Here is a 126,786-nt window from a genome sequence, read left to right as displayed (position 1 = left end):
ATTCTGTGGCCGGTGTTTGGTTTGGCTGCTGAGGGGAGCCCATGTCCCCAGTCCTGGAGGCCCGACGTCTGTGCGGCTTGTTCAGTGTCACGGAAGGTTTGTAGTCGGGCCCTGAAGGATGGGGCTGGCTCGGGATGGGTGTTTGTATTGTCTTGGAGCCTAACAACTCACAGATGCCTTCCCTTTGGGGGTCCTCCAGCCACCTTGCCCTCTATGGGCCTGAGGTCCCCCTAAGACCCATCAGGCTGTCACGACCTCCCCCTTCTCCCCGGGACACGCGCGGGGGTAGCAAAGGGTGACTTTGTGTATTGTTCCTAAGTGCGGCGCAATAAGATTTACTCGCAGCTTTCCAGGAGAAGATGAATCTTATGTATTACAAGAGGGATGAAGGACAGTGATCGGGACGTTTCTGGGGCGACGGTTCTTGGGTCCGTTTGCCGTGTGACGCATCTAGCAGGGCAGCCCTGTCCCCTCGCGGGTCTTGGAGCTCAGGGCCCTGAGTCTCCGGCGCGCAGCTCCCGCGACCACGAGGGTAATTCAAGGGTGAGAACCTTCTCGTGGTGTCCGTGGGGCTTGGCCGCCGTCTGGCCGTCTTGCTTCTCGTGGAGTGGCCGTGGGGCGGGCGGGCTGGTCCGACCCCCATCGGGGCGTCAGCCGTGTCACAGTCATCACCTCCTTAGTTATTTAATGACTCTGTCTCCGTTTCCTCCTCCATAAAATGGAGATTAAAATAGAATATACTTTCTGGGGGTTGTTGTGAGGATTAAATGACTTAATGCTCTTGGAACAGTTTCTGGGCCAGAATAGGTACTTAATCAATACTAATTATTCATATTATTATTATTATTATTATTATTACCTTATTTGGATCATTGAGGAGTAAATTTCTCCCTATGCTTTTTTTTTTATTAGAGAATGTGATCTCGAGGGGTAGGGTGTGGGGAGGGGCAGACGGGGGGGGGGAGAGAGAATCCTAAGCATGCTCCCCACTGAGCGTGAAGCTGGACGTGGGGCTTGATCCCACCACCCTGGGATCGTGATCTGAGCCGCAATCAAGCTTCAGACACTTGACTGACTGAGCGACCCAGGCGCCCCCCTCCCTACATTTTAACAGAGATGTTTAAATATTAAGCAACTTGAATCCTGAATGAAGATGAATGGGAAATTCATCTAATGGGAAATTTGAAGATATTTTAGGTTGTAGATATAGAGACCATTTTCTGGGTTGAGCCGCCCAGAGCCTTATACACTTTGCTTAAGAACAATCAATGCTCACAAAGTCTCTAAATCCCACGCGCCTCCCATGAGGACACGTACACAGTGACACAGGATCTCAGCTCCGTGATGGGCTCTTCCCGAGAGGCTCCTGAAACACTCGTTCTGCAGTGGAGATGGCTTCCAGCGAGGCTGGCTATAAAAAGAATTTTCTCTGCCATTAACTTGTGTCGTAAAATCAGAGATATGATCCCATGGAAAAAAATACCCCGATTGAATATAAGAAATAGTGAAAGGGAATAAAGGGGAAAGGAGAAAAAATGAATGGGAAATATCAGAAAGGGAGACAGAACATGAGAGACCCCTAACTCTGGGAAACGAACTCGGGGGGGGGTGGAAGGGGAGGAGGGCGGGGGGTGGGGGGTGACTGGGTGGCGGGCACTGAGGGGGGCACTTGATGGGATGAGCACTGGGTGTTATTCTGTATGTTGGCAAATTGAACACCAAAAATAAATAAATAAATAAAAATAAATAATAAATAAATACAACAAACAAAAAAATACCCTGATTGATCTGGCAAAAATGCTTTCTTAAAGGAAGGAGTAGCTGATGTGCTTGTCTTATTCCAGTGAGATTGTCAGTTCTTTAAGAGAAGGGGGCTGGGGCTTTGTTGCTCATAGTGCAGGACATTCCAATGTCGTAGGCACAGCGAATGTTGCTGAGACGGACTCTTTCTGGAAACTTACCAAGAGCTGTGGGATTCTTTTTTTATTTTTATTTTTTAAAGATTTTATTTATTTATCCCTGGGAGACACAGAGAGAGAGGCAGAGACCCAGGCAGAAGGAGAAGCAGGCTCCAAGCAGGGAGCCCGACGTGGGACTCGATCCCAGGACCCCGGGGTCACATCCTGAGCCAAAGGCAGACGTTCACCCACGGAGCCCCCAGGCGTCCCGAGCTGTGGGATTCTTTTTGAAATCAGAACATCATTTTAAAAATTAGTATTTGAAGAGACAAAACGAGAAGTCCCCAGATCAGAGGGAAGGAGGGGAGCCCGTCTTGGCCCTGCCTCTCTGACGGGGTTCTGGGGGGCCTCTCAGTGCTTTAGGGACACAAGGATTTGGCCCCTGAGATGTGTGAGCTCCATCCCCTGTGAGTCAAGATGCGGCTGCTGTGGCCGGGACACCAAAGCGACCCGACCGATGCGGCCAGAGGCAGGACCGGAACTCGGGCTTATAACTGTTCTGGAAGATTCCAAGATCTCCCCTCTGCTTTCTCTATGTGACCGGAGGGTCTCCTTGTTTTGGTTTGCACCTGAAACCAGCGGCATCAACCTTAACCGGCTCCTTTCATTTCCTAGAAGAGGAAACCAGACGCAACGCCACAGTTGGCCAGGAGGTGGCACGCTGGGCCGCGTGATCGAGCCCCCGACCTGCCCTGGGATCTCCGGATTCCGGGTCTGAAGACTCCTGGGGTCCCTGGATCTACTGGGGGGCGCGAGGAGCCCAAGAGCGCTATGGGAATGTTCAACGTTGCGTTTTACTCACCATGAGACATTTTAAAGAGTTATTTAGCCAGATAGGACGACACATCTCTTGCTTTTCGTTCATTTTCATCACAGAAAACAGGTGTCTCTCAGACTGAACCCCTGGGACGCGAAGCCTAGTCGGAGGGGCTCAGGGAGGGTCCCCACACTCTTTGCCACCAGCAGAGCCCCCTTTCTTTGCTTCGCGGGGAGGGCTTCGGTGATTACAGAGGGTGGGACCGAAGCGGGTGTGAACTCCGGCTCTGCAGTTGGCCGTGTGTGTGTGGTCTTGGAGACCTTGGATTCTTGGAGTGAAGCGCAAAGACCTGCCAGCAAGGCCGAGGGAGCCGCGGTGAAAACTCAGAGTGTGATTGTCTTCTTTCATTCGAGAAAGGCTCTCTTCTTCTTCTTTTTTAAAAAATATTTTATTTATTGGAGCAAGAGAGCACGAGCAGGGGTGGGGGGAAGGGGCAGAGGGAGAGGGAGACATCCTGCCGAGCAGGGAGCCCGACCTGGGGCTCGAACCCCGGACCCTGAGATCATGACCTGAGCCGAAGGCAGACACATAACCGACTGAGCCCCCCCTGGAGCCTGATAAAGGCATTTTCACTGACTAGTCCGTGATTTCATTTTTAAAAATCCACATTTTTGTGGATTGTGGGCAGCAGGACCTAAGGAGCCTGGTTTGGTTCTCCGATTAAGAGTCACAACCTCGGGATCCCTGGGTGGCACAGCGGTTTAGCGCCTGCCTTTGGCTCAGGGTGTGATCCTGGAGACCCGGGATCGAATCCCACATCGGGCTCCTGGTGCATGGAGCCTGCTGCTCCCTCTGCCTGTGTCTCTGCCTCTCTCTCTCTCTGTGTGTGACTATCATAAATAAATAAAAATTAAAAAAAAAGAGTCACAACCTCATACCAATGCAATTATTTATGCGAAACAAGACGTGTTCCTGCCAATGTTTTACAGGTGTGATCCTCCCTGCATGGGGGAACCTCGATGTGTCACTGTCTGAATTTGTAAAACTGATGAGACACCAAACAGTCCTTCACCTGAGGATTTAACAATGTCTGACCGTTCAGTCTACTTTGAAATTTTAATTTCATCTTCATTTGTTCTGATCTCAAAAGTAACGAGTTTGTAAAGCTGTTACTTGTCTAGATGGAGTGTCTAAGGATACTTTTATCTGGTGGCAGGACAAGTGTGTAAAATTCTGACTCACCAGGCGCTCAAGCGATGGTTCTGTTGAGGCCGCGAGAACATCTCCCCCCACCCTCCCACGGGGGGCGGAGGGGGTACCAAGGAGAGCCCAGAGGGTCAGGGTCCCCGGCCCTCAGCTGACTCTAACACTAGGCCCTGATGTGAGGGACCCAGCCATGTCCCCAAGAGCGGGGGCAGCAGCGTTGCCCCCATGCATGCATCCTCGCAGGGTTCCTCCGGTCCCGGACAGCCTACCCACCCTCCGCAGGCCCCCCACCCGAGGTCTGCTCTCCCCACGGTGCTGCTCCCGCCCCCTGGGGAGAGGAGAGGCCAGCCGCAGCCCTGCCGGCAGAGCCTCCCTAGCACTGGGTCCCAGGGATGACACAGCCTCAGCGGGCCTCTGCGCATCGGAGTCTGCGGGCATCTCAGGCCGGGGCGCCCCCCGCGGGGTTCTCTCCAGCTCAACACCTCTCCCTTCCTGGGAGGAAGCCCTGGACCTGCAGCTCGGAACCTAAAGACCGAGGTCGAGGGGCGCTACAGCCCCGACTCACGGCCGGCCTGCTGCCCTGGGGGCCGTGGCCTCCAATCCCAGGGGAGCAGGGGGCTGGAGGCCTGGATGTTCCAGATGCTTCTCGCCCTGCTGCTCTGGGGCACCTGCAGATAGGCCACGCGGGGCTATGTCCCTCTCTTGCACTGTTTCCCTGGGCCTCTCCTGACGCCCCTGGAGACCTCATCGGCCTGCTCGGGGACCAGAGGACGGGAGGAGGGCGTCGCTGTGGAGCCGCGGGTCAGACGATGCCCGCTGGCGGCTCGGAGACCGTCCCGGTGCCTCTCAAACCGTAGTGTGTGTCAGATTGGCCAGGGCCACTCTTTCCATCGTGGTTTCCAGCTGTACCCCCGAGGACTCCGGCCCTGCAGGGTGAGGAGTTGCATTCTCAGCAAGCTCCCCCGAGATCCTGACTCGGTTGGCCCTCAGACGCCGGTGCCAGGGCTGCTCTGTGAGGCGGGGAAGCCCCCGCTACCTGGGAAGGTGTGTGTGGGGGGCCCGTGGGGCTGGGGGGCTGGGGGGCCCGGACGACCGAGCCTTCCCTGGCAGCCTCTCGGGCTTGTCTCCAGCAGCACCGTTTTCTCAGCCCGGACAGAGTGGGAAGATTCTTGGCTTAATACAGAGAAGGTCGGGCTCCCCAGCCGAGATGCAGAAAGTCATTTATATTAAATTACATTAAATTAAATCACCTCCCGGCTGCCTTGAACCGAGGTCCCCTCCTTCCTCCCTTGCTGCACCTTGTCTTCAGTGCAGTTAGAGCCGCCTGCCTTAATCGAGGTTCTCCAGGGAAACAGGACGACAGGAGATACACAGGTGCACGTGGGGACTTATCACAAGAGCTGGCTCGTGCGATCCCAGAGGCCAAGAACCCACAGCCCGGCGTCTGCGTGCCGGGGAACGAAGGCTGACGGCATCCTCCACGAAGCCGCGCACCCCGGGCCCCTGGCCGCTGGCTTCTGCCTCCAATGAGGGAGGAAGGGTTTCCATTATGATCATTTATGAACTGAATACCTCCCTTGCAGAATGGATCAAATATAAAAATAGCATCTGACCCTGAGTTCTTCCCAATCTTTTCTCGGCCGGGCGGGGCAGGCGGTGAGGCGGGTGGGTCAGATGCCTGTGCCCTTGGATGAGAGTCTAGCTGGCACACGCCCCGCTAATCACGTTCTATCTGCCCCCAGAAGCGGCGTCAGCCATGCACCCTCCACGCTCCTCCTGTTTCTCTCCTCCGTGAAGGTCTGTGGGCTTCGGCGCCCCCGTCAGCCCCGATCCACCTGGAGGCCAGAGCTCTCTGATTGAGGGCCTGGGGCTGCCCCGTGTGTGCACTTGCACCCATGTGCTCCTCCCGAGGGCCCGCGGTAGGGGGCGGCTCCCTGGCTCCCAGAACTGGAGGGCCACTTCCTCCTTGTCCACGGGGCTCACGTCAATTCAACCGATTCTTAGTACAGACTCTCCTGCTGATGAACCACACTTTCATCTCACACTTATTCTCTTCTAAGTTCACAAACAGGTTAACTACATCTGCAAAGGCCCTATTTCTGAATAAGCATGCATTCTGAGGTTTGGGGTTGTGGATTTGGAGGGATGCTATTCAATCCACTTTACCCTCCCACCAGAGTATGCACATTGTCCACATTTTTTTTTTACAAGATTTTATTTATTTGACAGAGAGAGAGAGAGAGCACAAGCAGGGGGAGCAGCAGAGGGAGAGGGAGAAGCAGGCTCCCCATGGAGCAGGGACCCCCGACAACATGGGACTTGATCCCAGGACCCCGGGATCATGACCTGAGCCGAAGGCAGATGCTTCACCGACTGAGCCAGCCAGGCGCCCCCATCATCCACATATTTGATCTCAGCCTGGCTGCTGTCCCTTAGGTACTTTATCTAGACAAATGGCTGATATAAATATTTTTTGAAAACTAAACATCAAGATTGATAGATTTTTATCAAATTTTATCTTAAAATTCATGGGCCATGAATCTGGGCCAAATGTCTACAACTTTGATTGAATACTGTTGAAAGACAACCCATGGTATAAATCCAAAAAAAAAATAGGAGGCATAAATCCAAGACAGTCTTCATCCACATTTTGAACCTAAGGATCAATGTCACACATTAGTGAATAGTTGCTTTTTATTCATCTCTGCCTGTCCACATCTTTGAAATGCATATTTTATATGATGTAGGGGTTTATAAACTGTTCTTCCTTACGTGTATTGGTGAGTGCTGGTGTGTGTGTGTGTGTTTGAGTCACGGAACCCAAGAGGAAGTGAAAGATACTTACATTTAAGGGGTAAGAGTCTGTAACAAAAGAAATTTTGGTTGGCACATTTGATTACTTAAAAATCCAATGTTCACACATATAAAATTAATATATACTCATTGCAAAAAACCTGGGAAACCATATCAACACAAAGAGAAAAGACAATGCTCTCGTAATCCCAATAATCAAAATTAACCATCGCTAATATTTGGGGTGGGCTTTCCGGTCTTTTTTTTTTTTTTTTTGGAAACTGCAGTAAATAGTAAGTATATAAATATGAAGTGTAAAGGAAAGATCCCTATTTACACACATGCATCCGCAGGATGGCAGCTGCTTCTTGCCTTTGTGAGGGCGATAGAGTTCATCTCAAGGAAAACTTGTTTTAATTTAGAGATAATCCTTTTTTTAAAGATTTTATTTATTTATTCATGAGAGACACACAGAGAGAGGCAGAGACACAGGCAGAGGGAGAAGCAGGCTCCATGGAGGGAGACTGATGTGGGACTCGATCCCAGGACCCCAGGGTCACGCCCAGAGCTGAAGGCAGACGAGACGCTCCACCGCTGAGCCAACAGGGGCCCCTAATTTGGAGCTGTTGGTGTCTATAGAGTGTGAGTGGGGGGCACTTTCCACATCCTTCCAGGGTGTGGAAAGAGGAGGCGAAGCTAAAAGAGAACTGAATGGCTACTTTCAGCTGGCAGCTCAAGAGACGGGGACACTTGAGGGCCCAGGGTGCAGAGCAACAGAGAATGGGGCAGGGGAGGGACAGGGGAAAGCCCCGGCAAGTGTAGAAAATGGTAGAACTTCCAGAGGAGCTCAGCCAGGGAGGATGTCCCCATTTCAGGCGTCTGCTGGGACCAGGGCACCTGCTGCCCCTCCTGTTGTCACCATCTGCCGCGACTCGACCTCTCAGTAAAGGTGCGCTGGGGATGACACCCTTGGGTCGTGCTGCGTCGGCTGGAACAAAGCGTGAAACAAAGTGCAGAGACAAGAGAGCAAAGGAGCCTGAGCAGAGGCCGAGGACCGGAGAGGACCTCACGGATAACCAGACTACGCTGCGGATGGAGAGTCTTGTGTCGTTTTAGTGTCAAGCAGGAGGGACCAGCAGCGTGGCCTCCACCGCGGTGGCCTGCTAGCAGCCCCATGTCCTCAGCTTGGGCCCAGAGCCCTTTGCAAATACCAGCGTTTCCGGTGAAGGGTGGAAGGGATGACAAGACTCACACGGCCTTCCCCGAGCTGGCGGTGCTTACGACCACTTGCACACGTGGTGGCTCAGTGTCTAGGTGTCTCTCCCCCGAGTCCAGGTAGAGACCCCGCACCTACATACACACGTGACTCGGGAGTAAGCAGCCCCGTCCCTGCTGCGCTGCCCACATCTCTAGTTATTTCCTTTAAAACTCCAGAAGTAGGGGCGCCTGGGGGGCTCAGAGGTTGAGCGTTGCCTTTGGCTCAGGTCGTGACCCCGGGGTCCTGGGATCGAGTCCCATGTCGGGCTCCCTGCTCAGCGGGGAGCCTGCTCCTCCCTCTTCCTCTGCCGCTCCCTCTGCGGCAGAAAAGAAAAGAAAAATGTACCTCTACTGGTTAATATATGCATGCATTTTGTCCTGATTTGGCATTTGCCTTTAATTTGAGTTATGGCATTTGGGGACTGAGAGGTGCTTTCAGTTTTCCTGCAGTCAAAATTGTCCACCTTGCCCCTTATGGATTTGGCATTATAGTTTCAGAATCTTGCAAACTCAAGCTCATATGTTTTTGTCTAGCTCTGTTATGATTTCATTTTTTATGTTCATTTTAGGTTCATTTTTCATTGTTATGATTTCCATTTTTTTAAACTTTTGACTCTTTACTCTTTAATCCATTAGGAATTTATGGATATAAAAATTTATATTTAATTTTATATTTTTAATATAATTTATATAACTATAAAATATAATTTTATATTTTATTTAATTTTATATTTATTGATATTAAAAATGGAGCTTTAGGGGCTCCTGAGTAGCTCAGTGGTTTAGAGGCTGCCTTTGGCCCAGGGCGTGACCCCGGGGTCCTGGGATCAAGTTCTACATCGGGCTCCCCACAGGGAGCCTGCTTCTCCCTCTGCCTGTGTCTCTGCCTCTCTCCATGTGTGCCTCATGAATAAATAAATTTTAAAAATCTTTTTTTTTTTAATGTAGCTTTAGCTTAAGCACTCTCCTAAAGCCTTGCTGATGATCTCAGCACCCCTTATTAGATAATCACCTGTCTCTGCTTACCGTAAACGCCATCTCTACATGATGCTGCATTACGATAACTGCTCAAGGGTCCGTTGGTCTGTGCTTCACTAGCAGGGCCCTCCCAATATCCCTTCTCCCCCACGTTAGTAATAGGACTTCCTAATTTAGCTGGGCACATGGTTCCCCCAAGTCAAAACTAGGGTCACCAGCCTCCTTTCCTGGTAGGTGCGGTCACGTGTCTACGCAAGCTCTAAGGGAATGTTGTATATCGCTTTCCAGCCTTGTCCCGAATGAGAAGGGCCAGGCCCTTCTTTACGTCTTTCCCTCCTTTCTGACAAATGTGATGTGATGATGAGAACTCTGGCCGTCATCTCGGGCCATGAGTAGAAGTTACTTGTTGAACATGATTGCAAAATGGAAATCCGGGTGCCGGAGGAGTTCTTGACGACTTTCCATCAGCTGTGCGTCGTTTACCTTGCTTATTTTTCTCTTATTTATTGGTTATTCTAGTAAATAATAGAAAAAAAACAAGCTCCTATACCATTTAAACTATTGTTAGGCTGGTTGTTGCAGGTGACCGAACTCTAACGGATGGGGCTGCTCACTAAGTTCCATTAGTATCTGCATATTCGCGTAATGGCCTGATGCCATCTGATTTTAACATCGTAACGAATTTTAAGTACGTGACAATGCAGATATCTGCCCTTCTTTTTTTTCAATATTTTCTTGGTTGTTCTTGTTTGTTATTCTGCGCAGCAGACTTTATGATAATTTGTCGATTTGCAAACAAAAAATTCCTTTGGGATTTTGATTCAAATTGCATTAAATTTATGAGCTAATAAAAGAGCACTGACGTTTTTACGATATTTTACCATCCTGGAATATGCCGTGTCTCTCTCAAGTCTTTTTTTATATTCCTCAATATAGGCTTATAATCTTTCCTTATTTCAGTTCTATATACTTTTTATATTTATTGTCGAGCATCTTTTTATTGTTTATATTGTTAACGGAACTTATCTCCATAAATTCTTACACTAGAACATAGTTGATTTTTGCAAATTCGTATTGTGTGTGAGAGCAGACAGGAGAGGGTTTAAGGAAATAATGGTTACTTCTGCAGAAGCCTCCTCGCCCCATGTCATAACTCATCTTTGGAGTTCAGGGATCTGTGTCTTCAGCAAATGCCTCAATGGGAATTTTTGCTTGAGGAAGTCACCACCTCATATTTGGTTTGGCAAGACTCAAAGCGGCCTGCGTGACATTATCATAAAGTGAGAAGAATTTTAAGTGTCTGCAAGCAGCCTGGGAGAGGGGATGAGGGGCCAAGAGCAGGAATGTGAGAGGGGAGCGAGGGTTGTCTGGAGAAGGAGGAGGAGGGGGGCTGGAGAGAAAGCAGCTGAGATGCTAGTGTAGACTGGCGCCCAGGAATTACGGCCAGTGGGAAAGTCCCCATGTTGAGAAATTAAAAAATGAATTTTTAAGACAATGATGCCTTCTATTCAATGTTGTCATCTACACTATTTTGCAATGAAGAAGCATCTTTTATTTTTTTCAATTGCTTTGCTACATACAGCAGCTTTGGATTAACCGTGTTTTGGTGAATGAAGGAATAGGGGCAGTGTCCAGTGTGGACCTAAGGGATGACGGAAGAATAAAATCGTTATGGGAGGCAAATTCAGCACGAAGACCAAGAATCCAGTGAAATGTAGGAGTCACAGCAAGCGAGAACTGGGAGAAGCATAAAGTCCTCTGAGAATCTCATTTAATTGGATGCTGGGTTTTCCACATGGGATGTAGGATCAAGCTGTTTTGTTTGAATTAATGAGAAAGGTAATTCCAGAAGCCCTAATGCCTCCAACATACTCTGGCGGCAGAAATCTAGGCTACAGCTGTACTTCATGACCTTATTTTGTTATTGATTTTCTTTTTTTTTTGTTGATATTAAAAGATCAAATACACAAATGAACAATGGTCGCATCACACATGACGGAGCAGTCCGACCCACAACCTTTGCAGCAACCAATCAGAGAAGTCAAACCAGAACCTCTGGAGCAGTCAGCTCAGGACAGTGAGGACTTGCCCAGCGGCAGCCAGCTGGCCCCGTTTCTGCCCCTGGTTCCAACTCAGGCCCACGCAGAGAAAACCATACATGCTCCCCAGACCAAGCCCATAAGCTGCACCTAGTTAGCCTGCCCCAGACTCCTCATGCTAACAGCCTCCTATCTGAGCATGCTCATACCCTTCCCGCTGTTTCTGCTTTAAGGCCTCCCTGTCTCTGACCTGCCTTTGAGTTTCCAGCAGAGCAAGTGGAAGTGGCTAACTCCCCTGGGAGAGCAAAGCTCTGAGCAACGAGGCTCTGTTTCCATTTGGGCGGTCTCCCTTATTTCCATGACATTCTTAGATTTTTACAGACAGGCAATTGTGTGAATGGCAATTAAGACTCCCTCCCTTCTGGTAGCTAGACGTTTATGTCTTTTCCTGTCTTATTGCATGGGGTTGAAACCGCCGCCACCGCAGCGTCATCTGATGGGGTCAGTAGCAACCGTGGTTTCTGACTCTTTACTGTATTGGGAATGTCTCTAAAGTCTTGCCTTTATTTTTTTTTAACTTTTAAAAAAGGTTTATTTGTTTATTTGAAGGGGAGGGGCAGAGGGAAAGGGAGAGAGAATCTCGAGCAGACTCCCTGCTGAGCACGGAGCCTGACAGGGGGCTCGATCTCATGATCCTGAGATCGTGACCTGAGCAGAAATCACGAGTTGGATGCTCAACTGAAGGAGCCACTCGGGTGCCCTTAAACTTTGGCCTTGAATACAACATTGCCTATTGGCTTGAAATGGATATTCCTTTTCCTATTAAATAAGTATATTTTTCACCTCTAGTTTACATAGGTTTTTCTCTTTTAATACCAGAAAGCAATGTTTATAGTGTCTATTGAGTTAATCTTGTAATTTTTCTTTTAATGGGTAATAACATATTAATAGATATTCTAATTTTGGTCCCTACTGTATTCTTACAAAAATAAACCTACATGATCACAGTGTGTTATTCTCCTAACACACTGCTGCATTTAATTGGCTAATATTTTATTCAGAATTTTTGTATCTATATTCATAAGTCAGGTTGGTCTGTAATTTTCTCTCTTTGGTGCTATTTTAGTCAGATTTTTGACTCGAAATCTATCTCATCCACTATTAATATTGTAGAGTCTACTTACATTTTTCTTTCACTAGCATTAACAACTGGCTGTTGGTTTGAACTATGTAATTTTTTTTTTGGTCTTGTTAAGGGACTATATGTAGACCTACCATATTTGGAAGATGCAGTTCTTTGGCAATGATTTACAATTTATTCTAAGCCTCTTAGTCTTTTCAGACCTACACCCTTTTGAGTGAATTTTGGTAATTATATTTCTCTATAAATGTACCATTTTGTTAAGATTTTCGAATAAGCTAGCATAAAGGTTTACATAGAATTTTAATACTCCCTATAGGTGTGGTTTTAACCTTTAGTTTTAATCTGTGGCTGATACCATCCTTAACTTGGTACATTTCAGTTTTCTTTCTTTTTTTTTTCCCTCCTTCTAAGGTACAGACTTTTGTTGGTTTGTTTTGGATATTTATTTGATGTACAGCTAGAGGACTTCCCCAAGACAAAGGATTTGAGTTTAAGCAGGTTTTTGGTTTTTTTTTTCAGCAATCTGGTTGCCCAACATGGGGCTTGAACTCACAACCCTGAGAACAAGCATCACGAGCTCTACTGACTGAGCCAGCCAGGCGCCCCCGAGTTCAAGCAGATTATTTGGTTGGTGCAGGGAAACACGGGAGGGGAGCAGGGAGGTGACCTGGGGAAGGAAAGAGGAATCGTTCAGCTAGCCACCGCCGTGGGGACCCGACTGCGATCCAGGGGCCTCTGGGGCCCCCCTGGGGTTGGGGAGTGGAGCTATTTACACACAAGTCTGGCAGTTACTGGGTGAGGCTACTGCGCGTGGGTTGGGGAGTGGGGGGTGTCACAGTGCCCTTCCCTGGCACCTGCGGCCTGTCTTGGCCTTGTGCCGAAAGGCTTCCCATGGTCTCAGAAAAAGCTGTCGCATGGTACAAACCGATGCAGATGCTGACGCTGACGCTGGGATTTCTCCAGAAGACTCCAAAGGGATCCTGCCCTGGGTGTTCGGGAAGCAGCCGCTACACACCCCCTGGGCCTTATTTATCAATTCTGCTCTTTCGCAGGTTTCCAATTAATTCCATCTTTCAGCTTTATTAATTTATTTCTTCTGGTTGTTTTTTTTTTTAAGTTTTATTGTTCCTCTTTTTAACCTCTTGAATTACATGCTTGCTTCCTACTTTTTTACTCTATTTGATAATAAAATCATTGCAGGTCAGTTATGAGAAATAATTGGGAAATTATTTGTAAAAGTACTTAGCACAGTGCCTGGCACATAGTAAGTGCTCAACAAATGTTAATTACTAGTTTTATTGAGCCCTTTGAACTTGCTTCTAATTACAGATTTGGCGATCTCCCCTTGATGTTGACACATGCTATTTTCAAGACGATTATTTTCCAAGGGTTCTGAAAATTGCAGTTTGGGTTTCCTCTTTGATCCATGGCTTATTCTGAAGAGTGTTTTCGTACCAAGTGGTTGGACATTTTTTTTGTTTACATGTTTTTCCGATTTCTAGTTTTGCTCTATTGTGGTATGCGATGTAGCCACGTGTAATTTCTGGGTTTGGATTTTTGGTGGCTCGATGTATAATCAATTTTTATTTTAATTTTTTTAAACAGTTTTAGTTATTTATTCATGAGAGACACAGAGAGAGAGAGGCAGAGACATGCTCCCTGCGGGGAGCCTGAAGTGGGACTCGATCCTGGGAACCTGGGCTGAAGGCAGACGCTCAACTGCTGAGCCACCCAGTGTCCCTATAATCAATTTTTAAAATAATCCCACAGATATTGAAAACAACATATTCTTTTTTATTCATTTCCTCCTTGCAGACAGTATCCCGGCAATGACTCCGGTCAGAGGCTCTGCACCTTTATGTTTGCTTATTCGATCCGTAGGTACTGACCACGTGGCCACAGCGATTGTTCTGGCCACTTTCGTAACCTGAAGTATATTAAAACTTGGAAGAGTTTATTTGAGCAAAAAATGTTATTTGGCCAAACTGTTTTGGCCACTTCCGCCATGTTTTTTAGAAACTAAAGTTTCACGACAAACATATCTTCACTGCGGATCTTGGTTCTCATCAATTCTTCTTTGTTTTGTTTTAAGTCTGGAACTTTAAGTCACTTAATATGTCTTATTCCACCTTTTCATTGTTGAGCACTGAGTCATTTAGTTTTGGACGGGCCTCTTGTGGACACAGGGTGGGATCCATTACGAGAATCTTTGTCACTTAACAGGGCAATATAACAGTTAGATGTTTTATTACAACTATTATGTTTAACTTTCTGATGAATTTGTCTGGGTCCTTGGTGTGGCATAATAAGGGAAAAAATCTGATCTTTGTCCCTGATTCCTGGCATAGAGAGCTCTTAAAATCTCTGGATTTTCTGGAGCGATGGGATGATGGGAGAGTCTTTTGTTATTTCTAAGGAGCTCCTTTCAACCACGAGATGACCCTAGAAAGCTGTGGGATAGGGGCTGGTCACCAGGTGCCTGGAACCTTCAGCCTCTCCTGTCCCCCCAATGTACGAGGACGGGCGGAGGCTGGAGATAGTCAATCACCGATGGCCAATGACTGGCCAATGACACCCATGTGTGTGGCACAACCTCCATAAAACCGTGCAGTGTGGGACCTGGGGAGCTTCCGAGTTGGCAAACACACCGGGGCTGGGCAGGTGGCACCGGGCAATCATGGGGACAGAGGCTTCGGCTGGCGGGACTCCTCCGGACCTTGCCCTCTGGACCGCTTCCTCTGGCTGTTCACTTACGAGCTTTATGATAAAAGAGAATCTGAAGCGTATTCAGACTTTGGAGAGTTTATTTGAGCAAATGTTGGGTCGGTGTGATTGAGGAGCCTCTGCTGAAATGGCGCAGGGAAGGCGTGGAAGCCAGGGAGGAAATGGGGGGCTGTAGCCCCACTGTTGGCCCTGTGCCACCTGCGCTTCCCTAACCTGGAGGTTAGGTGCGGGTTTGCTCCCTAGGCAGCCGGGGAGTTAGAGCTACCTCAGTCTGACGGCCTCTTGTCTCATCAACTGAACCTTAATAAATTCTAATCGCAAATACAGAATTTCCCCGGGTCCTAAAGGTTTTCCAGCAAATTATGGGACCCGGTTGTGGGGCGGCCTTGTGGAAATCCCTGGTTTCTTTTTCTTTTTTTTAAAGATTGTATTAATAAATACATTCATGACAGAGAGAGAGAGAGAGAGAGAGACAAAGAGAGAGGCAGAGACATAGGCCGAGGGAGAAGCAGGCTCTCTGTGGGGAGCCCAGTGCGGGACTCGATCCCAGGACCCCGGGGTCACGCCCCGGGGTGTTCAAACTGGTTCAAAGAGCTTGCAAGAAGTAGATAAAGATACGCAGTTTCATGAAGAAGTCTTACGCTGAGGTCGCTGGGTCAGACTCAGAGCGGGTCCGAGCGTCTCAGGCCGTGAATGCGACCTTCAGGGCGGTGTGCTCCACCTGCCAATAGGTGATTTATTGGATGAAGAGCTTCATGTTAGCTTCTCAAGTATTGTGAAGTGACCCAGTCGACAGGCAGCAGCCCGGCGCCGCTCCGGGAGACGCTCAGAGATCTCTGCCTATGACAGACACGCCATTTATCGCTTTTCCCTAATTATTTCTGGGCTGAGTGGAGGTGGGGGACCTGCCCTGGTCCTCAAATATTCGTGCTCTGCTGTGGCCACCTCCTGGGTGACTGTTCCCATTTCTCTCACTAATGGATCACGGGCAGGCTTCGTATCGTCCCGGCTAAACGAGATGCCTTAAATTATGAAAGAGGCTTCTCCAAGATTCATTACGAATGTCTTCTTCCTTTAAAAATGCAGGCATGGGAGCTCAAATAAAGGAGAATCATACGATATACTTGTTTAACGTGCAAACCCAAGTATGTACTGAGCCAGAGAGTGCTTTGCATGGGCAGGGAGCTTGCACCTCGTCCCCGCTCAGTGCCGTCAGTGCTGGGAAGGAGTGAGAGGACACACAATCTGCTTGCGTCATTAACCTCAGCTTTCCTGTGTGAGTATCTCGGTGTGCCGAGTGATTGTGCTGTTGGAAAACACGTGTATTTTTGAACCACATGGTCCCTGAATGAAAGCCACCTACTTCAACTGGTACCGTAAGCTCCAGTCTAGAGGGGAAAACCTAGGTCTCACGTAGGCTTTCTGAAGGGATGTTCTGGGTAATTTTACACTCGTTTCATCTGCCTCATATGAGTCTACAGATGTATTCATTTTTCTTCTCTTTCTTTCTTGTTTTCTCTTTCTTTCTTTCTTTCTTTCTTCTTTCTTTCTTTCTTTCTTCTTTTTTCTATTGCTGTGTAACAAATTGCCACACACATATAGCAACTTGAAAAACACACACATTTGCTAATTCACAGTTGCCAAGAGTGAGGAGCCCGGGCGTGGTTTAGCACAGCCCTCTGCCAGGGTCTCCCCCGACTGCAATCCAGGCTTTGGCTGGGCCGTGCTTTCATCCGGAGGCTCAACTGGGGGCAAATCTGCTACTGATCTCATCCAGGGTGTTGGCAGCGTCCATTCCCTGTGGTCGTAGGACAGAGAGCCCCTGTGCTTTCCTCAATGTCAGCTGGAGGCTGTTCTTGGTTCCTTGAGGCGTAAACTTTCTCCCAATGGCTCTTGCTTCATCAGGTCAGCAAGGAGATCCCTCTGACCACAGGAAGGGCCCAATCTTTCTCTTAGGGGCTTTCACCTGATTAAGTCAGGCCCACCCTAGAAGCCTCTCTTTTTATTGACTCCAAGTCAAATGCCCTGGGGTCTTCATCATATCTGCGAAATTCCTTCACCTTTGCCCTGTTGTGTTCTATGGTTGGAAGCAGGTCACAGGTCCCGCCCATGCTCAAGGGGACCCCCTAGAGGGCCTGTGAACCAGGGGGTGGAAGTCGGGAGGGTCACTCTAAGGGTCTCTATGCCACCGACCTTAACCCCCCCATCGTAGTCAGGGTCCAAACCAACAACCACAATAGGCATTCTAGTGGAAAAGATTTAAGAAATGGGTTAAATAGTCATTGGAGGATTCAAAAGGCAAACAAATGGGAGGTAGTGAGGTACAAGGGTGACAGGTGCCGGAAGCAGCTGCCCCTGAGGCTGAGGTTAGGGTGACCAGGCTGTGAGCTCGGAGAAGAAGCTGCTCTTCACCTCCCAGGAATGCCCCACGTGGACAAGCCGTGTCCGTCCAGGAGGGCCTGCCGAGCCAGGCTCAGGGCTCTGGGGCTCAGGGTTTGGGGCTCAGGGCTCAGAGCTGGGGGCTCGGGGCTGCCAGGCTGTGCCAGTCCCCCAGGGGTAGCACCAGGCTGGTCCTGGTGGCCTGCAGGACGCTTGTGGCCGGGTCTTCATGCCAGGAGGAGCAGGTCTGGAGAAAAGCTGTGCTCCCTCCTCCTGACCCCCAGCCTCTGCCCGGCGTCCCTGCAGGCAGAACCGAAGCTGGCAGAGGAGAAACAAGTTGCAGAGTTGCACACTGGCCCCGCAAAATGGGCAGGAAAGGGCACACTTGGAACCAAGAGACAACAGCCTCATGAGCAGTGTCCGCATTCCCCAGGTGAGCGGCCCACACCTGGGTCTCGTGGAGAGCCCTGCACTCGGCCTTCTGGTCCTATACTGGCAGCACCAGGACTTCAGGCGGTCAGTGGATGATCGGCCTGACTTGGAGCCAGCAGCGTGAGCAGCAGTGCGGAGAAGGGAGGCCAGGCCTCGACTGTGGGGTCCCAACATGGCGACCTTGCGGCGGGCCTCGCCAGGCAGGGAAGCACATGAGTGCAGCCCACCAGGGCTGGGGGGGGTGCCTGGGGGTCCCCCGTGTGGCTCCTCTGCTCCAGAGAGGGGACGCAGGTACAGGACTGTTTCACACTGGAAGACCTGGAGATACACTTGGTCACAGCCTGGCTCTGGCTAGAGACCTAGAAACCCAGATTCTTTTCCTTTTCTTTTTACCTTAGCTGGAGGTGCTTTTTGTTTGACATTGTGGCAAAATATCTGTGACATGAAGTTTAACCACTTTGACCATTGTTACGCGTGTGGTTGTGCGGCACGATGCACCTGCACACTGACCCGCAGCCCTCCCCACCCTGAGCCTCCAGCGCCGCTTCATCATCCCAAACTAGCGCTCTGCACCCCTTAAACAGGAAGGCCCGTCACCCCCTCCCCTCTCCCCTGCAGCCTCAAATCTGCTTTCCATCCAAGGCATCGGGCTCCTCCTGGGACCTCACCTGGGGTGGATCCTACAACAGCGGTCATTCTGCCTCTGGCTTGCTTCACTGAGCACGAGTCCTCGAGGCTTGTCCGTGTTGTAGCAGGTGTCAGAACGTCCTCCCTCTTCAAGGCTGAACACTATCCCGTCGCACGGACGGACCACATTTTGTCTGTCAGCCGATGGGCACTTGGGTCGCTCCCTCCTTTTGGCGACGGTGAGTGACGCAGCTGTGCCAATATCTGCACGCGGGCGGACAAGTATCTGTCTGGAGCCGCTGCTTTCGATTCTTTTGGGTCTTTGGGTCTATACCCGCAGGAAGAATGGCTGGATCTGTGCTAATTCTCTGTTTCTTAGAAACCCAGACTTTAATGGGGACCGCGGGTGGGGTGGGGTGTCTGGGGGCAGGGCCAGGGGCCTGCGAAGTGTGCACCACCCAGGCTGGAAGCCTCCTCAGGCCTCCGAGCCAAAGCAGTCCGCACCCCTCACCTTCAGGCACGGGGGGCAGGGGGGGGGAGCCCCACCCTGTGCTGCGCACTGTGGTCCCACACCCGGATCGGGCCACAGGAGTCGAGTGGGGCCCCGACACTGCACGCCACGCCGTCCAAGGCCAACTGGACTTTCTCTCCGGGTTTTGCTGTCCTTGGCAGTCACGAATGTCCCCTGTCAGTGCCACGGACGTCGCGGAGGCGCAGGAGCCGATGAGCGCCGTCCCGTGAGCAGACGGCTCGCCCCAGCAGGGCCCAGAGGCTCCCAGGGCGCCGTCTAAGTGGAAGTGGCCTCGGAGCCACAGACAGAAGGCCCCAGTGTCCTGAGAGCTGCTCGACTGTGGAGGGACGTAGAGGCAACTGGAAGCAGACGAAGCTAATTTCAACGATGTTCTTACCCAACACGCCCAAACGCGCTCATCTCCGTGTGTGCGCAATAGAGGAGTTATGGAGCCACTTATTGTACATTCTGCTTCTCTTGGCCTCGGTGTTTGAGGTCTGGGTCTGTCCGACGTGTGGCCTGTGGCGCCGTCCTGGCAGCTCCAATAGGCTGGCGGGGCGTTACGACACTGGGCGTCTAGGGAACAACGGCCCTGACCCCTGCTTAATCCTCGTTTACTCCAGTGCAGCCACGCTCCCAGGTGCTGCCGTCTGCCGAGGGGGCAGCGGCGTCCTTGGCCCGCGGATCCCTTCTTCTATCCTTAGAAAGCCCCCAGCATCACGTCCTCTGTCTCTGACTCCGTTTCCTTCTGCTCCCCTCATCGTCTGGGCTCCTTTGGTGCTGACTTCTCCCGAGTTCCTTTACAAAGGACCCTCTGGCGACATCAGGCCCATCCGGGTCATCCAGGGTAAACCCCGCCCCCTCCCGTAGCAAGATCCTTATTTTAATTGCATCTCTTGTTGTCATAAACTGTGACAATGATAGGTTCTGAGATTAGGGTGTGGACATCCATCAGGAGGGACGTTATGCAGTCTGCCTGTTGTTGTTAATTCATTCATGAGAGACACACAGAGAGAGGTAGGGACACAGGCAGAGGGGGAAGCAGGCTCCCGGCAGGGAACCTGATGTGGGACTGGATCCTGGGACTCCGGGGTCATGCCCTGGGCTGAAGGCAGACACTCAACCGCTGAGCCACCTGGGCACCCCAGACTCTGTTTTTATAATCACGGCATGAGGACGCCGAGTGGCGGCCACAGACTTTCCACTTCTACTTCTCACCGTCTGTGTAGTCGGCAAGTCCTGCTCCAGCAAGGGGCCTCCTCCTCCGTTCCAGCGGATCTGCAGCACTGGCTGCTGCTGGGGTCGGTGTGCCCCCCACCACAGGTGGCCCAGAAACCTCTCCTTGGGGCCATCTGAGTTCTTGCTCTTCCCAGTAACTTAGGATCTCCTTGGGGACCCCTTTTCTGTAAAAGGGAAGCTCCCCATCTGCCTCCGGCTCCCAGCATGCACCCAGCATCCGTGATATGCTCAAGTACCCACCTGCCACAGGTGCCTGAGTCCACACAGGAGATGGGGGATTGAGAGCTGCGGTCACCCCGACAAGGTGCTGGGGGCGGGAGACGTCGCTGGGAGAGGAGCCCGGCTCGGGCCTAACGACTGAGCAGACAGCTGGACGTCGGGTGGGCCTTCAGTGTGTCTTGGGTGGGGGGGAGGGTGGGTGCTGGGAGACAGAGAAGCCTGTCCCAGGACAAAGGGATTATGTGGCCCTTCCCGGAAGTGCACCTAGAGCTACCACCCCAGTGGGAGGCCAGGGAGGCATTCTCAGCAGCAGCGGCATCTGGAAGGAGCAGCAGATGTGCTGCCCATAGGCCCCAACCCCCTTGGCCTTGGGCCTCAGTCTGGCCCCGAGGATCCCAAGCATCCCTGCCAGCCCTGGGTGCCCCTCACTCCCCACTCCCACCCCATGCTCTGCGCAGACACGACAGCCCCGTGGTCCCCCAACTATTCTGCGGCCTCCCAGCTCCCTACCTTGTTAGTGCTGGCGCCTTCACGTAGACAGCGTTCCCTCCGGGCTGACCCAATCCCTGGATGCCGAGGGCCCCCCCCCCCCCGCCCCCGCGGCCTGCCTCCCTTCTTCCAGGTCCACGGCTCCTCGGGACCTCAGCTTTGTGAGTCCTCCAGGAGCGGGGGGCTGGTTGCACACGGCCAGGAGTGGGGCCCGACGTGTGCCCCTCGACCCCGTTTCCAGCCGGCAGCTGCCTTGCTTGTGCCAGAATGAAGCGCATCTTTGTTGAGTGGAGCCAGAGCAGAAGTAGGTGGCCTGTGGGGTTTTCTCTGTCATTCACGGCACAGAGGCCCACGAGGGGCCCTTCCCGTCAAAAAGGTTTTTTTGTTTGTTTTGTTTTGTTTTGCGACCATCCTTTGAGGCGTGACTCCTGCCCTCTGAAGGTTGATTTAAAGTCCTTTGCTTGAAAATGCTTCAGCGCGATCACGGGGACGAGCTCAGCTCCACGCAAGCCGGCTGCGCGGGGACATTTCCATCTTCCTGCACATTTACAAGCACAGTCCAGTGGTTTCTATGCAGAGGTGTGCTGTGGTTTCTCCTCTGATCTTCCCAGCACCGTTTGCATATTAAAAAGAGAACTTGGGGACGGTGGTGACCAGAGAGAGATCAGCAGAATTTCACATGGGATGGGCCGGGGGGTGTCCCAGAGAGACGATCGGAGGGGCTTCCCTGAAATAACTGCTGCTCCGGAACCCCCCCACCCCTTGCCCCTTCCCACCCTGCCTCCGCAAGGTTTCCCACCTGCAGCCAGGCCCGGTGAGGAGACCTGACCGTGACTGACCTTGGTGGGGGGTGGGGGGGTGGGGGTGAAGGGACCTAAAGCTGGCGGCCTCGTGGGGCCCAGGCACCCACACCTGGGGCTCGGGTGGCGCCTTGCGGGAAATAGGCACAAGTGGATCCCCTGGGGCCTCAGCCAGGGGCGCCTGTATCGCCACGAGCTCACTTGAAGTGCTTTCTGGAGCCGTTTGGGAGAGGAGGGAGCGAGGGAAGCCCCTGCCCGCAGGAGGAGAGTCAGGCTGCGCAGGGCCACCCAAGCGGGGCCTGGGGCCCGTTTCTCCAGGGCGCGGGGCTGGGGGCAGCCGGACCACGGACACCGGACGTCCTTGGTCCCCAAGGCCCGCCTCTCACGGAGGCTCTCCGGGGCTCAAGGTGCCTGGTCCCGCGCCGGGCGTCGGGGGCCCTGTGGAATCTGCACACAGCTATGTACTCAAGACACAGGCGAGCGCGGGGGGCGTGGAGGAAGCAGGGGGACCCGGAATCTGTCGTAGGAGGCACAACGTAGGCGTCTTCTGGGGCCCCGAGTCCTGGCCTGTCTGGGCGCCGTCCTAGCACCCATCACCCAAGTGATCCGAGTTGGAACCAGGCTCCTCTTCTCCTTCCGCAAAGACGGCCACCCCTGCAGGGCAGGGACCCGGGCCAGAGCTCCGCCTCCCAGAAGCCCCTGCCCCTCCGTGGCCCTGGGTGTGTCGGCGCGGGCCAGCCGGTAGCGTCTGGCCGGGGGCGGTTTGGATGGTTGGCTTGTTCCTTCTTTCCTTCTTCTCGTCTTGTTTGAAAAACGGATGTGACGCTTCGTGTGGTGGGGCATTACCTCTCCCCGGAGGGAGGTCTGGCCCTTGCCGGCGGCTGCTGGGTCGAGCTGTAGGAACGTCACGTCTGAGACCAGAGTCTCTGCTTCACGGGGACCTTGGCCACCAGATGGTCTGACGACGGGATGGAGGCAGGGCGCATTGGGCCCCGCTGCCGTTTCTCCTCCAGAGGAACCGGACGGCCGCCCTCGGAAGGGTCGGGCCCTGGCAGCCAGCGGCTTGGGCTGCACCCGTCCAGCTCCTGTAGAGACGGGCCCAGGCTCGGGGGAGCCCTTCTGCGCGTGGTGTCACACGGGCACCGCGAGTGTAACTCAGGGCAGACGCCTTCAGCCTAGCGCGGCTCCCCGGGCCGGACCCGTCTGTCTGTCACCCCCGGGAGCGAGCCACAGCTGTGAACACCAAAGCAGTGCAGGTGTTCTGTGCGTCCTTCCAGAAGGTTGCAGAAACCCGGGTGGTCTGCCCCCGGCCCCCCCCCCCCGGGACTTGGGATCCGCTGCAGAAGTGAGTGCTGCCTCGGGCCCACTGTACTCTCTAAGCGGGCCACGCGGCCTGAGGCGCCAGCTGGCCAGGAAAGTGAGGTTGGGGCTAGCCGAGGCGACATCGGTGCCCAGAGGGCACACAGGGTCCCAGCTCCTGGAGGTGACAGCCAGTGGCCTCTGCGGCTGCGCCTTTCCCACAGCTCCTCTGCCTGCGGCCCTTGTGAGCGCCTCCCCAGGGGCCCTGGGCCGCAACCTGAGGCAGCGGGCGACCCGAGGTGGTGGGCGACCCGAGGTGGCAGCTGACCCGTGGCGGTGGGCGACCCGTGGCGGCGGGCAGCTTGGCCGCAGCTTCTCCTCACCCACTGAACGGGCTCAGGGCTCCCCAAAGCCACGGAGCGCCCCGCACCGCCACCGGGACCGCTGGCCGCCCCGCTTGCCTCTCGCGCAGCTAAAGCAACAGGGTCGGCCACGAACACGATTTTGAGGCATTCCAGGTGTGGCGGGTGGGGGGGGGGGGCTTTGTAAAGGGGAGTTCTCCCCCCTCCCCCCAGAGAGCTCGTCACAGCCCCGGATGTGCATGGGGGGAGGCCTGGCTGGGGGCAGCAGCGCCCGCGGGTTAGGGCGACTCCCTCCAGCTGCCGCGGAGAAGCCCACCCAGTGCTCCCGGGGAAGGGTTGTGCACACTAGATGCGGGGACCCCCGCGGACTCGGTGGGGGGGCGGGGTCACGGCCTGAGCCGAAGGCGGGCGCCCACCCCGAGCCCCGGGCGGCCCTGGAGACGTTCTGACGCTGGGGGACCCCAAGCCGGAGGTGGCCGCTGCCCCCGCGCTGCCCCCGCGGCCCCCCACTCCTCTCGGGGGCCCCTCGGCCTTCCCGCTCCCTGCCCGTTTCCGTAGGTCGGGGGCTAACGCCTGGCTGCCGGGGCTCCCGCGTGGGACGGACACCTGTCAGCCCGGAGCACGCCGGACCGAGGGCAGAGTGACTTGGTGACCGTCCTTGGCGGCACGTCATCCTCATCCCGAAAGAAACGAGGGACCAAAGGCAAGTTTCCACCTGCGAGCAGAGCGGGCTGGCGCCGCGGACGCCTCACCTCGCGGAGAGGCGGAGAGCAGCGGGGGGGTTCCCGCCCCGTCCCGTCGGGCCCTGGCGGCCTGGCCGGGGAGCGCCGCGGAGGCGGGCGCGGTGGGTCGTCACCCAGTTGCCAACCGCAGGCCCCCTCCTCTCGCGAACACCCTGCTCCCCGCGGCCTCCTGTTGACCACCCGTCACACTGACCCTTGGTGTGGGAGGCGGCAGGGGCGCAGCAGCTGGCGAGCGGGCTCGGAGCGCCCCGCGGGTGGGCCTCTCCTCCCGTCCCCTCGCCTTCGCCCAGCGTAGTCCTCCCCTATTACTTGACGTTACACGTTTGCTTGCGCTTCGCCTGTTGCTGACCCTCCCAACCCCACTCGGTGACGCCGCGGCCTCCGTGTCTCCCGCTCACGCTGCCGCCCACACCGGGCGCACTGCCTGGCACTTCCCTGGAGCTTCATGGATATTTGTAGGACCGGGGGGTAGTCTTACGTCAGTCCGCGACGCCGCTGATAAGAGGAGGCAGCCCCGCAGATTCTGATCAGCTCTGGGACATCGAGGCGCTGCAGCGATGAGCCTGTGCCGTGAGGGGGGAGTCTGGCCAGGGCTGAGCGCAGCACGGAGAATACCCGCAGGTATAGAGCTGCCTGGCGGCCTGCCACCGCCCTCCTCAGGCCACGGCCCTCCTCAGGCCACGGCTCTCTGGAGGCCATGGATCTCCTCAGGTGACTACTTTCCTCAGGCCACAGTTCTTCTCAGGCCACAGTTCTCAGGCCACGGCTCTCCTCAGGCTATGGCTCTCCTCAGGCCTGGCTCTCCTCAGGCCACGGCCCTCCTCAGGCCTGGCTCTCCTCAGGCCACGGCCCTCCTCAGGCCACGGCTCTCTGGAGGCCATGGATCTCCTCAGGTGACTACTTTCCTCAGGCCACAGTTCTTCTCAGGCCACAGTTCTCAGGCCACAGCTCTCCTCAGGCCTGGCTCTCCTCAGACCAGGCCTCTCCTCAGGCCTAGCTCTCCGCAGGCCATGGATCTCCTCAGGCCACAGTTCTCCTCCGGCCTCGGGTCTCCTCAGGCCACAGCTCTCCTCAGGCTATGGCTCTCCTCAGGCCACAGTTCTCCTCCGGCCTCGGGTCTCCGCAGGCCATGGATCTCCTCAGGCCACCACTTTCCTCAGGCCACAGCTCTCCTCAGGCTATGGCTCTCCTCAGGCCACAGTTCTCCTCGGCCTCGGGTCTCCTCAGGCCACAGCTCTCCTCAGGTGACCACTTTCCTCAGGCTACAGATCTCCTCAGGCCCCCACTTCCTCAGGCCGGGGTTCTCCTCAGGCCACGGCTCTCCTCAGCACCCTCCCGCTCTGAGTGTCTCCAGTCTCAAACACAATTAACAATAATAAACAAATACAGATGGAAACTTAAAATTCCACCAATACTGACATTTACTGAGGGATTTCTGTGCACTGGGACGTCACCTGGTACACTTCTGTCACATCCCAAGTTAGCCCAGTCAAGTCAAGTCTGGCCAGCGAGACACCGGGCGGCCCGGGTTTGGGCTCAGCTCTGCTTTCTGTGGCCTCAGAAAAAAGTACCGCATGACGCCTGGCCCTCTGGTTTTTGTTTTTTGTGGTTTTAATTTATAAAATAAGGGGCTGACAAGACCGACAGGCTCCACAAACTTCTCTCGGCAGCAGCGCGCGACTCTCCTACAAGCCCTGCTCCCGCGGCCCCTGCGTCCGCGGCTAACGGCACATGGGCGGGTGGGAGCTCCCCGGCCTCCCGGCTACTCCGCGTTGGGCGGCTGCAGCGCTCCCGCCTTCCCAGGGGACCCCCCCAGGAGGACAGCCTGGAGGCCCCAGAGCCCCTCTCGTGTTCTAGAAAGCCCAGCCCCCGAAGGTGGCGGCTTCACGGCCCTGCTCCCGGGGGAAGAAGCCTTTCGTGACAGAAGCCAAAGGCCGCGCCGGGGCACCTGCTATCCTTTTCAGGGAAACAGAGGAGCAGGCAAAGCGCAGTGTTCTCAAACTTTCGTGTCCGGTGGAACCCCAGCGCCCCTGGGCAGCAGGTGGATCTGCAGCCCCCTCACGGCCGCCACCCGACTCCCTGGGCCTGGAGCGGAGCCAGGGAAGCAGCGCGGTGCCCAGCCCTCCGAGGGACAGCCTGCCACTGTGGGGGGGGACCCACTCGGGATCCGGGATGCCTGACACGGACAAGGCGTGAGTCACTGGCCGGCGGCTGCCAGGGCCTCTGCGGACGCACCGGGCTGACCTGGCGGCAGTGCCCACGGCCTCGCGGCCCGGGCTGACTGGGGCTGCTGGCGAACGTTCTTGAATAAACCTGCTCGGGGTCCTGTGTGGCAGCGCCCCCCCCCCCCCGTGTCTTCGCCTCGACGGACCCTGCAGGCACGCGGCGCTTGGGGCCTCCTCCTGGTGCCAAAGCCCTCGAGCTTCCTGCTTCACCAGCCGTGGGCGACAGGCCGGAGCCTCGCGGGGTGTCAGGCTCATGCCCCCCCCGCCCCACCCCGGAGCCGCCCGCCCCGCAGCTGCAGCTCCCCCACCCCGCCCACCCTGCCGCGCCTCCGGATCTCTGGGACAACGCGTTGGCCAGGAAAGCCCAGGGTGGCCCTGGACGCAGAGCTGGGCCCGCCGGTTGATGTCTCCAGAAGGCGGGGCACAGAGTCCCCTCATCTGTTCAAACCCGGTCCTTTCTCCCCAGGTGCCTGCCTTTGACCCGCGCATACCCAGACCTCAGTCTGCGGCGATCACGGGGCCTGTACTTCGCGGAGAAAACGGAAACCCCCACACGGGACCCCTTCGCTTTCTGCCCCTGTGTCCTGGCCCTGCATCCTGGCCCTGTGTCCTGCACTTGTGTCCTGCATCTGCGTCCGGGCCTTGCATCCTGCCCCTGCGTCCTGCCCCTGCGTCCTGCCCCTGCATTCTGCCCCTGCGTCCCGGCCCTGCATCCGGCCCCTGCATCTGGTACCTGCATCCTGCCTCTGCGTCCTAACGCTGCAGCCCAACCCTGCGTCCTGCCCCTGCATCCTAGCCCTGCATCTCGGCCCCGCGTCCTGCATCTGCGTCCCAGCCCTGCGTCCCGGCCCTGCATCCTGCACCTGTGTCCCGGCCCTGCGTCCTGCACCTGCGTCCTGCCCCTGCGTCCCGGCCCTGCATCCTAGCCCTGCGTCCCGGCGTCCCGGTGTCCCGGCATCCCGGCCCTGCATCCTGCCCCTGCGACCTGCCCTGTGTCCTGCCTCTGCGTCCCAGCCCTGCGTCTTGCCTCTGTGTCTGGCCCCGAGTCTGGCCCCTGCATCTGGCGCCTGCATCCCGGCCCTGCTCTGCTCACGTCCCTCCAAAGCCCCCGCACTTCAGCTGCCCCTCTGCCCACCTCAGCCTTCGCTGGGAGTTCCTGGGGACAGCGCACCTCGTAAAGCCCAGGCCCGGAGGCTCATCCCCTCGGCTGCCCCACCCGGGCCATCTCCGTGTGCCTCCATGGGTGGGCGCCGGTCCCTCCAACCCCGGGGACCCTAGGGCTGCTGTCGCCCCGTCCGTGGCGGTTCCCCCAGGGCGCCCTTCAACCGCCTGCAGGCAGCTCCCCAACTTCTCTGCCACAAAAAACACCTTTTAACCCGGACATTTAAAAAGGAAGGCGACCCCGCAGGCGGAAAGTACAGAAGCTGCGCAGGCCTCCGCCCGCTCTGCTGGGGGGTCGCTTACCGGGACTTGCCTGCTACCGGCTCCCCCAGGCCGTGGCTCTGCCACACGGGTCCCCGTCCTTCCAGACCCAAAGAGAAGCCGAGCAGAGACTCCAATAAAAGGTTTGACCCTTTGGGACTGGCTTCTTCCTGGCTCCTCTCTCCTGAGGCTACCACAGCAGGACATTTGGGGGCGAGGGGGCTTATTTCTCATTGACTTATTTGCCCTAAAAATGTGGGCAGAAGCATCACGGGATCTAAATTTTACGGCCTCAACCACGTCATCATGTATGAGAGTATCACGATCTAGGTTCTTCCCGGAGCAGAGCCTTGACACGGACTTGGGGGAGCAGGTCTTTATGGGAGGTGACCCGGGGAGCCAGCCTGAAAGAATGGGGCACACAAGCCTGGAAGGGATGAAAGCCACCAAAGGGTGTGTCGATGGCTGGGGTTGCTCTGGAGTCTGCGTGCTCTGCACACGGCCTGCCGCGCCTGCGGGGAGTGCCTCCCACTGCTTCCCAGAAAGCCCTGAAGCAGAAAAGCAGAGGTGCCAACATGGGGCGAGGGATGGTCACGCAGGGGCCAACAGCAGAGCAGGAGTTGGGTGAGCCAGAGTCCGCGGGAGGAAGCCCGGTGTCTGCTGCACCGAGGTGTTAGCTGGAAGCCTCCTGCGTGGTTCCCCCAAGCGTCTAGGAGACAGGTGCCAGCAGGTGGAACACAGCGTGAGGGGACCTCTCTCCTCGTGGAATTTACAACAGGAACGAACGTGGACCCATGTCGCTGCTCCAGGACCCCTCACCCAGGGATGGAGAGACAAGAGTAGGCGATTGGAAAGAGATTTCTTTGGAAACAGCTGTTGTTTTGTTTTGTTTTTTTGTTTTTTTGTTTTATTTATTTATGATAGTCACAGAGGGAGAGAGAGAGAGAGGCAGAGACACAGGCAGAGGGAGAAGCAGGCTCCATGCACCGGGAGCCCGACGTGGGATTCGATTCCGGGTCTCCAGGATCGCGCCCTGGGCCAAAGGCAGGTGCCAAACCGCTGCGCCACCCAGGGATCCCCAGCTGTTGTTTTGTTGTGAGCCCCCCGCTGCTTCCACTGGAGGGACGCAAGCCACGTGAGAGGGTGTCAAGGACAGGACTTGGGGAGGTTGCACGTGTGGGCCCTGCAGGAGAGCGCCCAAGGATACAGGGGCCCACACCAGGCCCGGGAGAGTGGAAACTGTTGTGCACTGAGATCTGATCCGCCCATGGCCGCGGGAGTGCAGCGCACGCCGCAGACCTTGGTGTCAGGCAAGGGACCCAGCAGGCCACCGAGGGCCACAGCCTACTCGCTGGGTCTGATGCCACATGGTGGGGACACGGAGGGGTGGGAGGAGGAGACGAAACGTTTGCTAGACGTCCAGGGCTGCAGAAGGACTTTCGGAGGACCACCCGGGAGAGAGACGGGTCGCCTCGGGTCGGGGTGGGAGAGGGGGAACCAGCGGCAGCTCTTAGGAGCTCACAAGACTGCTCCTCTGAAGAGACGACCTTAATGAGCTGCGAGACCCACAGACAGCAGGGCCACTGGGGCAGGTACGGAGGATCTCCTCACACCCTCCAGGAGAGGGGCACAGGAGTTGGGGCAGCGCAGGGCAGCAGAGGTGCCCGGGTAAGCTGGGAGGGAGCAGGAGCGATGTTTCCCATCGCCCTGGGCAGGCTGCCAGCCTGGGACACGCAAGCCGGGGAAGGGGACGTGGATTTGAACCTAAGCTCAGAATTGCGGTTGCGACATGGGACAGGAACTTCTTATTTCTGACCCTGGACAGAAGCCAAGACCACAGTTCTCACTGGGGGCAGGGAGGACCACCCACCTGACCGAATAAGAGCGAAGGGGTGGAGGGCGCCTGGCTGGCTCAGGCCGTGGAGGACACGGGACTCTTGATCTCATGGTTGTGAGTCTGAGCCCCACGTTGGGTGTAGAGATCCCTTGAAAATAAAATCTCTGGGGCACCTGGGTGGCTCAGTTGGCACAGCCTCTGGCTTCCGTTCGGGTCACCATCGAGCTCCACGCCAGGCTCAATGCTCCGCGGGGAGTCGGCTTTTTCTCCCTCCGCCCCTCCCCACCCCCCACCTGTGCTCTTGCTCTCTCTCAAGGAAATTAATGAATCTTTAAAGAAATTTCTAAAAATAAAAAAAATTTGTTTTTTTTTTTTAAGTGAAGGGACAGAAATGGAGTTGAGGATCACCATCCACGAGCCAGAAGGAAAATCGGATTCCAGAGCACTTGGAAATCATCCTCTGAGAAGTCCTTTCTCCATATTGGACCGGGAGCGCTTAGTGAGGATGGCGGGGTGGTGTGTGCACGTGTGTGCGTGCGCGTGTGTGTGATAATTATCTCCCTCTACTCGATACGCATGACGGACTGTTGGTCCTTGTTCTGGAGACCGGTGCCGTCAATCTGAACACAGCTCCCTTTGGTGGAGCCCCGTGCAGCAGCCATGAGGTGTCCCTGCATCTCCTTTCCAGAGAGAGCTGGTCTTCAGCTGCAGGGGTGCAGTTGACCGACGGCCTCCAGGATGCCCCCCCGCACCCCTGCTCCTCTTGGAAGGTCACTGCCCAGCTGTGACAGTTCAGTGAGGGTGCGGGGTCCTTGCCACGGACCCACCCTGGTGACTGAGCACTCAGGGGAGATGGAGACTGCACGGCAGTGGGTGGGACCCCCGCCCGACTCCGCTTCCCTCCCCCTCCACACACAGGCACCCTCGTTCCCACCCAGCCCGGCACCTGCTTCTCAGAGACCCCACCTGATAGACTCACCCTTTAAACTCTGGACATCACGCCCATGACTTAGCTTTCTTTTCTTTTTCCTACCTTTTTTTTCTCCACTTTATTTTTTTTTTTTTAAATACGAAGGCCAGGGATCCCTGGGTGGCGGGATCCCTGGGTGGCGCAGCGGTTTGGCGCCTGCCTTTGGCCCAGGGCGTGATCCTGGAGACCCGGGATCGAATCCCACATTGGGCTCCCGGTGCATGGAGCCTGCTTCTCCCTCTGCCTGTGTCTCTGCCTCTCTCTCTCTCTGTGACTATCGTAAATAAAAAAAAAAAAAATAAATAAATAAATAAATAAATACGAAGGCCACATAAGAACGTTTTCATCTACGTTTTCAGACAACCGCAACCCCTGAGGTCTGATGCTCCCCAGTTGAATTTTCAGAAGTCCTCACCTCATTCTCTTCTTCGCCGCTGAGGTCATTTCTCCTCGAAAGCTTTCTCCGACCTCCTGACGTCAGGGTTGCTGAATCCCCTCGGCCTCGGCTCCCTGGGTGAGTCCTCAGGTGAAACCCATCGAACTGGCAGTTAGTTGGCCCTGGTCAGACCTAAGCCCCGAACTCCTTGAAGCCACACTCGAAATAAAGCTCTTGGTCACTGCGGATCCCTCAGAACTTTGACAGTGCCCGGGCCTCAGAAGCTGCTCAGTAAGTACCCGACGAGGGCTGAGTCCACTCCCCTGAAGGCATGAGGTGCTGGCACAGGACCGGGACTGAGATCTGCCTCCAGCAAGTCCTGGGGCTTGAGGGCATTGCTCTGGCTTCCTGAGCACAGCACAGACCCGTAGGATGGAGTATTCGAGAAACCTTTAAGGTTCTCCTGTCTGAGGACCCATCGGAGGCAGATGTGCTCTAGAACGTCCCCAATCCAGGACTGCCCAGTGTTAGCTTGAACGCCAGGGGCGGAAACCGCCTCCAAGGCCACCACGGTGCCCAGGGCAGCTCTGGCGCTCAGAGCTCCTCGAGTGTTGGTCCACATCATATTCTCGTAGAACAATCTAGTCTTTCCATAATATTAACAACCTAGTGCAGCTCTCGGGCCCGACGTGCTTTTTTTTTTTTTTAAAGAGGGTTAAAATTTTTTCTTCCTCTGAACAGTCAAGTGGGAACCTAGCAAGCTTCAAATAGGAATACTTCACTTATTCATCCATTCTAGAAATATCAATTGGTCGCTCCATGTGTCTAGCAGGGGACAGAGATGCCCCAAAAGATGGAGCCCACCCGTCTGGGGAGACAAAGATGCTTATGAGGTCAAATGATCACAGCAAAATAGGAACTGCCAAGCAAGAGCGGCCCCCCAGGGATCCTGCGGGGGGGGGGCAGGAACTCTGGACAGGCGATGGGGGAAAGGGCGGTGTCTGGGAAGATGGGGGCGGGGGGTGGGGTGGGGGTGGGTGGGGCAGGGTGTCTAGAAAGGTTTCATGTAGGAAGTGTTTGATGGACAGGAAGCATGAGTCAGGGGGTGCAGCAGCTCCGCAATCAGGCTCAGAGAGAGAACTTCCCGAGATGGACAGGGAGGGGCTTAGTGAGAAAGAGAAGGCTGGAGGCTGCTAGCGGGCAACGGATTTCCCCTCCCACGACAGCCAGCCCATCACTGTCTCCAGCAGCCTCCTGACAGCTTGTCGTCTTCACAGTGGTGGCCAAGTGGGCCGACCTCCTGGGGCACGGGGCTGCTGCCATGGGGGCCCTCCCGTGGCTGCTCCTGCTCTTGCTGCTGCGTGCAGGTGAGAGAGACCGCAGCCCCGGGGCAGGAGAGCCTCCTCCCATCCGCCCTCCTGTCCCGCTGGGGCGTGGGCTAGCAGCGTGGGGCCGGATGCTTGGCCCTTCTGGAGTAAAGAGGAGTAGGGTGCACCTTCGGTGTAGGACCAACAGGTGAGGAAGCCAGGGATGGAGAAGGGGGACGGGCCCAAGTCAAACTTTGGAAGCTGAGGGCCCAGGGAGAAGCCAACCCGTGGTAGGTGCTCGAGTCAGGTGCAGGGAAGGCTGGAGCCAGCGAGGCGGCTGGGGACGGGGTTGAGCGCGGGGCTGCTTCGAGGGCGAGATTGCTGGCACGCACCAGTGCCCCCCCTCCCGTGCCAGGCTCAGCAGCCCAGAGCCAGGCGCCAGCTGCACTGTTTCCATCTTTTCTTCCTTTTTCTGCAGCCGAAGGGTATTCTGGAGATGATGTGGATGCAGAGGAAGTAGTTGGGGTCCTTCAGGAGTCCATCAGCCTCCCCGTGGAGATACCAGCCGATGAGGAGGTCGAGAACATCATCTGGTCCTCCTCGGCGAGCCTTGCCGTGGTGATTCCGGGCAGAGAGGGACAGCCGACCAAAATCGTGCTGACCAACCCTCGATACCAGCGCCGGGTGAGCCTGGTGGGCCCCAACTACTCCCTGCGCATCAGCAATCTGAGCTGGGAGGACTCGGGGCTCTACTACGCTCAGGTCAACCTGAGGACATCGCAGGCATCCACCATGCAGCGGTACAGCCTGCGCGTCTACCGTGAGTTTAGGCCGGGGACCCTGTGGCTGCTTGTTCCCGGCTCTCCCTGAGCTTTGGGTGCAAAGCACCCGTGGTCTCGGGACTCAGAGTTACGGTTTGAGGGGTGGGGACTGGAAGGCACATGGTGCCCAAGCCCGGCGGGATCTGAGCGGCAGCCTCAAACGGAGTGGCCCGGCCCGGGGAGGCACTGGGCACCCAGGCTGTTCCCCGAGACCTTCCCAGTGTAGCAAGAGGGGTCAGGAGCTTTGCGAGCAGACCCCAGGGGCCTTTCGCTCCCACCTCTATTCCTCAGCCTTCCATCCTCCCGTGCCATGTGGGGGCTGCTAACCCATACCCCTGTGTAGCCGAACCACATTGCTCAGTGCCTGCGACACTGGCTGATTCTCTACCGTGAATCTTGCAGAGACACTGATTAAACTATAAATGCCCCCAGGAGGTGTGATAATGTGTTTTGGGATCGAGGCGGCAAAATGGCATTTGGAGGAAGGCCGGGCACGCAGGTGAAGGACAGAAGGACGTGGGGGCATGGGGGCAGGGGGAGTGGGTTTGGGTAGTGCTCAAAGCGGCTCCCTCTATCTTAGCAGCTGCCCCGGGGGGAGCCCGGGACCAGATTTTTCTGTCTACGTGGAGGGGCTCTCGGCCCTTCACCCCGGTATTGAGTTGCTTAAGACAGCAGACCCAACCTGGGCCTGAGTGCCTCAAGGGTTTGTGTCCTCCCGTGTCCAGGACGGCTGTCGGAGCCTCACGTCTCCGTGAACTTTGAGATGGCTGCGGAAGAGAGCTGCAATCTCTCTCTGGCGTGCTCCGTGGAGGAGGCAGGCCAGGACGTGACCTACAGCTGGATATCCCAGGAGGATTGCAGGGACACCGTGCACGAGGGCTCTGCCCTCAGTGCCTCCTGGAGGCCCGGGGACAGTGTCCCCTCCTACACCTGCAGGGCCACCAACCCCGTCAGCACCATCTACTCCCAACCCATCCCCGCCAGGTCCTTCTGCGCAGGTACCAGGTCCCGAGTCAGCACCCGAGCTACTGCGGGGCCTCACCACCTCCCTCCCTCAGTTCCTCCCAGGAGAGTTCCTGGAACCCGCAGGGCCTTGTGCCCCGGACCGGGGCTCGGGGTGGGGGGCAGTTCTCCCAATTCCCAAAGGTTTTCTAGTCTCTCGCTCAGCCTGGATCGCTCCCTGGATCTCAGTTCCTGGGCTTCTGTGATTGGAACATGTTTCCAGAGCCACTTGCAAAAGAATATCAACTGGCCCTGAACTTGGGGCCCCCCGTGGGATGCGGGCTGGGGGCCTGCCTCCCCCTCCCTGTGGCGAGCCCCTCTCTCCTTGCCTTCTTCTGTCCCAGATCCCCACTTCCCTGAGAAGACGTCGACTTACTCCTGCCTCTTGGCCAAGGGGCTGCTGCTCCTCTTGCTCTTCGCGATTCTGGGCGCGGGGCTCTGGTGCGTCCGAGCCCAGAGAGGATGCCAAGCGCCCAGGACCAGGAAACTCGAGAGAAACGGACTCAGACTGAGAAGGAAGGAGCAGCCCAGCCCCAGCCTGGTCTGAGCGCCCCTGGGGCCCCTGGCCTGAGCATCGCTTCTCCCCACCTGCCTCCCCAGGCCTCCCCCCTGACTCGGGGGCTTCTCCTCCCAGGGGGCTGAGGGGCGGGTGTCCAAAGGCCATACCCCCCCACCCGGGGTGGGGGCGGGAGAGGGTTCTTTGGCAATAAAGTCAAATTAGGTGAGCACCGCTCTGGAGGAGCTGCGTGTGGTCCTGGGCTGGGTGACGGCGACCCGTGCTTCCGACGGTTCTTCCTCCTCCGGGTCCTCCCCCCAGCCCCGTGGTTTCCCGTCCGCCTCTGCTGAGGACACCGAGTCCAAAGCCCCTTCACAGGCCCCCTTCATATTCGTTATTCAAGGCCTTGCCCATCCCCACCGCCCGAGGAAGGGAGGCCCTTGGCCCGGCCTGAGTCCCTGAGTCGCTCGCAGCCGGGAGAGCAGCAGCAGGGGAGCGGGGCGCTTCCAGCTGAGGTCCTCCTGGCCCAGCTCAGCTCTGCCCGGCACCCGGGCACCTGCGCTCAGGCCAGGGCTCCCTGCTCCGACGACCTGGAGCTCCTGGACGGCCCTAGCCGGGTTGTCTTGCCATCGGCCCACCCCAGGAGGACCGCAGCCCCGCCAACGGGTACCTGCGGGACCCTTGACGGCTGTCACGGCCAGTATCGCTGTCCTGCCCTGTGCTTAGGATGCCCAGGTCGCGCCTTCTCTCTGGACGCTTGTGCTGGGTGCGCGCCCCCCTTCAACACACCCGTCCCTGGTGAAGACCCTCACGCACTTGAGGACCAGGTGCTCTTGCTCTGTCCTCCCCAGCACAAGCGGCCCGAATGCCTCCCCCAGGCCTGCAGAGCCCCCGTCTCGGTCATCCTGCCCACCTTAGGGCGTGCGGGTGCCACTCACAGGACTCTAGGTGGTGAGTGAGCCAGAGAACATGGTGTCAGCCACGTGGGGGCCCTGGGGAAGGTGTGGAAGCTCAGGGTTTCCCTCTGCTGCTTCCTGGGGTGGGGACATGCTGGCCACTCGCTGGGGATGGCTGCTCGGCAAACAGCCATTCAGGCTGGGGGGGAAGGCTCTGAAGGAGAGGCAGTGGCGCCTTTGATGCCTCCGCTGATCGGGCTCCTACAGGGACACGGCTGTGTGTGTGGGGGTGGCCCCCGGATGGCTGGTACCCCCCGGGAGCCTGCGAAGCAGGTCTGAGGGCCTCGGGGAGGGCCGTGCCTCACGGTACTCCTGGTCTCCAGACGAACTTCTAAGAAAAGGAGTATCAGAGACACCTGGGCGACTCAGCAGTGGAGCCTCTGCCTGTGGCTCAGGTCGTGACCCCGGGTCCCAGGATTGAGTCCCGAATCGGGGTCCCCGCAGGGAGCCTGCTTCTCCCTCTGCCTGTGTCTTTGCCTCTCTGTGTCTCTCAGGAATAAGTTAAATCTTAAAAGAAAAAGAAAAAGAGTATTGGGCTGTGAAGGCTGTGAAGGGGCAATGGGATATACATGGGAGCTGTGGGGACCAAGGACACTGCTTTTGGGAAGACAGGCCAAGCCCTAGGACACCCAGGAGGAGGATTCTATCCAGGTTCCGGACTGGAAAGAAAGCAGGGCCAGGAGACAAGTGGAGGGGGGAGGCTTCCTACCTACATTTCTATGCAGGAGATGGAGCCCCTGGGGCCTGGGAAGGAGTTGGTGAGGCTGGGAAGCCAGTCCCCCAAAGAGCTCCTCAGGTGGGCAGCAGATCCTCTCTCCCCACCAAGGGCCGGAGCCCTGGTCCCCCTGGAAGGCAGTTAGGGTCTGAGGCAGATTCTCTGTGCCCTTGGCCTCCCCCCGGCCCCCCTTCCAGGCCAAGCTTGTAGCCCAGTTCCTCCGAATCCTGTAATTGGTTCTGGAGTCTGACCAGGAAGACACGGGGGTGGGAGAGCGAGGTTCCCCGTGGCTCTGGGTCAGGCGCAGGAAAAGTGAGCAAAGAGATGGACAGTCCTGTGCAGCGGGCCCAGGGCTCTCCCACGGGGTTGGCCAAGCTGCTCTCACCCCGTCTCTTTTTTTTTTTTTTAATGATAGTCACAGAGAGAGAGAGAGAGAAAGAGAGAGAGAGAGAGAGGCAGAGACACAGGCAGAGGGAGAAGCAGGCTCCACACACCGGGAGTCCGATGCAGGATTCGATCCTGGGTCTCCAGGATCGCGCCCTGGGCCAAAGGCAGGCGCCAAACCGCTGCGCCACCCAGGGATCCCTCTCACCCTGTCTCTGAACAGAGAAGGGCTGAGGCCCCAAACCATCCGGGGACCTGCAAGAAGGCAGAGACCCTGAGTTGGTGGACTCGAAGGTCACAGAGACCCAGACCTTGTCCTCTGCAGGAAACCAGGGTAAAAATCACCTGGTGGCACTTTGCAAAGTTTGACTGTCCTTTGAAATAGGTGGAAGCAAATGGGGATGGGGTGGGGGAGGGGAGGCTCCTATTTAAGGATCTACTAAGAGTCAGGCACCTGGCTAGCACTGGAGAGGCAGGAAAGACAGCGCCTGGCCTCAAGGAAGACTTCCTGGGGCGTGTGAAGACGTAATTACCACGAGATGGGACGTGGGCGGTGGGTGAAGGTGAGGGCGACGCGGGAGGAGTGGACCCTGCGGGAGCGAAGAGAGGACCGCAGTTCTGACCCCCATCAGCAGGGAGCGCAGGGATGGGCCGGTCTAGCCTGATGGGGGATGGATGGGAAGACACTGGCAGGTGGGAGAGCGCGGTGACTTGTAGGGACGGTGAGGCGAGGCTGTGCCCAGGTGACGAAGGTGGGGAGGCGGGGGAAGCGGGTGTGGAGAACCTCCAGCCTCCCTGGGACCAGCACGCCCACGGCTAGTGGCTAGTGACCCTCTGGAAGAGACCAAGCTTCTCTCCCGGCTGGGGGGGGGGGGTGCGGGGATAGGGCGGGGGTGGGGAGAGCTGACCGCCTAGACCCGCCTCGACATCGCAGGTGAGAATTTGCGGGCTGCTGGTGCTCATGTTACATAAACTCCTGGTTGGTTGAGCAAACTTTCCCAGAGAGTAACAATCCTGGATTGAGGACAACCCAGAAGAAAAAAATCTTCATTTTGAGCCTCAGGGACTATTTTTATCAACTTTCACTTCTGGCACGGGGAGGGAAACCAGTTTCGTTCGGGTTCGTTCCTGCTCTTGCTAAAAAGCCCACGGGATACCTCGGAATCGGAGCCAAAAAGAGCCGTTGGTGGGGGGTGGGGGGTGGCAGGGAACGACCATATCGTAAACTTTTAAAAATGGGAAGTTATTTTAAATCCTGGGTTTACAAAAAGTTACTTTAATAACCAAACAAAACAAGTTCATCCTCAAGAACACATCGGAGATGCAGAAACGAACCTTTGGATCAGGGGTGCCGCCCACCCCAGCGCGGGGAATGGGAGTGGAGGGATCTTAGGGATCTTACCTGCTGGCTACAAGGAGCAGAGGGGTGAAAAAGGCTCAGGAGGGGAGTTCAAGCCTTCTCCCCGCCTGGCTTTCACACTGTGCCCCCTAACCTGTGTTCAGGAACAGTCCTATCCCTGAGGTCCGCGTGTCACCTTGTAAGGTAATGCTGAAAGCTGCCACTTAGGGAGAATTTTTTGGAGGGATAGTGGGAGAGCCCCACCGCTGCTCCTGCCTCCCCTCCGCCCCCTCCTTTGGCGCCACCTTTTCATTTCAAGCCGGGCTGAAAAGCCCCCAGACGTTTACACCCGGAAGAACTTTGCAGCAGTCGGTCTCTGAGGACAGAATGGATTACAAGCGGGGATGGTGAGCTTCCCGGCCGCAGCGTCCTGGCCCCGGGGCTGGGGACCACCTGGAAGGAGGATGTGGCTGGGATCCAGGTGTGAGCAGTTGGGTGTGCCCTGCAGGGTGTCTCCAGGCAGACTGCTAAGGCCACGCTTCCCCCATCAGATGCCCCGAAGGCTCCGTGGAGTCACAGACGTTCAGACTGGGCAACGGCAGTGAAAGGGAAGGTCCGGCTGCTGGGGAGGGCCCTGACCCTGTATCCCTAGGGGGCCCCCAGCTCACCCAGGAGAAAGCTGAGGGGTCCTTGGGCCTGCAGTCTCTAAGGAGGTGGGCTTCATGAAGTCCAGGCCAGTGTGCGTTCAGCCCTGCCCTGCACCAGGGGCAAGTCCGAGGAGAGTCACCCACTGCGGTGAGCGCCCCGCCCCCGCTTCCCGGGCCAGCCCCGTTTTCTCCTCAGTGGAACAGACCTAGGCCTACTTCCCAGGGGTCTCTGCCCAGGAGGCTGCAAAGCCTGGGGTCCAGGGTGGGCACCCTGCAGAGTTCAGGAGAAGAGCACTTCTATCTTTGCCCCTGTGTCCGTGTGTCCAAGCCCCGTGTGGGGAAGCCTCCCAGCCTGCCCCCCCCCCCCGCCTGTGCCCCGGGGGTCGCAGGCGCTGGGGCTGCAGCGGGGGCGCCCTGGCGGCGTCGCCCCGGCGCACGGTCCCCTGGCACCCTGCGGGAGGCGCCGGGGCAGGGCCTGGGAGCGCGCCAGTGCAGACAGGTATTTCCAGTCGGGCCAGAGCCGCAGCAGAAGCCGGTGGGGGGCAGGAGGTGGGGCGGGGGAGGCGCACAGAGGGGAGCCCCCTCCCCGCCACCTCACCGCCCGCCCCCGCATCCCCTGGGGGCCCCTCCCCGCCATCCCGGATCCCCTGGGGGTCCCGCTCCCCCGTCCCCCCCGCATCCCCTGGGGGCCCCCTCCCCTACCCCCTACCCCCACATCCCCTGGGGGTCCCGCTTCCCCCTTCTCCCTGCATTCCCTGGGGGTCCCGCTTCCCCCTTCTCCCCGGATCCCCTGGGGGTCCCGCTCCCCCTCCTCCCCGCATCCCCCGGGGGTCCCGCTCCTCCCCTTACCCCCCGCATCCCTTGCGGGTCCCGCTCCTCCCTCCCCCCGCATCCCCTGGGGGCCCCTTCCTCCTCCCCCCTCCCTCTCCCCCAGCATCCCCTGGGGGCTCTCCAGGCCAGGCTGTCTGTGGGCCCCGCGGCTCCCGGGGGGCCGGCCCCGGAGCGGGGCGGGGGTGCGGGGGGGCCCAGCTCCCGCCCTCTGGCCGGGTCCTGCGCGGCCGCCGCCCGCCCCCCGCCCGGCGCCCCGAGCTCCGCCAGGGGGCGACCCGAGCCCGCGGCCGCGCGTCCCGCGCTCCCGAAACTACAACTCCCAGGGCGCTCGGGGGTCGCGGCCGCCCCTCCCCCCTCCCCCTCCCCCTCCCCCCCGGCCGGCCCCTCCCGTCGGCGGCGGGCGGGGCGCGGCGGTCTCCAGGGCGACGCGGGCGCTGGGGCGCGGGGCGGGGGCGGGGGCGGGGGGCGGGCGGGGGAGGCGGGCCCGCCCCCTATTGTGTGGCTGCGGGAGCCGGGCCGCGCGGCGCCGGGCAGGTGAGGGCGGGGGCGGGCGGGGGCGCGCGGGGCAGGGGCGCCGCGGGCGGGGCTCCCCGGGGCGCAGAAGCCGAGGTGCGGGGAGTGAGCGGGACGCGGGGTGGGCGCGTCGGGGGCTCCCGGACACCCGGACAGCCGGCGGCGGAGGTACCGCGGGCGCGCGTGCAGGGGCCTGGGGCTGGGGGCCCCGCGAGGGGGAGTTCAGGGTCCGGAGCCGGAGAAGGAGCAGGGGGTCGAGGGCCCCGTGCGGGGCGGAGGACTCGGGGAGGGAGACTCCAGGGCCGAGGGGGGGAAGGGGCGGGTGGGATGCTGGCGCGCACGGGAAGGGAGTTCTTGAAGCGCGGAGGACCTGGGCCGTCGGGGATGGGGGGAAACGGGAACGTGTGGGGGTGCTGTGCGAAGTGGGGTGCTGCACCCCCAGCACGGGGGGGGCCCACACAGGTGAGGACATGGGCACAGAGGAAGAGGAGGATGCAGGAAAAGCGGAGGAATTCTGGGGAAACCGGGAGGGAGCTGGGGTTCCTCTCCACTTGGAAAGTGATGTCAGGGAAGAGGGGGGAGCTGGCTGGGGCGCGGCACTAGGGGAACCTCTGCTGGGGAGTTGCCCCGAGTTACCTGCCCCGGGGCACTAAGTGGAAGCAGGGGTCAGGGCGAGCCGAGAGGATGTTTTGCAGCCTGTCCAGAGCTGGGAGGCCAGCAGCGGGGTGGAGGCCACAGAGCAGAGTCCGCCCGGGTTTGCCTGGGCCCAGGGAGCCGCACCCTGCCCCAGCCCAGGGTGACTACCCCAGATGCTCCCGGCCCGCTGGCCAGAGTTCCTACCCTCATGTCCCAGGGCTCTCACCCTGTGCACCCTAGGGCTGTGCAGGCTTCTTGGCTTCTCCTGGGTCACCCCTCGAGGGTTGGGGAGGGGAAAGCCTGGCGGTTCCTGGGCGGAGAGGACGCTGGAGCAGAGTGAATGGGAAGCACTGGGGTGAGGCACTGGGTCATGCTGTCTGGCAGAGGGAGGGCTGCCTGGAAGCATCCAGAGGGGAAAGTGCTGCCAGCCGCCTGTCCCAGGACCTGCCCAGACCTGGAGGGTGCTGGAGGGGCGGGCGGGGCTCTCCAGCAGGTGGGGGAGGCAGACCCCCCTCCCCCAGGGCCTGACTCACTGCTGAAGCTGTGTTGGGAGGCTGAGTGGAGAAACAGAGCCAGGGTCTCCAGCTTCCGGGCCTCACCAAGGCTGGGGAAATGGGCAAGGACTTGTGTGTGTGTGTGTGTGTGTGTGTGTGTGTGTGTGGTCCCTTGGGGCCGCTTTGTGGGGGTTCTGATCCCGGTTTCAGGCCTCACTGGCTCTGTGTCCCTGAGCAAGCCTGCCTGAGTTCCTCGGGGTCCTTAGTGGTCACTAGGTGGAGGCGGCAGGACTGGTCTTACGTGCAGTCTTGTTATGAGCATCAGGACGAGGGAGGAGAACACCGAGGAGGCTGAGCCATGCGGATTCTCCGTCTCCCATTTTCCTGACACATCTTTTTCCAAGGGGATGGGAACCCCAGTTCCCTCCCAGCTCGGCTTTCTGAGCACTTAGTAACTCGGGTTCCCCTGGAGTTCCTCTGTCTTTCTTAGCATCTCCCTACTCCTCTGTGCCGCCTTCCCGTGCCCTCACCTGTTGGGGCCCCCACCCCGTGCTCCCTGGTTCTTCTAGTGCCCCCACCCCAGCCCTGGGGGGCCCTTACTCCCCAGGGCGGCAGGATCTCTGGTCTCTGCTCTCCTCTTCGTTTGCTCTCCCTGCGGCCTTTCTCTAACTGTGGGGTTTCTTCTGGTTCCCGGATAGGCCAACTCTGTGTTGCCTTGGGTTTTGCGTTTAGATCTGCTGGTGCTCCCGGGAGCGAGCAGCTGCATCAGGTGTTATGTGAGCCGAGCCTTAACCGTCCAGAAGAGTGCGAGCTGAAACCTGCCACCCATCAGAAGGATTTGCAGGCCCTGCTGGGCCTTGGACACCCCTGAGCCCCTCCATCTGGGCCCCCGTGGATAGGAGGGGCTGGGCGAGCGGCAGCTGGGCTATGGTTTGGTGCCTCAGAGTGACCATCCTCAGCCTGGTCATCAGCCAGGGGGCTGACGGTGAGCCCGACTTCCTGGGCTAAGGCGGCCCCTGCGGGGACACCCCCTGGAGCGGGGAGGGGAGGGGAGGGGTAGGGCTGGTTCTGGAGCAGTTGGGGAGCTCCGTCTCTTCACCAAGTCCCGAGGGCTCCCCTCGGAGGTGTGAGGAGCGTCCTCCCCGGGCCCTGACGCTGGTCCCCGCTGTGCCCCCCCCCCCCCCACGCAGGTCGAGAGAAGCCTGAGGTGGTGTCGGTGGTGGGCCGGGCTGGCGAGAGTGTGGTGCTGGGCTGTGACCTGCTGCCCCCGGCTGGCCGCCCCCCACTGCATGTCATCGAGTGGCTGCGCTTTGGATTCCTACTTCCCATCTTCATCCAGTTTGGCCTCTACTCTCCACGCATCGACCCTGATTACGTGGGTAAGACTTGTCCTCAGGTGGGAGGTTGGAAGGGACTAGCAACACACCAGCAAAAGTGGGCTGGGGGTGGAGGGCAAGACCCCTTAACTGCTCTGCCTCCCCTCCCCCACTGTCTGGCAGGCCGGCCTGGGCCTCGGGGTGGGTGGATGCACAGCGGGGTGGCTGGATCTGTGACCTGTCTGCTTCTCCCGGTGGTGGGGGGGACTCTGGCTGGCTGGGGTACAGAGGAGCCTGTGCGGAGGGTGGGCTGGCGATGGCTGGGTTCCCTAAAGGTCAGGGAATGGACGGATGGGGCCAGGCTGGGTTCCTGCTTCAGGTGGCTCCTGTCCAGTGTACAGGCCTCCCAGGGGCAGGGGCGGCGCCTTCTGCACCCCTGCTGGCTCCCTCAGAGGCCTCAGATTCCTCCTAATCCCAGATGGAGCCTTAATCTGAGCGGTTTAGGTTTACAGCAGGCAGGCAGGTCGGCAGGCAGGCAGGTTGGAGGACAGTGAGGGCCCGCGGTGGGGGTGGGGCAAGACAGCCTCGCGGCCTCCTCTTCGGAGGGGAGACCCTGGAAAGGCCACCTGGGAGGACCTTGATGGGGGAGGAGACCCCCACCTTTCCTCTGTAGTTTGAATCCTGAGAGCAGCCCGGCGATTGGCTGAGCCTTCCGGGAGGGGCCGGCTGAGATCAGGCAGGTGCTGCAGAAGGAACAGTTTATTTTCAAACTGGGGGCAGTTGTTGGCAAACAGCCTGGTGGGAGCGTGTGTGTCTACACAAGCCCTGTGAGGGCTGATGAAAGCGGGCCCCAATTAGGACAGTGGGGGAAACCGGCTGTGCCCACCAGCCCTCCCTCCCTGCCTCGCAGGCCATGGGGGGTGCGGGAGGGGTTTGGGCGGCTACAAAATGTTGCCTGGGTGAGGACAGGGCAGGGGCAGGTGGGGTGGCCAAGGGACGGGCTTTGGCTGGGACCCCACCAGGGGGACGAGAAACTGTCCTCTCTGCCTTCTGCCCCTGCTCCAGATCCCTCAGGCAGACGGGCCACTGGGTGGTTGGCAACTTTGCCACCGGGGAGTTTCCTTTGTCTCTCTTGCTCCTTGGAGCTGTGGGGGTTGCGAGCAGCGGGGACCCCTGGGGCTCTTCCCACCCTGCCCTGTGTGTCCGCCCCTGCCTCCTGGTCTGGAGCTCCCAGCCGGCCAGTCCCAGTCGGGGCCCTGGGGGGAGGAGGCCTCTGCGCCCATTAACTCTGTTGCTGCCTCCCAGTGTGGAAGGGGCCTCTCTGCCTTTGTGTAGGGGACTCGGAGCTGCAGTTGCTAGGCAACAGGAGGTGGAGGTTGCTAAGGACAATGCTGTCCTGTCATAAGCCCTCTGGGCAAAGGAAGGAGAGATGGTCCGGGACTGTGTGTGAGGCTGGTGGCCTAGAATGTGGGAGGGACCGCGCCAGAGCCCAGAGCTCCCAGTGCTTGAGGACTCAGCAATCCACCTGGCGGAGGAGATGGGATTTACAGACCCGCATGGGGTGGCAGGCAGATGGGGACGGATGGTGACTGGGGGGGGGGGGCGCCGTCTGCAGAGCGCCCAGCACAGCCGGGCCTGAGTGCCTCCCTGGGCCCGGCGCCCAGAGGGTGGGCTGCCTTGGCTCCTGCGACGCCAGCTTTCCCAGCGGGCCGCAGACCCGCTCTTCGAATCCACGCCGGCTTCGGGACCCTGGTTTTTGTGCTCTTTCTCGGGAGTTTCAAGGTAGCCCACGCCGCAGAAGGCACACGTCTTCTCTCTTCCCTGAGTTGTCTGGTCCCAAGCGGTTGCTACTTTACTCTTGCCGAAGCCTCCGGTGCTCCCTGGCGCCCGTGGGGTTCCTCTGGGGTTCCTCTGGCGGGGCAGCCCTTGCAACATCTGGGCGGAGCCAGCGCCGCTTCTTGGACCCGTGTGTGTGCGAACTTGGACACGTGCGTGCACGTGGGTTCTCTGCCCTCTGGGAGCTTGAGAGCAGAGTCTGTGTCTCCTGCTTCCTACACACATCCCTGCGGACGGGCTGGAGCCCACCAGGCTCTGGCCCTGCAGGTCCCTTCTTCTAAGTGAATTCTTGGGAGGATTAAACATGGTGCCAGTACTTAGGATCCCATGGTCCGCGTTCAGTGCTCAGTCTCCCTCCCCTCTTCTTCCTTCTTTGTAGAGCTTCAAGATCATCCTAGTGGAGTGTTGCCGCTGTATGGCGCGTGGGAGAGGTCGCCTGCTGGGGTCTGCAGGGCTCGGGTGGCCGGGGATGCCACGCGGGGTGGAGGAGTGTGATTATGTTAAATATTTACTTGCAAGGCCTGGGCTTATCTCCTGGGTGGGGATTTCAACACCTAGCCCCTGAGGCGGGCCCGCCCATCCTGGAGAGTCCACACCCCTGGACCTCATCCTTGCCTAAGAGCACCAGGCCCGCCCGAACGTGATGGTTCTCTTCTTCCCAGACATCGCTAGGGTGGATGCAGCCTCAGATTCTCTTTTGGGAAGATCACCCTGTTGGTGGAAGGGAAGCAGACGCACGGCTTCAGCATTTCTAGTATCTGGACGGGCCAGTTAGGGGCCCCGTCTGGTTGGCTGGAGCGGGCACATGCAAAGGGCACGTATAGTCTTAGAGCTGTAATGGTTTGGGGCAACCCCGGCGACTTAGAGGATCCTGTGTGTCCCCATCCGAGGTTTAGATGTGGTGGGCTGAGGGTTGTAATGGAAGGTAGGCCCAGGGCAGAGAGCCCTCCGGGTGGGCTGTGGAGGGAAGGCACCAGGGCGAGGATGCCCAAGAAGACACGTGTCCAGGAGCCAGAATGTGAAGATTTCCTGCGCATGCGGGTGTGGGAGGCAAGGGACAGAGGTCTAGGCATGCCGGGTTCCTGCATGGTGAGGTGGTGCTGAGGGGGGAGGAGACCATGTGTCACCAGGCGAGGGGCAGGGTCAAGCTCCTGTCCAGCCTCTGATTTCGAATCTTGCCCCGCCCATGTGTTCTGCGGGGCGTGAGCACCTGCCGAGTGAGGCCGCCCGTGCCGCTTGCCCCGCCGTCCCTGCTGTCCCCACCATCCCAGCGCCCCGCGCGCCCCAGCCAGGGTGGTCTTCCCTCCTTTGCAGGTGAAACTGAAGCTGGCGAGCTTGTGCAGGGAGTATCCGGCAGGGCCGGGCCGTAGGTCGCTCTGGCTCGTGAGCGCGGGCCTCTGTCACTTAGGCCACCCTCCTGGCCAGGGACACCCGGAGCTGTGCAGGGAGGCTGCGGAGGGACTTGTGGGGGCCGCCTCCGTCTGAGCCTGGTGGGGGCTGCATGCTGGCCAGGGGGACACGTGTGTGTGGCTGTGCTGTGGCTGTCTGGAGCTCCACGCGGGGCCGGGTGCCCTGGAGCGTGAGGAGGCTGCTGACCTTGCTGCCTGGCCGGGCTGGCCTCTGGCCACCCTAAGGCGCTTAGGCCGTTGATAATAGCCCTGAGGGATTAGGGGCTTTGGATGGTGAGGTCTGGGTCCCTGCTGGGCCCCAAACACCGCTGGGGTTTCCAGGGACAGTCCTCTGGCAGGAGGAGAACTCTGGGAGCCAGACCTTGTCCCTGCGAAGCGTCCAGGCAGGTCCTGTAACAATCACAGGGACAGTGTGTGGCTCTTGAACCTCCCTTCCCCCAACAGTCCTTGAAGCCACCTGCGGTTCCATAGCGTCTCATCCACCTGCTGGGTTTCCCTTTGTCTACTCTGGGTCCCAGCTGCTGAAAGGCGGGAGGCGTCTGGGGCTGGGTGGAGGGATCTGGCCTCAGTGACCCCCCAACACCACCTGTGTCCCTCTGGGCCGGGCCCCACTTTGTCAGGGTGGCTGCCAGAGCCCGGGCCTGTTCTTGACCCCTGAGAATAACCAGTGTGACCAGGGGGCTCGGGGCTCCTCTCCCAGGGCGAGTCCGGCTGCAGAAGGGAGCGTCTCTCCAGATTGAGGGCCTCCGGGCGGAAGACCAGGGCTGGTACGAGTGCCGAGTGCTCTTCCTGGACCAGCACAGCCCTGAAGACGATTCTGCCAACGGCTCCTGGGTGCACCTCACCGTGAACTGTAGGAAGCAAGTGGTGGAGGAGGGAGGGGGGCAGCATGCTGGGGACCTGTGGGGGGCGTCCAGTGCCTCCCCCCACTGGCGGCCCTAGTGGCTGGCTCACTCGCTCACTGGCTGCATCCTACCCCTCCCGCCCCACGCCGGCCCTGCCAGTCCTTCGGTCTGGGTGGCGTCTGCCTGCCAGGCTCCATTGGAACTTCTTGTCTTCTCGGCTCCTGCCTCCCTGGCCAGACTGGGCAATGGGAAGGGTGCTGTTGGGCCCCGAGTGGAACACCGCTCACCTGTATACACAGCACGTAGTTTTTTCAAAACACCTTTATGCCTAGCACCTCACGAATTTTCTCACAGCCCTAGGAAGGAAGGAAGGTCATTATTATTCCCGTTTCATTCAGGAGACTGCATCGTGCCACTGATGAGGGGCAAAGCAGGGTCTCGAAGCCAGGCCTCCTGACTCCTGGGCTCTCCCCCAGCCCTCCACACCCAGGCTGTGTGCAGCCCCTATGGCCAAGCCCACCGGCCAGTGCGGGGGTGGGCTGGTGCAGCCCTCGCTGGGCCCTGAGTGCGGCAGGGGTGGCTGCTGGGTGGGGGGCTGCAGCCCTGACCCACCTCCCCGGCCCTCGGCCCTCGGACTCTGCTCTTCGGGCTCCTAGCCCCTCTGGCACCCGCTGAGGCCTCTTTCTCCGCAGCCCCCCCGCAGTTCCTGGAGACACCTCCCCAGGTGCTGGAAGTTCAGGAACTGGAGCCTGTGACCCTGCGTTGTGTGGCCCGAGGCAGCCCGCAGCCTCAGGTCACTTGGAAGCTCCGCGGACAGGACCTTGGCCAGGGCCAGGGTCAGGTGCAAGTGAGTCCGGGGCTGGGCTGGGCCCAAGAGAGTGTGGGGCGGCGGGGGGGGGGGGGGGGGTGGGGGGGTGGGGGGTGGGGGGAGGCCTGGGGCTGGGGCTCGATGACCTGGCAAAGGCCAGGCTGGGAGACTGGCCAGGGGAGGGGCTTCGCAGCGGCCTCCGGAGCCCGGCGTGCTGCCTCCCTCTGCCGTCCAGCCTCAGAAGTGCAGGCTCCGAAGCCCGCGGGAGCCGAGGGGAGGCGGGTGGGCCCTGACCGTCCCCTCCTGCCCCAGGTGCGGAATGGGACGCTCTGGATCCGGCAGGTGGAGCGAGGCAGCTCCGGCGTCTACACCTGCCAAGCCTCCAACTCCGAGGGCAGCGCCTCCCACGCCACCCAGCTGCTGGTGCTAGGTGCTCGGTGCTTGGTGCTCTCGGGGCGGGAGGGCCGGGAACTGGGCCCCTGTAGGAGGGGCTGTGACCTGTGGCTGGGGCCAGGAGGGGTGTGTGGGGACAGAGGAAGCTCTCAAGGCAGGCTGGTGCTCTAAAACCAGCATCTTAATTCTCAAGGGATCAGTGAAGGGACAAGTCCATGTTTAGTGCCCAGCAGTGTGGCAGGTAAGCCCCCTGAGCCCCAGCCTCCTCATCTCTATATAGGGAGGTTTGTGTCTATGTTCTAGGACTATTACAAGAATGTAACCGAGCACAGTGATCAGTACTTAGTAATTCCTGTCCAAGTCCTTGTAAGACAAGCTGGGAAACGGCCTGGACGCTGCCTGCAGCGCCGCTTCTCCAGGGCAGTCCGAGGAGCTAGCGGAGGCCGCGCTCCTGGGTCCCCCGGGAAGGCCGCGCTGGTGACGAAGGGCCAAGTGTGCCGGCGGCCAGAGGGCCCCACTCAGTCCTGCCCACCCTGCTCACCTTGGGCAGCTCTCCTCACTTCTCTGCCTCTGAGCCTTCATTTCTTCGTCCGTGAAGTGGAGACAGTAATTCCTCCCACAGGAGGCACTTGTGAGGATTAAAGGAGCGCCCAGATGCCTGTAGTGTTCTGGGCGCCGGCTCGGAGCCTCACCCCGTAGGGCTGCCTCCTGGAGCAGCAGAGCCCGGGGAGGGGCGAGGGCGGTGGGGCAGCAGAAGGGAGGCACGGCTTGCGGGGACCCTGTGGCCTGGCCGGACCAGCGGGAAGAGCGTTCCGGGTGGGGTTCAGAGAGCGCAGGGGCGGGAAGGGCAGTGATGCCATCATGGGCAGGGCCCCATACCGACACAGAGAGGCTGCGGTGGTGTTTCCATAGGAAGGGATGGTTGGCGGGGCTGGGAGGGGTTGGATCCCGAGGGCCCGCGAGGCTACATCAGGGAGTTGATGCTTCGTGTGGTAGGAGCCAGGAGCTGCTGGGAGTTCTCGAGCAGAAGTGTTCTGCGGCCAAAGTGGGCATTTATGCTCGAGTGGCCGCAGGGGGGAGCCTGGGTCGGGAACTGCTACGGTGTCTTGGGTGAGGTATTGGGTTTCTGCAGTAGGGCAGGACACGAGGTGACCCTGGATGTGACAGATGAGGGACATAAAGGGTAGACCAGCAGAGAGTAAGCCGCTTCCCCACCCCAGCCCACATGCGCACACTTGCGAGCACACATATGCGCGCACAGCTTGTGGGCTGGGCCTCTGGGTGGATGGTGGTGTCCTGGAGGGGAGGGGGGCTGCTCTGGGGAGCGAGGGAACTGTGTTCACCTACTGGGTTAGGGCCATTCCCCGAGGCTCTGCAACGTCCCCTCGGCTCTCCAGACTGCAGATCCGGGAAGAACGGCAGAAGGGACCTCAGGGTTCTGGGAAGACCATGGGCTAAGGCCCGTCTCTCCCCTGTGCTGCCTCGCAGGCCCCCCGGTCATCGTGGTGCCCCCCAAGAACAGCACGGTCAATGCCTCCCAGGACGTCTTGTTGGCCTGCCGGGCGGAGGCGTACCCCACCAACCTCACCTACAGCTGGTTCCAGGACAACATCAATGTGTTCCACATCAGGTGGGGCTCTGGGGCGGGCGGAGGCCTGGCAGGTGGCTTTTGAGGAGCCCCTGGGCTGAGCAAGCCGGGGCCCCTGCCCACACGTGCCGTCTTGCAGCCGCCTGCAGCCCCGAGTGCGGATCCTGGTGGACGGGAGCCTGCGGCTGCAGGCCACCCAGCCCGACGATGCTGGCCGCTACACCTGTGTGCCCAGCAACGGCCTCCGGCGCTCGCCCTCGGCCTCGGCCTACCTCACTGTGCTCTGTAAGCCTGGCCCGGCTCCCTCCCCAGCCCGCTCCCCTGCTCTGGGCCAGGCCTAAGCTCCTGCCCTACAAGCTGCCACTGTCTCCCCCAGACCCGGCCCAGGTGACGGCGATGCCTCCCGAGACACCCCTGCCTGTAGGCATGCGGGGGGTGATTCGGTGCCCAGTCCGTGCCAACCCCCCACTGCTCTTTGTCAGCTGGACCAAGGATGGGCAGGCCCTACAGCTGGATAAGGTACAGGCCTGGGGCCGGGGTTAGGAAGGGCTTAGCTGGGTGTGCTTCCAGGCGGAGCAGCCAGGCGGGAGGCAGCTCAGTTTAGTTCAGGTCAGTGGCCAGGGACGTGCTTCCCCCCTGGGGCTGTGTGGTGTTTGGGGGGCAGGAACACAACCTCCATCCGTAAGAAGGGCGCCGCCGGGGCGGGTAGGACAGCAGCACACAAACTGTGCCGGAAGGAAGGGTCAGCCGAGGACGGATCAGCAACAACTTGGAGGACTTTGGTGATGGGCCTTGGGGCGTGGACAGAGGTTCCGAGCAGAAACCAGGTCCCCGAGGCAGGGAACAGGGCGGTGTGTGTGTGGAGCATGAGGAGTCCTCGAGTCCGGGGGGCGTCATGGTGCCTGTGGGCGTGTGATGCTGCAGAGAAAGCTCAAGGGGCAAGTTGGGGTCAAAAAGAAGAACCGTGGATGCCAAGTGAATACTACATCATTCCAAGGCGATCTTTGTCTGCAAAGGGTATACATGCCTTGTGGGCTATGGCCACATCTTTGGATCCCAGGGACCGTGGGGCTTCTGCAGTAGGACTCAGTACGTTTTTGCTGAACGTTATAAAAAAAAAAGTCTGCAGGCAACTGGAGCCAGGGAGTTGTGTGAGCAGCGGTGTGATAGCGTCGGAGCTCTGAGCAGGAGCTGAGAGTGTCCGGTGAATGGAGGGCAGAGTGGACGCAGGGACCATGGTTCAGGGCTGTTGAAATGGCCCGGGGGAGGGGTGAGGAGGTCACGGGGGTGGACGGGCTTCATGCCTAGACAGAGGCCTTCCTGGAGGACAGACCTGGTGAGAGTTTGGAGGGGGAGTAAGGGATCTGGGGATAGCGGGACAGCAGGGGCCTTAACGCAGAAATAGGGAAGCCAGGGAAAGGAAAGGATTTGGGGTGGAAGGTGCTGCCTTTCATCATGGAGAGCTGGAAAGACAACTGGGTGACCCCACACACACACTCGAGCAGGCAGGGAGCCCCCTCCCAGGGCTTAGCTCCAAGGGCGCCCTTGGAGAGAGACCTGAGACACTGAGACATGGGAGTCAGAGGGAGGTGAGGCCTGGCCAAGGAGCCCTCTGCAGGGAAGCGGCTCCTCCTCCCTCTTCTGCCCCTGCTCAGCTGCTTACCCTAGTGGTCATCCGTCTCCTCTCTCCTCTGCCCTTCCTGCAGCTCCCTGGCTGGTCCCAGGGCCCGGAGGGCTCGCTGATCATCGCCCTGGGGAATGAGGATGCCCTCGGAGAATACTCCTGCACCCCCTACAACAGTCTGGGTACCGCAGGGCCCTCTCCGGTGACCCGCGTGCTGCTCAAGGTGAGGCCGTGGACAGGCCAGCAGCACTGGGCCGGGTGGCTGAGGATGCGCCCTGGTGCTGACACCTGCCGGCCCAGGGGGGTGGGGCAGTCATGTGCGGGGAGGGGCTGTCACACGCCCTCCCAGAGGCTTCTGCAGAGGTGGTGCCAGGGAGGTGGAACAGGAGACACACACATGCCCCCAAAGTAAGATAGCGCGCCGGTCCAACTCACTAGCCTTGGCCTCTCTGGAGGGGAAGGGGTGGAGAGCAGAGGGGAGGCTGAAAGGGTGTTCTGTGGAGGTTTATACATCCTCGGAGATGCTCCCCATTTCCCCCTAGCCCCCAGGGTTGCAGAGACGACAGGTAGGGAGATGGGACCTGAGAGGGGGGTGTGACCGGAGCCCTAGAGAGAGAGCCGTGCGAGGCCCCTCCCGATGCCAGATCTGGCTTGCAGGCTCCCCCAGCCTTTCTAGAACGGCCCAAGGAAGAGTATTTCCAGGAAGTGGGGCGGGAGCTACTCATCCCCTGCTCGGCCCAAGGAGACCCGCCTCCTGCTATCTCCTGGGCCAAGGTAAGGCTCCCGACCCTGTTCTGCCTGCGTTTGTGCCCACCAGGCCCCTGCCTCTCCCTGCCCCTGGTCGTTCTGTGGGAAGGAGGGGGCCATCCGAGTCAGGGTAGGGAGGGAACCGGAGCTGCCCTTGGTGAGGGGTGGCTGCGTGTGTCCTCAGGGCTGACCAGTGGTTCCGTAGGTGGGCCGGGGGCTGCAGGGCCAGGCCCAGGTGGACAGCAACAGTAGCCTCATCCTGCGACCGTTGACCAAGGAGGCCAATGGGCGCTGGGAGTGCACCGCCAGCAATGCTGTGGCCCGAGTGGCCACCTCCACACACGTCTATGTGCTGGGTTAGTGGCTGCAGAGCTGGCTGGGGTCTAGGGGAAACCATGTGGGACTGTGGATTATTTGTGGAGCTCCACGTGGGCTTGGTGGGTGGGGGACCCCTGGGGTGACAGGTCGAGGTCAGAGGCCCTGGGACTTCCCTCAGCCCTTCGCCTTCTCTCAGGGCCCTGACCATCATTCCTCCCTCAATTCCCCCTCTTCAGGTACCAGCCCCCACGTTGTCACCAATGTGTCCGTGGTGCCTTTGCCCAAGGGTGCCAACGTCTCTTGGGAGCCTGGCTTTGATGGTGGCTATCTGCAAAGATTCAGTGTCTGGTATACCCCGCTGTGAGTGACCTGGCCCTGCCATTCCTGTCCCTCCCCCCAGCACCCAGGTTCCCCCTGGCCCTTGGCCCTTTCCCCTCTCTCCATCCAGACCCTAATTTTGCTCTATCTCGGGGCGGGGGGGGAGGGGTATCATAGATGTTCAAGGCCAGGTCCTGAGACCCCGGATGGCTGAGGGAAAGGGGGCAGGTCAGCCCTCTGGACTGCAGAGCCTCCTGGCCCCCCTAGTTCATGAGGTACCCCCATTTCCTCATGTCTTCCAGGGCCAAACGTCCCGACCGAACCCACCATGACTGGGTGTCCCTGGCAGTGCCTGTGGGGGCTGCTTACCTCCTCGTGCCAGGGCTGCAGCCCCATACCCAGTACCAGTTCAGTGTCCTAGCTCAGAACAAACTGGGGAGTGGGCCCTTCAGCGAGATCATCTTGTCCGCCCCCGAAGGTGAGAGACCTCTGTCCCCAGAGCAGCTGATGGGGTGGGAAGGGACTGGTGGGAGAAGCCAGGATATGGGAAGACCTGGTGGGAGGGGGCAGAGGTGCTGGGCAGCTTGGCTCCACAGGGCTTTAGGGAACGTGCTTCAGCTTTGTCTCCCGGGGCTCTGGGAGGATGGCTGGGCACGGAGGTGGTGAGAGGGGACGGAGGGCTTGGCATGTGGTGGCAGGGCCCTGGAAGCCCTGTGTCTGTCATGCCTGTCTGCCCTGTTCAGGGCTTCCCACCACACCAGCTGCCCCCAGGCTTCCGCCTACGGAGATGCCGCCTCCCCTGTCACCCCCCCGGGGCCTGGTGGCGGTGAGGACACCCCGGGGGGTGCTGCTGCATTGGGAGCCCCCGGAACTGGTCCCGGAGACCCTGGATGGCTATGTGCTAGAGGGAAGGCAAGGCTCCCAGGGCTGGGAGGTGCTGGACCGGGCCGTGGCAGGCACGGAGCTGCAGCTGCTGGTGCCAGGACTCATCAAGGTGTGTGTGGGAGGCAGGCCCCAGCCCCCAAACCTCAGCTGCGCACCCTCCCCTCCCAGCTGCAGTCTTTGTGAATGGGGCTGGGCCCCTGACCCCTGACCCCCGACCCCCTTCCTGGACCCTCGCCCCCAGGACGTTCTGTACGAGTTCCGCCTTGTGGCGCTCGCGGGGAGCTATGTCAGCGAGCCCAGCAACCCGGCCAACGTCTCCACTTCCGGTGAGAACCCGGCGGGAGGGCGGAGCGCTGGGCACGGGGCGGGGGAGCCGCAGCCCACGGTCGCGGGCACGACCCCCCCTTCGTGGCCCCTCGCCCAGGCCTGGAGGTCTACCCCTCGCGCACGCAGCTGCCCGGCCCGCTGCCCCAGCCGGTCCTGGCCGGCGTGGTGGGCGGGGTCTGCTTCCTGGGGGTGGCCGTCCTCGTGAGCATCCTGGCCGCCTGCCTGACCAACCGGCGCAGGGCAGCCCGCCGCCGCCGCAAGCGCCTCCGCCAAGGTAGGCCCCGAGGCCCCGCCCACCGGGTGGACACCGCCCCCTCCCCCCGCGCGGGCCAGGTGCGCGTCCTGTCCGCCTGCACGGTCCCGGGCCCCGCCCACACAGGCCCCGCCCACCGGGTGGACACCGCCCCCCTCCCCCCGCGCGGGCCAGGTGCGCGTCCTGTCCGCCTGTACGGTCCCGGGCCCCGCCCACACAGGCCCCGCCCACCGGGTGGACACCGCCCCCCTCCCCCCGCGAGGGCCAGGTGCGTCCTGTCCGCCTGCACGGTCCCGGGCCCCGCCCACACAGGCCCCGCCCACCGGGTGGACACCGCCCCCTCCCCCCGCGCGGGCCAGGTGCGTCCTGTCCGCCTGCACGGTCCCGGGCCCCGCCCACCGGGTGGACACCGCCCCCTCCCCCAGCGCGGGCCAGGTGCGTCCTGTCCGCCTGCACAGTCCCCAGGCGGGCGGCGGCTGAGGCTGAGGGAGGCTCGGCGCCTGGGGCCCTGGAGGGCCTGAGCCCGTGTCGCCTCTGGTTGTCCCGCCCGAACAGATGCGCCTCTTATCTTCTCTCCGCCCGGGAAGTCAGCTCCGCGGTAAGTCCCTCTACCTCCTGGGCTCCCTCCTGCGTGCTCTCCGGCGCCTCCGGTGGCCTGGGAGGGGCGGGCGTGCAGCCTGGGGCCTGTCTGCCATCACCTGTGCCTTTTCTCCACCTCTTCTCCACGTGGGTCCTTGTCCCCGTTGCTCCCCAGCTCTGCTCTGTTGGCCACCAGACTTCCCCGGGCCTGATGCTGGTTCCTGGGAGGGGGGCCGGCCCCCTGCCACAGAGCCTGTCCTCCTGTCCTTCCCCAGCTCTGCTCCAGGCTCAGGCAGCCCTGATAGCGTGGTGAAGCTCAAGCTCCAGGGTTCCCCGGTCCCCAGCCTGCGCCAGAGTCTGCTCTGGGGGGAGCCCGCTGGTGCCCCCAGCCCGCCTCTGGATCCTCCGCCTAGTCGGGGGCCCTTACCCCTGGAGCCCATTTGCCGGGGACCAGATGGCCGGTTTGTAATGGGACCCACCGCAGGGGCCCCCCAAGAAAGGTCAGGCTCTGAGCGAGCTGAGCCTCGGACCCCAGCCCAGCACCAGGTCAGGTCCTATGACTGCAGCAGCAGCAGTCCCAGCGGGATGCCCCAGCCCCTCTGCATTGCAGACATCAGCCCTGTGGGGCCCCCTCCCGCAGCCCCACCTAGTCCTCTTCCGGGTCCAGGACCCTTGCTCCAGTACCTGAGCCTGCCCTTTTTCCGGGAGATGAATGTGGATGGGGACTGGCCCCCTTTCGAAGATGCCGGGCCTGCTTCACCCCCAGATTACATAGATACCCGGCCCTGCCCCACCTCATCTCTTCCCACCCCCTGGACTCTGATGCTGCGTCCCCCAGGGCAGGGCTTCCTGGGGCTGGGGCCAGGGCCACCCCAGAGCCCCTGTACACGGCACTGGCTGACTGGACCCTGAGGGAGCGGCTGCTGCCGAGCCTTCTCCCTGCTGCCCCTCGGGGCAGCCTCACCAGCCAGAGCAGCGGGCGGGGCAGTGCCTCGTTCCTCCGGCCCCCCTCAACGGCCCCCTCTGCGGGGGGCAGCTACCTCAGCCCTGTTCCGGGAGACACCAGCAGCTGGGCCAGTGGCCCTGAGAGGTGGCCCCGACGGGAGCATGTGGTGACAGTCAGCAAGAGGTGAGGACAGTCCTTGCTCATCCCTGGCCTGGCTCCAGTTCCCACCCAGACTTCCCCGTCTTCTCTGAATACCCCGTGCCTTCTGGGCTCCGCTCCCACCCTGGGACCAGGAGAACCCGTCTCCTTTTAGAAGCTTTTGCTGAGGTCCAGGGATCTTCAGGGAATCTATGGCCCAAGCTGAGTCTGGGGGACTCTGGGTTGGGGCTTTTTCTGTTGCCCCACATTCCTCCACCCATACCGCACATTTGTCGCATTTAACAGGAGAAACACATCTGTGGATGAGAACTACGAGTGGGACTCCGAATTCCCTGGGGACATGGAATTGCTGGAGACTCTGCACCTGGGCTTGACTGGCCTTCGACCCCGACCTGAAGCCGAGCCAGAGCTAGGTGTGAGAGCCCTCCAGAAAGGCAACGTGGCCTCGCTCTTCCCCGTCTTTCCTGTCTGTCCCCGGCCGGGCCCTGTGCCGGGGGCTTGCTCCTGCTCCCTTGGCTCGTCCGCGCTGGCAGGGCCTAGAGGGCTCCGTGATGCCGGCAACCCTCAGACCTGTCCCTCTTCTTGTTCTGCCCTCTTCCTGCAGATGCGAAGGTTCCAGAGGAGGGCAGTGGCCTCCCGACCACTGCCCAGGCTCCGGGTCCTGAGGCCCGCTGTGCTGCCCTCCGGGAGGAGTTCCTGGCTTTCCGTCGCCGCCGGGACGCCACTAGGGCTCGGTTACCAGTCTATAGACAGCCTGTCCCTCATCCCGAACAGGCCACTCTGCTGTGAAAGCTGGGTGAAGGCACACAGACCTCGCAGAGGGGGGCCCGTCGAGACCTAGCTCCAGCCTGGAACACTGCCTCTGCCCCTTTGGTGCCAGGCACAGCCCCTGATGCTGGGCTTGGGGGGGCGTGGTAGGCTAGAGATGTATGTGCTGGGCCCCCAGAGCCTGGGGAGGAACAGGGGTTTTAGATTTGCCAGTGTGTGTGTGTGTGTGTGTGTGTGTGTGTGTGTGTGTGCTGCGCACGTGTGTGGTGATGATGGTGGTGGTGTTTGTGGTGTGGGTGAAGTTTTTTACAGGTGAATAAAGAAAATCCGAAAAACGTTTCTGTGTGTTTTCCGCCTTTGAGTCTGAGAGGGAGGTGGGGAATCCTCAAGCCTTGAAAAGGAGGGAACTCTTCCTTTTAAGGAACACAGGTGCACCCAGCATCCTTTCAAAACGCACTTGAGTGCCTACTGAGGGCAGCTACGAGAGACCAGTGTTCGAGTCAGACACCGAGAAAACAAAATTCGCGAAGTGAATAAAACCTTTGCCCTTGGCGAGTTCCTCCGGGCTGGCCAAGCAGGCAGAGAATCGGGTCCAGCGCGAGGCCGTAAGCTCCGTGATAAGGCCGAGCGCTGTGTGTGCGGCTGCACCAAGGAAGGAGTCAGCAGGGAGCGCTCACAGCTTGTGCGGAGGGTGCCGCACGCTGGGGGGGGGCGGGGGGGGGCTCCTGCAGCGGGAGTAACGGTAGGAGCCCACGTGCCAGGCCCTGCTTTAAGCTCTTCACACGTATCCTCTCATTTTCCACAACTCTGATGTAAGTAGAGTTACCGGCTGCATTTTATAGACCGTGGAACTGAAGCACAGAGGCCTTAGGGGCTTAGGAATTTGTCCAAAGGTCACCCAGCGGGTATGGAGTGGAGCAGGTCAGAAGCTGGTCAAGGAAAGGGAAGCATCCCAGCCGGCAGGCATGGAGCCCCCGAGCGCGCTTGGTCTCCCTGGGAATCCCTCGGTGGCGCTGGTAGGGCAGGTTTGGGGAAGAGGGGACGGCAAAGAGGAAGGAGGCAGTGGTTGAGGCCCTTGGACACTGGGCTAAGGGGTAGCTTCTACGGAACAGGAGGAACCGCACCCCAGGGGGACGCTCAGCAGAAGCCTGAGGCGGGGTCCTCCTTCAGCTCCTACCCTGCTCCCCCACACCCCTCCGACACGACACAACCGCCAGCCTCCTCCGCTGCGGCCTCCTCGTCGGATCGCTGCAGGGCTTAAGGAGGGATGCCGGGTCTGGAGGAGACCCACAGTCGGGAGTGAAAGATCTGAACCCTGGGTCCCAAGGCCCACCACACCCGCGGGGCTCGGGCAAAGGATGACCTCACTCTCGGTTCCTGCCCGGGCCTGAAGTAGGTGGAGAGCAGGAGCACACGCAAGTGCCGTCCTGGCCTGCAGCCCTCGTGCTGTCACACCCCGGCACCTGGGGGGAGGGAGGGGTCCTCTGTGTGCCTCCGTTTACCTAACCGCGCTTTTTCCATCGCGTAACCGCGGCCACAGTCTTGGGCTAACCTTCCGGGCCAGCAGCTTCCCACCGAGGCACGAGCCCAAGAGCTCGGGGTGCAGGCCGAGGCTCCCGCGGGTGGAGACCACGGCGGAGGCGCGCGGAGTTCGCGCCGCCCCCGCCCCCCGCCCCTGGGCCCGAGGCTCTGCCCTCCGCCCTCCGCCCTCCGCCCTCCGCCGCGGCGCCTTTAAGCCTCGGGACGCTCGCCCCGCCCCGGGTCCGCCCCGTCCGAGGCGGGAACCCGCTGAAAACCCCCGGCCCGCGCCGGGCGCGCCACTCGGCCCGCAGCCCCCGCCCGGAGTGCGCGCCGGCCCGACGGTGAGCAGGGGGGGCGGCGGGGCGGGGCGGGCGCCGCTCTGCACGCCCGGGGCCGTCGGGTCGGGTCCCCCGAGCCCCGGCGCGGCCCCGCTGGGCGCGGAGGTCAGGCGAGGTCGCGGGGCGCGGACGGGGCGCCCCGGAGCTTCCCCGCGCCGCTCCTGCGCGGCTCCCGGGGCACGTGCGGGGCCGCCGTCTGCGTCCTCTCGGTGCCCGCGGGGCTGCTGCGGAGTCGGACGGGGTCGGCCGGCCTCGGCCCCGGGGCCTGGGGGCGCTGCTGCCCCGCCGCTTCCCGCCACCCCGCGCCCCCCCGCTGCTGGGAAGGCCGGGGGTGGGGGGGCCCGGGCGGGGTGCCCAGACCACTGCGTCACCGGCGGCGGGCGGCGGGCGGCGGGCGGCGGTGACTCATCGGGCTGTAACGGCCCAGGGTGTGGCGGGGCGGGGCCGGACCTGCGGGCCCCAAGTGCTCGGGGCCCCGGGAGCCCAGCCCGGGAGCAGCGGGGAGCGCGCGGCGGGGGGGTGCTGGGCGAGGCTCCCCGAGGTCCGGCTGCGGAGCCCCGCGCGGGGGGACCGCGGCTGCGAGGGAGCCCAGGGCCACCGGGCTGGCCCTAGCTCGGCCCCCGAGCGCTCCCCCTCCCCGCGGCCCGCCCGGGCCCTCGCACCTGCCTGCACCCGCGCCCTGCGGTGGGAGCCTCGCCGGCCCGCGCCGGTGCGTGCGGCTGCCCGGTGCCCCCACCCCGCGGGGTTCCCGTGTTTGGTACACAGAAGCCATGGCAACGGCCCCCCTCCCCCTCCCCCTCCCCCTCCCCCCGCAAGCCCTGCGGCTTCCTGTTTGTGCAGCCTCAGCTTTCTCTTCTGCCCGCGGACTTGCCGCTGAGGGGCTGCCCCGCGGGGTCACAGGGGTCCACGCCCGGCCTCTGCCAGGTCCCCGCTCGCTCCGGGCGCCCCAGCCCCCCTGCGACCCGTGGGCACAATGAATGGAGCGTCTCTATCTTTCCAGTGAGACACCCCGCCCCCGGGACCCTATCCCTTGGCATCTGCGTGGGGTGCGGCGAGGTGAGCTCCTGCCCAGGGTCTGGGTGGGGCCGCCCCCCTTCCGGGGCCATTGTAACTTCGTGGGTGAGGCTGAGGGCTGTTCCCACAGCTGCAGGCAGCTCTGGTTTAGGTTAGGGCCGGCCCACCCCCCAAGTGGTTCAGCTGTTGGCTTCTTTTCGGATCCCCAGCCCTGGGCCTCTCCCAGGCTGCGCCCCACCCCGGTAGGCACCTGGCTGTCTTCCCTTCCTTTGAGGGAGGGCTGCGGAGGGTCCCCCCGGGTGTCACTAGGGTGGGCCACCCCGGCTCCAGCGCCAGCTGGGACCGCTCAGCTTGCAGCTGGGGAGGAGAATCAGCTGCGGACAGGCTGCCCCCCCCCCTTCCCAGACTCCGCCCCACAGCTCGGACTCCTGGGGCTCTAGGGCAGTGGCCCCAGAGTGGAGCCGAGACGGGGCGGCTGGAGGCTGTGACACTGCCAGCTGGGTCCAGGCTCCAGAGTGGGGGAGGGGCCCTCAGCATCCCCCCTGAGCCCAGAGGTGGGTCTGGGAGGCCAAGTCTGTTCAGCTCCTGCAGGGGGGACCCTGGAAGGGTAGGGCTTCAGGCCTGCTCGCCCCAGCCAAACCTGGTGGCTGGGTTAATGATTCTCCTGCCCTTTTTCTCCCTGGCCATCATGATCCCTTGGCCTCAGGCCACTTGGCTCCGAGGGGACACAGCCCCGAGGCCCAGGGGACCACAGTGAAGCTGATCCCAGAAGACAGGTCTGGACATTGGGCTGGGGAAAGGGGCCTTCCTGGTGGCCGCAGCCCTGGCCTCCCCCTGCCCCCGCCCCAGGCCTCCCAGCCATGCCCCTGTGTGTCACGGACCCCCGGGCTGAATGAAGTAGAGCCAGTGGTGGCCGAGTGGTGGCCGAGCTGCGGGGCTGGCCTGGGAGCACAGAACCTCGTCCCCTTGCCCCGAGGCCTCAGCCACCCTGTGCTTGCCCTCCCCCGGCTGAGAGAGTGGGTGCCTGTGGTGTGGGTCAGGGCCCAGACCGACATTTATCTGGGCCAGCCTTCAGGCCGGGGAAGCGAGGGTGGGTTGCTCTTAATGAGGTATAAAAATAACTGATTTAGGGGGAGGATCTGTGCCGGAAATGTGCTGCTGGATAAGCCGGGGTAGAGGGAAGAGCCTTGTCGGGGTGTGGGGGAGGGGGTGGCCTGAGATGAGGCCCAGAGGCCCAGAGGCAGGAGCAGGAGGGGGTTTGGGGTGGTGCTGAGCCCCGAGGCCCATGGAGGGGGTGGCAGGATTGTTTAACCTGGGGTGTGTGGGAGAGAGGCAGCCAGAGTGACCTCATCCCTTGAGTCTGACCTGGCTCGGAGCCAGATGTGGAGAGCAGGAGAGTGTCCCTTTCCTGTCCTTGCACACAGGTGCCTGTGCTGGGGGATCCCCTGTAGGGGCAGCAGCGGGGATGGGGTAGGAAGTGGGGTCCTGGCACCCCTCGGCCTGGGTAGCATTCCTGGGACTTGCTCTACAGGGTCTCTGGGGTGTGGGACGGGGCAGTGAGACAGAGGGTGGGGCCAGCGGTCTGGAAACCACCCGGTTCTTCCAAACATGCGTTGTCAAAGGAACTTAAACCCTCCTGTGTGTTTCCCCGGGTCTCCCTCCTCTCCATAGGCTTTCCCCCAAAATACCACCCGTGGCTCAGGGGTTGGTTCCCTGTTCTCGCTGTAACAGATCCCTACAAATTCAGTCATGTAAAGTAATACACATGTTGCGTGGTGCGGTTCTAGAGACCCCGACCGAGGTCTCATTGGCTCAAATCAAAGTGTCTGCAGGGCTGCCTGCCTTCTTGGGGGGCTTGGGGGAGAAGCCCTTTCCTTGTCTTTTCCAGCCTCCCCTGACTCTGCTTCCTGCTGCTCTCACTTGCCCGCCTCCCTCTCTCCCTCCCTCCCGGTGTAGAGCCCCTTGCTGTGAGGATGACACCACCTGGATGACTCCTCCTGCTCCCCCTCTGTCAAGACCCTTCACTTCTGCAGAGGCCCCGTGATCTCCATTCACGGGCCCTGGGGGTCAGGATGGACACCTTTGGGCGGCCGTTCTGCTTACTGTGGCTTCTAGAAGGGAAAGTAGAATTGGTTTTGACTGCCTGGTTTCTCATGGGAAGTTCCTTTTGCGTGCTGAAATGAAATCTTTTAAGGACCTAGTCAGACCTACTCTTCCAGGAAGCCTCCCAGGCTGCTTCTGCCCCCAGGCTTCTCTACGTTTCTGTGACATAGGGGCTGATTGCAGACTTGGACAGTACTCAGTCACCTGCAAGCCTTCCGCTTTCCCGGGTGCTCACTTTGTGTGTCTGTTGGCATTCTGGGACCAAGGACTCCCACAGTCCCTTCCGTAGTCCATAGTACAATTAGTGGGTCGTGCTCAGTTAAACCCAGAGGCTGAGTGAGGGTGGCTGGTCCAGTTCCCTACCTCCTGGAAGAGGTTTCCCTAAGCCATTCCGCGTCTTCCTCCTGCCCCCAAATTCTCCTTCCCAGGGCTGGGGTTGGAATGGCCAGTGTGCCTTTGCTAAAGCTGACTGCCCCGAATGGGGGGCTGAACCCCCAGACCGGGCTTTTCTACCCCGTATTCTGTTCCAGTGGGTTTTCTACTTCATTCTAGTAGTAGGGCTGTTAAAAGAAGTCTAATGGCAGGACTCAACGTGGTAAACAGACTGCCTGTCGTAGGGGCGGGGGCACCCAGAGGTGGCCTGCAGGGGCCCTTCGCCCCAGGGCCCCGGGGTCAAGGTGCAAGTTCCCTCATTTGACGGTGCTTCTCTCCCCTGGGGCCCACCCTGCCGGCTGCGGAGTACTGACTGCTGTGCCCTCTCCCCAGCTGCCCCCACAGCCACCACTGCCCTTTGGAATGGCCAACAGGGGACCTGCCTACGGCCTGAGCCGAGAGGTACAGCAGAAGATTGAGAAACAGTATGATGCGGACCTGGAGCAGATCCTGATCCAGTGGATCACCACCCAGTGCCGCAAGGACGTGGGCCGGCCCCAGCCTGGACGCGAGAACTTCCAGAACTGGCTTAAGGATGGCACGGTGAGAGCTGAGCCAGGGCGGGGGTCTGGGCTTGTCCCATTTGTAGAACTGAGGACACACCGCCTCCTGCATACCCATCTTCCACGGAGTGAAACAGGGGCCCCTGGGGCATCCACGGGAGGCTGTGCTCTAGACAGCGATGCTGGAGCAGCAGGGTTGTCCCTCTGGGCTCAGGCAGGAAGGAACTAGGGCTCCCTCAGGGTGGAGGAGGAGCTGCCTTCAGGTGGGACAGGAGCCTCGGAGACCCTCGTGGCCTCACCTCTGCACGCCTGCTGTCCTCACCCAGGTGCTGTGTGAGCTCATCAACGGGCTATACCCCGAGGGACAGGCGCCCGTGAAGAAGATCCAGGCCTCCACTATGGCCTTCAAGCAGATGGAGCAGATCTCTCAGTTCCTGCAGGCAGCCGAGCGCTACGGCATCAACACCACTGACATCTTCCAGACTGTGGACCTCTGGGAAGGTGGGCCGGGCCTTCGTGACCAGGGGGACGGGGTGGGTTTCTGGCACCCTGGGGACAAAGGGGTGTGTGTGTGTGTGTGTGTGTGCGCACGTGTGAGACGGAGGAATGGGCCATGTGGGGGGTCGGGATGGAGCAGGGTTTGGGGATGAAGGGAATTAGGAAGCCAGGCTTGCTGACATCAGTGGGAGGGGAGGAACCCTGGCACCAGGACCCCAGGGCCGCTGAGGCCGACACGCCCTCCCCCTTCCCAGGAAAGAACATGGCCTGTGTACAGCGGACACTGATGAACCTGGGTGGATTGGCCGTAGCCCGGGATGATGGGCTCTTCTCTGGGGATCCCAACTGGTTTCCCAAGTGAGTATCGCCAGGCGGCCCGGGCCAGTCCCTGTCCCTAGCAAATGGTCCTGCACGAAGTGCTTTCACGTCCCTTATCTCTCCCCAAGTCCTCACAACCCTCCTGGGATGGCAAGGAGACACGAGGAGGTGGCTTCAGAGAGCTCCAGGCTCTCAGAAACCAAGCTGACACAGGCACCTGAGTGCCCCCTGCCCAGTCCAGGGGACCCAGGGGCAACCTCCAACCTTGTCCTGACCCCGCTCCCTTTCCACGCAGGAAGTCCAAGGAGAACCCTCGGAACTTCTCGGACAACCAGCTGCAGGAGGGCAAGAACGTCATCGGGTTGCAGATGGGCACCAACCGCGGGGCCTCCCAGGCCGGCATGACCGGCTACGGGATGCCACGCCAGATCCTCTGATCTTCCGGCCCCGTTCCCGCCCTCTCGTGAATGGTTAATATATATATATATTTTTTAGCAGTGACATTCCCTGAGAGCTCCCCGGGGCCCTCAGACTCCCCTCGGCCGGGTGGGGGCCTGGCCTCCCTGGGGGTGCCCCCTGGCGGGCTCTCCCCTGTGCTTACTAATACATCCCCTTCCTTAAACCCACCAAAACTGGACCAACTGGCCTCTCTTCTCCTGGGACCAAAATCTGGGGGCCTCGCCACCCCCCTACCCCTATACCTCTCCTCTTTCCCTTTGGCTTCTTTTTGCCCTGAGCCCTGCCCTCGATCCGTTGCTTGGCCAGGGCTCGGGGACGCTGCCTCCTGGCCTTCCCTCCACGAGGATGCCTCGCCCCTAGCTGTGGCTGCAGGGACTTAATTTATAGGGAGAGGCCTGTGGCGGTGGCCACCCCAGCCACAGCTGGGCCGCGCTCACCACACAGCTGGGCAGTCGGCCCCTAACAGGGGCCCTCTTGGCTTCCCATTTTTCATTCCCCTTGCTGTGGCTAAAGGGTGGGCGGGAGGGGACGGTGGGGAGGGCTGCCCGCCATGGGCCGGGGCTTGAAAAACCTGAGTCTGCTGATTGAAATAAATGACTCTGTCTTTTTTTGGGTGGTCTCTGGCTGTGTCTGGGGCATGAGCCCTCCAGCGGGAAGGGAGGCATGTGGGGCCAGTTCAGTGCCTGGTGCAGGGGAGAGGTGAGAGGGCTCAGAGATGAAAGGCTCTAGTCCTCACCCCCATCCTCCAGTTTCCTTCCCTGTCCTCTTCTCTATGGGTTTCGAGGAGGGTGGATTGGGGTTGGGCACAGCTGCCCTTGGGGCAGGAGGGCGTGTGGGGAGTGTCCACACCGGCCTAGGAACTGGGCTGCTCTTCCAGCCACTACCGCTTCATAGCCGCTGCAGGAGGGTGGAGCCGACAATTGGCGCTGCCCTGAGTCCTGGCAAGTCTCTGGGTGCCAGGCCCCCCAGGCAGGCTTGGGGCAAGGTGGCCTCTGTTGCAGTCGGCCAGGCCAGCTTGGGGGCCAGGGCCAGGGGTTGCAGTGGTGCGGAGGAGCTGACGGGCTGCAGTGAGCAGGGAGTGAGAGCTGGTGCTGGAGGGAGGACGCCCTGGTGATTGATCCCACGCACTTGGGAGCTCGGTGCCTGGAGAGCAGAGGAGACAACTTCCCTTCTGGGTGGGTGGATGGGTGGCCTTGTACCAAGATAATCGATTTTGGGGTCCGGTTGTCTGGAGCTGGCCCTGACCACCCTTAGTTTCTAGTTCCTGGGTGTCACCTTTACCCCATGGCCTCCCCATGAGACCTGGGACTTCCCAGGAAGATGTGCACAGACCTCAGGCCAGCCCCAGGATCCCCCTACCCCCTTTCTGCTTCAGGGCATGTTTCCTCAGGATTGTGCCTGAGGGCGACAGTTAGGATGGGTAGATGGGTACTACTCAGAGGCCGCTGTGGCTCCCTTTGCCAAGAGGCACCTACTGTGTGCTAGGCCCCCTGCCCAGACCAGACCTGAGGGGTCAGCTGGGAGGCTCAGCCCCGTCCTGAAGGATCCTGACAACACTGCAGGAGCTGGAATTTGCTTGCGTGCTACACTCCCTTGGGCTGAGGCACAGATAAGATAGGGCTGCAGCCTGTATGCAAATTCCCAGGGGATTAGCTGTCGTCCTGCCCCTTTATCTCTGGTTCTCTGCAGGCTTGTGGGATGCCAGAGACAGACTGTGATGTCATCGCAGGGAAAACATTGAATTCACTAATTGTTACTAGAAAACCAAGTCATTTGCACCCTTCCCTGACTTAACTATTTATAGCTACGGATGCTGGCCGCGTGCCTCCTGACTTTCCTGGGACACTCCTTCCTGCGACCCATGGCTTCCCCCAGGTTCCCACCATAGTCCACGGGGAGGCTGTTACCGTGTTACCGCCCCCGTTTTGTTCCCCCACACACAGTGGGGCTCGGCGTCCCGCGGCCCCGGAAAGACTGAAGGGAGGGGCGTGGGTTTGAGCCCGGGGCAAGGAGTGGCTCCAGGCTCAGCAAGCAGCGGGGCCGCGGGGAACCGAGGGGCCAGGGAAGTGGGGGTGGCGGGCGCCTCTCATCCGAACAGTGAAGATACTAGCTCCTTCCTCTGTTGCTGTGAGGATTTTGCCAGAACCTGTGCAGAAAGCCCGGCTTGGGCCCTGGCACAGCACGTGCCCCAGGATCGGGCGAGCGGGAACAGTGGGGTTTGTGCAGACGTCTTGCCGGGAGAGATGTGATGCCTGGTGGCACTGCTGCCCAGAACCAGCTCGGAGGGGACCCCCCCCCCCCCCCCCCGCTCAGAGGTGCCTCCGGGGCAGCGGGCAGCCGTGTCCCTGACCCAGGAGTAACTCACTCTTCAAGGCAAACACCCACCCCATGGAGCCCTGCTTGGTTAGGGGGCACGCCTTCTTCTGGCTACGATCACCACCACCCACAGGTCCTGTGAGCAATCTCCATGGCTCCCCTCAATCCACCTCACTTGCAACTTCAGCCCCTTCCTTCTGGAAATGGTCTGCATAGACACCTCAAAATTTGCTTCGTTTAGCATTTTGTCCCATGTGGGGCCTCAGCTTCATGCCTCATCTGGCCTCTTTCATCTCTCCTGGCCTTACCCCCTTCCGGGTCCCTGGGGTGGGGGAGCCAGAGCTCCTCTGTGTGACACCTGGCTCTCAATGGCCCTCACACCCACACATTTGTTACAGCCGCCAGGACCCTCGTCCCCTCAAGGTCTCCCCACGGCTCTGTCCTACCATCTTTGTTCAAATGTCACCTCCTGAGTAAGGCCTCCCCTGGCCAGCCTACTAAAAATTGCACATTCCACCCTCGGCCTGCACCCTGCGTTCTCCTATCACCACTTGACGCACAGTGTATTTTACTTATTTGTTTTCTGTCTCCACCCACAGAATGTACACTCTTTAAGGGCAGGTTTGTGTTGGTTTTGTTGATGTGGAGAAGTGCCTGGCATGTTGTAGGTGCTGGATAAATATTTGTGGAACAAATGAATGCATATCACCCTATTCTTGTGTTCCTGAATCTCCTAGACCAGTGACCCGGTGCAGCCAGACCAGGGTCTCAGCAAGCCAGCCTGTCATTGGGTCTGAGACGGAACCAGCTCATCTGTAGCTTCCAGTGCCCTCCCATTGTTCATTTTCAGCAGGTGAAAACCTGAGAATACAGGGCTCTGGATAGCCAGGAGTGGACCTGGAGAAGGGCTGGAGAGCCCCGTGTGTGTGTTCTCGGCAAATAGAAGGCACCTTGAGGGTTTGGAGGAAGAAATGGGAGTAGGGCAGGAGGAGGTAGGAGCCCACTTAGGTTCATTTACTCCTTGCCTTCAACCTTGAAGTGAAAATCACTGCAGAGGTGGAGAGAAAGTAGGCTTGGCTCCTCGTGACCCAAAGGGAAGACTTGGAGAAGGAAGGCAGGAAGAGGCAGGGGGGAGGAGGAGGAAGAGGAAGAGGGCTCCTGGTGCTCAGCCTAGCTTGGCTCACCCTTGGGGAAAAAGCATAGGTCTGTGTGGTCTCCTCCTATGCATGTGTGTCCAGGTGTGTGAGAATCCTCAGGGCCGGGGGTCATGGGAGCAGGAGTGACCAGAGGAGTCTGTGACCACGCGTGGAGGCCGTCTGTGAGTGTGTTTGCCAAGGATCAGGGATTATGGGCGCAGAGAGGTGTGCGTCCTGTGTGTGTAGGCAGAACGTAAGCATCTGTGAGTTTGCACATGGCTCCGTGGAGAACAATATGTCCCATTCCTGCCTTTATGGCTGGGGGAGGCCTTTGAGAGCTTGGCAAAATGCCCAAGGAGCAGCCGAACAGGAAAAAGGCTGGACAATAGGGCCCTTGGGAGGGAACTGTAAAGGGTCTGGGATTAAATTTGTCGAGGAGAAGCCTAAAGAGTAAGTTAGTAACTGTCTGCTTGCAAAGAAATGAGTTTCAGTCCCGGTGGCTATAGCGGTATATTAAAAGAAAATGCACTGAAGTTGTGTCTAGAGAAATTTAGGTTAGACAAGGAAAAATGATCCTCTTGACTCTGAAGGTTATTAGCCTCTGGCATCTCTTAAGGATTAAGAGAAAAGTTTTCAATAATAGGACAGATCCTATTTTAGATGGAAAATGGGCAGTTCTGCTTGGAGAGGCATATACATACCCCATTTTTAAAATCCATGTGTTTGTTCATTCAGCAATTATTAGGGTTCTCCGTGTCAGGCCTTATGGGGCATATGAAGATCATGATCTGTTTGCCCAACGAGCACATAGTCCTCCAGGGGAGATAAAATACGGATAGGAGCCGAACCAGGATCATTCAGGAAGCCAGAGCTCTGTGCCATCAGAGAAGTGCAAACAGGGATCTTTGGGAGGATCCCTCGCTAGCCCTGGGTCATTTGTGCTGCAGAGGCTGATGGTACTGTCAAGGTGAGCTGAGGCTGCCTGTCCCAGGAAACCGCTCCCCTCATCTGTTCAGGGGAGTGGGACTGCTAGATGGGGGCTCAAGGTCTCTTCCATGGAAAGGATCAGTAACTGGCTCTGTGGTCAGAGGCCAGCTGTCAGTGTGGGTGAGGGCCACTCCCTCCATCCTGGAGTGGGGTTGGCGTAGAGGCCTGGGCTGGGGTGAGAACCAGGGTCTGGGTAGGGACAGCTCAACATCATGGGGTATGAGGGGGAGGAGAGCAAAAATGACTCAGACACTGGGGCTGCCTCCCATTCCCCCCCCCCCCCCAGGAGAACCTGAGTTTTGAATCGTGTTTCCATTAGAGAAGCAAGAAAGTATGGCTCTGTGTGGACTGGGCCGTCATGGTGGCGACTGTGTGGCATCGTGCTGGTTGCTGTGCTATGAGCTTTTTATCTGTCGTTCGTATTTGTTCTTCAGTTATTTCAACTAATATTTCCTTTTTTTTTTTAAGATTTTAAAAATTTATTTGAGAGTGAGCACGCGTGAGGAGGGGTAGCAGCAGAGGGACAGCCAGGCTCCCTGCCGAGTGGGAGGGACTCAGTCCCAGGACCCTGAGATCATGACCCCAGCTGAAGTCCCGCACTTAATCCACTGAGCCACCCACAAGCCCCTCAACAAATATTTCTTGAGCACCCATTTAGGGTAAGGTATGTGCTGGGGCTGGAGGATATACCATCAGCAAGGCAAGTAGAGTCTCTGCCCTCTTGGGAGGAGCCAGAAAAGCAAAGAGCTTGTTATAATGTGATATGGGGGCGGTAAGGGGAGTGTGGGTGCGAAGGGGGACCCCACAGGAAGGCACTCAGCCCAGCCTTGAAGGGAGGCAATCAGTGAGGCTCTCTGGAAGATGCTGAAGTCTGAGCTGGGGGTTTAGGGACACTCAGAAGCATGAAGGCGTGGCCCATGGTGGTAAGGAGAGGGTAGGGGGGGTCAGGGGTGCAGCGTGGGCTCGGCCTGGAGTGGGAATGTGCGGAACCCACTGTGAGGGCCAGCTCATGGGCTGAGAATGCACTTGAGAAAGGAAGTCAGGACAGCTCTTCCAAGGAGCTTCAAAGTCAAGTGAAAGATTCTGGATATTTCCTCAGGGCCTGGGGCACCACTGAGGAGACTGAAGCAGGAGGCTGAAGAGCTGAGAGTTGTGTCTTATTTAGAAGGCTTTCTTCGACTGTAGGGCAGAGAAAGGCCTGGGGCTGGGGAGACCCGGAGGCAGACCCACTTTAGGAGGCTGCTGCACGGGTTCAGGCTGGAGTGACAGCGGCCCGGGCCAGCGGGGCTCAGCAGGCACGAGAAGGAGCGGATGGATTTCCAGGTTGGCTCGTGCTTTGCGGAGAGTGAAGAAGAGGGTTTCTGCCACCAGGTGAGGGGTGCCGCATCCCCGGGACCGGAAATTCAGGACCGGGGTGGGGCTGGGGGGCTCGACAGTGCCACAGATTCTTCTTCTCTTCTCTCCCATGTTACAGGTCGGGAAACTGAGGCTCAGAGCCAAAGTAACTTCAGAACCCAGCTGGCTGAACTGGGATTTGAGCTGGTGATCGAAGCAGCCCAAGCTCACTGCTTGCCCTTCTCTGGGCTCCCCTATGAGCTGGCTGACCTGGGGAGGGGCTCGGGCTGGCAGCCAGCACGGACTGCAGTTTCTCTGTGGGTGGAGGCCAGGGCTGCAGTGAGGAAGCGAGAGGTCAGGCCTCAGAAGAGGTGCAGGAAGTTCAGCTGCACAGCTGCCACCTCTCCAAGGCCACTGAAGATCTGGAAGCTTCAGGAAAAGGCTGATGGAGGCACCCCGAGGCCCAGCCCCTGGGTCTTGCAGCTCAGGGCTCCCTTCCTCAAGGTTCTCTGACTTTCTGGGGGCTCCTGACTGTCCAGCTTTTACCTCTGGCAACAAATCTATTGCAAAACCACCAGGGCAGACAGAGAGGTGCGCCTCCGAGGCACTCCCAGATCTATTAGTTCCAGATCTATTAGTTGTCACCTCTTGGGATGGCTTTAGTATTTGTACAGCCTTTGGAGAAAAGAGAAAAACACACCTAGACACTGTAAGTAGCTTGCTCAAGGTCCCCGCATCCTTGACACCCTCGTGTATCCTCCTCTGGCGTCGCAGTACCTGGCCCAGAAGCTAGCTCAGTGGGAGTTCATGGTTTTGCACTGGTTCTGCGTGTTCTAGAATCCAGATCTCTGGACTCCTGGCCACTGCCTGGACATTGAAAATACCCAAAGGAAGCATCCTTGGGGCTGGGGCTGGCTGTGGGCTCCAGCAGACACAGAGTGGCTGGGCTGCCCTGGGCCCCCTCCTGTCTCTCCCCCAGCCCTGCCACAAGGAGTCCCAACCTGCTCAGACATATCCTGTCCTCCAAGGGACATCGGGTTTCATACTGCCAATGTGGCAGGCACCCCAGGGGTGGGGCTGGTTACAAATGCAGATTCAGTTGGTCTTGTTAGACCCCCTGGGAATCCATGGTGGCGCTCCTGGGGGTGCTCTTGAATCTGCACGTTAAGCTGGCTTCCTCCATAATTCTTAGGCAGCCCTGTCCTAGGAGATGCAGAGAGAAGCTTCTCCAACCAGAAAACTGAGGTCTGGGAGGGCCCTGGCCCAAGGCCTTGGATGAGAGTCGTCCCTGCCCACCCCCCTGCTCTGTTTGGGCCACTGTGGCGGGGTTGCCAGGGGAAACGGGCTGTGTAACTTCCGGGCTTTGGCGGCTTTCCCTCCTTGGCCTTATCTCAACATCCGCCAAGCAGTCCAGGGTCTGTGCTGGTCACGTAGGAGGGGAGGCTGGTGCCAGGCGTGCGGAGGCATGTCCGGGGTACCAGGGACCTGGGGCAGGCGGAGGGTGGAGATGTGGTTTTGAAGAGGGGCGGAGGCTGCAGATTCCTTAAAGTGGGTCTCCTAAGCCTGCAGGCGCCGTGCCCTGGGGGACTGTGGCCAGGTGGGGGGCGGGGGGCACCGGCGGGGCCCTGCCAGTGCTCTGGAGGTTCGGTCCGCTCCCAGCGTCACCCCCACCCAGACCAGGGTGGGTGGTGCCTCTCCACTGCTTCCCTGTCTCTTCCCTCTGGACCCAGGGCCTCCAGGCACACCCCCCCTCCCCCCCCCCCCGCATCCCCCATCCCCCCAGCCCCTCTCCTCCCTGCTTTTCCTCGGGTGCTCACCATCTTTCTCCTTGGTCTTCCCACTCTCTCCCCACTCCCTGCCCCCTGCAGGGTCTCCCCTGCTGTAGCATGAGGGCCCCGAAGTTTAGAAGGACAGGAAAAAGAGTTTTGAAGAAAGAGGGAAGGCAGCAAATGCTTTCAGTAAAATAATTCATGCATTCAAGTGTTTATTTATGTGTTCAGCTCTACTCTGCTTTGGGAGGAACTGAAGGCCGTTCTGAGAGTTCAAGTGCTCCAGGAAGAAGGGGGTAGTGAGATAGGCTTGCAGGCATCCTTGCAACTTAGAGTATTTGCAGTCTGATTCCTGACCATGTTTATGCCACGAGGAGGACAAAGATGTGCCCCCCCCCGCCTCTGCATAGTGCCCCCCACGCACCGCCCCCCATGCACCCCCCGCCCCCAGCTCTGGGGGAGGAAAAGAAAGAAAACCACCAGACTTTGTGCAAACTGATTTTCGAGCCTGGTCGGCACAGTGCCTCTTCTCGCCTATTACCTGGCGGTCACAGATGAGGACACAAGGCCCAGGTGGTTAGGCAGGTGGCCCAGGGGCTCTCAGCTGTGAGCAGCCGGCCGGGCCAGGGCTCTAACCTTGCTGGTCTGGCTCCAAAATTAGTCACCCCTTTCCTTCTTCACTCGCTGTCTGGGGAGCACAAGTCACAGGGGAGCCTCGTCCAGGCTGGCCTAGATGGACTTCCTGGCTATGAACCCGCCGAGAAGCACCGTGCTTTCCTGAGAACTGAATGAGCATCCCCAGAACTCCCTTTAGGGACGGTTGATCACCCCGACAAGGGGAGTAGAAGCTGGGAGGGCAAGGAGGCCGGTCGGGGAGAGGAGGGGGGCGCCCGCACTGGAGGCCTGAGTATCAAGGAGTTCAGGGACAACCGGAGCCAGCAAGGAACTACATGTGCTCCACACCAACTCCCCCACGGGATGCTGGGAGCCTCTCCCCGTTGGCCTTTCTCTCTGTGGCCCTGCTACCCCCAAGCCACTCCGAGGAGCCTGGGCATCGCTGATCCCTGGCCTGCGAAGTGCAGGTTCCTAAATGCAGTTCAAGCACGGAGAGACAGAGAGGGGAACAGGGCCTCAGTCTCCCTTCTCAGAGCTCTTAGGACAGGAGACACGCTCCAGTGAGTGGCCAGACTTGTCATTTTAACCATTGGCTCCCCTGGGTCTTATCTCCCAGGCTCCTCCCATCTAAACGCCCTGATTCATCAGAGTCAAAATTCTTATCTGTCTGGCCTTAGCCAGTGTGGGGAGCAGCTGGGGAGGCCTGCAGGGTGGGGCCGGCACCGGGGGGCTCCAAGACCCAGCGGCTGAGAAGGGGCTGCGGGGGCGGGGGTGGGGTGGTGGAGGTAGGGAGGCTGCGGTGGGGAGGGGCAGCACAGCGCCAAGCCTTGGGGACTGCTGGTGTAATTGGAGGCTCCTCTGGGAGTGACAACGTGGTAGGAAGAGTCAGGGAGCCTGGGGGTGGAATTGGGGTCGGGCAGGGAGTCTGGACCTGCGCTCTTCCTCTGGCTTTCCAGCCCCGCCCCCCCCTCCTCCCCGCCCCTGGACTGCTGTCCCCCGGGGCTGGCTGGGCAACTGGGACGGAGGGAAGAGAGAGAGCCTGGGGCTGGGGCTGCAGGAAGCGGATGCTCCAGATGCAGGGCAGCCGCAGGAAGGCCAGGATGGCAGGCAGGGCGCAGGGGAGAAGGTGGGAGAGGCCGGCTGCGGCAGCGGCGGCGGCGGCGGGGAGGAGCAGGGAGGAGGGAGCTGAGGCTGGGAGGGGTCAGCGAGGGCACCCCACCCCGGCCCCCACCAGATACGGCCAGGGCCGGCCGCCCATCGGAGGCAAGTTTTGCTGAGAAGGGGAAGGCTGCCTCCCTACTTATCAGGGGTGGGACAGGCTCTGTGGGGCCCACTGAAGACAAGCAAGACAAACTTATTAATGCGACATTCATGGCAAGAGTAAACATTGATTTAGGGTAATGAATCACGACAAGTGAGAAATGTTTCAAAACCTGGCAAAAACTATAAACATCCTAACATCTGGAAGAGTAACAAGAAGTAAGTGAATTCAGTGGCTGGGACGACTCAAAAATCGCTTCCGCCCTTCCCTTTTATGGCTGTTTATTTTGTCTCCCAGCGACAGCGATTTTATATTATTTATACAGACAGAACAGAGCGATAATTCATTCTTTCTGCTGATATGGACTGATCGACACTTTTATTATTATTAATACATTAGGGTGTTTCTTTGGTTTTGCGATTTGCTCTTGGCAACATCAGATCAATGTTTCTTATTGTCAAATTTGGGAGAATCTGGGCTAAGTTTCTCACATGAGCTGTAAGGATTTCAGGACATTGTTCAGTAATTACTCATAAATGTTCTTTGATTTGATGGCCCTCATTAGCCAACCTGCCATGGGTTCTGAGTGTAGTGTACTAATATGAGTCTTAGGCAAGCTCTCTCAATGTCGATATTTTATGTCAAATCAACAGGAAATCTAATATATCCCCAACGCGTTCAGATGGTTTTCTCCTCCTTGTTAACTGGATTATGAAACAATCCAAGTGCCTATTTATTCAGAATTTGTCTATTTCCCTTATTGAATTACGTTGTTGATAGAATCTGAACATTTTCGTTACAATTTACTTTTCAATTTCATAATAATTTGTACCGATTTCACAGTTCATTTTTATCACTTTTGTTTCATAAACCTATTAAGTCCTTTTCCTGAGATGTAATTGACACACAACAGTATATTAGTTTCAGGTGTAATGACGCTGTGTTTGTCTACACTGAGAAATGATCACCACGAGAAGCCTGGTTAACATCTGTCACCGCACACAGTTACACATTTTTTTTCTTAGGATGAGAGATGGTAAGGTCTACTCTCTCTGCATCTTCCAAATATATCCTCCAGTATTATTAACCACAGTCAGCCTCTTGTACTTTAATCTGCAAGACGGATTTATTTTATGATTGGGAGTTTGTACCTTTTGACCATCTTCACTCATTGCCCCACCCCTGACTCCCCACCCTTGGCAGCCACAAATCTGCTCTCTGTATCTAGGAGTTTGGATTTGTTTGTCGTTTTAGATCCTACACGTAAGCGAAGGCCGGTTCATTACCCTCTTGGGAGTTTCCTGGGTATAATCTCAAAGTGGCCCCATATGTGGAGGGCAGAGAGAGACCCCGGCGAGAGAGAGAGAAGACCCCTCCAGGTTGGGAGGTGGCAGGTTTAATAAGCGAAGGGACTTATACAGGAGGCTTGTCTCACGTGGGAGCCAGAGGGGTGGATCCTGCACCTGCCCCCCAAGTCTTAAAAGGTCATATAGAAGCCCCAGCTGGGTTTATTCACATACACTGGCCAGATGCCCTCAGTGCCACATCACTACCTCCAGTCTGTGTCCTTGGGGCAGCCTCTGGGAGGCAAAGCCAAGTGGAGCCCACATTCAAGGACAGGGTGACGCCGAGGAGCCTCTGATTGCCTGGGTCCAGCTCATGGGTCAACCAGCGGTCTGGTCTTTGGTGACCTCCCCCGACAGCAGGACTGTATCATTTGTCTTTCCCAGCCTGACTTACTTCACTTTAGCCTAATCCTCTCAAGATGCATCAGGATGCGTCCATGTCATCACCAATGGCAAGATTTCATTCTATTTTTGTGGCTGACTGGCATTCCATTGTATCTCTCTCCCTCTCTCCCTCTCTCTCCCTCTCTCCCTCTCTCCCTCTCTCTCCCTCTCTCTCTCTGTCTCTCACACACATACACACACACACACATATACACCCCACACATTTTCTGTATTCATTCATTCCATTGGACACTTGGGTTGTTTTCATGTCTTGGCTAGTGTACGTAATGCCGCAAGGAAGACAGAGTGCATAATACACCTTTTTGACTTAAGTGTTTTTGTTTTCTTTGGATAAACACCCAGGAGTGAACTGATGGATCATAGGGCCATTCTTTTTTTAGTTTTTTTGAGGAAACTCCATACTGGTTTGCACAGTGGCTGCACCAATTTACATTTCCCATGAGCAGGGCATGAGAGTTTCCTTTTCTCCACAGCCTTGCCAACACTTGTTACCATTTGTCTTTTTGCTGATAGCCATTCTACCAGGTGTGAGGTGGTATCACATTGTGGTTTTGCTTTGCATTTCCTGATGATGAGTGATAGTGAGCCCCTTTTCATGTACCTGTTGGCCATTTGCATGTCTTTCTTTGAAAAATGTCTGCTCAGAACCTCTGCCCATTTTTAATTTTTTTTTGCTATGGAGTTGTAGGAGTTCTTTAGATATTTTGGATATTAATCCCTTATCAGATACATGATTGGTAAAGATTTTCTCTCATTTAATAGGTTGCCTTTTCATTTTGTTGATCGTTTCCTTTCCTGTACAGAATAAACTCATTGATTTTAATGTACATTTTCTGTTGTTTAACACATACATTTAAAGTTGATGAAAGGAGACAATGTACTCTTTCCAAAAATTTTTTTTTTAAATTTTATTTTTTTTAAGATTTTATTTATTCATGACAGACATAGAGAAAAAGAGAGGCAGAGACACAGGCAGAAGGAGAAGCAGGTTCCATGCAGGGAGCTCGACTTGGGACTCCATCCCGGGTCTCCAGGATCACACCCCAGGCTGCAGGCGGCGCTAAACCACTGGGCCAGCAGGGCTGCCCCCAATTTTTTTAAAGCAAACCCTATGCCCAATGTGGGGCTCAAACTCATGACCCCAAGGTCAAGAGCTGCATGCTCTGACGGAGTCAGCCAGGCATCCCAAATAGGATATATTCTTGATATATGTCCAAATCTGTTAAATCTCACTTGTGTTATTTAAATCTTCAAAGAGATGTTCCAAGATGCAGCTTAGAAAGGCATGTTCAAGTTGTATCAACTCTTTGAATACATTTTTTTTTCTCCCCAAGCCTTTGAAAATACATTATAGACCATTGTTACCTAGGAAGGAGTGGTAGGCAGAGTAATGCACCACCTCTCCTCCACATATCTACCTCTTAATTCCCAAAATATTTAAATATTTACATTGTGTGGTAAAAGGACTTTGCGGATATGAATAAATTAAGGATCCTGAGATGAGGAGATTCTCCTGGTGGGCTCAACCTAATCATATGAATCCCTAAAATCAGAGAAACTTCTCCAGTAGAGGGAAATGTGACTTGTGCAAAGTGCTCAGAGGTGTCATGTTCCTGGCATTAAGTATGGAGGAAGGCGTCCAGGAGCCAAGGAATACGGTGGCCTACAGAAAGTGGATAAAGGATTGACCTTTAGGTAGGGAACACAGTCCTGCTGACACCTTAGTTTTAGGCCAGTGAGAACTCCAGAGCCATAAGATGATAAATTTATGCTGTTTTAAGCAACCGAATTTGTGGTATTTGTTACAGCAGCAGTAGAAAACTTATACATGAGGCTTGAATGGTTTTTAAATGGAAAGACTGTCTCATTATAATCAGAAAAGTTCAAGTGGGCATGTGTGTTTGAAATGATCTATGAGAAGAATGCCAGAAGGAAAAACCGAATCATTGTTGAAAAAAACAGAAGTAGTTAACAAGGTTAGGGCCTCTGGAGGCAGCTTTCTCTCTGGCGAGATGTATAATGTGTTTATAATTATATATGGCGCATTAGTAGGTCTCTTCCTGGCCAGAGAGGACTTCCGTTTTGGCCAGGCAGTGATAAGAACTGAATCTCCACTTACAATTTCATACAATGGGAGGGTTAGAATTATTTTCACAGGCCGGCTTCTGGCTTTTCAAAAAAAATTCAAGCCTTGTTTTTCTTTCACTTTGCAAATCCTTTTGGTGTTGGGCACCACAGCACATATTCCCACAGAGACTATGGCCAGCACTTTCCTGTCCTGACATGGGGAGGGGTGGCAGGGCGGGCGGGTGGGGGGAGCGGTTCAGGCAGCCAGGCCTACAGCAGCACAGCAGACAAGTGATGGAGAGCCACACAAATGAGTTGGGAGGAATCCCCGATAACTGGATCCCTAACTCGGCTTACTTTTGCAAATCTACAAAACACAGGGCCCAGCAGACTCGCAGCAGAGCCCCTTGAAAGCCTTGCAAAGGGCTCCTGCAAGGCAAGAAACTTAAGCCTGGCTAGCTAGCTAGCTTGGAGGTGAATTCCAACAAGGCCTGGCAGGACATTCCGTGACACTGTCACCCCATCCTTCCTGCCTGCACTTTACACCTTTCCTTCAGACAGGCCGCGCTGCGTGGGTTGAGAGAAGAGCACCGGCCTTGAGTTTGGACAGTGATCTCTCTTGGCCTCAGTGTCCTCCTTGGTGGTGGAGATAACTACCCCACAGGGATGTGCTGTGAGGATTCTGTGGAGCACCGGGGAAGCCTCCCAGCCAGCAGGCTGCACTCCAGTGGTCCCTCCTCTGGGTGCTGCTGGGAAGTGGCTGGGAGGGGAAGGGTGCCAGGAACACTCCCAAGCCCAGAGGGTGGCCTCCCCCTCTGACCCCACCTCCTACACTGTGGCCTCACTGTGGCCTCCCCCAACCCCCCCGCCGCCCCGGGTTCTTCTGAGGATCCCAGAGGAGATCAGGCTGGGAAATCCAGAGAAGGAATGTGAGGTTTGCTGGAGTAAGGCCTTTTAAGAACAACTGGAGGTGACCCCGGGTCCCTTCCTCCACTCCCCTGGGGCTGCGAACGGCCTCGGTGCCCCAGCTCTGCAGAGGCTCCCGGCCTGCCTCCTGCCGCCAGTGGCTTTGAAGCACAAGAGTGAGTTGCGGGAGCTTCAGAGACGCGGCCGGGCCAGGCTAGCGCTTGCAGAGCAGTTCACAGGGTCAGAGAGTCACCACTGCCTTTCGCGGGAGGTCAGCTGCTCAGGGCTGGGGGTGGGGCTGTCCCTGGCGGGTGCAGAGGCTTTGTGAGGCTTGGGGCCCGCAGGCTGCAGGGGTCAGTTCAACTGCGTCCCTGCAGGATGGGAGGGAAGAAGTTGGGAAGAAACCAACTTGGGAAGAAAATCATAAAACTCCTAAGAACTCTTCCAGAACAGTCCATCCAAATTGGGAAGTGTTGAAAGGCCGATTTCCTAAAGCCAGTTCCGTAGATTTCCATTCAGGCAGTCTATAAGGCTTACTTACTTACTTACTTACTTACTTACTTTATTTATTTATTTATTTATTTATGGTTTACATTTTCTTTTATTTTACTTTATTTTAAATATTTTATTTATTTATTCATGAGAGAGACAGAAAGAGAGGCAGAGACACAGGCAGAGGGAGAAGCAGGCTCCCCAAGAGGAGCCCGACGTAGGACTGGATCCCAGGACCCCATGGTCACGCCCTGGGCTGAAGGCAGACGCTCAACCGTTGAGCCAGCCGGGCGTCCCCCTACATTTTATTTTTAATTAATTCTCACGTGACTGAGCTGGAGGTCTGAGGAACTGCTCCGGAAACTGCACACAGGTTCTCAAGGCGGGAAGTTCTTTCTGCGGTCTAACCAGACTCCCGCCTGCTGTGAAACCTGTTTCATCCGACCCAGGGTTGGCTGGCACCTCCTGGCGCTGGGGCAACAGTAACCATGGTACCCGGGTGTGGGGGTGGGGGCTGTCCCCCGGCCGGGCTCTTGCAGGAGGGCAGGGCAGTTAGACATCCCGGGTGCCAGGCCCCTGAGGGTTCGGGTTCCGACCCTACGGTCCAGCCGGAGCCCGAGCCGAGAGGCAGGCGCGTGGGCGCCGCGCTTCGCACTCGGGGAAGGGGCTGGGGTCCCCGAAATCGCAGGGCGCCGGGTGCGTCCGAGGGACCCGGGGGCAGGGCCGGGGCTGGGGGCGGGGCCTGGTGCGTCTGAGGGACCCGGGGGCGGGGCCGGGTGCGACTGCGGGACCGGGGGGCGGGGCCAGGACAGGGGGCGGGGCCTGGTGCGTCCGAGGGACCCGGGGGCGGGGCCGGGTGCGACTGCGGGTCCCGGGGGCGGGGCCGGGCCCGGCGCGCTCTCGTTGCCATGGTAACGCATCAACATCCAGCGGCGTGGGGGCTGCAGAGGCGGCGAGGCGCGGCGATGGTGAGGTCCCGGGACCAGCCGGGAACGGATCTGGGCTGGGGCTCTGAGCGGGGAGCTGGGCAGCTGGGGAGGGAGAGGCGGGTCAGCGCCTGGGGTCAGCGAGGCCCCGGAGGAGCAAGGGAAGTCCCGAGGAGGGTCCACGGGAGGACTCGGGGTGCGGTCTGTAGGGCCTGAGAACGTGGGGTCGCGGGAGCGGGACCGTCTCTTCCCGTCCGTCGGGCGGGGGCTCCCAGGGCTGGGGCTACTGGGATGCGGGACAGCCGCTGGTGGGGAGGCCCCACGCGGGGTTCTAGGACGTGCCCGGTGCCGCAGCCAGCGCCAGTGCAGGGGTCACCTAGCGCTCCTCTCTTGGCGGGCCTTGGCTCGCTCAGGAGGTACTCAAGTCCTTGTGAGTGAATGAATGGGCAGGTCGGTACCAGGTTTGAAAGACTGCGGGGAGGAGGAGGCATTGGGTCCGCTCCGCTCCTGCGGGCCTGGGGTCCCCGGGGTGGGAAGCACCGTGCAGTGGCGAGGGTCCTCGACAAGCGCCCCGGCCTGGGAGGAGCTGTGAAGTGTCTGGGTCCCAGGGAGGACCGCGTTGGCCCCTGAGGCATAAGGGAGGGACCCAGGGTAGGCCTTGGAGCCTTGGGGTGTTGGAAGTAACTTTAGATTTTCCGGGGCACACCAGAGGGCCAAGGCGGTGCCTTGACTGTTCTGTGGACACGTCTCGTGCCCATGGGTCATGCTGCATTCCTAGGGGTTCAGAATCCTCCTGAGCAGGGATTTCAGGAGAGCTTTGTTAATTATGACACAAACAAGTCCCCAACAAAGAGCAGCTCCCAATTCCCGAGGACTCCCTACGCTCTTGCCGTTGGGATCCCCTTTCACTGCTCCATTTAATGGTGCACAGTTAATCCGGGCTCTCCGCAGGGCTTCGTGTAAGTCAGGCTGCCTGTCTGTGGGGGCCTAGCATCGTGCCTGGCGTCACGGCTGGCATCACAGCTGGCATCTAAGGACACATGGTAACAGTTAGTTCCTTTCTCTCCTGTTTAAAAATTCATATTTTCCAGTGCAGATTATTTTTTTAAATATTGTATTTATTTATTTGAGAGCGAGAGAGCACGAGTGGGGTGAAGAACAGAGGGAGAAGCAGACTCCCCTCAGAGTGGGGAGCCCGCCCGATGCTGGACTCAATCCCAGGACCCTAGGAGGAGCTGAGCTGAAGGCAGATGCCCAATTGACTGAGCCACCCAGGTGCTCTTTTGAAGTGCAAATTAATCAGTGAATTGCACTTAGGCTAGGCTTGTGGGCTTGAGGGTACTCAGATGGGATTCCCCGTGGAAGGTCCACTCGGGGCAGGGGTCGGCCTGCTGACCAAGGGCCCCTGAGAGCCCTTGGACAGGACTGGGCCTGCGGGCACCTTTGAGAGGCCAGTGGGCCAAGTTAGAGATCTCGGCCCTTTGGCAGGATGCGTGTGTGTGTGTGTGTGTGTGTGTGTGTGTGTGTGTGTGTGTTGCTGCTCACTAGCTTTTAAGAGTGTTTGGAGGAGTGGTGGGAGGTGCTGGTGGCGGTGGGGAGTCAGGGGCTCAGGGTGAAGCAGATTTCCAGGACTCTTACAAAAACACTGAATAACACGGTCCTCCAGAAGGAGGGGTGGGCGCTCACTAGGAAGCCACCTCTGGATGGCGGCCCCCCATGGCCAACCTTGTCTCCCATTTGAGGAAAGGAGTGTGCCCTGAGTGGATCATGCGGTAGAAGGCAGGTGCCTGGTGCATGGGCATCCCCACCTTCTTGGCAACCAAAGTCCACAGACAGGGAAAGAGCTGGAGGCCTGCATTTGCCAGCCCGCAGTGACCGTCTATGCAAAATGGGAACTGGATCGCAGCGGGGAGAGGACGTCCAGGAAAGGACGGGAAAGGTCTTCTTTGTCCAGTGGACAGGTGTTACGGTCACGTCAGGGAAAGTCCATCGCTGTCTGCGCCAACCCAGTGGCAGCTCGGTCTCGCCGGATTTGAGCTGCACGCACTGGATCCGGGGCGCCCAGAGCTGCGGTGTGTAAGCGCTGCCCTCTTCCGTGTCCAGAGTCAGGCAGCAGGCCCGTGGCCCAGTTTTGTTTTCAAATAAATACAGTGTGTTACCTACACGAATAATTACCTACTCAACTGCAGGAAATCATTCACTAGGGGAACCATCTTAAGATAATAATGCTCACCCCGCATTTCTGTTCAACCTTTTTTTTTGGCGGACATTCATTTAATAGGCACTCGCGGTGCGTACCCTCCAAACAAACATTTTCGCAGGAGCACTTACCTGTTTCTTCTAATCTGCTTTCTCAAAACTTAGGGTATTATGGAGATTGTCCTCTATCTATGACAGAGTGAAACTCATCCCCTTGACAGCTGATCTTTCGGCACCGGGAGTCTCTCCCCAAATTCCTAGCAGTGGCCAAATTCCTGCGGTCCTGGGGTGGGATGGTATTTGAAGAGAGGGAGTCAGCTAGGTCAGCAAGATGAAAATATCAAAGCCGGGCTGGCTGGCATCTTTATCCATCCCCCGTCCTCATCTTCCCCAGTTGGACTAGGCAGGCTGGTGGCCAGGCGCTGCCCACCCTGGTGGGCATGTTTATTGGGTCACACGCCAGAAGTAAAACTGGCCCTTCCCTTCCTGAAAGGAGCCTTTGGCTACTGTCTCTGGCCTAGAGGGATCTAACTTTCCATTTCTGTTTGGTTCTTCATTTTTTCTAGTGCTTTTACATAGTGACCTCCCTAATCCCCGTAGTTACTCTTGGCAAGAGCGGCCCTGCTAGCCACGGTGCGTGGCTTGTGGCTTCAGAGTCAGCATTTCCCCCAGCGAGGCTTCTCAGCCACCCAACCCTAGAGAGCTCGGTGCTTCCCTCTGCCCTGCCCGGTGGCCACTTCTCTGTGGTCATCTCTTTTCCTTCCTCTGTTCTGACTTCTAGGCTCAGGCAGTACAGTATCTAGGCTCAGGCAGTACAGTATCTCCTGGACCTGGGTACGAGGGTGCAGGAGAGAGGCGACTGGGTCTCAGCCCTGCAGGAGCCCGTGGGCCCAGTGGACACCTGAGCGAAGGGAAAAGCGGCAGGAGCGCTTGGAAAGAAGCAGGAGAACACACGCACAACCACAATAATCCTTCCCATCTGTATCCCAAAGCCTTCTCACTGTGTTATTTGCCACAGTGATTTGGAAAATGTGGAGTTGGGGAGTGGCCTGGAGTCCGGCTCCTTCGGGGAAGTGGCCCGAGGCCCTCGAGGGGCTCTCGCGCTTGGTTTCTCTCATTCATTCTTCAGCAAATGCACGCTGAGCTCCCACTGTGTGCGGGCATCACAGCTGTGTGCTCCCTGCAGAACTCACACCTGCCTGCTGATCCAGGGTCTTCCGCCTTTTCCCTCCCGATGCTTTCCCTCAGTCCCACCTGCGGAAGGTTCTATTCATTTCATCTTATTCTATTTTTGGTGGAAAGGGGAGCAGTTGCTCACCAGAAACTACAGAACAGCCTTCAGAGCCTGTTATTAGGCCGTCCTCGGGGCTGCTATATTTACCTTTTAATAAACCCCAGCTTTCCTGCTCGGCTGTATGGCTGTATCGGGGCTGCCCAAGGCCCTACGGGGAGGCTCCCACTGTAAGCCTCTTGCTGGCGGGGCCAGGAGTGAGGGGAACTGCACACACAGCAGCGCTCACCTGGGGGATAATCTCCTGATTTCGCGGGAAAACCTGGTGCAGGTGCAACAGGTGCCGGGTGTCTGGTCGGGCAGGGCAGATCCCAGAGAGCTTTCGGAACACGCTGCCCAGGGACACCCGGGGGGTTCATGGTTGAGCACCTGCCTTGGGCCCAGGGTGTGACCCCAGGGTCCTGAGATCCAGTCCCCTGTTGGGCTCCCCGCGTGGAGCCTGCTTCTCCCTCTGCCTGCTTCTCTCTCTCTCTCTGTGTCTCATGAATAAATAAACAAAATCTTAACAAAACAAAGCAGAACATAGCATCCAGGGGTTAGTGACCTGAAGCTACCGGGTCCATCTCTCTCTCCCCTGTTCCCTTGGCGGCTGCTGATTCCCAGGCTTGGGAGACCCCAAGTGTGTAGCTCACGCCGCCGAGATATCCCAGCTTAGAGAACCTGTGGGGCAGGTTGGCTCCCCCGGAGGGAGATTTGGATCAGCTTTAGAGTAAACCTGGAGCTGCTCCGAAGTCCTCACAGGAGCCACGTCCTGGAGACAGCCTTGTCTCAGGGCTGAGCTGGGTTTGGGGAATGGAGGTGGTTCCGGTGTGCTCAGTTGCAGGTGACGGAGCTGGAACTGCAATTTAAGGACGGGGGAAGGGGGCAGGTCCCTAGGGGATTGTGGAGAGCCCCCCCCCCCCCCCCCCGGCTGGGAAACTGTGCTCAGAAGCCCCGCAGCTGCAACCGGAGCCAAAACCACAAGGCAGACATGGCCTGGCAGGGACCCCTGATGCACCGCTGCAGGCCCAGCGCTGGCAGCTCTGTGGGGTGCGGCAGCCTTATCAGCACGGCCCCAGACGCTGGGTATGGCTGGCCCAGCTGCCTCTTGGCCTCCGGTTCAGGGCCTCTGATGGTGAAGCCGAGGCCCTTTGCCTGGGCTCAGAAGGCGCGTCGCTGCTGTTCCTAGCGTGCGTAGCCAGCCTTGGGCCTTACGTCAACTCCTTGGGTGAGGAATTTTCCAGATATAGGAAGACACTGGTTGGTTAAAAGCTGTCGGGCACCTGCTTTAGGTGTCCCAGGAGTGGAAGGCACACAGTGGACCCCGTGAAGCAGCTTTCTGATAGCGGGGGCCATCACTCACCCTCCACCCACCGGCCTTTACTGGGCGCCCACCATGTGTCAAGCAGCGGGAAGGTGGTTTTCCATCCCCTGTGTCCTCCGGTCCCTGCAGTAACCTTGAGAGCTCGTGGAGACATGGAGGAGGTCAGGTCGTCGTGTTGGTCGTGAAAGGCAGCTCAGAGCTAAGGCTGATTGGCCTGGGGTGCAGAGGATGCTCCCTCGCTGGGGAGGCCGCGCCGATGGCCTCACAAGAGAGCATTGTGGTGGGAAACTGGGACCGGGAGGACAAGGCGTCATCCTCTTGCCATCGCCTCCCTCTGTCCCGTGCATGATGGCCTGGCCTCCTTCAGCCCGGGGACGAGGAGATGCTCCTCCTCCCTGAGCTAGTGTGCTGGCTCCGACCCAGAGGACCCCCTGCGTCTGCGGCGCATCTCCTACGTTGCTGGGTTACCGCGCTTTCCCTCCGTGGCCATCCCACACGCCCACCCGCTTCTCCCCAGCGCGGGCTGGATGGTGTGCACTTGCCCAGGGCCTAGAAGACAACTCGGTGCTGATGGCCCGAACTTTCTGCCTCTCCCTGCAGCCGCTAAGCACCACGGGCGTCCTGAGCTCCTCCTCCACCACTTCCAACAGGTCGAGGAACCGGACTCGCTATCGGACCAAAGCCGTGAGCTCCGAGGTGGATGAGAGCCTCTTTGGAGGTGCCAAGGTAACGCTCGCCAGCCACCCCCCGCCCCGCCCTGAGAGCTGGGCCCTGGAGGCAGTGGCCCAGGCTGGTGTCGCTCAGGGTGACGCTAGCACCGGGCAGGCCGTCCCCTCTCCCGGGTGGCTCTCCGAGGGAGACTGAGCAACTGGACCCACCCAGTGGGGCCCAGGTGAACAAGGGCGCCTGGCTCTCTCCACCCCTGCAACCTTCATTTAAAATCTGTAGTAGCATCGAGGGGGGCCCTGCTGCAGGGAGCAGATGGCTGCCCAGTGGGTGCCCCAGGATGAAGACGTTTGAGGGCTGCCAACTGAGCTCGCAGACGACCCTCTGTCCAAGCGCAGCATCGGAGAAAACCACGGGTCCTCCGGGGTGTGTTGGCTTTGGGAACCCCCCAGCAGGTCTTCACGGGCAGTGTCGTCCCCACTGGGAGGCAGACAGCATATTCCGGGCAGAGAAGGGGGGCTAGCTAGAGCACGCCCCGGAATGTTCCATCACATGGCAGGTGCAGAAGGCAGGGAGACAAGGAAAGAACGGGAGGGGGACGTGGAGAGAGCACAGCGAGAGACAGAGGGACAAAGGAGGGGACGGGAAAGACTCCAGGAGCCGTGGGAGCCCTGGGTGCACCCCTCTGAGGCGGGCAGGCGGCAGGAGGCGAGCGGACGTGTGTGCTCCTCCCTGTCCTCGCCCTGAGCCCAAGAGGACTTTCCAGGGGTGCCGGGGTGCTCAGTCTGCTGAGCGTCCAACTCCTGGTTTGGGCTCCTGTGTGATCTCAGGGTTGTGAGATCGAGCCCACCTCCTCCCTCCTCTAGCTCCGCCCCGAGGGGTCTGTTGGGGATCCTGTCTCCCTCTCCCTCTGCCTCAGCCCTCACTCCACTCGCCCTTTTCTCTCTCTCTCTCTCGTAAATAAATAAATCTTAAACAAACAAACAGGACTTCCCAGAGGGTTCAAGACGGCTCCTTTCTCCATCCGGTGACCCCATCTGCTGCAGGTTTCCTACCCATAGGGAAAGAACCAAGGGAACGCACTGTCACTTATGGACAGGTTTTGTTTGGGCCCGTGGGGTGTCTTCCAGGGACAGAGATGAAGGTCGGGAGGTGGCCGAGGTCTCCAGCCCCAGGGGCAGGCGGAGACGCCCCCCCATTCCTGCCCGAGTCTTTGGCCCTATTGCTCCGGTGGGGGGGCATCTGGAGTCTCTGAGCCGGCAGCAGGGGGCAGAAGTGGCTTGTGTCACGCCTGAGTCGCGCCCCCCTGGAAGCAGATGGACGCCAGGTGGCAGCAGCACGCTGGGGACCCTCGAGCCGAGTGAGCTCCGGACCAAGGGATGTCCGCTGCCAAGGCCTCCCCCTGCTTCCACCCCGGGGTCACGGTCGCTGCGTCCACGGCAAATCATATTCTCTCCTGTGTTCAATGTTTTCCCGAAACAAGTGGTTTCATTTTCTTATTATTTGACTACTTCACGGTTGGAACATTTTGGGGAAAAAAAATCGTGCATTTAATATGCATGCCAGCTAGCTCTGACTCCAGGACTTCCTCACCACCTTCCATGTAAAGGCAGGTCTCTAACCTCCTCTGTATGATTTTGGAGGGGTGGGGGGGGTGGACCAAAGTAAGTTAATCATAAGGAAGGATTAAAAATTCTGAATATCACAGATTGGATGAGTCTGTAAGAAATTGTATTATCTGTCACCGCGGTGTGGCCCAAGGGAGATCATGATTTCTTCCTTCCTAAGTCATGGAGAGAGGAGACCCCAGAGACCCCAGATGTTCATTCCTGATGGTTTTAGGTCAGGAATGGACACACACTAGCCATCCCCATCCACCCATCCATCCATCCGTCTATTCATCCATCTGTCCGTCCATCCATCCATCCATCCGTCTGTCCATCCATCCATCCGTCTGTCCATCCATCCGTCCATCCATCCATCCATCCGTCCCTCCGTCCATTCCTCCATCTGTCTGTCCATCCATCCATCCATCCGTCCATTCATCCATCCATTCATCCATCCATCCATCCATCCATCCGTCCCTCCGTCCATTCCTCCATCTGTCTGTCCATCCATCCATCCATCCGTCCGTCCGTCCGTCCATCCATCCATCCGTCCGTCCATCCATCCATCCATCCGTCCGTCCGTCCATCCATCCATCCATTCATCCATCCATCCATCCATCCATCCATCCATCCATTCATCCATCCATCCATCTGTCCATCCATCCATCCATCCATCCATCCATCCATCCATCCGTCTATCCATCCATCCATCCATCCGTCTGTCCGTCCATCTGTCCGTCCGTCCATCCATCCATCCATCCATCCATCCATCCATCCATCCAGGGTATTTGCAGAAGGCACGGAGGAGCCTTGTTTCTAGAGGAGCTGGTCTCTGTTGAACTCATGCAGCCGCGTTCAAGAGCAGAGCACGGCATGGCTTTCTCTGTGCCCCCGCAACTCTCGGCAGTCCCGCGGCCTGGGCCCCGGCCAGCCTTCTGTGCCCCTGGAAGGGTGGAGGGAAGGGGGGGCTACCCTTGAAGAAGTGGGGATTGACCAGCTTCTAAGCTGTCCTTCCTGACCCTGCAGCCTCTGGCCCAGAGTGACAGTCCCATCGTGCTCCTCCGAGATAAGCATGCCATTCGGAAGAGTCTCACTGCCCTGGGCTTGGAGCACAAGCCGGAGACCATCCAGCTCATCACCCGGGACCTGGTCCGGAGCTCATGTGAGTGCCCAGGTGCAGCACCCTGGCCTCGCGTCCCTGCCTGCACTTCTGCCCAGATGTGTGCTCTCTGGTCTCATCCTCGTGGTTCGGCCCCGCTTCCATCCTCTTCATCACCGCTGTTTGAGTCCTCACTCTCCTTCCTTGCTGTCTTGGCCTCTCCTGTTTCTGCCCCTCTTGTCTCCGTTCTTGGATCCTCGACTTCTTCCTGTTTCCCGAGTCGGGGCTGCAAGGGGGCCCCACACTGCCAGAGGGGCCCTGCTTGGTAGTCCTCTCTGAGCCGCCCTTCGAGCTCCTGGTGAAGGGCAATGGTCCAGATGAGCCAATTCCTGGCTGCAGCAGGAATCTGCAGTAAGGGAAGCGGACCGGATGCTAATAGGCACTCTCAGGCCACAGGATGAAATTCCTGGGCTCTTGGGTTCCTTTGCGATTGACTCAGCTTGGCTTCCTGGCTGGAGCTGCCCCCTTGCGCCATGGGTTAGGGTTAGCTCAGCAGCAGGAACTGTCCTCCCAGCTCTGGACCCTCTGATGTCTGTGTCATCGGGCTGGGGCAGTGTGGCAGGGACGCAGCTCCAGGAGTGCGGTCCACTTAGCCCCTGTAGCAAATAGCCTGGCCGGCTGTGTCCCACAGCCACTTGTGGGGGGAAGGAAGGAGGGAGGGGAGGAAGGAGAGAAGGGAGGAAGGGAGGGAGGAAGGGAAGAAGGGAGGGAGGGAGGAAGGGAGGGAGGGAGGGCGGGAGGGAGAAGGGAAGGGGGGAAGGGAGGAAGGAAGGAACAGAGGAAGGAGGGAAGTGAAGAAAGAGGGCAGGGAGGAAGGGTGGATTCCTTGGGGGGTGGCTAGTCCTGCTGTCTCAAGCAGGTGAGTCCTGGTCGCTCTGGCTCCCAGGCTCCCAGGCCCAGCCCTGGGTCCATCCACTCACTCAGGCCTCCTCCCGGACAGCCCAGCCCCCACCCCCACAACACGCGCACACACGCACGCACACACACGCACGCACACACGCGTTTTATGAGATGAGGTTTCACTTCCTGCCTCAGACCATCTGCGTCTGGCTGCTGTGTCCCTGTTAAACGGCCTCACCCAGAAGCAGCGTGATTCCGGCCCCTGCTGCTCCTGCCTCCATCCTCTGTGCCTGCCAGTTGTTTGTAATCAGTATAATTAGCTCTTGGTTTGTTGAATGCGCTGGGCTGGGCGGCTCGGAGGAGAGGTCCGCAGCCATGCCTCTGACTGTTGTTTATCAGAGATTTTAATTAATATTTAGGGTTCAAAGCTTCTCTCCGGGCCGGCCGGACAGGACAGGGATGCTTAGGTTTCTCACAGCATCCGTCTCAACCTTGTCTGGCGTCCCCCTTGCCCTCTTTATGTCATCCTTGAGGAATAAGCTCTTATTTATTTATTTTTTTAAAGATTTTATTTATTTATTTATTCATGAGAGCCACAGAGAGAGGCAGAGACACAGGCAGAGGGAGAAGCAGGCTCCCTGCGGGGAACCCAATGCAAGACTCGATCCCGGGCCTTGAGCCGAAGGCAGATGCTCAAGCACAGAGCCACCCAGGGGTCCCCCACTTTGTAAAGTGCCTTTTGCCACGCTGGTTTGGGCTCTCCTTCTAGGTGCAGCAGGGCGCCGGGGCTGGGCGGCCAGCAGAGTCTGCATGGGGGGGATCCTGCACACAGGCCGTGAGAGCAGAGTGGGGGGCCTCTGAGGAGCGGGCTCTCCACGTGGCTGGGGGGATTGGCACGTGTGCCCATGGGGCAGGGTTTCTGATGGTGGCGCAGGGAAGGTGACCTCCGCGCTGGACCCATCAGCAGAAGCCTTTAGGATCTCTCCGTGTGGCTGGTCCCTTGGCCGGGACCCCTCCTCCCGGGTGGGCCTGCGGTGCCGCGGGGGGCATCTCCTGCCGGCAGGGTGACACTGTGGGGCGCTGGCCATGGTGAAGGGGGGAGGAGGGCAGAGCCCCGGCTGCAGCGCAGGGCCGAGGGCTTCCCCGCTGCTCCCCACTGATGGTGCATCCCCCCGCAGCGTGCCCACCAAGGATCCCTCCGGGGAGTCCCTCATCATGAGCCCCGAGGAGTTTGCACGCATCAAATGGGCATCCCACGTCCTGACCAGGGAAGAGCACGAGGCCCGGGAGCAGGCCTTAAGGAAGGAGAAGGAGGCCATCGTGGTAGCTGCCCGCCGGCCCTGGTTCCGCAGGGGGAGGGGAGCTCTGGGAGGGGGGTGTGTGTCTAGGCCTGCGTGGACACCAGACACGGCACAGGGGGGCGTGGGAGCAGCAGAGAGCGGCCAAGAAACTCTGGTTCTCCCAGCTGGTGGGTGAAGGCACATTGGGGTCGCAGCGGGTGGCCTTGGTGGCCCGGCAGCACCCAGGACACTGTCCCCTAGGATGCGGTGACCGCCCGCAAGAAGGTCATGAAGCAGAAGGAAATGGTGTGGAGGAACAACAAGAAGCTCAGCGACCTGGAGGAGGTGGCCAGGGAGAGGGCCCAGAGCCTCCTGCAGAGGGCCAACAGCCTGCGCCTGGAGCAGGAGGAGGAGCTCAAGGACCTGAGCAAGGTGCCCTTGGGGCTCCCTCCTCGGGGCTTGGCCTCGCCCCCCCCCCCCCCCGCGTCCTAGGGGCAGGATGCCCGGGGGGGGGGCAGGTGAGGGGCTGAGGTCCCGGGGGTACTGGGGACTGGCCTCGCCGCCTGCCCGTCACTCACCCTCCCTGGGCCTCACCTCCCGTGTCCAAGGAGAGCGGTGAGGCCACCGCGCAGGGTGACGGCAGTGTGGCCCTGCCTGCCCTTCTGTCCTGGTGGCTCAGTTGTGGCCGCCCGGATGCCCCCCAAGGCGCTTCCAGTAGCCCAGAGCCTGAGGTCTAGTTGGGGGCCCGGTTTGTTTCTCATTTGCGTGTTGTTCCCTTCCCAAGCAAGTGAACCCTGCCGACCCCCACCTTGTCTCCCAGGCAGATGCGGCCTGTGCCTCCTTTTGCTTTCCAGAGCTTGCTCGGGGCTGGCCATCCCCTGGTGTGTCACGTCGGCTCTTCCAGCCTAAAAATCTAGTGGCGTGGCCTATGCGAGAGTGCTTTAGTCTCCCTGAGGAGTAGAATGCAGGGTCTAATCTTGGGGCTCGTGGGTCCCTAAGGGGGACCTTGAACCTCTCAAGTTTTCTGGAAATTCCATGTGTATGTATGTAGGTGCATCCTGAGGACGGAGACCGGGGCTTCCCTCGCATTCTCCAAGGGTGACCCATGACCCCCAAACACGAAGACCCGGTACCCCGAGAGGGGCTACTGTGGCTTCTCCTTGCACAGAGCGGCGTGTGGCGGGAGCCCAGGAGGAGTTAGCGTGGCCTGCGTGTGGCCGTGCATGTGTGGTACCCTGCTCTCCCCAACTTCCGCGCCCCATGGTGCGTCCCTCCCTACCCTCGAGCCTACAGTTGGTGCCACCGTGTCCCCCCCCAGATCATCCTCAATGCCAAGTGCCACGCCATCCGGGATGCCCAAATCCTGGAGAAGCAGCTGATTCAAAGAGAACTGGATGCGGAGGAGAAGCGGCTGGATCAGATGATGGAGGTGGAGCGACAGAAATCGGTTCAAAGGCAGGAGGACCTGGACAGGAAGAGGAGGGAGGAAAGAATCCGGTAAGGAGCTGGTTTTGGCGTCTCCCTGCGGTCATTCCCACGGGTCCCCAGGACCGGGCGGCCTCATGGAGACGTCGCCCAGAGAACTGCAGGGCCTCACGATCGCGAGGCTGCTCCCTGCACGGTCACGGGTGCTTCACAGTCCAGCCGCGCAGCCTCGCGTCCCCCCTCCCCGCCCCCCCCCGCAGCCCCCCCCCCCGGGGCCCCCAGCACCCAGACTGCGCTTTTGTTGTTCCTTCTGCTTTGAATATTCTCCTCTTTCCTTTTCCCCCTGGAAGACGCTTTCTCTTCTTTTAGCCTGTGGCTTTGCTGTCACCTCCCCTGGAAAGCGGCAGGTTGGCGGCTCCCGTCCGCGCCTGCCACGTGGGGCTTGGCCTCTGGCAGGACGGTCGGCGGCTCCCTGGCCCTCCCTGGAGGACGCCGGCCTGTCCTCCCTCCTGCCCTCCTGCAGCTCCCGCGCCCCCACTGCGGTCGGACCGCGGCAGGTGCTTCACACGCGTTAGGGTGATAAAGTCAGTTCCCGTCCTTTTGCGGAAAAGGACAAGTAAATTTACCGGAGCGGGTGAATTACCGAATCACAGTGTCCCGGGGCCCGAACACCCACTGCTTAGTGTGCGTTACGCTGTCCCCCTCTGATGCCGCCGCCCCGAGCTAGTCATCCCTGCACATCCAGGAGGCTCCCGGCAGGCCGCGGTCGGCTCCCTGTAAATGTGAATTTAATGGCTAAGTGACTCTTCATCTTCTGCATAAACAGCTCCAATTAAAGAAAAATCTCTGCCTCGTTAGGCCGCCCGAAGGCTCTGAGCTGGTCCTTACACGGAGCCCCAGCCCTGCTCCCGGACTCCTTTGCTCATTCCTCCCGAGTATTTCATCTGGAGTCAGGAAGCCATTCAAGGGCTCCACCTGGACAGGACTCCCCTCTCGATCTCGCCCTGGCCCGTGCCTTCTCTCATTCCCGCAGCCTTTACTCATCCGTCATGGGGTCTGGATGCTTCTAAGTTTACAGTCATCCCGACCACACACGGGGAGTCACCAGCATCGCTGACTGTAGGCTCCGGTTCTCTGCTCTTTACTGTCGAGCTGGGGCATCGCTGAGCCGAGAGGCCTGCTCAGCGCCAGCCCGTGCACCCGCGCTGCGGGAGCCGTGGCAGGCGGGACAGGGCCTGAGCCACACGGCGAGGAAGTGGGCGTGGGAGGCGGGTGGGACACGGGACACGGCACCAGCCGACGCCCCTGGGCTTTCTAACCCCGTGAAGCTGGCAGAGGACGTTAGGTCCCCGTGACTGTTCCGGGAGGGCTTGGGAGGTCTTGGGATGTCGGAAGCTCTTTACACATGGCAAGGCAGAGGGGCAGTGCATGTGTGGGGCGCACTCCTGGGCAAACGAATGAAGAAGGGAAATTTCAAGGGGGGGCGCTTGGAAGAGAGAGAGGACGGCCCCCTCACGCCCCTCGAGAAGGACTTTGGGCTCACGAAGGGGAGCGCTGTTTGCAGGGCGCTGGTCAACTTTGTCCCCGGGGACGCCTCCCGTCTTGGGGGTTATTTGGGTGGAGGTGGGGGCAGAGGCACACGGACGTGGGTGTCTAAGCCCCTGCGCTCCTGTTCGTCCTAGAGGAAGACGGCACATTGTGGAGCAGATGGAAAAGAACCAGGAGGAGCGGTCGCTGCTTGCCGAGCAGCGGGAGCAGGAGAAGGAGCAGATGCTTGAGTACATGGAGCAGCTCCAGGAGGAGGATCTAAGGGTAACAGGCCAGACAGACAAAGCCAAATTCCATCAGCAGCGGCGACCCAGCTCTCCATGATTTGGGGGTGCCGGGGGTTGACTGCTTTCCCGTCAGGCACGTGATGGTTTCACAGCACAGTCGCCATCAGCCTCTATCACGGTGTTGAACGTTCATTTGGCCACGGCGCCTACTGGGGACCAAGCAGGGACGTGGACAGATGTTGTCCCCCCCTCCAGCTCCACCCCAACCTGGGGACTTGGGGTCTGAGGTCAGCACACCCGCGGGCACGGACACAGAGGGCAAACGCAAGCTTGTGCTTTGCACGCGTACCTGCAGGGGTGCTCGGTAGCCTTCCCGCAGTCACCGAGGGGTGGGACGCACAAGGCAGACGGACAGCAGCGTGTGCTAGGCCCGGGCTCCCTGCTGTTCCCTCAGCGTGGTTAGCTGTATGGAGGAACCAAACCATTTCCCCCCCATTATGTCTAAATAAAATGAGTAGACGTACCCGTTGCAAAAGAAATGATGGCCTTCCCGCCCGAGCTAAGCTAAGCAGACGCAGAGGAGCCTCTGTTTGCCTGCCCGGGTCTGTTGCGAGGCCCACGGGCCCCCCTGCACCAGGAGCCTTTGGGGCATTTATTCTCTTTGCCTCCCTGAGTGTTTTTTTTTTTTTTTTACACCTTTGAGAATGTTTATACCCGCAGCCAAGCTGAAAAACTTGCGTCTCCCCCAGCCGTGCCTCCCTCACATTCCATGACTGTGACGTGCCTTAGTGGCTCGTCCCTTTGAGGGGCACATACACACGCGGCAGCGAGTTGCCGATATCCTGACACGTTGCTTCTAGGGGCTTTGGCCCCCATCTCTGCAGAGCAGAGGCCTCCTCTTCCCAGGCATCAGTACTGTTATCACATCTCCTCATAAAAAACAGACTCCAGTCACATCGTTTAACACTTCATCCACAGCCAGATTTCCCCAATTGTTCCAAAAATGCGTTTTCAGTCGTCTTTTTTCTCCTATGCGAAGTCCATTCCACGTCCCTGCCTTGCAATCACGTAAACCTCCTTCGTCTGCTTTGACCCAGAAGAGTTATCTCCTTCCTCCCTCCCTTCCTGCATTTTTTGGCACGGGGGGGGGGGGTGCGGTGCTGAGGCCCCCAGGCCACTTGACTTGAAGAGTGTCCCCCATTCTGACCTGTCAGGTTATTTCCTCGTGGGGCTTGTACTGTTGGAGTTTTCACCCCTCCCCCCCATTAACGGACTTAATGGACCATTAAGTTGGTCCATGGGTGTCATCTCCTAGTGATTGGATGGTGGGGGGGTGTGTGTGCCTTGAGGGTCCAGGGACAGCCTCATAGTTACACAGTGTTGAGGGCCCTTCGAGGAGCCAGGAGCGAGGAGGAGGAAGAGGAAGAGCACCTGGAGAGTCAGGAAGGGCCGGGGGGGGGGGCAGGTAGCTCGTGGATTGCTCATGGAGGGGGCCCGGGGGCCAAGACGCCAGAAAGCAAGGGAAAGAGCCAGGAAGGGGAGGTCTGGGCTCAGCATGCAGGGAAGGGGCGGGGAGGGAAGACTGGGACGCCTAGATTGTAGGAGGGGGACTTGGTGGCTCACTGACACAGTCCCAGGTGTCCATGTGTCAGCACTGTGACACGGTGTGTGCCATCGTTCTGTGGCTGTCTGGATGGGCACTTCCCAAGGTTCCAGGAAGTGTTGTTATCAGGCGACTTTAAGGTGGGAACCTGTGTCCCCCCAGCTCAGACCTGCCCCATCACCTCGGGGAGGTGGAAATTAAGTGAACCACCAAAACCAACACGCTGAAAAGCAAGTAAATAGGCGAAGAAGTCAGCCAGTCAATACGCGGCTGTGTCTATGTTGTAGACCAGGGGTCCGCAGGTGCGCTGGTCAGTGGCCTGAAACCAAGCAGGGGCACGCACGGGCACGCATGGGCACGCACGGCAGGCCTAGATCTGCAGGCACCGGGCAGCGGGAGTGGGGGGGGGAAGCAGGTAGAAAGGAAAGGAAGACGGGGGAAGGGGAAGCAGAGGGGAGAGTAGCTAGGCCAGGGGGGAAAGGTGGGGTGAGTGAAGAGGTAGGCAGGGGAGAGTGAGGCGGTGCCGCAGCCATGACTCACGCACGCAGGCCTGCAGCCTGCAGGCCCCGGGGTAGGGGGGCAGTCAGCTCCCTCTCCCTAGCCCTGAATCATGGCTGTGAGTCAAGTGAGTCAAGCTCCAGGAGAGCCAGCCCAGTTGCCTCCGACGCGTCAGGGCAGAGGCTGGGGTGAGGGCTGAGGATGGGCTGGAAGTCCAGGGGGGCGGGCAGAGCCTTTGGGAAGTGGATGGAGCCGGAAGCAGCGTGTGCGTGTGCGGGGACTTGATGGCTGGGGGACTTGATGGCTGCAAGAATTTGGAGGACGGCAGCGGCTATTGGCGGGGGCGGGGGGTGGGGATGGGTAGGCTGGCTGCAGGACATTCAGCTGTGGGACCTGAGAATGTGCAAGCTCGGATGTGCTTGCAGGGGCTTCGAAAGGCTCAGGCTCCTTCCTTAGAAGGGATCTTGCCACACCAGTACCCTGACCTCCGTCATGCATCGTCTTTCCCCGTCTACCATTTTTGTTCTCACCTTTTCTCACAGGCCACTCACTCTGGTCCCCCCGCCCCTTCCCTGTTTTAGTTTGTTGAGCATTTGCTGTTTTCCTCTCATTGGGCTTCACGTTGGCAGGGAGGACAGGGAGTGTGACACGGTCCTCGTCCTCTGGTGGCGGCGGGGGCCAGATAAGCACACAGGAAGGAATGAGGACCCACAAGGCCGCGCACAACCAAACCCCAGGAGGTGTGGCACCGTCCTGAGTGCGGAGGGGACTCAGAGAGGACGAGAGGACTGGACGTTGAGGGGTGACCTTCCAGAGAGGATTGGACCTTTAACTTAGAAAGACCAGGTTTCAAAATTGTGGCTCTGGAGTTTGTTAGCTGGATGGCCTTGGGCCGTCACGTCAAGTCGGGGCCTCAGTGTCTCCATCTCCATGAGGCAGATAACAGGTTCTACCTTTCAGGGTTTGGGGGCATATTTGGGTTTCGGAGATAGGCTATGTAACGTGGCCAGAGAGTAGAAAATATTCAAGTAGGGCAATACTTTATTATTTCAAATCATCGCTATTGACTAGAGACTAGAAGCTAGGGCTTGGCTAAGGAAAGAAATTGGAGGCAGGAGGAAAGACCAGGAACAAGGGGCAGGACTTGGCGTGACACGTGGAGACACCGGGCGGAATTTTCAGGGTCTCCATTTCCCCGAGAGCTCATAGAGGTGACCGTGTCAGGGCCGCCACCACGGCAAGTGGGTGCAGACCCGGCCATTTGGCTGTGAGGGGCCACTGGTGGCACTTGAGAGAGCTGCGGGGCTGGGGGGGCGGGAGCGGGCCGCAGACGGCGTCGGCGGGTCTCTTGGTCTGGGCCCCTTGGACTCAGAGGCTGTCTTCCCTCTGACGGCAGGACATGGAGCAAAGGCAGCAGCAGAAACTGCAGATGCAAGCGGAGATCAAGCGCATTAATGACGAGAGCCAGAAGCAGAAGGCAGAGCTGCTGGCCCAGGAGAAGCTGGCGGACCAGATGGTCATGGAGTTCACCAAGAAGAAGATGGTAGGTTTCTGAGGCCCGGGACTCGGGGCCACGAAAGGCACCCGAGTCAGGGGAGAGGGAGGCTGAGATCCAGGGGCTCGGCAAGCCACGCGTGCGTTCCCCAATTCATGCCCCTCCTCCTCCTCATCTTGGCCAGTCCGCTGGTTCTTAGCAGACACCCACATTAGGGCACTACGTCCTGTTAACACCTTTGATTAGAAGCTGGATGAGGGTCAACTGCAGGCCGGGAGGGAAGTGGAAACTCTCGGGGAAAGTACAGTTTTGCGGATTCCTCACGGCTTTGTGTAATGACGCCCCCAGGAATCATGGGGCACCAGCTCCATAAACTTTTTGTGAAAATTCCCAGATCGGGAGTCCTGTACTGGGTGCTAGATTCTGAACGTAGGGCTTTTCTGTTCGCTGCTGCCGCCGGGGAAGCCGGGAGCACAGCGTGGGGCACACGGCGACAGGGAGACGCCGTGCGGACTTACTCAGCAGCCAGTCTGAGTGGCGGGTGATTGGGGTCAGCGAGGACGGGAGGGCAAAAAAAGCTTCGCAGCCCAGTCTAGATGGAGTGAACGTGGGATTCAAAGGGGTGGGAAGGGCTGAAGGTGGCACGAGCATCATTGGGTCCCTCACATGTTGGTTCTCCCGCCTCCCCCGTGAATCCTGAGGCTCCCTGGTGACAGAGAGCACAGCATACTTCTCCGTCGCGGGGATGACGGGCCATTCCAACAGCAGACCACAGCTTGGGTCTTGGCTTTGGCTTTCTGGGTGGGACACGCAGGCGACAGAGCAAGAAGGCAAGACAGGACCAGGGCGGTTGGTGTCCAGTTGGGATCACGCAACTGCCATTGGTTGGGTGCTTAGACTGTGCACGGGCCCTGCGCCAAGTGCTTTCCGTGTGGTCTCCCCGCGCCAGCATGACACTCGGTCAACCCGACTCCAGGTGTCCCACACGCTTCACCCTGCGTCCAGTTTGAAACTGGGCCAAAGGGACTGTGGAGTGCGCGGAGCTCAGGTACAGTTTCCCTGGACGGGCGATGGTGGTGGTAACGAGCCACGTGTAGGAGCCGGGGAGCAGCTCTGCTGGCCGTGGTGCTCACGGTCCATGAAGTGCTGAGGAGACGGGGAGCTGCGAGCAGCTGTCGGGGGACACCTGGCACCTTGCGCAGAGCCGGGGCGTGATGAGGAAGGGGAGCCGGGAAAGGGCTCCAACTGCAGAGGGGCTCGGGCTTGGGCACAGCCACAGCCCGCTGCAGGGACCACGTACACCCCGAGTCCATCTCTGAACCCACCGTGGTCTCTGTTCTTGCCCCGTCAGAGCCACGGGCAGGGGTGGGTGCTGGGAGCCTCCAGACCTCCCTGCCCGGCCATCCAGGGCACCGTGGAACCCAGGCCGGCTTGGCCACACGGCCGCCCGTGCGCAGCTCGCAAGCAGGCAGCTCGCCGGGTGGCACGGAAGACTGTGCAGGGAGAAGGGCGGCCACGGGTCCTTCTGGATGGGGGATCACGCTTCCACCCAACTCAAGCCGTTAGTCTCATGACGACCAAGAGCGGTGGTTGGGAGGCCGGCTTTGGGAAGATCTTAGGGGTACGTCCCGTCGCTCAGAGAGGTGGTAAGGGGAGCTAACTGACGGCTGCCAACCACAGGGGGACGGCCCAGAGGCGCTGGGCCACCTGCCCGGGGGCTAATGAGACAACTTCCACCTGCCGCACTTTACAAGACAGGCAGGTGCCACAGTGGCTCCTTGCAGAACCGTGGCCCAGGAGCCTTGCGACTTAGACGTGGTCTGCACTGTGGTGGGAGGGGCGTGAAGGCTGGGCCTGGGATGCTGGCATTCAGGTCCTCTTTGGTAGTTGACTGGCTATGCGATTGTGGGCCAGACTCTTGACGTGCGTGAATGGCAGCTCCCACACCTATAACACCCGTCTCACGACACGTGATAGGGGCCCTCTGGGATCATGCAGGAGGCAGCGATCTGCAAGGACGAAGCCGTTGGTAACGTTGCTTGGCTTTATTCGTGCATCGCTAGATATTTTGCCCTGACCTTGAAAAGAGTCAAGGAGCAATACGGGGGGACATACCGGATAGACCACGCCAGGGACTTTGCTCCTCTGCGAGGCTGGGGCAACGGGAGCTACAAGACCTCTGTCTCTGGCAGGCTCGAGAAGCCGAGTTTGAGGCTGAGCAGGAGCGAATACGGAGGGAGAAAGAGAAGGAGATCGCCCGTCTGAGGGCCATGCAGGAGAAGGCCCAGGACTACCAGGCGGAGCAGGTACCTATCTGGTCTCGGCTTCCCGGGGCCTCCCCGGCCCCCTTAACCACCCTGACAGCCTGCAAACCGACCCGAAAGGCAGGCGTGCAGCTTACCTAGGCTTGAATGGTCTGGGGGTGCAGGGAGCGTTGCCTCCTGTGCCACGGCTACGAGGATGGGGCAGCGCGTATGTGCCCAAGGTCCAAGGGGAAGGTTTTGGCTGCTATGTAAAGAGCTTTTGACCTTAACTAATCACTGAAATGTGGCGTCTCCAGCATTAGCAGTTTTTATCATTTTTTTTATTTTTTAAGAATATTTTATTTATTTATTCATGAGAGACACAGAGAAAGAAGGAGAGACACAGGCAGAGGGAGAAGCAGGTTCCCTGCGGGGAGCGCGATGCGGAACTTGATCCCAGGACCTTGGGGTCACGCCCTGAGCCGAAGGCAGATGCTCATCCACTGAGGCCCCATCATTAGCAGTTTTTATTTTTTATTTATTTATTTTTAATATAGTTTTTAATTTTTATTTATTTATGATAGTAACACACACACACACACAGAGAGAGAGAGAGAGAGAGAGAGAGAGAGAGGCAGAGACACAGGCAGAGGGAAAAGCAGGCTCCATGCACCGGGAGCCCGACGTGGGATTCGATCCCGGGTCTCCAGGATCGCGCCCTGGGCCAAAGGCAGGCGCTAAACCGCTGTGCCACCCAGGGATCCCTCATTAGCAGTTTTTAAAATGCAAAGCAACCGCAGGACCTCCTGGAGGTGTTGGAGGGTTAGGGGAAGACTTGGGGTCGGTGGTGAGGGAGGTCAAGCCGAGAAGCTGCAGGGTGTCTTCCAAACACAAAGTTGTCCAAGGTTCCACGTGCCCTTTCCTGCAATAACCTTGCCAGAGAAATTCGCGGCTCTCCTTGCGTCCAGGGCCTGGTGGGCGCCCAGGTCGGTTTACAGCCTCACGGGGCTCCCCACCTTCTGCTTTCCCAGGATGCCTTGCGGGCCAAGCGCAACCAGGAGGTTGCAGACAGGGAGTGGCGCAGAAAGGAAAAGGAAAACGCGCAGAAGAAGGTGGAGACAGAGGCCAAGCTGCGCAAAAGCCGGCTGGAGCAGGTGGCTCTCAAGGAGCACGCTCTGGCTGTTCAGGTGCAACGGGACCGGGATGAGTTCGAGAGGATTCTTCGGTAGGTGGGGCTGAGCCCCTTGGCTCCCTTTCCTCGTGCTGTGGCAGGGGTGGCCTGCACGGTGTGCCGAGGGGCTCGCTGGCCCGTGCACGGACGGACGTGCTATCGTCTTGCCGGGGACAGCGCAGTCCTCCCTCCTCGATGGACGGAGCTGAAGTGTTCACACACGGGGATTCAGAGCCAAGAGGTGTCTGAGCAGGGGTTTGGAAAATAGCACCTGGACTTGTCTAAGGAGTTGGGTCTTACTGGGATTAATTATCCTGGAGGATTGAAGGCGTCAGTCAAGTGCGCATCTGGCCCCTCTGGGGGCCCCCGGCCCGTCCCCACTAGCTGCAGCGCCCCTCGGCTCAGTGGCTTTCCCAGCCCTCGAGGGTCGCGCCTCGGTCTCTGGAAACCTGCTGCAGGAGGCAGCTTCCTTAAGGGCCCCGCGGATTCCGCCGCCGGGCACCAGCCTGCCTTCCGGTGTCTGCTCTCTCCGGCCTCCGTGCCCTCGGACATCTGTGTTGCCATCAGCAGGACCTCATGCACTGGAGTGGACAGAGACTGGGGTCCTGCTCTTCCGCTGACCCATTTGTCCCTCTGTTGCTTCGTTTGCCCGGAGCCCGCGCCTAGCCACTCAGCAAAGTGCGACCAGCCCTTCGGAGATGTCGAGCTTCTCCTGATGCTCTGGGTTAGCATCTAGACCTGGTGTCTCCGGGGCCATGTGACCACCAGGGCGGGTGTCTTCAAGCGCCAGGAGCGTCTCTGCCTGGCCAGCAATCCAGCTTTGCCTACTTCTAAAGCGCGGCCTCCCCGATGGCCTCTGTACTCGCTTCCTGCTTCTGGAGGGAGGCCTGCCACGGGCCTGCGGGCTAAGCAGCCCCGGCTCCCCTCCCCCCCCCCAGGTCTCCTAAGCCCTGGGCCCAGGCTCCACCTCCACAGATGCCCTGGAGCGGGGTGGGGTGAGGCCCCAGGCAGCAGAGGGGCCTGGAGGCTCCTGGGTCGGTGACCTGTAAGGTGGCCCCAAGGTCACGGCCCCAGCCCCGTGAAGGGCTCAGGCTCTTCCCATGCAGATTTCCCACTGCCTGCCAGCCCAGAGGCCCCCGAGTGACACATGTGGGCTCCCGCTTCCACCCGCTTCCACCCACTTCCACCCTGGTGGGAAACAACAAGCACCGTTCTCTACGTAGGAAAAGATAAGGGCAAGGCGAAGGGTGAAGCTTCAGCTATCACGGAGGTGCCTGAGCGGCGGCGTTTGGAGTCTCGATGGAGACGGGAGGGGACATCGGTGGGGGTCTCCTGAGGACTAGGGGCCCCTGGAGGTGCACAGGAGTTACTGAGAGTCGAGTGGATGTGGTTTCTTGGGTCTGGGGAGAGGGCTGGCCAGAGGGAAATGAGTAGGTGACAGAGCTTTGGGGAGCTTGGCTTGGGGTACCAGCACCCTCAGGGCGGGGGAGCAGGTGAGGAATCTGCGCCCGAGATGCCTCCATATGTTGGTTACGCCGAGAAAGAGCTAAGACGATAGCTCAGAGTGGCCCAGCTCAGCGAGCGTTTCCCCCGAGATGTGAATACATTTTATTCGGGGTTTTTTGGAGCCTGTCCGGCCCTTGACCGCTCTCCCCGGGATATTGGGGCCCACGAAAATCCCCTTGGGAAGAGGCTCCTACGAGGAATTTGCAGAGCGGGCGCATTAGGAGCGCTGAGCGACACGGGCGCCAGCTCCTGCCCCCGACCCGTCCGCAAGTAGGAGAGCCAGCCCTGCTCGCTGCCAAGCGTCCCCTCTGCGGTTGCGTTGTTGCCATTATTATTGTTCGTGGGAAAGAAGGAAGAAAGGGAGAGAGAGAACGAGGGATGTCTCAGGACAGGCTAGGGGCCTGGAGCGGTGCATCGTTACAGGAGAGGAGTTGGGGTCATGGCTTCCAGCGGGTGAAACCCCAAGTACAGGCCAGCTACGTAATTTGCGGGGCCTGGTGAACTCATGAGAATGTGGGATCCCTTGTTTGAAAAGGAGTAAGAATTTCTTTTTTAAAAAATATTTTATTTATTCATGAGAGACACACCGAGAGGCAGAGACGCAGGCAGAGGGAGAAGCAGGCTCCATGCAGGGAGCCCAATGTGGGACTCGATCCCGGGAACCCGAGGTCATGCCCTGGGCCAAAGGCAGATGCTCCCCCGCTGAGCCCCCCAGGGGCCCCTAAGAATTTCTAAACAGCGCCTGAAGAGCATTAAAGCAAGCGTGGGGACCCATGCTCCGGGTGCCGGGCCTGGCTGAGGCTGAGCTCGGAGCCGCAGAAGTTGGGGGGAGTGTGCAGGGCCGGGGTCTCTGAAGCCCCCTCAGCAGGCTCCCGGGCCTCTCCCCGCTGGCCGCCCCGCCCAGGCCATTCAGCAACCCCGTCCCCCCTCCAGGGCGCAGAGAGAGCAGATTGAGAAGGAGCGGCTGGAGGAGGAGAGGAAGGCCACCGGGCGCCTGCGGCACGCCAACGAGCTACGGCGCCAGGTGCGTGAGAACCAGCAGAAGCAGGTGCAGGACCGCATCGCCACCTTCGAGGAGGGCCGGCGCCTCCAAGAGGAGGCCCAGAAGCGGCGTGAGCGCATCGATGACATCAAGAAGAAAAAGATCGAAGAGCTCAGGTGCGCCCGCCTGCTGTCCCCAGGCCCGAGGGCGGGGTGCATGGGGGGCAGGGGCCCGGGGCGCTGACAGGTGCTCTGGGAGGGCCCTTTCTCCGGACTGGAGCTCGCACGGGCCGTTCCGCCTGAGGGGGTTCCGGAGGAAGGCTCGGGGGCCCGGGCTGCCCGGCTGTCTGGGAACGCCGAGGCAGGGTGCTAGGCCCGCAGGGGAATGTGTTTGGGGGATGGACTGTGGGAGCGGGGGTGGGGGTGCCGTCCCCAGGTCGTGTGAACCCACCCGAGGCCGGCGCCCTGCTGCCCCCGTCACTGCTGCCCCGCGATCCCCCCGCAGAGCCACCGGCCTTCCTGAGAAGTACTGCATCGAGGCTGAGCGCAAAGCCAACATCCTGCCACCTGCCTCCGTGAGCTGAGGGGTGCTGCATGTCCCCAGGGGTGCCCACCTGTGGGGCACAGGACCTGCCCAGGCTCGGGGTGTCCGTGGTTGCCGCTCACCGAGACATTTTAGTTACAGAATAAATTTATTCTACTTCTTTAAGGAACAGCCCAGCTTTCCTGGGGGGCTGTGGCCCAGGGGGCGTGGGGGTGCTGAGGTGTGAGCCAAGTGGGCTACAGGGGCCTGGGCCGCAGGCGGTGTGATGCTCGGCGGCAGAGGATGCAGGGTGCTCGCGCTCCCCGGGCTTTTGGGGTCCCGAGGGATGCTGCCTTCGTGTCCACCTGCGGCGCACCTGCTCCCGGTTCGGGCCCAGCTCAGGGGCATTTCCGGGCTGGGGGCTGGAGCTGTGCTCTCAGGAGGGGCTGGGGCTGCAGAGGCCGGGCTCCTGCCGGGCTCCCGCCCGCGACGGCGTCGGCACCTGTGCAGGGGTGGCATCAGCACCCGGGCCCACCCTCCGCCCTCTCGGGCCCCGCAGGCCGGGCCGCAGCACAGACACCCGGCGTGCCCCCGGCACACCCCGGGCCCGCCCCTCACCCAGGCCGGCCGCCCCCTCGCTGGCCCCGCGGCCCCTGCTGCCTGTGGTAGAAACCTCCCGTGTTCCCCGAACGCTCCGTCCTTCATTCGCTCACTCGGCCCTCTGGGGGCCGCCTTGGCTGGGTGCGGGACCGGGCTCGACCGGCCCGCCCTGTGGAGCACCCGTCTGGGCCAGTCTGCCCCCCGCCCCCCCCAGCTGCTCCCCACCACGTTCCTCGTGCCTTTAGGATTAGCCTCGCCTCCTGGAAGCACCCCGATGACCGATGACGGCTCTTTGTGGGCTGCAGCGCTGGTCCAGGGAGGAGCCGTACGCATGCCCCGGGGGAAGGGCTTGCGTCCTGCTCCCAGCCCCACGGTGTCACCCTGCCCCTTGCATGCTCCAGAGCCCAGCCGTGCCTCCCCCATGGGTCCTGCTCCCCAGGAGGGCAGAGGGCAGCTGCTGGGCGCGTCCCTGGTGTTTTCAAGGCCGGGTTATAAGGGCCTCGGGCAAGAGTCCTCTTTTCATAGGACCCAGGGAGAGTGGGCAGGCCGGCCGCTCCCGGTGCTTCCTCTTCCTCTGTCCGAGGAGCCTCCCCAGGCTCCTCCTCCACCCGCCTAGCCCCAGCAGACCAGCTGCAGGGGGTCTCCCGCCTTCCTGCTGGAGCCCCTGAGTGGGCCCCTCCTACCTGGGAAGCTGCTCCCCCTGGCTGGGAGGGGTCCCCCGATGCGCAGCACCAGCGTTGCTGCCGGGAGTCTGGTGCTCCTGTGGCTGGTGCATGTGCTCAGCCTCCCTGGGAGGAGCTCCAGGCAGCTGATGCCTGCAGGGACCAGCAGGGCCCCTTCCCTGGTGCAGGGGACCCTCCTGCCCAGAAAGCCAGCGGGACCTTGGTGCCTGGAGCCTGCCCCCAGATCCGCACCCGAGGCCCCCACCTCAGGGCAGGAAAACGGGCCTCCCTGGAGCGCGGGTCGAGGGCAAAGGGCGATCCAGGCCCATTGCTGGCTGTGAGGCCGCTTGGAGAGAAAGGGGCGACAGAAAGCAAGGCTTGCATTCTGCGGGGCAGCTGCCCGTGAACCCGCAGGGGTGCGGGGCCCAGCACTGGTGACCCGGCCTGGACCTGGCAGGGGCTGCGGCCACAGGGCGGGCTGCACGAAGGCCTGGCCTCGGAGCGGGGGCTGCATCGGGTCTCTGAGCGGGTGAACACGATTTGGGGGCGAGTGTCCCGGTTCTGTCCTCACGGAGGCCCCCCCCCAGCCCCCTGGGAATCTCGGAACTGGCCCGTGATGCTCCAGAGAGTCCGGGTGCTCCTCTGGGGATTCCTCAACAGCCCTGCCTGGCTCCCGCAGGCTTCCGCCCAGCCTGAGTCACCCATCAGCAGCAGCTCGGTTCCTAGAAATGGGACATTCCTGGCGGCCTGTGACGCACACCGCCCGGGCGGGGCTGCACCCCTCATGAAGCCCCCGCCCCCTCCCTGCGAGGGCAGCGGGGACAATGACGGGGAGCGGTCCTTGGCGTTAGTGGGGGACTGGGGGGTCAGAGCCAATGGACTTCCCTGAGGACTTGGGCCCCGAAGCTCGGGAACAGCAGCCTCACCTTGTTGCCCGACACTGGGCCTTGGGGTGGGCGGTGTGCTCCTCCCGGGGGGGGGGGGGGCTCGGTTTTCCCTCCTCTCTGGGGCGGAGGGGAGCTCTGCGCCCTTGGCCCTGGGGGTGGGGGTGGGGGTGGGAAGCTGCAGGGGGGGCAGCGCTGGGGAAAACCGGGGGTGCCGTTTGGTGCATTGCGTGTGTTGCCGTAAAGATGTTAGGAGCTTGGGAAATAAAACAGCTCACGCCCAAGCTGCTGACGTGGGGGTGCCTGGGGGACGTGCCGGCGGCCTGGCCCCTGTCCTCGGGTCCTCAGGTCCCCGCGGAGTCAGCCTGGGCTGCTGCAGCCTGGCAGATCCGGTGGTTCGGCCCCAGTGCGGGGCCCCGGGTCAGGTCTACAGGCGGCTGCCCCCCCGGCCCGAGCCCCCGGGGCCCCGCTGCCTCCCGCTGCCTGCACGCCCCTGCCTGCCCCTCGGTGCCTGCTGCCTGCGTCATGCTCTGCTGTGGCTCGGAGGCGGCCTCACGCCTTTGCACCTGCCCAGTGGAGCGTGACTCAGCAGCCTTCCCTGGTGGCCAAGCCAGGCTGTGCCTGACTCAGTGGGGTGCTGGGATGTCCTCGCACCCCCCCCCCCCCCGAAAACCTCAGCATCCCCATGTGTGACTCTGGCCGCAGCTCGGCATTAATTGGTCTCAGTAAAAGCACTTTAAGGCGTGGATGAAAGCAGCTCAGGGAGTTCAAAGCCAGACAGGGCTTTTGGGGTGAGAAAGGGTGGCAGCCGTCTGGGTGACAGTGGAGGGAGACTCGGCGCCGGGTGCGGGAGGTCGGTGTGCAGGCCGCGCAGCTTCCCACTGCTCTTCCTTTCCGTCCCTTGTCCCTCCCTCCCAACCGTTCCTCCTGGGGGATGGCTCCCTGCAACCGGGGGTCTCCTCCTGTCCCGCCACCAGGCGACCTGCCCCATCCCTGTCCCTCCCGCACGCCGGGAGGTATAAGGCCCCAGGTTCCCTGGAAGAAGCTCGTTTCCAACATCACAGAAGCCCAGAATCCCCGAAAAGGCTAAGTTGCTCTTGATCTACCTGCCTTTCAATAGTTAGACGCCCCCTTCGCTTCCAAAGCGCCCCCCACCCCGCCCCCCTGCCGATCGGGTCCCTGCTGAGCCACCTCTCCTTGCATCATCCGCGTGTCCTCCTGCGGGAGGCGTGGCCGTCACCTTGACGCCCTTGGGTGGCCTTGGGGCCGGGACAGGGAGACAGTTGAGATTTTTGGATGGCTTTGTCGGGAGGCTTTCCTCCTGGAAAGAGGTGCCAAGGGGGTGGGTGGGGAGAGCGGGAGCAGGTGCCCAGAGATGCTGAGCCGCTGTGTAGGGCCCCTGGGGAGACGCCGTCCCTGGGCTCGTGGGGTGGGCTCCGCAGCGGAGAAGCTGAAGTCTGGAAAGACCCTGTGGTGCTCGGAGCTCCTCTGTGACTCCTAATGCCACGACGGGGCAGTGTGAGCTCGCACACCCTGGGAAACGGGGTGCTCAGCACCTCGTAAGGCAGCCCTGATGCTCGGCATGTCTTCCTGCCGCCGAGACCACCCAAACTGGGCCAGGCAACCCTTTTCAGCCCACACCCTTCGGGGGTCTCGTGCCGCCTGGCCCCCACGGGCCTCCCCTGAGCATTGTGGGGTCGGGGGGCGTGTGGGAAGGAGGAAGCGGGGCCGGGGCGGAAAGCAGGGACCCTCTATCCCTCAGGCTGGGCCTCTAGGCCTCCTGGCAGCCCGGCCTCCTGGGCCGCACCCCCTCCCGCTCTCCCGGCAACGCGGAAACAAACAAATCCAGGGAGCTGGGAGTGAGGGCAGGCCCGGCGGGCTCTGCGGGGAGGGAGGCGGAGGCGGCCCGCGGGGGGCAGGCCAGGGCCCTGGACACCCAGGAGGGCCGCGGCGCAGGCTGTGTTGGGGACACCCGCCGGTGCCATCAAAAGCTAATGTTATTTCGATAGAGTCAACGCCGAAGTCCCACGGGACGCGTGGAGTAGTCCAGCGCGTGGGACAGGTGCGGTGCCGTCCAGCCTGAGGCCGCGCTCCGAGCCCAGCGAAGGCCCCTGGAGCGGGGGCCCGGGGTCCAGTTCTCAAGGACCTTCCCCTCGGGTGCAGAAGCGCCCGGAGCTGCCCCCTGGCCTGGCCCGAGGACTCACGAGCTCTCCTGCCCTCTCAGTGCTCCCGGCACACCACACCCCGGGCGCCTCCAGAGCTGTGTAGACACCGCTTCCAGGGTCCGGAGCACCCTTCCCCCGCTGCCCTCCCCCACCAGACGGGGAAGACAGCCCCGGGGAGATGAGACCGCAGAGGCCCGCCATCCGTGTGCCGTGTGCCGGGGGAGGGTCTCCGGGAGGTGAGGGCCCGAATCCTCAGGGGCCCTTCATTCTTCACATTGGTCACCAGCCCCCCGCAAACTCTTCACAAGGCGGCCGTTCCCTTGAACGTGCAGCTCCTGAGGTTGAACCCGGCCCGTGGGCTGACCTGGGAGCGGGCAGGGCCACGCGGCCCAGGGAGGGGCCCCTCTGCGCTGCTTGCCTTGGGAGTCGGGGGCCCTTCTCCTGGGCTCGGGGAGCCTGGGGTGGCTGCCAGGGGCTCGGGGAGCCGCAGGTGTCAGGAGCTCTCGGCCACCAGCCCCCACCCGGGCCTCGGTCCCTAAGCCCCAGCCCATGCGTGGACCGGCCCTCTGTCACCCACCCAGCCACCCACGCTGCCTCGTCTGGACTCCACAGTCCCCCCCACACCACCTGTGCCCCCCGAGCCCCTGCTCTTCTCGCCCCACCGTGGCCTCACCAGGCTGCCCCCAGCTGAGAGCTGCTGAAAGGCGTCAGCTGCAGGGGCCTCTCACTTCTCCCACCAGCCCACTGACCAGCACCTCGGGGCCCCTGCCTGTCCCCCCTGCTGGTCCCTCTTGACTGTCCCCCCTGCCCACACCTCCTACCTGTCCCACCTGCCCACCCCCTCTGTCTGCTCCCCTGCCTGGCCCCCGTGCTTGCCCTCCTGCCCATCCCCCCTACCTGCTCCCCCCTCCACTGCCTCTGCCTGCAACCCCTGTCCGTCTCACTTGCCCAACACCCTGCCCACCCCCCACCCATACCCCCTTGTCTGTCCCCCTAGCCCACCCCTCCTGCCCTCCTGACTGTCCCCCCTGCCCACACCCTCTGCCCATCCCACATGCCCACCTCCTCTCTACACCCCCCCTGCCAACCCCCCTGCCCGCTCCCCCCTCCACTGCCCCTGCCTGCCCCCCTTGCCTGTACCCCCTGCCCATCCCCCCTGCCCATCCCCCCCTGCCCATCTCCCCTGCTTGCCCCCCGCCTGTCCCCCCCCCCGTCCATCTTGCCTGCCCAACCCCCCTTCCCCTACCCCCCTGCCTGTGCCCCTTGCCTGTACCCCCTGCCCATCCCCCCTGCCCATCCCCCCCTGCCCATCTCCCCCTGCTTGCCCCCCCGCCTGTCCCCCCCCCCCCGTCCATCTTGCCTGCCCAACCCCCCTTCCCCTACCCCCCTGCCTGTGCCCCTTGCCTGTACCCCCTGCCCATCTCCCCCTGCCCGTTCCCCCTGCCTGCTCCCTTGCCTGTATCCCCCTGCCCATCTCACCACTCCCCCTGCCCCCCCACTGCCCGCCACCTCTGGCTGGCTGTGCTGGTCTCCTCCCAGGTCTTGAGCCCACGTCTCCAGATTCTGCTCCAGTCTTAGGGCAGAAGCCAACGGAACCGCAGCTGCGGGGCATGCACGGAGGAGGGCAGCTTCCCCTGTGGCCTGCGGGCGCCTCGGGGAAGGCCCGGGGCCCCTTCGGAAGGTCGGGTGCTGCCCACAGACGGCGGCCTGGGCCCTTTCTGTCTCCAGGGCCTCGGATGAGCCATCTGGCTGCCATCCCCATCGCCCTCGCTCTCCCTGGGGCACGGACAGACCTCAGCCCGTCCCCTGCATCTGTCCAGACCTTTCTGAGACTGGAAAGAAAGCGGTGGGGGGATCCCTGGGTGGCACAGCGGTTTAGCGCCTGCCTTTGGCCCAGGGCGTGATCCTGGAGACCCGGGATCGAATCCCACGTCGGGCTCCCGTGCATGGAGCCTGCTTTTCCCTCTGCCTGTGTCTCTGCCTCTCTCTCTCTCTCTCTCTCTCTCTCTCTCTCTGTAACTATCATAAATAAATAAAAAAAAAAGCGGTGGGGACACCGGGCGTTCGGGAGTGGAGACTGGGTGGGGGGAAGGCAGGGGGCTCCCGGGAGTGGCCGCTCTCCCTCTGCAGAGGAGGGGCCTGTGCTGTGAAGGCCCAACGGGTACCCCAGGGCTCTCCCTCCACCACCTCCCCCCAAACCCTGCAGGGCTCAGGGCACAAGGCAAGAAGCCTGGCAGCTTCATTTATGGGCCCCAACCTGCAAGGAGGCAGCAATTAGCCCTCAGTGGGTCAAAGGAGAAGCGCAGTGTGCCGTGCCTTTTGAGGCTTGGAGGGGCCCCAGTGCGAGGTTCCTCAGGAAGTTAAAAATAGAGCTGCCCTGCGACCCCGCAATTGCACTGCGAGGGATTCACCCAGACACAGAGATCTGAGGGGCACCTGCACCCCAGCATTCACAGCAGCGAGTCCACAGGAGCCAGAGTGTGGGAGGAGCCACGAGGTCCACAACAGATGAAGGATAAAGATGTGGCCTCGATGTAGATCTAGACTATGTAGGTATTCCCAGTGGAATGTTCCTCAGCCGTCAGAAAGGACGAACGCCCACCATCTCCGTGGAGGTGGACGGAGCCGGAGGGTATTAGGGGAGCAAATAAGTCAGAGGAAGACAAGGACCCCATGACCTCACTTCCATGTGGGATTTAAGACACAGCGCAGAGGACTGTAGGGGAAGGGAGGGAGTGAAGTCACCAGAGAGGGAGACAAACCGGGAGCAAGTCCTCACCGTAGGGGACACACTGCGGGTCCCTGGGGGGACAGGGGGAGGCCGGGCAGGGCGCTGGGGTCCCTGGGTGACGGGCACGCGGTGGGACGGGCCCTGGGTGTACAGGCAACGCGTTGATGGACTACTGGACACTGCATCTGACGCGAACGATGCACCGTGTGTGGGCCAAGTGAACTTCTTTATTTAATTAATTGATGTTAAAGGTTTTATTTATTTGTTTGATAGAGAGAGAGAGAGAGAGAGAGAGAGAGAGAGAGAGAGAGATGTGAGCGCACAGCAGGGGGAGCGGCAGAGGGAGCAGCAGCCTCCCGCTGAGCAGGGAGGACGACCTGGGGCTGATCCCAGGACCCCGGGGTCATGACCTGAGCCCCAGGCAGGTGCTTGACCACTGGCTGAGCCCCCTGGGCGCTGGGGCCACTTGAATTTAAATTAAAAAAAAAGTGGCTGTTATTTTGGAGCATCTATGCCCTCAGGCTCCCCCATGTGCATTCCCTAGAGTCCCAAACTAGGACCCTCCGCCGTGCCTGGGCGGGGGGACCCGTCTTCGTGCGAGCCCCCCTGTTGCTGCCGCTAACTCCTGCATCCCCTCTGTGCCCCCACTGTCACCTGGGGCGGGGGCTGGGCTGGCGCGGGCTCAGGGGTACCGCAGGACCCCCCGGGGTTGCATTTGTTAGGGGATCGGGTCGTGCAGGTGCAGGTGGGCTCCTGCACACCTGGAACTCCCTCCCTCCCTGGGACCCTCAAGTCACACGCGGAGGTACGTCATGGATACGATGACACCAGGTTGTCCTGGAGCAGAGGGATGAACATCCTGGGCGATGCGGCATTTAGCGGACGGAGACCGAGGTCCTTCTGTGTCATAAATAAGACCTCATTTTTTGGGTCCCCGTAAATCATCCTGAAACTCGTGTCCTACACCTGAGCAGCCCGTCCTAACTCGAATCCCAAACTCACATTTAATAAATCCCAAGCTCACCCAGTGGGAGCCCCAGCCCCGCGTGGGTGTCAGCCGGGCCTCGGGTCTCCTGCGAAGGACAGCAAACCCCAGCCCCCGCCGTACCCTGACATGGACCCCGGCCTCAGCTCCTGCTTTCCGTCTCGCCCGCTCTAGCCTCCGTTCCCCTCTGGGCCTCAAGTCCGACCTCGAGCTCGCCAGCGACCCCAGCTAACTGAGCCAGCCTTGCACCCCAGCTCTGCAGGGGCCATCCAGGACCCAACCCACCAACCCTACCCCTGGGGGTGATGGCACCGCAGCCTTCCCTTGCTGCCCAGCCCTCGTCATCCTGACCCATCACTGACCCTCTGCACCTTTACCCTGTGGCCGGACCTGCTGAGCCACAGGCTCACGGGCCCTTTCCTTGGGCCCCTCTGGATTGAGAGTCAGGATGCCTGGGTGTCCCTCGCGTCAGCAGGGCCGCAGCAGCATCTGCCCTTCCCGGGGTGCAGGACAATCCTATAAACCTCAAAATAAACACGGAAACGAGGATATTCACTGGTACATCTGGCAGGTCCCAGGGCACCCTGTCATTGCCGAGAGTGCAGGGGGAGAGGTTTGGGGCGCGGAGACGCGGGGATTCCCTGTGCTTCCTGGTTGGGCTGCCCTGAGCCTGGAGCTCGGCCCATGGCTCCTCCTCGCCCCTGCCCTCGCTGTGCCCCCTGCCCTGGAGGCAGGGGGGCGGTGGGGGGGCCTCCCCGGATTCCTCTGAGGAAGCTGAACTGCTGGAGCCGGCCCCTCGGGACCTGATGCCCACCATCGTGTGACACGGGGCAGTCGTGGGGCCTCCCCGCCAGCTCCCACCTGCCCACCCCACTGGGCGGTCCAGGTCACAGGGGCCCTGGTCTGCCTCCCTGGCACAGAAGCAAGGACACCCGGTGATCCCTGAAGCACGACGTGGGGCACATGGCACGCCCCCTTCCCTGGCCCTCCTGGGCCTGTACTCTCCAGTGTCCCCTCACCCTCCACACACCCCCGGCCCCCTCCACGCACGCTGGCTCCTCTCCTCCCAAGCCTCTCTGGAATGGGGCCGGTTCTGCAGGGAGATGGGGGCTAGATCCCCCCAACACCCCCGCGGCCAGGGGTCCCCTGCACGCAGGGCTGACCCCACCTCAGGTGTGGGTGGGGGACACTGCTCCCGAAGGGCACCCCTGTACCCAGGCACCCCTCCCTCTTTCAGCTCAGGAAGCCTGACTCCCTTTGAGGGCCAGAGGCCTGGAGGGGAGGCAGGCTGGACATTCCTGGGTCCCTTTCATGTGCCTGGGCCTTCCCTCCAGCCTCTGTCCCCTTCCCTGTGGCCCCTCCCCAGGGACCTCAACTTGGGGGGGTTCCCCGAGGGTCAGGGAGGAGCTGGCTGGCTGGGGCCTGCAGGGGAGGCTGGGCGCCCCGACCCAGGGGCTCAGTGTTAACCCTTCACGGCCTGGCCACCTCCTTCCCCAAGCCTGACTCTCCTTCCGCTTCCCCATTCCCCCCCCCCCCCCCCCCCGGGGAAGGAGGCGACAAATGAGTGGTGAGGGGAGCCCTGTGGACGCTGTGAAATGGGGCGACTGTTGTTACCGCGAGGATGGGGCCAGGAGGAAGTGCAAGTTTAAGAGGTGCCTAATTACAAGTCCCGCTGGCCGCCCTGTGCCACTCTCGGGATGGGGAAGAGCTTGGGTGAGGGCCGGGTAATGCCTGGGTAGGCCACTCTGTCACCCCGATAATTAGGGTTCCCGGGGCTCCTCCCCAAGGCGGGGACCAGGCCCCCTCCCTCCTATAGAAATAACTCCAGCTCTGGCCTGGCACTCATTGCACCTTCCTGCCACCCCGGGCAGTGTCTGGGCCCTCACCACCCCCCCCCCACCTGTCCCCACACGCCCACCACCACCAGCCCGGGATAGCCAGCCCCGGTGGAGGAGACGCCGAGCCTAGAGACATGGGAGTTCGAGGAGCCTTCCACCTTCTTCTCGTGTGCCTGAGCCCAGGTATGGGGCTGGGCACCCGCAGGGACGCCCACACACCGCCGCAGGGCAGGGACAGGGCGGCGAGGGGCCCGCAGCGGGGCCCGCACGCAGTCCAGACGCCCCCCGGCTGCCACCAGGCTGGGATTTGCGAGGGGCTTCTCCCCAGGGCAGCCCTGCGCCTGCAGGTTTGGGCGCGTGTCTCCGACGGAGCGTGTCTGTGAGCCTGCAGGGCCCACACGTGTGAGCACAAGCTGTGTGCGGGGTCCAGGCCTCGCCGGAGGGGCTGAGGCGGGCGGCAGGCAGCAGCGATGCCGGGGGCGCTGATGGGGAGCCGGGAGCACCCACCCCCAGGCCCGAGCCCAGGGCTAGGAGTCGGGGCGAAGGCAGGGTGGGGTGCAGTGGGAGTGGGCGCAGCAGCGGCGTCGGGGGCAGGCCCTGTGCCCTGGGAGTCCCCGGGCCCAGGACGGAGCCGGAGGAGGGCATGGCTGGGGGAAGCCTCAAGAATCCACAGGGGGCTGCCTGGGCGGTGGGGGGCCTGGGGCCGGGGGGAGGGAGACCCCGAGGGCGACACTGCATCACTGCAGCCTGCAGAGCCCCCTCGGGACCTGGACAGGGATGCACTTGGCGTGGCCGTGGGAGGACAGACCCTGCGGGGCTCCAGACCCCCCACTTTCCTCTCCCGCCTGCCCCCCAGGGAGAGGGTTAGGAGCTGTGGAAGCAGCTCGAGAAGTCACAGGGATTTCCAGGCTGAGAGTAGACACCCATGGAGGGTATGGGTGCGGAGGGTGCGCAGCCCCTGGGGCCCGCCCCTGCCCCCCCCCCCCCCCCGCTGCTCCCTCCAGGGCTCCTGACCAGATCTCTCTCCCATCCCGGCTTCCGCCCCTCTCCCAGCCTCTCTCCTCTCTCATGCCCGGAGCACTCCCTTGGTGCCATGGCAAGAGAGACCACGGCCGTGAGACACCAGAAACAACTTCCTCAGGGGAGCGTGAGGGGGTGTGGAAGGGCTAAGCCTGGGTGGAGGCTGAGAGGCTAGAATGGGGCTCCTGCAGGGCGGAGGCTCCCTCACTGGGCCTGCCCTCCTTTCCAGCCCCTTCCCTGCACGCCGACCCCCTGCACGCGCCCCCCCCCCACAGTCCTCAGGGCTGTGGGCTGCTCCACGCAGCACTTCCCCAGGGTGGAGCCTCTGCTCTCCGCAAGCCTGGCTCCTCCCTGGCAGTCCTCCTGCTGCCCCGCGCCCTGGCAGGGAGCCCCAGGATCCTTATCTCGGGAGCTAGTTGTCTTGGCCCTGGGGCTGGAGGAAGCAGCACCACATCCCGTTAGTGCCCCCGTGCTGGCCCTGCCAGGGCTCCTAGGGGCAGGCTCAGGGATCCCCGAGGCGTTGGGGGTGTAGGAAGGGCCCTGCTGGCGCCATAGGACCACGTGGAGCTGCTGCAGGGAGGCCCCAGGCCTCTAGGACTGCGCGTCCTCTGGGTTAACATGCACCTGCGCTTGTGTGTGGAGGTGTCCCTGTCTGGGGGGCTAGGAGGCTGGGACTGCACGGGATACACCTGCCCTGAAGGTTCGTGGCTGTGACAGCATGTCCCTGCACCTGGGCGACGCTCTCTAACCAGAACGTGGTCCCCAGAGAGACGGACAGAAGGGCCGAGCGGCCTGCGGCGCCGAGACCAGGGCTGGGTGCCCGGGGATGGGCTGGCTGGCAGGAATCCAGGAGGAGAGCGGGCCAGGCTGGGCTGCGGCGCCCGGGACGGGGAGCCTGCCTGCCCTGCTTGCCAGGTTGGGGCTCGGCACGCCCCCTCCCCTCCGCCTTCCTCTTTGGGTCCAACCGGTTGGGGCTAGTGCTCGCCTGGGGCTTCAGGGTAGGGAGGGCAAGGAACTCAGGCCTGGGCTCCCATCCTGGCCGCTCATCAGGGCTGACTCAGGGCACCGGGGCTGCTCGCAGTGGGAGGGGCCCCACCAGGGCGAGCGAGCCAGGGCGGCTGCACCCGAGCCACACCGTGGAGCCACGCCGTCGCACGAGAGGCAGGACGCGGAGTCCACAATGCCCTGTCATCACGCGAGGCCCGACGGTCCTGCAGGTGCCTGCGGCCAGGTGCCCGGCACACGCCATCACTCACCATCGGGCACAGCCCGGCTCTGCTCACGGCGGCCCCCCTTCACGCACAGGCGCAAAGGATGGCTCAGGGCCCTGACACGGCCGGGCACACAGCCACAGACGCACGCTGTCCTGCAGAGACACACAAGCGCGTCCAGCCTTTTGCTCCTTGGGGCTGCAAAGGGACCCTAGAGGCCATGGCTCCATCTTCCTAACTCCAGGCAGGTGCGCCTCACCTGGCCCAGACAGAGGCGCCTTTTAACGAGCCGGGCTTCTCCGGTGGGGCGTTTAACAACTCTGGTTGCTTCGCGTGTTCACACACATGCGCACACACGCACACGCAGCCACTATGTAAGATACCGCCTGGCCGTACGCCTGAGTATCCCCGCAGCACACCAGAGGAGCCACAAATACTCATCAGCACACGACACACGCACGTGCACGTCCTCACACACACATACACGCAAGCGTACCCAGCGGCCATACACATCCACACAGGATTCGGATGCAATCGCAGAACACAGACGTGTGTACGCAAGCATGCACAGACACGCACAGAGACCGGTCCCTGCGTTCACGCATGCGCACGCGCTGAGCCCAGCCCCTCCCTCCCGGGGGACTCCACTGAGGGTGCTGGGGAGACGCGCTGAGGCTGACCCCACTCCTGGCCTTCTCCCCTAGCTCTGCTGTCCGCTGTGCGGATCAACGGGGACGGCCAGGAGGTCCTGTACTTGGCAGAAGGTGACAATGTGAGGCTGGGCTGCCCCTACATCCTGGACCCTGAAGACTATGGTCCCAATGGGCTGGACATCGAGTGGATGCAGCTCAATTCAGACCCCTCACATCGGGAGAATGTGGTGAGTGCCAGGCCTGGGGTTCCCCTTCCCCTACACTTCTCGGGTTCCCCTGGGGGGCATACACCCTGTGGGGTGGGGAGGAGGGCAGATAAGCAGATGGAGACCTTGAACTTGCCCCATGGCCTCTCCGGGAACGGGGCGGCAGGGAGGAGGGCTCTGCAATCCCAAATCACGGGCCGCCTTCCCCCTCGGGCCCCAGAGGGCACGGGAGGCCTCAGGGCTGTCGCGCCCGCGCCCATCTGCTCCCACTGGTTCACTACGAGGTGAAGGAGTCAGGGGTCACCACGACCATCCTTACCCTCCAGAGAGTCTCAGAGAAGCTCCGTGCGGTGCTCACGGCGCCCGCGTCACCATTCCCGCCTTCCCCTTCTCTCCACAGTTCCTTAGTTACCAGGACAAGAGGATCAACCACGGCAACCTCCCCCACCTGCAGCAGAGGGTCCGCTTTGCAGCCTCGGACCCCAGCCAGTATGACGCGTCCATCAACCTCATGAACCTGCAGGTGTCGGACACAGCCACCTACGAGTGCAGGGTGAAGAAGACCACCATGGCCAGCCGGAAGGTCATCGTCACCGTCCAAGGTACGGCCGGGCGCCGCCGGGCGCCCCCTCCCTGGACTTCCGAGCCTCTTGGCTGGGCCCTGGCTCACACTCAGCCCGTTCTCTGCAGCGCGGCCTGCGGTGCCCATGTGCTGGTCCGAGGGCCACATGACCCGCGGCAACGATGTGGTGCTGAAGTGCTTTGCCAACGGGGGCACCCCGCCTCTCTCCTACAAGTGGGCCAAGATCAGCGGGCACACCCACCCCTACCGCGCCGGCTCCTACCACTCCCAGCACAGCTTCCACTCGGAGCTCTCCTACCAGGAGTCCTTCCACAGCTCCCTGAACCAAGGTGGGACTGAGCAGCGGGCCAGGCGGGGGGCCGGGGCGGGGGAGAGGGGGTCAGAGGCAGAGACTAAGAGCGAGGCCGTAGCCCCGGCTGCACCACGGCTGGCGGCAAGACCCGGGCAGGCGGCTGCACGTCCCTGCGCCTTGGCTGCCTCACACCGAGAGGAATTACACCGTGTGAGGGCTCCGTGGGACGAGGCGTGGGAGGCAGCTGGCACGGGGATGAGTGGGGTGGTGCTCACAACCGAGCAGACCACATCAGAGCTGGGGGGGGGCCCTTTAGATTCCTCTGGCCCAACCTTGTCCTCACGGTGCAGAGAAGGACAGCGAGGCCCGGGCAGGGAACAGCTTTCCCTAAGGTCGCAGAGGGAACGAATGCTGCCTCTGCCTGGAGAGTGGGGCGGATCTGTGTGTGTGTGTGTGTGTGTGTGTGTGTATATGTATGTGTGCATACATCCCTCCTTCCGCCCCCCCTGCAGCGGCCTAGGCCGGGTCCTGAGTCCGGGCCTCGCTACAGCCCCTGGTGCTCCCTCAGTTTCAGGTCTGAACAACGGGGACCTGCTGCTGAAAGACATCTCGAGCGAGGATAATGGGCTCTATCAGTGCACAGTGGCCAACCACGTGGGCTACAGTGTGTGCGTGGTGGAGGTGAAGGTCTCAGGTAGGTGCGGGGGCAGTGCCCCTGGGGCCCCGGGACCCGGAGGGCGCGGCTGGAGGAAGCTGGGCTGTACCTGCAGCCTCGGGGGCTCTGCTCCTCACCCCCATGGAGCCTAAGGCTCCGCTGGGGCAGGCCCTGGGAGAAACGTGCTCGTGCATGTCCCGTCCTTCCTCACGGGGTGTCCCAGGGCCCTGAGATCCTGGAGCCGGGGATGGGGGGGGCCTTGGTCTCCCACAGAGGAGCTACCTGCACCTGACTGTCTGCTTCTCTCCACAGACTCCCGGCGCATAGGCATGATCATAGGCGCAGTGCTGGGCTCTCTGCTCATGCTGGGCTGTCTGCTGGTGGGCATCTGGGGGCTCGTCTGCTGCTGCTGCGGGGGCGCCGGGGCAGGCGGCGCCCGCGGTGCCTTCGGCTACGGCAACGGCGGCGGGGTCGGCGGAGGGGCCTGCGGCGACTTGGCTAGTGAAATCAGGTAAAACCTGATGCATGCTGCATGCTGCCGAGCGGCGGGGACCGGCGCCCTGCCCCTCCTCACCCCTGCCCGCCACCCCCACCCTGCCCGCCATCGCCAGGAGTGCTGGGACCGCAGCATGTCGTCGGGGCTCCTCTGTCCCCCTCCCGCGCCAGTCTTCACCTCCACTCCCCTGCCCTCCGTTTCCTCCTGTCTGTGCGCCTGTCTTTCCGTCCTGTGTAGACTGTAAGCTCCTGGAGGGCAGGGCCCATGTTCCGCGTGTCTCCCCTTGTCTCGCGCCGGTGAAAATTCTGGACACGCTTACTTGAGAAGAGTCCGTAGTGAGGATAGTGCTAATAACTTACATTAGGAACCAACTAGAAATAAAACTAGGACAAGACTAGTCGTGCTAATGGCTGCAGTGCCCTGGGAACGAGGACGAGCTGGAGCAGGAGGTGGAGGGGCAGAGGTCAGGAGAAGAGGGAGCGAGAGGGCCGGTTGGTGCTAGCGAAGGACAGAAGGACAGGTAAGGCGAAGGACGCAAGGACAGGTAAGGCGGCTCCTCCGGGTCCCCCCTCCCTCCCCGCGGGGCGGGGCGGGGGCACCCGCGGGGCAGGCCTGGGGGAGGCGGGGGCAGGTGCAGGTGCAGGCGCGGAGCCGAGGCCGGGGCGCAGGCGGGGAGGCGGGTCCGCCAGGCCGTGCCCACGCCGCGCCCCGGGAGCGCGCTCACCCGCCCGCCTGTTGTTTCCACAGAGAGGACGCCGAGGCGCCCGGGTGCCAGGCCGGCGGGCGCGGCCGCAGCGTCTCCCACCTGCTGGGGTACCCGCCGCAGACCGTCAGCCGCTCCCTGCGCCGCAAGTTCGCGCCCCCGCCCTGCGGCGGCCCCGAGGACGTGGCCCTGGCGCCCTGCGCCGCCGCCGCCTGCGAAGCGGGCCCCTCCCCGGTCTACGTCAAGGTCAAGAGCGCCGAGCCCGCCGACGGCGCCGAGGGGCCCGGGCAGCAGCGCACCGACGGCCTCCTGGTGTGAGCGCGGCCACCGCTGGGGATGCGCTCGGCCCCGCTCGGCCCGCGGCTGGCGATGCGCTCGGCTGGGCTCGCCCGGCTCGCCCCGCGGGATGCGCTCGGCCTGGCCCGCGGCTGGGGATGCGCTCGGCTCGTCGCTGGGGATGCGCGTGCGCTCGCGCCTCCAGGCCTCTCCAGGACTCCGGGCCTCACCAGGACAACGGGCCTCTCCAGGCCTCCGGGCCTCCCTGGACCTCTCTGAGCCTCCGGGCCTCCCAGGACAACGGGCCTCCCCGGGCCTCCCTGAGCCTCCAGGCCTCCGGGCCTCCCCGGGCGTCACGGCGCCTCCCCAGGGCCCGCGCGGGAGTCAGCGCACCTGCCTGGGCGGCAGCGGCGCGGGGGCGGGGGCGGGGCGCAGGGGGAGCGCGGGCGCCGCCGGGCCGAGGGCCGGGGGCGGGAGCGCGGGCGGGTGGGGACCCGCTGGTGGCGAGCGAGCCGAGCTCCCCGAGCTCCCCGAGCTCCCCGGCGGCAGTGTTAGCACAATAAAGCACCTGTAAGACCTCAGACTGCGCTGGCTGCTGTGCTTCCGCCTGCCCCTCACCGCCTCGGCCACTGCCCCGCGTGCCCCGCCCCCAAGGCAGACGAGGGGCGCTGCCCGCAGGACCTCCCCAAGGCTCCAGGCCCTCCTCCGCGCTCTTCCTCCTCCCTCCGGGGGGTGGGGGGGTGTAGGCCTTCCTTCTCCACTGCTGGGAAGGGTTTGGAGTCACACCCTGGGGTAGAAAGACCTTCCAGGGCATCTAACGCAGCTGCCCCGCACCCCCGCCCCCGCTTAGTGGAGAGGGGGCGCCCATGAGGTGCCCGGAGCTCTCCAGGATTTGGTCTTCTGCAATCTCTGCTGTCCTCCTGGAAGCGGAGCCCCGTTCCCCTGCACAGATGAAGACCCCGAGGCCTGAGGGATGGATGCCTTGAGCAAGGCCACGAAGGTAATAAGGCAGGTGTTGGCTGATGCCCGCGTGTTGGGCGTGTTCGACTGGAGGACCCCAGGCTGTTTCTCTGGTGTTTGGATTCCCCCCCCCCCCGCAGGCCTGGCAAAGGGTAAGGCCGCAACCCCTCACCGCAACCCCTCTCCGACCTCCAAGGGCAGCTGCGTCCCAGAGCTCTGGCCCCAGCTGCCACAGAGATGTTTCTTCTCTGGAACCCAGTTTTGGTGGCCGAGAGCTTCTATCCCTCGGTCCCAGCTCTCCTGTCAGGGAGCCCTAAGCATCACATTCCAGGTCCGCTGCCTTTAGGGGACCAAGCGGTTGTAGTCCCCACGGGGCGGCCGCAAAGACGACAGCTGGCGGTGGGCCCGGCCTGGGGGTGGAGGGTCTCCTCGAGACCGTGGATCTGCCCGTGGATCTGCCCGTGGCCGCCCGGCCACCTGCCCGCTGAGAGTGCCTCTCTGCCCCTCGAGGCCTCCCGTGCTCCGTGCTCCTTCCCTGGAACTGCGGGACGTGTGGGCAATGGGTGGACCTCAAGGTCCCCGGGTTTCCAGTTTCTACACCCGGAAGGCCCCGAACCCCTGCCTGCTTACACACAGCTGCGGGGCCCTCCCATCAGCTTTCTTCTGGGAGGAGTAGGACAGAGAGAGGAGAGGGAGCCGGGCCGGAAGCCCGGGGGTGGCGGGGGTTCTCAGGGCTGGGTGGGGTACAGGGGTAAGGGGTTGGCTGGTGAGGGGAGCAGAGGACTGCTGGAGCCATCCGTCCCCTCGCTGTGTTTAGACACATTTATGAGCATCTGGAGGGGGACCTGCTTGCAGATAGCTGCACTTTCTGCGGGCACCGGACCTGGCCCGCTGAGGGAGAACCCTCCGGCAGGGGACAGTACGGGATGACGTGGGGAGGCCCCCCAGGCCGGGAGCCTCCAGTTCAGCCTCCTGGACGGCTGAGGGAGGGCCTGCCGGCCAGCATTGAGCAACATCACCGTCCCCGTTCCGGGAACCCGGGGGCCATGCTCCCACAGCCTTCATGCGGAGGCTGAGCACACAAGGACACACAGAGTTCGCTAAAAAGCTGTAAAAGAGATTTCAGAGAGGCTCTGGGAACAGCTCCCAGCAGGACGACTCCCTGCACCTTGGGAAGTTCCTAGAAGCCCCGTGGGCTCCCAGGCTGTGCCCGACGCTCCCTACCATGGGCAGTGGGAGAGGTGGTTCTGCTCCCGCCACTTGGCTCCAGGGACACCTCGGTCTCTTCTTCGTCCTGCGTGAACCCTTGTCAGTGTTGGGGGACAACACGTGTGGTGGTGACTGTAATGGTGGCTTTGGGGGGACTGAGCTCAATGTGCACAGTCCCAGGGGGGCTGATTTCCAGCTACTGGCATGTTGTCCCGGCGCGGAGGGGAGGCGTGTGCAGCAGTCACCAGTATAGACTCAGTCCACGAAACAGATTCCACGGGAGTCAATGACCTCCAGCCCTGGCTCGGTCAGTCGAGTGTCCGGCTCTTGATTTCAGCTCAGGTCGCGATTGCAGGGCTGTGGGATCGAGTCTTGCGTCTGGCTGAGCGTAGAGTCTGCTTAAGATTCTCTCTTCCTCTCTCTCTGTCCCTCCCCCGCATTGCACGCTCTCTGTCTCTCTCTCTCAAAAAAAAAAATAGGGAACCTTAGCAAAATAATCAGGAAGTGATGAGTTTTCAGTACGCAGCTCTTTCGTTTTACTATAATTTAATTGCAAATTCACAGAAATGCATCTTTTATAACAGCTGCGTTTCACAATGGGCTCGTAAATGTTAGGCGGGCCGTGTCAGCAGGCGGGCACACCGCAGGCTCTGCGCACAGCCGCTGCCCCCCGGGGAGCGGGAACCCCAAGTACAGTCCTGAGTCCTCGCTGGTTTCCGTGGAGACTCCAGCAGCACCGAGTCCCTTGCCTCCATTCTGCGGCCTTCCGCGCCTCTCCCCGGCCTCGCTCCTCTGCTCGCCGGGACACTGGATAATCTGTGTGTCCTTGGTCGCCATCAGAACCCCAGCGCGGCAGCCACAGGATTCCTGTGGCCTGGTCTCCTGGGACAGCCCGGGAGATCTAGTCAAGAGACACGGGGGCCTTCCTGACTCGGTTTCTCCCGAGTCTCTCTCAGGTTATAGGAAGTCATCCTCTTCTTTTAAGCCCCCAATTTTCAAGACGTGAGCGGCATGGATTCCCAGGGAATTTTCTTCTCCCATCAGAGGAACGACCAGCATCACGTGGCCTGATTCCACTGCAGTTGCTCTAGACCCACGGACTCTGGTGGCGACTCTGGGAGGGGTTGGTGGTTTTTCCTGCTTCCCTGGAAACCAAGGGGTTTTGAGAAGTGCACAGTCACTGGAGGCGGTGAACTGCTCCGAACTGTAGCTCTGTCCCCTGTGCTCCCCGGAGGACATCCTGGGGGAGCCCTGCTTGCAGCTTACACTCTGCACCCAGGCCCTCTGGCCAGGCCTCCCTCATTGGCTCCTGGTGGGTGGACACCAAGCCGATGCCAGGCAGTCCTTGCGGTGGGATCAGGAGGGACAAGCAGGAGGGAAAAGCCTAGAGGGAGGCGGGGTGGGTCCCCCAGGGAGGCGTGGGCCAGGCAGCCCGGGCCACCCCGAAGCCGCCCTCCTGCGTGCGCTCAAGGGGACGGGCTGGGACACTCCCTGCCAGGGCGCCGACCAGGTCAGGACACCGGGCGACACCGGCCAGCTCGTTTCTACTGGCACTGAGTCCGGGTGGTGACGATAAAAGAAGGAAAGGCCAGGAGAGGAAAGCTCGTGATCCCTGTTTGGGGGGTAGCCGTGTTCACACGTGCGAAGGACAGGACCTCAGTCCTGGAGACCTGCAGGCCTGAGCTCGTAGGTGTATAAACCCAAAGCCGCAGCTTCTGCATCCGTGAAATGAAATCGTGGTCGGGCTGTTTGGTGTGAAGGCTCCCCAGGCCCCCGCCGTCAGGTGTCACGGTCCCGGCAAGAGGGCAGGCGCCGCCCGACGTGTCACCACCGAGGAGGAGGCCGGGCGGGTGGCAGGCCCAGGACGGGAGGCCATGAATGAGGCCTTGAGACTGAACTTGGGGCTGACCCTCTGTCTGGGGGAGGAGGTGGGGAGCCCAGCTGGCAGCAAATAGGGCAGCCGTTGGGGAGCCAGGCCTCGGCGTTAGCACTGCTCATTAGGGACCTCATTAGGGACCTCATTAGGGACGGCAGCGCTCCTGACAATAGGAAGCACAGGAAGGCAGGCTGAGCAGCCTCCCCGTGCCCCGCCTGCCCCCCTGTGCCCTTTCTCGTCCCCCCACTTGCTTCCACCTGCTCAGGCCCACTGTGGCGCCCCCTGGAGCCTGACCTGGCCAGTGCCTCCCCAGTGTGCACCCCCGGGGTGCAGTCCCTGCTGCGGGGTCCCACCCTCCCCCCAAAGCTGAGCAGCGGCCCTCCCAGCAGGGGCCCTGGCCATTATCATAAACAGTTTTGGGAGAATCAGTTCAGTCTTGGACCTGAGCTCCTTCAGCTCTGGGCAGGCCACCCTCACCCCCCTCAGGGGCACCTGAGGCCTCTGGCCCTTCCCCGCAGGGCCGCCCCTACAGGCTCCTGGCTCCTCCTCCCTGGCCCGCAGCCCCACCTGGCCTCAGCCCTTCCCCACCTGGCCTCAGGGCTTCCCCAGCACTCCCTGCCGCCTCCTCTTTCTTTCTCCCCTCCTCCCCCTCCTCCTGCCCAACCCCTCCCCGCCCCCACCCTGCCCCTGCCCTCCCCCCTCTGCCAGTCCCCTCCTTCAGTCCTTCCCCCTCTCTCCTTACCTCCCCCCTCTCTCTCCTCCCCTCTCTCCTTCCCTCTCTCTCCTCTCTCATCAGTCTTCAGAGGCAGCCCGACCACATCTGGTTCTATCGCCTGCTCGAGGCTCGACTGTGCTCCCAGAGAAGGGGAAGGGGTGTTGCTTGGTCGTCTCTGGGGGGTCCGCTGCCCTCCATGTCCCTCACACGGGCTTCCCCCCGAGGGCAGGGCCGGGTCACCCCCCTTCTCAGTACCCCTCCCTCCCAGAGCTCAGTCTCTCCGTGAGCTCACCTTCCTTCCCTAGCGTGTTGGATAAAGATCTGTTACTCTCCCCCAACTTGGGTGCCACCTCCGACCCACAGCTATGATGGCCCCGGCGGCACGTGGCAGAAGAAGTCCCACAAATCCCCCCCCAAATCTTCCCAAAGTGGGAATGACCCAGCAGCTAGCGAGCAGGTCCGGGAGGCCCTGGGAGGAGCCCCTGCTGCTGCAGGCCTGGGCTGGCCGGGCCCTCTTGGACGGGGCGCTGGGCCCGCCTCGACCATTGGGCCTCTGGGAGCTCCTCCCCATACAGTGGGGCCTTCCCTGGTAGGTGGTTGCGAGGCTTGCGGGGCTTGGGAGGTGCGTGCTGGGGTCCTCGCCATCAGCACAATTGCTCTTGTAACGTGGCTCCTGGGGGGGGGGCAGGGGGGCTGGCTTCTGGGACCCGAGCAGTGGGCAGTCACCTCCCCAGCTCTCCACCGGCCCCCCAAGTCCATACGCCCTGGGCACCAGCCCTCACCGTCTGTGGGCGTTCAGCGGGCCCCACGGCGCCCCATGGCACCCACCATCACGTCCCCTGCGTCCAGCGTGTCCGCAGTCAGTGGGCTCTAGCCCTGGCCGCGCGGCATCTGCCGCTCCTGCCCCCTCAGCCCCCAGCCCCGCTGGGCTCCCCGCTGGGCTCCCCACTGCCTCCTGTCCGCCCACCTTGTTTTGGGCACCAGAGCCGCACGTGCGTCTGCTACAGTCCGAGCCTCCCGTCCTGCAGAGCCGAGGCCCAGGTCCTTACCTGCCCGCCTCTCCACCCTGCCTGGGCCTCCCCACGCCCCCCTCCCGTCCTCCACGCCCCCCCCCCCCGTCCTCCACCCCCAGCCCAGCCCGACCACTCGGGCTCTGGCTTCTGGAATGAATGGTGCAGGGGCTTAGGCTCCCCGCAGGCTTCTTCCCTGCGGCTGCCCCCCCCCCCTCAGGTCTGTTCATCCGGCTCGTGGAGCCCTAGTGACGGCTGAGGCCTGCGCCCACGCTCCTGATTGCCCTCCCCTGTCTTGTTCTTCAGCCCCGAGGGTGCGTCCCCTGGGGCCCCCACCCTGCAGCTCCGTGGGGACACACAGGGGCCTTTGTGTCGCTCACGCACCCAAGGTGCCAGGCGTGCCCAGCACACAGGAGGCGCTCCACACACTCTGTTTCAAAGACTCAAAGAGGATGGGGGAGCCGGGCAGGCCGAGCAGGTGCCCGAGGCGCTGGGAGGAGAGTGGGGAGCGGCCTGCCTCCCCCTGGGCCACTGTGCACCCCCTCGGAGGCCCGGCAGGTGGTCTGAGCCTGGAAGGGAGCCACGCAGAAGTAAAATCTCCCAGCCTGACACTCCCAGCCTCCTCGGCAGAGGCGGGCGCGTCTGACAATGGCCCCTTGACCCCCTTGTCGCTCACCTGCAACCCGCCTCCCTGCCCCGCCCGGCATCAACCACTTCGTTCATGAATGTAGTTTGGCCGGGCACCTCCTGTGTGTCGGTGGTAGGATGGGGTATTGAATCGGACCCTTCTAGATGCTTCCAGACTCCCTAGGGACACCATTAACACCCCCCGTTTGGAAAAATTACCCAATAATGCTCATGACAGTTGATTCAGCTTCCTGCAAGGCTGGGGTAGTTGGTGCCCCGGGGTCACTCACAGGGAGGTCCTGGGAGGGGGGCATCGGGGCTGCCTTCGGAGCTTGGGGTGGAGGGCAGGACCTCCCTGAGGTGTGGGAAGAGCCTGGAAGACCGAGTGCAGGGTGGCGTCAAGTTCAGGCCAGATGCGAGCTGGGCCTCTGTGGGGCGGAGGATGCGGGGTTGGGGTCGGGCTGCTGAGCCCAGCGCTTTCCAGCATTAGGGGGGGGCAAGGTGAGCGTATCCCCCGGGTACGCGCCAGAGGGGTGGGTGTGGGTGAGCATGCAGGGGCGTTCCCTCCCCCGTCCCGGCAGGCGGACGGGTCTCATTTCTCCTGCTGGGAAGTGTCCAGTGAGGCCCATCCGTCCAGGATTTGGCCTGCTGTCCCCTCTCCCTGCCCCCCGCCCTGGCACGACAGGTGCAGACCTCATCTCGGGGCTGTGAGGGACCAGGAGGGGCCCTGAGGCAGAGGCAGCTGGGTGGTGGGGACTGTGCGTGTCCTTCAAGCTGGCTGGTTGGACGACCCCTAGGAGGCTGCGTCGGAGGGGGTAGGATGTCCACCCGGGTCAGCGGTGGCCTCGAGGGAGGGGCCACAGCAGACCGCCGGTACCCGGGGTGGCCTGACTCATGCTACCCCCCACTCTCTGCCCGGTGCCCCTGCCCCATCCCCGCAGCCAGCTGTCCCTGGCCTCGTCCCTGCCCCATCCCCATGACCAGCTGTTCCCGGGGCCCGGCTCCCGCACCCCGTCCCGCTCCCCTGCTCCATCCACTCTCCACCAGGCCACCCGGGGGAGCTTTTGAACATGCAGGTCTGCTGGTGGACTGACCCCTGCCACCGCCGCCTCCCGCGGCCCCCTCGTTAGCCTCTGGCCCGGATCTGCAGGGCTTTGGGTGGCTCAGTCCTCGGCCGCAGCCTCCGGCTCTGCTGTCTTCTCCGTCCCGGCAGGTCTCAGAGGAGGCCGGCTCGGTGCTGCCCGGGGCCAGCTCTCCTTCCTCCCTCCTCGTCCTCGCTTGCCCAGATTTCCAGTTCTCCTCCTCCTCCGAGCTTAGCACAGGCCTAGGGACGCCTTCCGTCTATTTGTCTAGTGTCTGCCTCTCCCGACCAGACGGCCAGCCTCCTGGGTGCAGGGCCCCCACCCGTCTCGCCCACAGCTGTGCTCCCAGGGTCTGGCACATGCTGCCCGCGCGTGACCGATGTGCTGCTGGTGACTGTGGGGACAGGCTGCCCAGTCCTCCAGGACCCTGGGGCCTGCTGTCACTGTCTGGTCCAGACCCACTCCCCGGTGCTACTTTGGAGCCGCAGGGACCGCTGGGGGCCTGCCCTGCATCATGGGGGCAGGTCTCGGGGCCAAGAGGGGTGGGTGGTGGGAAACAGGGTAAAGTCCAGGGCTGGGGGCGGGGGGGCTCATTCACGTGTGGCCCTAACACGTGAGATGTTAAATCAAGCTGACCATTTGCTACACAAAACATGTCCTGCCCTGCGACTTGGACAAATACGGGTTCAAAATGCCCTGGAAGGCCGGGTCTGGATTCAGAAGTCTTGACTCTTCGGGGTTTCGGAGCAGAGCTTGGTTTCACGGGAAGAACAGGCCCGAGGGTGGCCCCTTCCCTTCTTGCCCACAGCTCCGTCCCACACTGTGAAGGGCTTGCCCGCTCGTGTGGCAGTCCGGCTCCATGTGTGGGCTCCCCACTGACCCCCAAAGCTGCCCTCAGACGTAGGGGTGCAGCCACTGGCTCCTTGGTCCATCTTCGGGAGCATGAACTGAAAAGGGCTTGCACAGGTCCCAGATTCCCATTTGGATGG

The 126,786-nt window shown here is 60.6% G+C and overlaps 5 protein-coding genes across 5 annotated transcripts; all 5 read left to right on the top strand.

Moving 5' to 3' along the window:
* The first annotated feature begins 32,012 nt into the window (after positions 1 to 32,012).
* Positions 32,013 to 34,649, top strand: SLAMF9 (SLAM family member 9). The gene is made up of 4 exons (XM_055334188.1): positions 32,013 to 32,153; positions 32,572 to 32,913; positions 33,640 to 33,912; positions 34,261 to 34,649. Exons 1-4 carry the CDS (start codon positions 32,108 to 32,110, stop codon positions 34,461 to 34,463), a joined length of 864 nt encoding a protein of 287 aa, XP_055190163.1. The 5' UTR covers positions 32,013 to 32,107; the 3' UTR covers positions 34,464 to 34,649.
* A 5,529-nt stretch (positions 34,650 to 40,178) lies between these two features.
* On the top strand, positions 40,179 to 56,385 carry IGSF9 (immunoglobulin superfamily member 9). The gene is given in 22 exon segments (XM_055334183.1): positions 40,179 to 41,061; positions 41,660 to 41,912; positions 42,118 to 42,306; positions 46,189 to 46,341; positions 47,026 to 47,180; positions 47,454 to 47,571; positions 49,023 to 49,164; positions 49,262 to 49,407; positions 49,499 to 49,641; positions 50,829 to 50,969; positions 51,404 to 51,520; positions 51,699 to 51,849; positions 52,048 to 52,171; positions 52,432 to 52,607; positions 52,873 to 53,123; positions 53,256 to 53,340; positions 53,439 to 53,615; positions 54,150 to 54,192; positions 54,449 to 54,986; positions 54,989 to 55,302; positions 55,564 to 55,691; positions 55,883 to 56,385. Coding segments are annotated over 21 exon segments (3,534 nt in total). The 5' UTR covers positions 40,179 to 41,061; positions 41,660 to 41,854; the 3' UTR covers positions 56,068 to 56,385.
* Positions 56,386 to 57,795: 1,410 nt separating this feature from the next.
* Positions 57,796 to 63,751, top strand: TAGLN2 (transgelin 2). The gene is made up of 5 exons (XM_055334342.1): positions 57,796 to 57,908; positions 61,788 to 61,997; positions 62,284 to 62,458; positions 62,710 to 62,812; positions 63,069 to 63,751. Exons 2-5 carry the CDS (start codon positions 61,818 to 61,820, stop codon positions 63,208 to 63,210), a joined length of 600 nt encoding a protein of 199 aa, XP_055190317.1. The 5' UTR covers positions 57,796 to 57,908; positions 61,788 to 61,817; the 3' UTR covers positions 63,211 to 63,751.
* Positions 63,752 to 68,821: 5,070 nt separating this feature from the next.
* CFAP45 (cilia and flagella associated protein 45) lies at positions 68,822 to 102,443 on the top strand. Its single transcript, XM_055334162.1, has 12 exons — positions 68,822 to 69,042; positions 84,187 to 84,312; positions 86,886 to 87,025; positions 89,037 to 89,181; positions 89,400 to 89,570; positions 90,457 to 90,635; positions 92,246 to 92,375; positions 95,836 to 95,982; positions 98,127 to 98,240; positions 99,209 to 99,402; positions 101,788 to 102,012; positions 102,341 to 102,443. Exons 1-12 carry the CDS (start codon positions 68,983 to 68,985, stop codon positions 102,417 to 102,419), a joined length of 1,710 nt encoding a protein of 569 aa, XP_055190137.1. The 5' UTR covers positions 68,822 to 68,982; the 3' UTR covers positions 102,420 to 102,443.
* A 9,809-nt stretch (positions 102,444 to 112,252) lies between these two features.
* Positions 112,253 to 118,899, top strand: VSIG8 (V-set and immunoglobulin domain containing 8). The gene is made up of 7 exons (XM_055334161.1): positions 112,253 to 112,406; positions 115,159 to 115,334; positions 115,714 to 115,915; positions 116,004 to 116,225; positions 116,757 to 116,882; positions 117,156 to 117,354; positions 118,087 to 118,899. The coding sequence occupies exons 1-7, from the start codon at positions 112,358 to 112,360 to the stop codon at positions 118,358 to 118,360; spliced, it is 1,248 nt and encodes a 415-aa protein (XP_055190136.1). The 5' UTR covers positions 112,253 to 112,357; the 3' UTR covers positions 118,361 to 118,899.
* Positions 118,900 to 126,786: the final 7,887 nt, after the last annotated feature.

This window comes from Nyctereutes procyonoides, unplaced genomic scaffold (assembly GCF_905146905.1).
Source record: "Nyctereutes procyonoides isolate TBG_1078 unplaced genomic scaffold, NYPRO_anot_genome, whole genome shotgun sequence".
NCBI lineage: Eukaryota > Metazoa > Chordata > Mammalia > Carnivora > Canidae > Nyctereutes > Nyctereutes procyonoides.
This window is presented reverse-complemented; position numbering and strand designations above follow the sequence as displayed.

Bases quoted from the DNA above. Each gene is read 5' to 3' on its own strand.
- SLAMF9 (XM_055334188.1), top strand. From the start codon at position 32,108: ATGGGGGCCCTCCCGTGGCTGCTCCTGCTCTTGCTGCTGCGTGCAG. The intron at 32,914-33,639 runs GTGAGTTTAGGC...TCCCGTGTCCAG, and splicing joins GTACAGCCTGCGCGTCTACC to GACGGCTGTCGGAGCCTCAC. The intron at 33,913-34,260 runs GTACCAGGTCCC...CTTCTGTCCCAG, and splicing joins CGCCAGGTCCTTCTGCGCAG to ATCCCCACTTCCCTGAGAAG.
- TAGLN2 (XM_055334342.1), top strand. From the start codon at position 61,818: ATGGCCAACAGGGGACCTGCCTACGGCCTGAGCCGAGAGGTACAGCAG. The intron at 62,459-62,709 runs GTGGGCCGGGCC...CCCCCTTCCCAG, and splicing joins GACTGTGGACCTCTGGGAAG to GAAAGAACATGGCCTGTGTA. The intron at 62,813-63,068 runs GTGAGTATCGCC...CTTTCCACGCAG, and splicing joins GATCCCAACTGGTTTCCCAA to GAAGTCCAAGGAGAACCCTC.
- CFAP45 (XM_055334162.1), top strand. From the start codon at position 68,983: ATGGATTTCCAGGTTGGCTCGTGCTTTGCGGAGAGTGAAGAAGAGGGT. The intron at 87,026-89,036 runs GTGCCCAGGTGC...ATCCCCCCGCAG, and splicing joins CTGGTCCGGAGCTCATGTGA to CGTGCCCACCAAGGATCCCT. The intron at 89,571-90,456 runs GTGCCCTTGGGG...GTCCCCCCCCAG, and splicing joins AGCTCAAGGACCTGAGCAAG to ATCATCCTCAATGCCAAGTG.
- VSIG8 (XM_055334161.1), top strand. From the start codon at position 112,358: ATGGGAGTTCGAGGAGCCTTCCACCTTCTTCTCGTGTGCCTGAGCCCA. The intron at 115,335-115,713 runs GTGAGTGCCAGG...TTCTCTCCACAG, and splicing joins CCTCACATCGGGAGAATGTG to TTCCTTAGTTACCAGGACAA. The intron at 116,883-117,155 runs GTAGGTGCGGGG...TTCTCTCCACAG, and splicing joins GGTGGAGGTGAAGGTCTCAG to ACTCCCGGCGCATAGGCATG.